Genomic DNA, 144,179 nt, shown 5'->3' on the forward strand with positions numbered 1-144,179 from the left:
GGTTAGGAGGAGAAGGAAATGACCGATTCCTTTAGACTGTGATGTGACCTTTTGGACCCCATCACCAGAGAGGCCAACAGCAGAGGAAAGGAAAGCTCAGGACTGCCACCCCACCATGACATGCCTCTTGGTCTAGAGGCTATCTGCTAGTCTGCTAGGGGTCCTTGCTCTCACATGGCATTCATTCACAGAGACTATAGTGAAACATCTGCGTTGCTAGAGTTCGGTCCCAGTCAATGAGTTGCCTGTCTTTCAGGAGGTGACGCGAGGCTGACACATCCACTTCACCAGGTGAGCAGGGAGGCAGGAGCACCAAACAGAATGCCACAACTTCACCTTTTCCTGCTTCCAGCGGCGATCTAAAGCATAGGTTTGAGGTAGATGGAGAGATTTAATAGATGTGCAAAGAAGTCAGTCTTCACTGTCGCTTGCAAAATAAATCACCAGCACCTGGGATATGCAATTTTATTATCAATCAGGCTTGAAATATTTTCTCCTTAATAGCCAAATGTCTGGAGGTAGATTCTCTGCTGAATATAATAGCAGACCTTAACTTTTGACAGAAAGCAAAGGACACTAAAGGACACTTTTATGTATAAGGACATGCTAAAGATGTCTGATCTTAAATTATTGTTTTTCTTTCACAGAGGAAGAAACCCTTCATGGTCCTATTTTTATCCAAGAGCCATATGATATCACTTATTCCATGGGCTCAGCAAATCCAGAAATCCTACTGAACTGTACAGCTAAAGGATATCCACTTCCATACTACAGGTGAAGTCAAGTTTGGAAAAGTATTTTCTCACTGTAAATCTTTTACCTGTGTTTTAAGCAGTAGTTCACCATCATACATACCTCAAAACACGCTGAGCACTCACAGCAAGAGCTTACATAGGTACAGTAAATTTGAGGAATGAAGGAAAAATATTTCTGCTAGTCTACTGTTAAGAAAATTAACACAGGAAAAGAAAGCACGTCATTGAAAATTGTCCCCAGAGTATTCAAAAACATACAAAATTACTTCTGAATCCACAGAACAGCTGTGAAAAACGGAAATACTGTGCATCTGTATTTGATGAAACTTTGGATATGTCAATAAATGCTCAGAAAGCAAAAGAGCAATATCCGTGCCCATTTCTAACTCTAACATTTTATGTATATATTTATAGTGTTTATTTAGAGAAGCAGCAAGGCACAGCTCTGGTATCTAGCTTACAGCACTCTGTAGGCTCACTTAATAAAACCTTGGTAGCTAGGATTTTTTTTTTATTCCATAACTATGGACTCATCATTTAAAACACAGGTTGTAGCACTAAGGATCTGGAAACCTGAGTCTAATTAGAGAAAAAGCTGGAAATCTGGAAAAGAAAAGTGACAGTATGCTTCCTTTAGAAAAGAATGAGACAAATAGTAGTCTGGTAAAAGGGAAATAAAAAAAAAACCCCAAAAAATCCCCAAAACATTCATGCAAGACCTGAAAGAAAATTGTGTCCTACCAAACACTTAGACAGTATTTATTCAATAGCTTTTAATTGCTCACGTAACAGCTTCCTCTAAAGTACCACTACATGTTATCTATTTGGCTTTTGTACTTCATGTATTAATTTGTTTCCAAATATCGTGCTAGTAAAAGAATGTTTTATCTCCTTTTCACAGTGTAACTTCTTTTCCTATGAGTAGGAACCCTCACTCATTTCCCATCCCATCCGTTCTTCCTCTTTTCAAGAACATCTACTGTGTTCATGGCATGATTTTCAAGTCTTTCCAGCTCATCCACCCATCTGCTCTATATCCATTTATACAAGCAGCTTCCTCCAAGACCTACAAAAATTATTCCCTCTTGTGTTCCAACCATGGAAAGTGCACAAACAGTAGAGACAGTAGGTTTCATTAGGCAGGAGGGCTATGAAGTCTCCTCCCATCATATATCCGATATTCAGATTTTCTTTCACATTTTTTCTATCCATCAAGTAATTAGATTCATTATTTTCTTTGTACTATAAGGACATTTTGTAAAGCCTCAGTTACTCTGGTAAGATGAGATCAACATCTGGGGATGGATCCTTAATGATCTAGGTCAATTAGAAGTTATCAGACTATCACTGCTGCTATTACAACCTGGGAGCTTTTCACCATGACTTGAAAGGAATGGCGAGTCTTCAGCACTTTTCTTTGATTTCACTAAAGCTAATGCCAGTTTTTGTCGGATAAGGATTTAGCTCTATATTCAAAGTTCCAACAATTTTGGATAAATCAAGCACCATATGAAATTTAATCATATTCTTGATGGAAAAGAACAGCAAGGACTAGTGCAAGGTTTTTCTTTGATTCAGAAATACAGAACCACTACAACAGCATCTTTTATGTAAATAAATATGCTGATTAATACATTTTTAAAGAAAAAAATACTTAACATTTCCTGAATTTTTATTTTATTATGTACTATATTAGTCTTACAGGCTCATCAAATATAGTAATAACTTTTTGCTACTTCATTCCAAAATCCTGTGTGTCTAACAACTACAATACAAGAATTGTATAGAATTTAAGTAGGCACAAGGGCTGAGTAGTAAAAAACAAGAGAGACTGATTTCCTGTTGGACAATGGTGGACATAACAGAGAACACAGATCAGATTACACTGGAAACAAAAATATGTATAGAAATATCTAAAAATCACAACATGTGTTAAGCAATCTATATAAATGTCCTGATAAATACATTTTATCTATTATGTCTTCTTCTATAAAGTCATAGTTTTCTATAATACCAGGTACATTATTTCAACTATTTCCCCGTGTGATGATGGTGGTAAAGAAACACAACCTTTCCAACTAAATTTATAATTTCTTGCACTTAAGCTTTTCTGTTAGAGTTGATTGAGGAATTGTTATTAGCTATCTTAAGTAACAAATTTTATTTAATTTTCTGCTTACATGAACATATCCCATTTCCAGTTTCCATCCATCAAGTCATTCAGTTCAGTACAACTAGCCTTCTTCCACACTGAAAAAAAAAAATCCAAAGTCACCTAGAGCCTGCCAAGCACAGGTTTTCCACAGTATTTGGATGTTTCCTGTTTGGTCTCAGGTGCTTGGTTCCAACTTTTTCTGAACTTACATTCAGTATCCAGAGTAATCACGCAATCTAGCATTTTCATGCAAGTTTGAAATCGAGGATTCTATTCCCTCAATAATCTTCACAGAGAGCAGTCAATTGAACTAATAAATCAGAAATCCAGGGATGGCATAAGCATTATTCATTATAACAGTATTTTAATATTTCAGAATAACTTAGGATGATGGAGTAAAATAAAGACATTCAAATTCAATCCAAACCACAGCACCACAGAAGATAACCGTAACAGAAATAAAAGTGAGGGGAACAGAAGCACAAAGTCTATGATGATTGCAAATTACAAAATATGTTTATAATCATTGCAAAAAATTGTAGTGTTATTCCCATAACCTCCAAAATACATTTATCTTATACCCTTGAACAGTGCATGACAATCCCGCTATAGTGCACTTGTTCACTAAAATGCTGTCCCTTGACTCCTTGAAGATTCCGCTTCAAAAGCAGAGTAGAATTAGAAATGTCTTCAAAATCCGTTGACTGGTTCACAGACAACAGTTTTTAAACTTTGTTTTCTTCCTCTATAGAAATACTGTGTGTTAGAGTGTTTCATGAGGTTCCCATGTAAGTGTTGGACTACAAGCCAGATGCCTCATGTCTGTATTTTTTTTCTACGAAGTGGTGGCTCCAGGCTGAGGACTCTGTCTCCTCAGCTCTGCCAGATTTACCTGAACACAGAGCAGGGTGTAGGGAGAGGTGTTGGAATCGTGGTGTCAGTAGATACAGTCCAGAAGGAATGCTATTCAGAGAGGATAAGGGAAGTCTGAACACCAGGGAAACCTGTGGGTATGAACAGTCAACTTGTCTATAATGAAACATTGACATTTTTCAAACAAGTGCTAAGAATATTTGTATTCTGCAAAGATCTCTAATATGTCATCATTTTTATAACTCTTATGTGCTTCTATGCTCTTTAAAGATTTTTAGCTAGGTCAGTATTTTTTCAGTGTGAAAACATGATAGAAATTCATTATATTTTTTTTCCACCATTCTTTGAAGAGATACTACCCTAAAGACAGATTGCATAATTTGCAGTTGCATTGTAAATACACATTAGTCATCTATTCATGTTCATTAATAAATTCTACTCCTCCTCATTTTTATTTGCTTGGAGACTGAGCCTGTTCGAATGGCAAATCACAAGTATTGATTAAGTAGAATAAATAAGAGGAAATCATCATGTATTACCAGTTTATCCTTATATCAGTGATTTGACTGCAGTGTGCTTTAGGAAAGAAGTTCCCAGTAAGTCCAGCAAAGATTTAACATAACCCAGTGGCTTGGAAGCATACCAGGATACTGGTATATTCAAATGTCAAGACAAATTGGTAACAATTTAAGAAAAGAGAAGAGACAACTTCTTGCTTTAGATCTCCAAATCAAGATGGGAAGGGGGGGAGGTCTCACATATGTATGTTCTGAAAGCCTTTAACTTGATGAAGAATTTGTTGGGAACATTTTATAACTGGTGTTCTATAAAAAGTTAGATTTTGAAGCAGACAGAATATGATCATTTATTTATATGAATTCATAAAATACATAGTTGGGTTTTTTAAAGTTCAGACATAACAATATGATTTGAGATGTCCTACATTCCTAGTGAACTAATTAACTCAGCATCAGAATATAGCTTTTTTTTTAAGTTTAGGTGCTGAAATAACAGGTACACTATGCATTTCCTATAACTGAGGAAAAGCATTTTCCAGTAGTTGCATGAAGAAGTTCACAAAAATGTAGGCAATCCCTGCCTTCACAGGTTTATCTTAAAATTTTCTTAAAATAATTCTTCAAAGATTTCTGTGTATTAGACAGTATGCTGCAGAACAGTCATTAAATCATTGTCTACCACATGAATTCATTAATTCATTTCCTTCAGTGATGTAAACATATTCATTAGGAAAAAGCCCACACCAGGAGATGAACCCCTGATCTATATGCAAAGTTTAATAATCATTGTACCATGGTGATTAGAATGATTATGGGGATACTGCGAAGAATTCATTTGAGGCAACTAAGCCAACAACTCTGCATTTGTTTTGAAAAACAATTAGAGCTTAATTGGGAGCTATGTAACAATGACAGCAGTTATTTCAGTGATTGATTCTGAAATTAAAGAGAACTGGCAAACTAAATACTAGAATATCCTGTGTATTAGAAAATCAAAAGGTTTAGACAGCATGAACCGTATGTAAACCCTGAAATATGGCAAAATTCTGACACTGCCACAAACTACTGCTTCATAGAACAGGCTCACAGATGGGCACCAGCTAAGATTTTGCTTATCTTTGAAAAAAACAAAGCCAAAATACCAAAGCAAAGCCAAAACAGTAAAAACCTAGACCAACTAAAGCAAAACATAGAAAAGGAATAGCATGGAGCTACAGAAACGTTGAAAAATCAACTGCAATGGGCAGGCAGAATTACTGATGGTACACTGTTGCATCTAAATTTCTTAATGTTGACGCATTTGTGAAAGAGGATGCAGTGACTGGCAGACGAAGATAAATTACTTAATGTTACTAGAATTTGTTCACAAAATTCAATTGATTTCATATTTTAATCAGTCATTACTCATCTTTAAAAACAACTTGAAAGGTCAGAATGCTGGCTTCCTCCGTACCTATTTGTCAAGATTTCCCTTGGAACACAGAACTGCGTTTCACAGCACAGTTTGAGAACTTTCCTCCAAAGGAACAACTACCTGTGCAGTCTGAGGGTGTAGAGAAAGGTCTGTGGGTGATACAAGCAGTGTTGGGCTGCATATCCAGGTCAGATCTTCTAGGAATACTCTAGGAATACAGTTACGGTCCAATCAATTTCTTAACTGTGAAAACTACCATCACTGTCAGAAAGTTTATCTCTGCAAATAACAAGAATCATTTTTTTTCTGCTGTGATTCTTCAGATAATTAACAAGGGCAACTTTGTCCTTGTTTCAAGGGCCACCACAAAACCTTCTGCAAACCCAAAGTGAGCCATTATCAACTCCCACCTGATCTGTGCATCCTATGGAGGGGAAGGTATCACACCCAGATAGGTCAGCAGAAATTATGCAGGCTAAGGAGACGGCTGTGGTATAAAATTAGGAAAAGAAAATACATGGTTATTAAGTTTTAGGATTGCTGACAACAAAGCTTGCAGACATCTGTGACCAAGGTCCTTTATTCTTCCTTTGAACCTCACGTGGACAAAGAGAATTCAACCCTTACGTCACTGTCGTAGTTCAGCCCCGATCGGGACCAGACTACGCAGTCTGTCTCTCGCTCCCCCCACCCTCCAAGAGAATAGGAGGAGATGATATAAGAAAAAAACAGCTCAAGGTTTGAGATAAGGACAGGGAGAAATCCTTAAAGTTACCGTCACGGGCAAAACAGACTCGACTTGGGGAAAACTATTCATTTATTTCTAAAATTAGCAGGAGAATGAGACAGGGAACAAGATAACCTCCCCCCACCCCTCCCCTCTTCCCGGGCTTAACATTATCTCTACTACCTTCCCCTCCCGAGCAGCACGGGGGGGGGGGAAGGGAATGGGGGTCGCAGTCAGTTCATCACGTGTTGTTTTATGCCGCTGTATCATCGTCGGGGGAAGAACTCCTCGCATTCCTCCTCTGCTCCAGCGTGGGGTCCCTCCCACGGGCCACAGTCCTTCGTGAAACTGCTCCGGCGTGGGTCATCTCTTCCATGGGGTGCAGTCCCTCTAGAATGGCTGCCCCAGTGGGCCCTCCACAGGCCACAGCCTCCTTCAGGCCTCCACCTGCTCTGGCGTGGGGTCCTCCACAAGCTGCAGGTGGATCTCTGCCCCTCCGTGGACCTCCATGGGCTGCAGGGGGACAACCTGCTCCACCATGGTCTTCACCACAAGTTGCAGAGGAATCTTGGCCAGGAGCCATATTACTCCTCCCCCTCCTTCTGAACTGACCTTGGCGTCTGCAGCCGTTCCTCACAACAGGCTGGCAGACGTCTCTCAGGATCCTTTTTACATCTTATTCACTTCTCATCTCCTCTCCACTTCTTGCAGCCGGGCCGAGTTGGGCCCAGTCGGCTGCCCGGCAGGAGGCCAGAGGGTGAGGCCTGCAAGGCCCATGAGGCTCGCGCCTCCCCCTCTCTGCCCCCCGCTCAGCTGCGTCACATCTTCTCCTCCTCTTTTTCCTGTTTTCCCCTACTTAAATACATTATCGCAGAGGCGTTATCATGGGACATTCTGCTACCAATTGGCTCGGCCTTGGCCAGCAGCGGGTCCGCCCTAGGCCCGGCCGAGTCCACTGAACAAAGGGGAGCGACTTCTAGCAGTTTCCTACAGAAGCTACCACCTTAGGCCCCCCCTCACTAACAAAACCAGAACAGTGACTAAGAGTAAAACCACAAAATTTCCCCTCTTAAAACACATTTATTTTATTTAAAATAGAAATCTTATTTTAACATTTGTAAATAGCTGTGTAATGTTGCAGACACAATCCATTCTCTGCTTAGTGGACTAACAGGAACAAATCATGTTTTGAAATAGCAGCATTCTCATCATTAAATTATCGATCTCAAACTTGCTGTATAAAAAAAATTCTCTCTGCTTTCACCTGTCCTCTGAAGTGTAATCCTTCCTGATTTATACCTCCAAATCATTTTTGTAACCAAGTTTATTTGCAAGGACTGTGAAGAACATGCAGGTACTATTTATGCTATAAAAAATAAGGTAGCTGCAGTTGAGGCATACACCATACTCCCAACTGGATGGATAACTTTGTTTATATGAATAAGTTATAATTACTTTTTACAGACATTTGGATGAACACTGGTGACTAGCATAAAAGCAGTAAAGATTTTTCAAGGAACAAAATTATTGATATCATTAAGATTGATATAAGAAGCAGTCTTGTGTGAAAAGTGATATAATTTTGTAATACTTAATGCATTTTTATCATTACAGGTATGCTACAGCACACTATTTAAAATAAATATGAATAGGCTCTGTAAATTATAAGCATAATTTGATTTTTTTCCCCTCAAAGGTGGAAGCAAAATGGCACAGATATTGATCTTACCATGAGTTATCACTACAGGTTGGTTGAAGGCAGCTTGGCAATCAATAACCCACATAAAAAACAGGATATTGGAACATACCAGTGTTTGGCCACAAATTCCTTTGGAACAATTCTGAGCAGGAAGGCAAAGCTTCAATTTGCATGTAAGTTGGGAAGATCATATTTATCAGAGCATTCTTTTCCAATTAATTCTGCACACGAACTGTAATTTATTAGATAATTAAAGCATCATCGGTGATTCTGCTCAAAAGGTTTGGCTTACTTCACCAGTGCTTATTCTTAAAAAAATCATTCCTAGTAAGTGTTGATAAAACCAGACATCTGATGGCTGCCTGCCCTCAGGAACAAGAGTAACTTTCAGAAAATGTAAAGGTCAAGGAAGATGAGTGCAATTATTTTCACTTAATATAGGTGTTGCCACTTATTTTGCTGTACTGCAGGTAGTTACAACGGGTGTGGGGGGAAATGCTGCAAAAAAGTTAAGCTTTGTATTTTCTGCAGCAATATGATGTTTAACTGAGTCAAAAACATTACACCTCTAATTGCCACACTGACATTTTATTATATTAACAGAGTAGGAAACAATCTTTTTCCTTACACAGCAAAGTGGTGAGCTATGCTCCTAAATGTTTCATCTTTCAGCCCTATTGGGTTGAGCACATACACTATTCCTGAGATTATTTAAAATTTATTTTAGGCTTGCTCCCCATTTCACTTCTTCACAACTTCACAATGTTTTTCACAACACTTGAATGTGGTGGCTGACTTCTGTCAATGCCCTGGGGGTGGGGAGTGAGGGGAATAGCAGTGACAACAAAAAAATCCAGATATTACCTCCACTGCTTTTTCTTCAGTAGAAAGGTTTGAGCTCTCTGTTGCTGGGAGAAAGAAATTGTTTTCAAACCTCATTAATAAAACATGTGTCCAAAGCCAACCTTGTGTCGCCATTTCAGACACCAGTAAACGTATTAATTATTAATCTTGTTCCATTTCTCATAGCAAATCTCACATCGCAGGGGTTATACAAAGGAGACATTAAAGGTCAGGATGGTTCACAGACTCTTTTAGTAGAGCTGATCAAATGGTATATCGCTAGTATCTCATTTAATAACGTTCTTCTCATTTAATAACGTTTTACCCTGAATTACTCAAAGAGCTTTTGATTCCCAATAGTCAAATAGAAGCAAATTTTGATTTATTATTTTCTCCCCTTTTTCTGAAACACCTTTGCAAGCCAGCCTTTCCTGAAATTATTTCAAGATGCGGAGATAAAAACTCTTTAGTGACAGAACAAATTCCATTTTAGAAGGAAGCAAGAATAGATGACCATCTCAGAAGGAAAAGAAAGCTTGTAGGGAAAGTCTCACTGGTAAGGCAGAGAGAAGTCCTTTCCCAGGACACTGGCCCATGTTTGTCCCCACATCCACAAAGGCATCCCTGATAGACCCTGGGGAATGGAAGATGCTGGATGGCACAGAAGTGTCTCATCTTCACGCTCTTGTTGGAAATGTGATCCTTGGGAAGTTTTCCCTAGTAGAAAAGAGAAACTGTACACCACACCACAGTTTTCTTTATAAGGCTGAGTTTAATAAAGGTTCCCACAGAGAGCAAGGTGGCTCTGCAGAGCCCTCCCTGCAACTCCCCTACTCCTGGCAGGGCTGTGGGCCAGGGGTCTGTGCTCACACATGCAGACCTGAAAGAAATCTGTGCGATTTCTGGCCTGAGGCAAAGCATATCCTTCTGTGATACAGCTGATGCCACGTAGGGGCTAGCAGATCTGCCTGCCAGAAAATGGGCTTTGTCAATGGCATTAAGTATTTTCAGCTATTAAACACCACTTCTTTAGTACTCTGTGCTGCTGAAGCATTTCCTCAAAGCACTTAACTCCCTCATAGCTCAGAGTCTCTTGCCAATCAAAATGGGCTAAATATCAAGCAGTTCCTTTCCTCTGGCTTCATACCCCCACCAGGGCACTTCCCAAAGTGCTGCAAGCAGGTCAAAACAAAGCCAGGTCTCATTTGTTCACAGCAGCAGACAAACCTTCAGCCACCATCCTGCTTTCATCCTCCAGTTCCTATCAGCAGCCATGCAACAGTAGATACATCCCATGTTCAACAGGCACACTGCTTTGTCATTAGCAGTGACGTTGGCATCCTTTCCCATATAAAAAGAGGACAGACAAATGAAAGGTTGCCATTTACATTAGCAAACAAATACACAGGAAAAAGCTTCAATTCAGCATCACTGTGGAATGATGAGTTTTAATTTTAACTTGTCTTACCAAAGGAAAAACCACAGTACATGGAAAATGTTAATGACCTAGTGAGAATTGGAACAAATTACCTTGAAACAGTTATTTCACAGTTAACATTTTCTTATTTCTTATTTTCATGTTGCCATCCAATTTACTTCTTTGTTTCAATCAAGACTTCAGGCTATATCTTAAAATCCAGGCAGGCAGGCATGTCGATATTACGACACTTTCATTCAATGCCTAACAAAATGGGACTCTTCCCTGAACTGGACTGCCTGGCATATTATTGCCATCACCATGATAAATAATTGAATCAAGCTTATTATCCAAGTAACAGGGTTTATGCGCATTTGTCTTTTTACTACAAGATAAAAAACTGAGTTTGAATTAATGACACCTCTGGAAACCTACTGTACATCTCAACTTCATATGTGAAAAGTACTTTTACCACTGTTCAAGACAGTGAGCTCCAAGTAGCAAAATAAATGTGGTATGAGGTTAGAAATAGGTCTTCAGATTCAGCTGGAGTTTCATGCTTATCCTCTATTAAAAACAGAGCTGTCAAATGAAAGCTGCAGGAGGAATATTGTACAGAAGGAAGTGGCACAGATTATTAAAGCTACAGGCTGAAAATGAGAGACAGCATCAGGGAGAGAGCAGAGCAGGAGAACATAAATGCATTAGCAGGATACATCAGATGGCAATCCTGCATTAGTCGTACTTCCCAGCAAAGGTTTGTTTTGTCATAAATAAAGTTGAAAGCTCCCTATAAATCCTGTGCAAGTGGTACATTTCAAAAAGCTATCGCATGTTTTCCAGGAGCTGGAGATCTGGATCTTCAGCCTCGTGAAGAGGCACTGGTATCTATCAGATCCAGCTTGCGTAGCCAGAGCCTGCCACAGACACAGGGGTCCTCACACGGATTTGAGTTCTGAGCTTTGCTCCTGAGTCAGAACCTGCCACCCACACAGTACTTTCCCCTCCCCCCCTCTAAATTCAGGGCTGACATCCAACACAAGGTCACCAGTAACACTTCAGCTCTGTATAACAGGAAGGTCAAAGACCTGGGGAGTTCATCCTTGTGAACTATGGAAGAGTCAGCCTGAAGAAAGAGAGGGGAACATGGAAGGTTTTCCTTCAGGTTTTACACAAATTAGCTCCCAAACTGAAACAAAGATGCTTGTGCACAAGCTTCCCAGATGTCACAGGTTTTGCTTCTCCTGCACGCACATCAGAGCGGACACCTCTGATGACACAGCTGTCCCAGCTCTGTCACCTCCCAAGGACACGCAGAGCCTGACCAGGCACAAACACTTCAACTGTGGCTGAGCCAGAGACAGTGGGATCACAGCCACATTCAAAACTCATAAGAGAAAAGCATCCAGGTTTTCTGTATTTTAATCAGTAAAACTGGAGTTTCTCCTATTCTGTGGTGCCAAGATGCATTCACATGCATATTAATAAAGTGTTCTGCAAAAATCTATTTTTATTAATGAAGAGCATCTAAATTGCATTTCATGCCTTAAAAAAGACAAATGAAAAACCTGTTACAGAAAACTGCTTAAATATGGCCTCAACCAGAACTCTATCCCAAGGCACACAGGGGATTTGTTTTAATTATTTCATCAGTTTTAAGTAAAAGTAACTGTGTGCAAACAACCAGTCCAGAGGGAAATCCCCATGTAACTAGCTCCAGTAACACAGTCTGTCCAGGGCTGCTACTCATACATGTCTATAACAGGGACATTAGCAGACGCAAGGGCAATTAAACAAACCAGAAAGAAGTACTCCACCGTGAAAAAGAATCATGTATGAACCTAATTCATAACTATTCAGGGCATAAACCCTAAAAATTCAGGATTAATTGAAAACATCTAGTTGCCTAGGGATTTAAATGGGATTCCCAAATTGTTCTACCATTGCTGATAGCTGCAATCATCATGACTGTCTTTCTCAGACCTCAGGCCCCTATTATTAATCATAAATTCTGAGAAACAATGACAACAATTTAAATTCATGAATGGGATTAGTCATTTTGTCCTGAACCACACAGGAGGGCACACAGCAGAGACATTAGACCACGTATTTACATTTCACCCAGTGCTACAGACCAAGGAAGGATTTTTCCTTCGCTTTTTTTGGGCTGCAATCATATTCTCATGTTTTTTCACAGAGGTTTTGCTTGGTGCATATTCTCAATAGCATTTTTCTAAATACGCCCATCCTCCCTCCTCTGGGCCAGTGACAAGGTGCTCACAGCAGTACAGAACAAAAGCTGGAGCTCCCAAGCACTCCCATTTGCGTTTTGTCAGAGAGATGACAACAGTTTTACTGAAATAAATTAAAGAGGCAATAACTCCTCCTGGATAGAGGTTTTTCTATTCTGAACACAAAACAATAGTCCATCACTAACATTTAACCATTTCGGGGAAATATCTTAAAAGCAACCAAGTCTGATTAGCCCTTGGTAGATCACAACAGCCCAAGCAGTAGCAAAGCCCTGTTAGAGTGACTGTGAGATGCTAAGCTAGCATGAAAGCCCACTTTTCATCTGATTACTTCATCATGTTATTTACCTTTGACTGCACAGAAATTACACAAACATCACAAAGCACTACAGCATGCCTCAAAATGTCATAACCCTTTTTACTTGTAGTATACGCTTTGAAACAGAAAATGGAAAAATCATTATGCTTAGATCAGTCTGAATTTGCAAAGCCTGGACACACATGAATTTTAGTGTAAGTGGCACAAACACTTCTGGATTGGTTGCACTGTGGTACTGTGTGTCCAGAAATCCCTCTGTAACAATTGTATTTGATTAAAAGGTGCACTAGATGTTGCAACTACCACCTTGAGTAAAGCTCTCCGAGTCTTTAAACTGATTGTTAATCCATCACCGCATGTGAGGGCTGGCATATCGATCAGGCTGTCTAGCAGCTTGTATTGAAAGAGTGAGCACTGCAACTTCTTTAAGAGGAGATATATGCTTCTCAGTTTAGCATTTGGTAGGCGCTCATGGATGGCCAAGTGCTAGCTGAAGAGCAAACAGTGGGAAGAGCTCAGCTTTCCAGTGCCAGAGCAAGTCAAAGACACATCCCAAAAGTTTTATTTCATTTACTTATCCTTGATAGACATACTTCAGGTGAAGTCAGACTTGCCTCTCTTCACATAATTTTATAACCTACAAATGGAAAATAACGCATTAAGCCTACCTTCCTGTTTTTTCAAAGAGTCCTTCCTTACATATGATGCAGAAACACATCTCAACTTGCAGATATGTGGAGAATCAGATAAAGAGCATCCTTTCTGAGTTCTGCACAGCCCTCCTGAGGAGCCTGGCAACACCTCACAATCTGCATCTTCTCATGAGCAGGAGGGAAAAAAAATTGCAACTTGCAGTAACAATGCTCCCTGCAGATCAATCCTGTCTGGAGGATGAAAATGCAACTGTCATCTCTCCTTATGTCACTAAATAGCTTTACAGCTCAAAATTGCCTTTTGGACTTTTAATCCCAGTTAAAGAATCCAATATAACTACAGCAGCAGTACCTACCTCTCCCTGTCTGTGGGCAGGTAGAGTGCAAGCTTCTGAATAGAACAGGTTACAGAAAATACACCAGGAATTCAGTTTATTACTTGGAAATAAAGCCCATATTTTGTCAAAACTCTGCCTGGAGTAAAAAAAGAAACTGAACTTTCATTTATCAGCTCTGATTGCTGTGGACACTCTGTGCCAATGCTCCACACTCTACAGCAGCTCCCCATGGTGGGAGTCTACATCAAGGTCTTTGCTTAATGGATGCTCTCCATGGACCAGACCCAGCATCCTTAGGCATATGTTCTCTTTCTCCATTTCTGCACAATGTCCTCCCACAAAATTAAGAAAAACATGGTGAGAACCTGATATGCATTGCTGTAAGGGGTCCATGTGCTGCTCTAGCCATTCTGAAGTGGGGCACTGTGTTTTCTTCAAGGTTATTTTGACAGAATAATTGCAGGGAACAGACTATAAGTGATACAGCTTATTCACTCAAAGACCAAAAATGCTGCAAGACCCCTCTACGTTCAGCTTGTCTTTCCATCTCTCTGTTGAGCTTTCCAGTATTTATTTCTTTGCAGAAGTCTATGCACACACAGGCTCCCACAGGCTTAAGGAAAAGCAGGAGCTATCAACCACCATTTAACAGCAATGAAGCAGGAAGCCTGGAAGGGTTTCACCTGCTTGCTGACAGGACAAGGCAGGCTGATAATAGCATTTCTATTTTAAAGCTCAGATGCTACAAGAATAGGATAATGCAAATATCAAGACATTCCTGAAGACAGAAAGAACAGCTTGAAATCTTAAAACCTGAAGATACGGGTACATCTACATAATAAAAAGATTTTACTTTCTCCATCATTCCCTGATGGTTTGAGCCCACTCTGTGTTCTCAGAGCCCATCTAACATCCATTGACACGAAATGCAGTCATGAGCTCCTCTTGTTAAACACAGGAACTGGAGCTGAAGGCAGCAACATTCCCCCTTTAATTAATGTCATAGCAGACCAAGCAGCATCAGGAACCCAGGCTGTATTTTTACCTCTCTCAGTTGTTTTAAACATCTCAGTATCTTGCCATGGTGTTCAAAGTATGCTGTATCAGGACACTTTGTTAAAGCTCTTGCTCCTATCATAGGGGAATTCTATATCTATGGAATGGAGACATGAATTACAGAGGTGTTGTAAGGAGCATTACTGGCAGGGAGCTAGTCAGATAAAGTAGTAATAGGAAGCGCATAAGTACTGAAGATTATCTTTAAGTTATAGATTACTTACTATGTTGCAGTTCCTTTAAAAGTGTATGTCCTAAATCAGCCCATTGCAAGTAGAATTGGAAAAAACAATATGTGACTAAAGTATGGCAGGTAACAAAGCATCCACAGGTCCCAGATCTGCTAGATTCTGATTGATAAATTTTAATATTTTTGAAGGATAAAGCCAGCCTATGTTTGTAGTCTAGGAGATTTTCATTTTATCTGCTCTACTTTCATTGCAGACAATATGACTTAGGTTCCAACAAACTATTGAATGAAATAGCCATAACATCCACAGGAGCATCTTCATTCTTTGGTGTGACAAAAGAAAAAAAAAAAAAGAAAAAAAAAAGAAGTTAGAGGTGGAGGCTTTCAAGGAAAAAATACACTGAATTAAATTCTTTGGAATAAGTTACTGACTTTTTGAATAAAAATAATGAAATTAATTGATTACTTATTTTTGCAGTGAAGGTTGATCCTGTTTAATACAAAGGGTATAAGGCAGAAGATAGTTAGATAAGCTCTCTAGTCTGGAGCTTATGTTCAAGAAGCAGGAACAGTGTGTCATTGGTACTTTACACGGTGCAAAGGAGTAAGGCCACAGACAGCTTTTCTCAACAGGCTAACTACATCTGCTACTGAGAGTACACCAAGCTGTAAATATTCATTTCTAAAAGCTACTGCAAGAACAACTAATAACTCCTACTACACCTGAAAATCCACTTAGAATATTCACATTGAAAAACCCTTTACATGAATCACTTAGGTAAATCTTTAAACTCCTCTTGGAAGGAGTCTGATGGCTTTGCAGCTGGAACGAGCGCGGTAAAGCAGCCGAGTCTGAGGATAACCCAAAGTAATTCTGCAAGAAGTAATTCTGTGCTGCACTGAGATCTCCAAAAGGCTGGGCAGAAATACACATGAACATGCCTGCTACACACTTTCAGCAGTGCATGAAAGTCCTCTCTCCCTTGCCTTTTTTTAATTGTATATATTATGAGCACAGATTATTCTTCTGTTGGTAGAAGCATTATAAAAAGAAATGCATAGCCTGAAGCGGGACCGTGGGGTGCTTAACAGGAGGTACCCAGCAGGACCATGGACATGGAGGCAAGTGGGGCTCTCTGCAGGACCTGGGGTACGGCTGCTCCATGTGAAAAACAAGGTCAAGGTCCAAGGGAACCATGAGTTCATGGACAATCACCATGCCCCCAGGAAACCAGGTCTCTGGAAGCACAGGCAAATACAAGTGAAGGAAGCCAATTTTGGATAAGAGTTAACACCTTTGCCAAGGGCTAGTTTGACACAGGGAACCAGGGCTGTCTCTGGTGTAAATCAGTCAAATCAGTGTAGTTCTGGCAGGGATAAATCCGGCCCGTGAGACTTAGACCGGGGAGAGAAATCTGTTTTTAAGAGCACTCCAATCTGGAGAAAACTCATGCAGACAGCAAAGTGACTCTGATGACAGGTGACAAACGAACATTGCCATGACAAGTGAGAAAACTGTTCAGGAATATGAAATATTAAAAATATATTTATGTCCCCCTCCCTCTGAGAGAGTCAGATCCTCAGATGTGCCTCTGGCCTGCAGATTGGGTTTAGAGTAAGAGCCCTAAGGCTGCATCAACACTTACTGCTCAGTGCAAGTCCCTTGTTCAGTTCAGAAGAGAGCTTTAATATTTTATGCTGCTAACTCTGTAAAAGGAGGAAAAAAAAAGAACAAAAAACAGATGTAGACCAGCACTACAGCTTCACAGCATATGTTTCTTGGCAGTGGGTTTCTTGGTGCATGAATAAGAATCAAGTCAGCTTAAGGATTTCTCCCCTCCCTCCACTGTCCTTGTTTAATTTAATTGTGACCTTCCATTTTTTTCCTCTAGAGAAGCTTGATATTACTTTGTAAAGGGCATTTTCACTCTTTAATTGAAAAAGACAATCAGGCTGTGGCAGAAATTATTGTTCCCCACCTTGAAAATTAGTGCCTGGATTGGCTATTCATACCATTTAAGCTGAATTGAAGACCTGGGGCCCGTGTGCATCCTAATGTGTAAATTACAAGTCCTCTCCCTTTAGAAGCTCCAAAGCAATTTAAATAAAGGAGCACTGATTAAGGTCCTTGGTTGCTTATACAGCTTGGAAGAAGGACAAGACTAAGCAACTGTTCTTTTCTCCTCCCGTGACAGGGAGGGGCAGGGCTTTGGGGCAAGAGCAGTGGTAGGGCTCTCCTGGGGACCTTCTTCGGGTGAGGAGAGGGCAACTTTCTTTTTACCAGAGTGGGATGCAGTGTTCACCTGAGGTGGAAAACTAGAACAAAAGTGGGAATTACAATTGATTTTTAACCTGTCCTGGTGAAAGGAGACACTCTTGTGTCACTCAGGCTTGTTCTGGCTGAAGCAGCTTTAAGACCTACAGACCCTGTGATGGTACAACACCAACAAGGCAAGGCTCACATTTACTTCAGGGAAGGAGCAGAAGAACTCAGCAGGTGTTTAGTGGAAAATGCAAGTATTTAAAGATCAGGAAATAGGAAGTGCTAAGCAGCTTTCAGACACCTTAGAGATAACACCACTCTTAATCTCAGAATTGAATTCATAGAAAATCAATTAGAACATTTTAAAAATTGAGATTAGATGGTCACAGGAAAGATTAATGTATTGACACTGCAATCAAGACAAAGGAACTGTCAGAGGGTTTGTTTAGCAAGTTCGCTACAGTTTTGAAAGCTAAAAAAGAGTTTACTTTCCAGGGAAAGTTGCAGGAAGTGAGATTAGCCATTCCTTTGGGAGACATTTGGAGAAAGAAACATGTCCATAATACATCCTCTTGGTAACCAAGCTGCAAGAGGTTGGTACAGTCTCCTACAAGGCAATTCAGTACAACTGTACTAACGAGAAGCAAGAGACATCACTGGATGTGCAGGAGGTCTTCTGGAGTGGTCTGAGAAATGACCACAACCTTCTGGCAACAGGCACAGTCTATATCTAAGTGTTTTAGCTCAATAAAAGTTTGGGACTTTATGTATGTGAAAGAAAAACAAACCCAAGATCTGGCCAAGTATGGGACCTCCCAGAATTTGAGATAAGTTAAAAAATCCAGTAGGATCCAGTTTTTCTGTTTGTGGCTTTAACAGACTTGATTCCTCTGCATCAGGCATTGAATTCAGACCCACACTTGCCAATGGGCCCCCTCACTCATTACAGTCACAGGCAAGTGAAGGTGACTCATTGTCAGCTCGTAACACAGGCATTAGAAATGCTTATAGCAAATCATAGCCATGAGCCTGTTTAAAAACTGCCGAGGTTGCCATTTTTATTCTATTTCCCCATGAAATAATTTCTATTGTGCTACATCACATCCAGTAACACAGACCACAGTGCAATATGTCATAGCCAATAAGAGAAACAGAAGAAACTGGAACAGATGTTATAGATCACAATTTGACATAGCCACATGGAAATGTAAAAAAAATTTATTGATTTGTCCTCAGGAGCACGGCTAATTTGTAGAGTGCTCTTATTCCTAATGCCTTCACATTCATTGCACATTTCAATCACAAGTAATTACAACTATAATATTTGGGATTATGTAATGACAGAACATTTATGAAAAAAATAAGTTCAAGAAAGCATGAAATTACATTAATTCAGATGAACTGTTAATAATTATGCAAAGTGATAAATTGGACTTTCTAATTGTCTGTTACAATTCCATATATTAAAACACCTCAGTTTCCTTGTTTGCTGCTTAGTAACAGAGTTGTTCTACGCTTTTTCTTAAATGGGCTTGTTTGGAAGTGCTACACCTATCCCTGCACAGTTTTAGGAATTTCAAACACATGATTGGGAGGTTGAAATGGATGAGTTGCTACTTGCAATTAGGTTTTTGTTCCTATTAAACATATTTAAGTAGTTCCCTAATGTCAGGAAAACTGACCACGTTTTCACACGTTCTGTTGTACAAGTTAAACCTTCCAGTTTAACACTTGCAAGGCGGTTTTCTACTAAAAAAAAAACCACAGATGTGTGGGTAATAGTGGTGGTGATGGGAAAATTAGGAGATACATATCCATGATACAACTGGCAATTACATCACTGCTGATCTTTAAAACACTGAAGAAAAAATACTGTGTGGCTGAACATATTAATTAGCCTATTAACTAACACAAGCACTTTAGCAGGAAATATTTGTGTACCTCAGTTACAATTCATTTCTATCTCCATAGATCATCACTTCAGGTAACACCTCACTCACTGTGGGTTGGCTTGCCCTTTCTCAATGGCAGCTCTGTACTCGGTAAAGCTATGCTGATGATCATCCTCATCCAAAAAATGCTATTCTTCCAACTTCTGTTTTTGTTGTAATTAATTATCTACAGTGAAGACTGGCACACAATATCCTTTGCTGTCATAAATCAGCATAACTTCCTTGACCTCAAGGGAGCACTATTCACTTACACCAGCCAAAAAAAGCTCTGGCCCATTCCTTCTCCTCATTACCCCCTCCATACCCAGTAAGGAGATGAAAGCCTCCTTCACCTCAAGTGTTCTTACTCACATCAGAGAAAGCCCTGCCATTCTCCAATTCAGTTTCCACAAAATACCATATGTTTTGCTTGTTTGAAGCACATACCTTCCTGCTTAGATCTGCAAACGTTCCACAGCTGAGTCTATATATTTCCACTCTTCACTGTGAAGAATCACTTGTTCATCTGAGCATTACGCTTAGCCTACACAACCTCATTATCACATCCAACTGATTAATTGTGCTACACCAATAGTCATCTGCCAACACACACAGTGCTGGAAAAAACTTGGTTTTTTTGTTAAAATTTGCAGCAGAGAGAGCAATACAGTGTGAGGGAACTTGTTGTTCGTAAAGCGAGATGAATACAAAGAATGGAAGGAATTACATAGGAACTAGGTGATAATTTATTTATAGGCCTCTGCAGAAACACTGAAGTTAACAAATATACCATCTGTTAAATAGTCATGCTATTCCTAAGAACATATTAGCAATCAAAATATGTGCCAAACACCTGATCTTAGCGATCTTATTTGATACTGTTTTTGACAAGCAACATTAAGCTTTATTAACTTATGTCATGTCATGTTACAAAGCTATGCTAGGTAACAGTAACTGGGAGAACAGAGTGGTTGTGCTCTGGTGGTGTAAATGCCCACTCAGGGCAAAGAAGCAGATCCGAGAAGCTGTTAGATTTTCAGCATAATAAAAGCAAAGTAGAACATCTATATTTATATTCACCTTTAGGTTACTTTTTAATGTATATTTAACACATTTTTAGATTACAGTTAATCATTGGAAATATACACAACCCCAGAGGGGGGAAAATAGATGCAAAACTTTTGGGCAAAGAGACTGCTTCCAGCAAAAAAAAAAAAACCCCACCAACATTATTTCTGATGGTCCACTCTTTCCTCTCTATCACCCTGGGCCACATCACATAGACAACTTTATAACTCATTATTGAATCCCATCTGAATGAGGTGTCATAACATTTCATAGGACATGCTGCCTGCCTGGACAATAGGTCCAATAATGATGACAACAGAAATAAGACTGACTCCCCTAATGAGTTATTTTTACTTATTTTGCTTTGTTGTGCTCTTTTAGAGATTTCTTTAAAATATGCAATAATTCTTTATTATGGAGAGCACTGAATGAATTTATTTTGTACAATTCTCTATCAACATCAAGTTCAGATAGAGGGGGGAAAAAAAAAAGATAATTCCTGTTCAGATCTACTAAATTTTGAGCAGCAGGGGTTTCTAAAAAAAAAATGCAGTGTCACAAAGACCTCAGAGTCACACACTGGAATGGACTGCCTAAAGAAAACATCTATCCCTAGAGGTATTTAAATATGGGTTAAATAAGTGTTGGGAAGGACATAGCATACTTGTACCTGTCATAGGCCAGGAGAATGGATTAAATGACCATGTATGTGCCTCCATATTTACTTTTGTTATACCTGTGATTCACTAGTAAGCATAAAGGGATGAAAATCTTTTCTCCAGCACTAAGAAAAGCTGAGCTGCTTTGTATAACTGAACTTTAATCAAGCTATGAAAGAGCCAGGGCTCCTGCATACAGATTTTGATACCCAATTTAAGGTTGAAAAGTGTAGATTAAAGAGGCACAGTCTGCTTTTCCCCCCCATATATAATCAAAAGTAGTCCTGCTGATCATAAAACAGTGGATCCCCTAAGAGATCTAGTGCTACTGCTTTTTTTGATATTTAAATCAGGGATGCTTGTCATGATTTTAATGGAGAAATACAGACAGGTGATACGGTTTCTAAAATTAGAGTAAAAACTATAACATGGTTTATTGTGTTGTTAAATTAAAAATTGCTACTAGCAACTTATTACTTCCCAAAATCTACTCCAATTTCAGAGTAAATATTACATAGTTTTGAATTGTCATGAAAACCTTTTTGCCACTGCTGCACTGCACTTCCTTTTTTCCTCCTTTCTCAGGTGTCTCATAACAAGTGAAACTCTGTTCTCAGCAAAAAAAAAGTAGACCTGATTTACAAAAGCAGAAAGCACTGGAAACCACTGGTTATACTACAAATACTTTCCATATAGCCCAAGAGTTTTGGCATGTTATTTTTATTAAAAAAAACTTCCATTTTTATGTAGAAACTCCACAGCCTGCATTGCATTAGCAACTCAAAGGAAGTGATAGGAATGGGAAATGTGACTATTTTTGTCGCCAGTGCCTGAGTTCCAAAAGACCCAAGTGTTTTGCACCTTTCCAATCTTTTTTTCCTAACACAATAAATAGGAATATTTAAGGGTCTTTTTCCATACAAAGCCTGCCCCTTCTTCCAGAGCACAAAGCCTCAGGGCAGCCAACCCAAGCAAGTGACCCCCCATGTGAGGTCTTGACATTTGTTCCAGGAGCCAGTTTTGTGCTGGCTTTTTCCTTCTCAGAAAACACTTAATCCACAGGAAAGAAAAGAAAAAGGAGAAAGCCCCTTAAGTTCTCAGACCGAGTTTTCAGAACTAGTAAATAAATCCACTTATTCAGAGAGTCAACCCCTAAGTACCTTCTTAGTATGAACCCGAACTCCAGTTGGTCATGTTCTATTCATCCACTGTTTTCTTTTCCAATTAGTATTACAGGATGGAATAAAAACTAAGTAAATAAATGTTGAGAGTTTTTTTTTTTTGTCCCTCTGCACTACCCAGACTGCAAGGCAAAGATCCAGCCAGCAGGCAATTAAAAGAACAGAGTTTAGAACACTTTCCAGTCTATTGACAGGTACTATCCATTGTGGCTATGACAGCGCAAGGAGGTCCTACAGCTGCCCAATTCAGTCACCTCTGAGCAGACAATGTCTTCATAGGAGACCAAAACACAGGAGATAAAGAGGAGGTGGAAAAAAAAAAACCCAAAAAATAGCTGTGTAAAGTTCAACTAAGGGGGAGAAAATTGATATATTGACATAAATAGCTGAGCCTGTACAGGTAGTAATCATTATTGCTTTGACCAACAAGAACTGTTTTTCTCTATTGAGCTCTGGATCAGGCAATTGTTCAGCTGTTGAAAAATGGAACAATTATTTGAAACAAGAGTCTGCAGCAAGGTAAATAAAATAAGCTTAAGGCAAGCAGTATATGACACTATGGTATAAAGAATTTTAAGGGGAAGTTACATTTATTATATTAAAAAATATTTCTAATGTATTTCAAGCAATCATTTCCTAAAGTACTCTGACAAAAGTAGTAAGTCTTCTCATTAGGATGAGAACAGGTTCAAAAAGTAAATAATCATTTTTAAAGTACATCTACTGTGTCAGGTTGTGCAAATTTATTTATTTAAAGGGAATGAGACTGATAATACTTCCACATCGCAGTGAAATGCAAGAAAGCAGAGGACAGACTACGGTGTTAGATTCAGTAAAAAAAATTAACAGCCATAACAAATCACCTATGGGATACAGGCAGGGACGTGTTTATACAGGAGATTTCCCTAAACCATTGCATGATTTCCTACTGAAAACATCCTCTCTCTCCTCTTTAAAAGCAGTGCTAGAGTTTGTTCGAGTCAACTAAAACATATCCATTTGCTGCAGTCAGCTTTAGGAGAGAATAGACTCATGAAGAATACAATATACTTTTATAATTTAAACACACTCTGTGAGAGTCCTGATGATGTTTAATTATCATCTGTATATATAGAAAAGCATGACTTATTATTTCTATAGAAAAGAAAACAATATTTTTCCCTACTCATGTAGATTAGAAGTCTAATAAGTTCCAAAAAGTGATGCTAGAAAATGTCATGGGATAATACTCTAACTTTGCAATTAGGAATTGCAAATACAAAGTCACAGGATTAGAGTATAATCGCTTTATACATATATATTTCATGACTGCCAGAGGACTAGATAGTAGATTGAATGAGCTGGTTTTCCATACAGTGTGGCAATTCATATACAAGATTATATTATGCTATTGAATATGTGAACATGTTCTTGAGTTAGGCAAAATCATTTCAGTATTATTTTAGATGAGATTTGTGATAGTTTTCCCCAAACTCAGCTCAACAAACTGCAGATTTGATATCCAGACAGTTACATAAGCATTGCATAGCTTGAGGTACAGTTAGGAATGAATCTGACAGATAACAGCACCTTGTTTTCTCCTTCTCTCTCAAGATCTTGAAAACTTTGAAACGAAAACAAGAAGCACAGTGTCAGTCAGAGAAGGACAAGGAGTGGTTCTGCTCTGTGGTCCTCCACCGCATTATGGAGGTATGATGAGTAGCTCTATGTTGTGTGCAGCCTGAACATCAGCTGCTATAGCTCAGTCCATGCAGCTCCCTGCCTGATTAGCACTGGAATTTATTTGTGCATGAAGTGTATGGTTTACAATAAATTTGTATTTCATTTATTTAAAGCCTGTGCATTTTAAGGGGCTCTTTATTATTCTGTGGTTACTTGAGTGACTAGGACATGTCATCACTTATTGGGTGCAACACAAGCTTGAAGGTCTAAAAGATTATCTCCTGACTTGACTGGTTATCTCAGCTCCTTCACCTATATGGAATGGCAGAAGAGCAACCACAGTAATGCTTTCTACATTAAAACCACTTCAGGTCTTAGTGGAATGATTATCTTTCATTTTAGTGCTTGCTACTTCAATGTTAGCATTTGAATCCTGCTTTTTACATGTCAGATTTGCCATGAAAAATTGTCTTCTGTTCTTGAATATCTGATTCTCTCCCTCCTGATAATCAAAAATAATAGAAAAATTTAGACTAAAAGGGACTTCTGGAGAGGTAAACTCCTCAATCAAAGCGGGTCTGATTAAGTCAGATTGTTTGATCATTTTCAGTGCTTTAGGTAAAGAACAAAAAGGATTTTTCTGGGGAACTGATTTGGGGATGTCTTGTGTCTGTTGCCATTGGCTACTGCTGCTGCTTCTTAACCATAAGGCTGGGTTTGAGGCCTTTCTTTCTGAAAGTCCAGGTGACAAGCAGTGAATCAGTAATGCATTTAGCATTATACTTCAGACTTTTAATCAAAGAAAACTCTAAGCATGGGGCACAATTTTCCTTTCCCCCTTTTTAACAGATGTATTACCACCCCCAACATCAGCATTTACAGAGCTTTCTTGATATTTTTTGTACCTACTGGAAGCAAGAAGCTCTCAAGTGGTCTTTTAAGATTTATTTTTTCTGCCATCAACATTGGCTTTTACAAGTTTTGAGCCAAATACATTTACAGATCTCCTCCAGGGGTGTTAGAACCCAGATCAAAACTGCTTCGGATCTTTTGAAGTCTGGAGTAAGAACTAAGGTTTCTTATTTTAACTAGCTGAAGATAACTGGAAGTTTTACCCTGGAAAAGGAAGTGTATATTAAAAGGGGAAGTATCAGTAGCATAGTTACCAAATGGTACTGTTCTCAACCCGAAGAATCAGTAGTTTTTAGATTACTCATGTCCTCCTTTCAGCAGGAGTGACCACACATCCACAGGAACAGCAGTTACCCTTGCGCTAGTGTCAGGGTCCTGCTCTCAGCAATGTTTCCTCAATTCTTCTTAAAGAAAGAGTGAGAAGACAAATTCCCATGAGAAGGTGAATAGTGATCTATAAAGAGGATGCCGTATATCAGAAATTTAGAGAAACCCATCAATCATTTTAAAGTCCGCAAGTCTTGAACAGCAAGGAAATGTCAGTTCACCTAGTGTTTACAGCCATATGAAAGCAGTATGTAATCAAGGAGATGAAGTGAAACCTGGTCCTAAGGGCAGAAAAGGCTTGAAAGAGCTCCTGAAATGTATCAATGGGACAAACAGAAAGACAACATATCCATCCTTGAGTCAGTAAGCTATATATTTTCCTTTTGCTGTAGGGTAAAGTTATGATTTGACAAATAGGAATGAGTAGAAAAAAAAAACATTCAGAGCAAATAAATAGTTAACAAGTGAATTCACCCCAGATTAATTGAACTGACAAAATTGTATCAATGAATAAGGCATTTGTTAGTGTTTCTTAAGCTGGAGATGTGAGCTGTTGACCAATAGGTCTGAAAAGCACATTATCTGAAATAACAAGTCTCTAGAGAAACACTGTATTTGTGATCCAAAACTATATGCCATGGGGATGAACTACATGGTAGTAACTATGATAAGTTGTATACAACCTCAGGATGCTTAGGAAAATTGTTTTCTTTGAAAAGAATTGTATATTAGTTCTTTTTTTTTTTTAACTGAAACCCTTGCCTCTGACCCTCAGTACCTACAGGAGAAAGGCTTACTGGCCTTGAACACAGCTTCCATTACAAGTGTTCTGCACAGTATTTTAAATGAGAACAGGAATTAGTTAGATAACAAGGGAATTGGAAGATATATCATACCAGCTGGAAAAGAGTTGTCTTTCCTATGTAAGACTACATAAGCTGTATAAGGTGTCCTATACACTAGGAAACCAAATTACTCTTAGAATTTCCTACCCAACTTAGGAGATACAGCCTATAACCAATGCAGACCTTTTATGAGCAGTTACAGGGAAACTGAGGTTAACTGTTTGGGTAGAAAACACTGACTATGCTCTTGGGAAGACATTATGCATGTCATTGAATCAACGCCCAGGAAGCCAAAGCAGAGGGATACAGCCCTTCAGGCACTCCTTCCTACAGATCAGCTGCTTCTTTCCCCTGGTTGAGTCCAGGCCCAGCCCTGCCCATACGCTACATTGAGGGAAGAGGAACATGGTCCTGATGGTTACCAGCTTTGTTTTCCTATGACTTGAAGGAAGACTGAAAACCTCTGTAGAGCAGTTATTTAAAGCAGCTATCATTAGTATAGTTATTGTTTTATAGGAGGGACGAGCTAAAGCTTCCTGCTAACCTAGGAAGTCTGTGTTTGCCTCTTCTAGCAAGAGGACAAAGCAAGGAAGTTTTTATTAAAGTTTCTTCTCATATAACATCAACAGCTAGGAATAGGCAGATAGAATAAGAATTCAAGAAATACTTCTACATCTATGGTATCCAGAAAAGTGTTTTATTTCTCTCTCTGCTTCTCACTACAAAAATTAACATCTTACCAAGCTTATCTAGCCACACACAGTCTGAAGTTAAACTTTCTGCTAGGTTCACAGGAAATCAAGCTCTGCAGACATGGCTAGGCAACTCAGCTGTTTGTCATAAGCTGTAAATATATTTCCCAATTCAAAATAATTACAACATTTAAAGTTTAACCAAGCCTAGTTAGCAAAGACACCTGCACTGCTACTTTTTGTATATACACTTCTTAACCAAGACTGCACTGATAACTTTCTTCTTTTTACAACAGAAATAAGAGATCTCAGTAACAGTAGAGAAAGAATATATTAAGCAGCTAAGTCACAAGAAACAAGAAGTAAGTTCAGAAGGGCAGCTCCAACAACTTCCACATCAGCTTTAGACCTTAAAGTAACTCCCAGAAAAAAAAAAAAAAAACAACCTTACATAGTTGCTGTTAAATCTATACCAAAACCTTTAACACCAGGAAAGAACTCACTCTATGCTACTATGGATAAACATCAACACTTGTCACCAAAAGTAAATATAAAAAGAGAAAGAAAAAAAAACACTCACCTTTTAAAAGTACAGGTTCCACCTTAGGGAAAGTAAAACATAAAAAATTTGCAACAATTGACTAAAATCCCTACAGTCTATAACTACCTCACTAAAACAAAGAGCAAAACCAACCCATGTTACCTCACCCAGCCCCTCTTTTCCTATTTATGCACCAGCTGCTCTCCAGCCCCAGCTGTGGTTATTGATGAGGCTCATTAACACACCTTATAAAGTTCAGCAGGTGACTTTCATCTGCTTGTTAGTAAGGCTCTGGAGTGTAGGGGTGAAGGTAAGTTGTATTTCTTTCTCTGGGAAATGCCTCTTCTGTAGCTTAAGTTCTTTTGGTCAGCTGTTTTTTCCCTAAGTCATCAATACAGAGTGTTTATTTTATTATTTAAAAATAATGCTTTATATAGAGCTAGGAAACAGGGAAAAGCACGTAGAGAGAAGGATGGAAGCTTGAAAAAGCTTTCCTTTCTGTAGCTTTATACAAGCTTGACCTGACTGTGATTAAGAAGCTGTTGCCTGAATAGTGATACTTGACACAAGACTGGGGAGTGGACTGTTGTAGATTTATTTTCTTAGAAGTGAAGTCTGATACAAGGCCTGTTTCCTTCACGCTGCCTCCCTGCAGGGCTTTAAGGAAGCTGCTAATCTTGTTAAGAGCAGCAGGGTGGCTCTTGCATTTGCATTTAGTTGTGCACAAGAACTGCCAGTGTTTGAAGTTGAGATGCTGAGTCTGTAGGCTTTTCTCTATGCTGACATTACTATACTAAGGCTAGACTTAAAAAAAACAAGCAAACAACAAAAAAAATCAAACAACTCTTAAGGAAGTAGGAGCCCTGTGGACCTGCTCAATGGTGGAAAGGTGGGGAAGGAGGTGCACATAAAAGCAGGAGACAAGGTGTGTGGAGAGGATGAGGTAAGATAACCAGTGCTGCTTTTTGTAAAAGGGTCTTTGACTTCTGCCTCACTTTGTTTCTATGCCTTTATATCAAACAGTCACTTGATAAAATGCATAACCTTAAAGAGAAGGTTTGAAGTGTGGCTCCATTACAAAGTGGTGTGCCTTAGTCATGGGTTTAGAGTCCCTTTCTCTCTGCTCCTACTCCTTAATGCTCCTATGAATCTTTAATCCTTTCCTGCCAGCTCTGGCAGGCAGAGGAGCGTCTCCTTCCTGAGACCAGCCTGTAGCTGCTCTCTTGCAGAACGAGCAATATTGATTTGAATTTGCTCAGGCTGAGGAAAACACTGAAATGTTATATTCCCTAGACTAGTACCTCAGGAGTTATTATCAGCTGCTCTTCGTTCCCAGCCGTGCTCTGAAAGAAAGTGCTCACAGCTGACAGGAGTAGGTGATGCTCTCCTGCCTGGTCAAGCTCAGGAGCTGCCCACCAGGCACTGCTTGGCTGGAGGCTGAGGTGGAGTTAATTAACTTCTGGGGTCTCTGGGATGAGAAGGGAGACTGGCACCACACAGTCACCTGCCTCGGATTAAGAAAAACCAAAAAACATGTTAGGATTGCAGTGCTAATAAAATAGCTTATTCTCTGGAATATGCATAATGAAGTCTACATTGCTGTAATAGTCCCTCCACTGATGTGTAAAGGCAGTTTGATGCTCTCCAAGATGTCTTCTCACAGAGTCAATAACAGCATTGGGATCATTGTCTTTTGAGAGTAAATATAATTTTCCAGTGTTCAGTGCTCAAATTTGTTAATTTGGGCTGAGGCCAATCAGCTGTACATGTAGCTGTACTGTGATATTTATTATGCCATAGATAAACAGAATTTTAAAATTACCTGAATGTGATTAATGTTTTTGAAGCTTGCCTTAGAGAACACTTTGGCACATGGGTGTTAAATGAAAAAAAAAGAGTGGAAATTATATTAATAATATTTTATTATTAGTTTTTGTGAGCTAAATCTTAAAACTTTCATAATGCTCTGAATTTTATAGTGTCATTATTTGTATGTCCAGATATCAGAGGGATTCTGTCTGGGTATAAAGTTCCATAAGGACAGCAGAATTTTTTTGTAACCTGGGGGAACATCATAGGTTTTCTGTCTTCAGAACAACCTCAAATTTTACAGTAAGCAATTTTCTTCAAAAGTTTATGGGAAAAAAAAATCACCAACAGTCTGGTACTAAAGTTTGGTTCATATCTAAAGTCCTACTGAGCAGGAACTCACCTGAAGCTGTTCTTGCTTACCTCTTGCCACACACAGTAGCACCCTGTGATCACTGAACATCTCTGGAAGGGCTCTCTTCCCCAGTCTCTTCTCTCCCTTATGCCCTGCTATGTGGTTTCACCTCACGTGTTTATTTTTCTAAAACATCATGTTAACTATTGTGAAAAGAGCAATGTGCTTCAGGCACATTGATTCATCCTCAACATCATAGGAAAAGGGGCTGCACCAGAAGGAAAGTTGCAGGCAAGTAGGCCTATGCATAAAGGAAAAAATGAAATACAGAAAAAAAGACACAAATCTTTGTTGCTGGTAATAGCTAAGACTTGTGTAAGACCCCATTTCATGGCAGTCTCTGAAATCCAACAGTTCTGAGACTCAGAGGTGTGTTGAAGTGTGATCCCAAGCACTATTTCAGAAATCCTGTGGCTAAATGGAAACAAAAAAAAAAGGTAAACAATTGTAACTTTATTTGTCCTTCCATAAAACAGCTGGCAGCAGTAATTTTCAAGTTCATTTTAGCTAGATTTTGTTAGGAGGCTGCTATGTCTTGGTAAGTTCCCTTCTGTATCTGTACCTCTACTACCTTCTGTTTGGCATTACCTTCACCAGACTCTTCCCAGCTACTGATTTACTCCTGCAAATGAATGTAACCCTAAAAGTGATGCCATGGGTCTCTTACTACTTCCTTTTGCCCATTTAATGGGGCTGCTACACATCTGATTTATTCAGTGACCCAAAATGGAAATGTTTAAGCAATAGTAGCTTCTTTCATAAAGCAACACTGGATTTTCTAGCCTATTACCTCTGTTGGTACTGTCTCTTAACTTTCTTGGAACAGGTACTGTGTAAGGGAGTGGGCTACTGGTATTATGCCTTAGAAGAGAAAAAAGTTTGATCTCCGAAGTTCAGCTCCATCCTCTTGAGATTTGACCCAACTCCCATTTGAAGCCAATTAAAATTGGGGTTTCTACAGAATTAAGCGGAGCTGAACTAGGCTCTAGGCAAGTATGGCCTGCAGATTGGTGATGATGAACCTGCAGTTAGAAGAGTGGTAGTGTTTATATCCCTCATACTGGGGGGGGGAAGGGGATTTAAATATGAAAATGAGGCCTGCACTTGTTCCCAGTTAACGGGAAAAATTCATCAATAGGCCCTAAGGCAATGGTGCAGTACAGACAGGGAGAGAGTAGCAGAAACTTTGGAAGATAAAGTCAGCTGAAAACCCCTGAGAACAGAAATTGGGACAGGCAAGGACTGGCTCTCTTTTACTGATAAAGTCACAAACTGATCTCATGAAAAATGTCTGTGCAGCACGAAGTCTGTTGTAATAGTTTTATTAGGATGCATATACTCTGTCCTGCACAGAATTTGTCTGCATCACCAGGTCCTGCAGCAGGAATCTGCTTCTTGATTGCATGCCATAAGATGGTTTAAAGGTCCTTTGTGAGCACCCATTTGGTGTCTTACCAGGAACAGTGGTGCCCTGTTAGGGTGCATTGGTGCTTTCTTCAACTTTGTACTTGCCAGCACCGGAACTGGACTTTGGGAAGGGAATCTCCAAATTATTTTTTTCCTATTTATCTTGCTTTTTTAGCTACCTCTGATTTATAATTAGATATACTAACTTTTTTGAAAAGCATTTATCTCAGTGGTTCAGCCTCTTGGAGCAGTTTTGTTGCACATCAGCCTGTGTGTGCCTCCGTGCAGGTCTGTGTGAGGAGGAAGGCAAGGGCTCAAGCTCTTCTGAAAGAAACATTAGGGTACAAACCCTCAGGTGTTCTTGTAAAATCTGAGATTGCAGATCCGGGGTACTTTTTCCACAAAAATCCAAAGTTTACAGTACACTGTTTAATTGAATATAGATCATTAATTCTGCAAATCTTCCACATTTTTTCTCCAGTTCCTAACTTGCAGATTAAAGACCTTCCAAAAAATTAGTTGAAGTCACTTTTGTCTGCATCAGTTGCTTTGATCTGTTTGTCCTGTCAGACTGTAAGTATCAAACTTCGTGCCTGAGACAGGAACATAGACTGTATATAATAAATGTCTGGAAGACATACCAGATCATGGCTACATCACTTATATGTAGCCATAGGCTGAACTCTTCCTGTGGAAAAGTCCACCTACTTCCAGATTTTGTTTTGCAAAATAGATGCTTTAACCATGTCCCTGAAAGTACATGGGCATATGAATTTGAAAACATGGTGCTTTTTATCGTGTATGCATCTTGCAAATGCACACACATGCTATATTACATGATTTTAGGAATTGTTGCGTCTTCTGCATTTACTGTACTTAAGAAAAAAGTTTAGGATTAAACAGTAGTATAACAGAGCTTACTGCAAGATTCAGCCAACTATAGAAAGTGTCATTGATTGTTCCCTAGAGAAGCATCACTTCTAATGAGAGTCCTAAAATTTTAGAAGATAATAACATAAAACTCCACAGAACTACTAGAGTTTGCAGACTTATTACCATACTGTACCAATGTTGTAACTGAGGGGGGGGAAGAAACGTAAATAATCCTTTTCAAATGAGATTGTTGATGGGGGAAATGTGTGAAAATGAAGCTGTTGGCAGAACACTGTTAGCGTATGAATTATACATTTAATTAAGGAAAGCTAAACTGGTAGAGTTTGAAACTTTGGATTTACTCTGCCTTATTAAAGACAGAATTTCAGTCCTGCCCCTACTATTGGGTGCCAGCAGTGATGCGGAGCAGCCGCAGGGCTGGCAGGACACCTTGGGTGTATCCATGCTGCAGCACATGATGTTAGAAACACTAAACCTCCTCACTGTGGTGCTGATGGCAGAGCAACAAGGCTTGGCTGAAAAGCCCTTCCAAAAAGCAGGGTCCTTGGATGGTAAGCTTACATGGAGAGCTGCCCTACCAGGTTGGACTAGACAAAAAAATTAATTTTAGGTTACTTGCACTATAAACATATGGTATAGGGTATGCATTATGAAATACCATATGGAAAAAGGTGCCAGAAAAGGTTTAGGAAGCCAGAATAGGAAAAGAAGCATGGAGCAGATAAAAACATGGAAGATAGGAGGAGGGTCAAATATGCAATAGGATCAAATATTAAATAATCCCCAAAATATTTGTGTGCAGTTGAGCTCCCCCCTTCATGAGAATCTCATGATAAAACTCCGTGTTATCAGGTTTTTTTTTATATTTAGAGTGAAGAAAGGAGCTGTAACACTGGCCAGCGATTTCCTCTCTGAATGTTAAGAGGGAAAGCGCTAGAAATTTACTAAAACAGCTTTCTCATGGCATTGCAGCACTGCCATTCCCACTTAAAAATAGGCTAAGCAGGAAAATGAAAAGTAGCAGGGGACAAAAACTTCTGTGACCTTTTGAAGTGGCTTGAAATGAGTTTAAAACTAAAGCAATGCTTACCTTGCCTTTGCTAATTTGTGCGTCCCCAGTGGTCTGCCCTATAACTGACTCGTTCTTTTGACTGGCAATATTGCACTTCAGCACTAACCAGGAGCAGATGATACTGAAAAGGATGCATGATACGTATCTGGTGTTTTCTAGGCTTGTCCTATACGTGGATCTTCAACAATAATACCTTATATGTTCAGGAAGACAGTCGCCGCTTTGTTTCGCAGGAAACGGGAAACCTGTACATTGCCAAAGTAGAACCCTCAGACGTGGGCAACTACACCTGCGTTGTAACGAACTCCAAAGCACAGCAAAGCGTGCGGGGGCCACCCACTCCTCTCACTCTCCGCAGCGATGGTAAGTTATCTGGGCACGCTTGGCTGCAAGCATGCAGCACAATGGGAACAGGTCAATCTCCAGTTATTGGGAATTGATACCACTGTACATCCTCATGGAGGTAAAAGGCTCCCAGTAAAAAGTTGTGCGGTGGGACAGGATTCCACAGTTTCTGCTGGATTGAAATGAGATTTGAACTGCCAGGACAGGGATAATGAGATAAATATATGCAAAGAAAGCAGTGATCAATATCACTGAAAAATAGCCAGAGAATGTCAGATATTACATTAACGTCTTTCATCTCAGAGGTGCCTGTGTTGAGGTTTAAATCTGGCAAAGCTTTCTAATTTTATAATCTAGGTATAGCTCAAATATAAAATCTAGAAAGCTGTTTCAAAGTGAGTCATTGAGGTGAGAAACTCACTCGCACATATACAAATACCTTTCTGGCAACGCTTGTAATTAAATGTTCACAGTGAGAAATATATACTATACCTGGGAAATCTTTACACAAAGTTTGTTTTGTAAGTTTGCTCACCTAAATTTCAATATACTTGCACTGTTTGCTAAGCAGCAGTGGCAATCAGTAACAAAAGTCTGTGTAGAGTTAGGTTTCTAGAACAAATAAAACTCAACTGGGCATTACAGAATAATACTTCCAGTATGAGACTGTGGTGTGTTAGAACATATTCAATCAGATCACCCAAACCAAAGCTTAGTTCCACAGCTCAAAAGTTATGCTAATATACCAATTTATTAAATGTTTAAGAGTTTTTATGACTATTTTCTTCCTTTTCATCACCCTACTTTATTTTTTTTCTCAGACTTGTTCCATCAGTCTCTTAATCTTCTCCCATTCACTTTGGCCTCTGCATTGGGTCCTAAGCAAGCAGCTTCTAAGGCAATGGTGCAAATTGTATGGGTAATAGTAGTCAGATACTTGCTAAATATAAAATAAGAACCAGTTCATTGTCAGTGGGGCGTCTGCCCTGAGCTGGTAATAGATTATCTGTGGTTTATCAGATGTCCAGCTGGATTTTCAAATGTGATCACTACATCTAATTGCATCGGCCTTTCCCAGGTTTGGAGCTTGTGTTTGGATGTTTTAAAGAAGTTTTAAGTGTTTTACAAGTATTTTGGACATGGAATTCTCTAATTCTCTTGCATCTGGAATCTATCAGTGTCCTGAGAAGTGGGGACTTGGTGAAGAAACTGATGTTAAAGGCACTACTTGCTAACAGTTCTTAAGGAGAGGGTGTGAACCCTAAATTATCTTTAAAACGTAGTGCACAAGTGTAACATTCTTGTACACATAGAATGCCATGCTCTTCAGCTCTCAAATGCATAGAACTTACAGATTTCACATAAGCTTTCAGCATAGGGTTGAATTTCACCCAGCAGGCCAAGCCTGCTCCACAGACACCACGTGTTGGTTGCCATGGGTGGAAGGTAAGGCTCTAACACTCTTAATGCCATCCTTTCTTTTACACTGAAATTCTGTTGTGCTAGACAGGTCTGAGGCTCAACGGGAGTGCTAGCTGTTTTGATGTTCAACAGGTGTGATGGGGGAGTATGAACCAAAGATTGAAGTACGCTTTCCAGAAACAACATATGCAGCGAAGGGCTCATCGGTTAAACTGGAATGCTTTGCTCTTGGAAAGTAAGATTTTTCTCTCTTATTAAAACATGGGTTCTAACACTTCTACAGTGAGAAACAATGGTTCTTTCTAATTTGCATAGTAGAATTTTTTTGGTCAGAAAGTGAGTTTATAGAACTTACCTTGTTTAACTTGATCTTTATTATTTTTTTTCTGAGCAATGTGTTCCCAAGGAAATAAGAAAGAAAACTATACTGAGCTCACTTGGTTGTAGCTTGAAGGGTGGTGAGGGAAAACCGGAATAAAGATGGTGTCTTGAGAGGAGCTTTAAGTCTGGGATGAGACCTGACTTCATGTTACAGCATTCAGTGTAACGGCATGTTCCCATCCCATCTGCACCCAACCAGGAATATTTTTTTTTTCTCTGCAGCATCATTAAAAATGAAACTTGGGGAAAGAGGCTGAGCTTCAAGAGCACGCATACTGGTGTGTTGGTTTTGTGTAGTGGGGTTGCTGCTTCTGGGAGAAGCTGCTGGAAGTTTCTCCTTTGTCTGGTGGACCTGTCTGGGTCTAGGGCAGACCCACTGCTGGCCTGGGCTGAGCCAGTTTGTGACAGTGATAACATCCCTGTGATAATGTGGTTAATAAGAGGGGGTGGAAAAAAAGAAGCAGTGGAAGCAGGGGGGCAGAGCGGTGGAGGTGTGGGCCTTGCAGGCCTCACCTTCTGGCCTCCTGCTGGGCGGCCGACTGGGCCTGACTTGGCCCGGCTGCGAGAAGTGGAGAGGAGATGAGATGTGAAGAGACCCTGAGAGGTGTCTGCCAGCCTGTTGTGAAGAATTTCTTGAGAGGAACGGCTGCAGACACCAAGGGCAGTGAAGAAGGAGGGAGACCAGTAATGCTGCTCCTGGCCAGAATTCCCCTGCAGCCTGTGGCGACGGCCACGCAGGAGCAGCGATCCCCCGGCAGCCTGGGGAGGACCCCATGCTGGGGCAGGGGAGGAGTGCGAGGAGTTCCTCCCCTGAGGAGGAAGGAGTGGTGTAAAGCCCTGGGGCCGAGTAATTTGGGGTAAGGATATTAATTTGGAGCAGTAATGGGCAAAACACAGGCTGAACTCTGCTAGAGAGGGATTTTGTTATTTCAGTCATTGTGGGGAATTTGTTATTTCAGTTGTGGTGAAGGGATGAGCAGTGGATTGTGTGTAAATTTTCCACTTTTCATTTGGGACTGTGATGTTATTTTGATTTTGGTGAGGGAATTATTTTTGTTGGTGTGTGTATTCTAATGGTAATTCTTAAATATGTGATTTGCAGAGACAAGGAGTGGTGGAACATGCACATCAACAAAAAAGGAACTAAACGATGACAGCTGTCTAGAATGGATCTGATAAATTCACATGACTCTCAGCACCCTCTTCTCCAAAGTGATGCTGAGGAGCCCTGGGAAGCCCTAGCAGTAGCTGTTTCTGCTAAAATCTACAAATCTTAGACTTGCAGTAGCCTGTATTTTTCTTAGATTGCTTACACTGTTGTGTTCATTTACAGAAGCAGTAGTGCATTCAACAGCAAGGGATGCTCTATTCACAGAGCAGGTGGTTAACTGAATAAGTGTAACCAGCCTATGAAAACTAGCCTTTCCAATAAGCATCTGTTTTCCCTGGAAAAGCTAAAATAACCTTTGATTGTTGACCTCTGTTTAGTTTAAGTTCACTTTGACAATCCGTTTTAAGGCTGTAAGCTTTTAAAGTGTTTAGAGCTTTCCCAGAGGTTAAAAGCCTGACTTGCAGACAGCACAAATTAATCAAATGTTCCTCTGGAACCTATGCTGAGAAGTAGAAAAATAAAGCAAATAAAAAGTTAATAAGACAGGAAATGGCCTTCCCTTTCAGATGAGATTTTTAGATAAACTGATATTGGGGCTTATTTTTGTTTAAGGATGAATGTTTCTACAGAGCCATTTTCAAAGATGTGTGCCTTTTTTTGGCCCAAAACACGTACCAGGCTGAAACACTCCTGCTAAGGCTGATTTTCCTTTCCAAATACTGTCAAGCTACTTCTCTTTAAATACCTTGTTAGTTATGTGTGAGTCAGTGCAGGCTTTACATTTCAAGTTGTCATTTCATATTTCCATCTGTTGCATGGAAAGCATTTAATGGTGATACACTGGCTGCATGGAAGCCTTTAAAAAAGAGAGTGAATGATAGGTACAGAACAGTGCTTTCTTAATGAAGAAGTAAAGATGGGTCATGCTGATGTGACACAGGCTTTGCCGTATTAAGAACATCTTAAGGAAAAAAAAAGATGGGCTGAAAGGACATATGAATAATGAAATCTGTCAGGAAGCACTGTACCTTCTATGCTGCACTTAGAAAATTGAATGATTGAGAGGGTTAATGTAGCTTTAATATATATTTTCTTCTCCATGTACAGGACTGTGGCTGAAAGCAGTCCAGCTCTACTTCCCTGGAGTTATACTGAGTAAATACCAGTAATCCATGGGCAGAAATCCTCTCTTCACAACTTTTTATTGTATTCCTAATGTGTATCTCGCTTAGTGTATGTGTTTAAGAGGTGCTCTTTCTGGGTAGAGGCTATTTGGGAGCATTGCTGGAGAATGTTTCTTCTCTTGATTTTTATAGGTTAGATGTCTCATATAGAGCTGTACTGTTTTCAGTCTCTTTTTTTTCCTCTGAACAGAGCCTTGAACTGCATTTTCACTAACATGTCAATCAGTGAAAAAAGCTTTATTTTAGACCTGGCATTTATATGTGAATAAAGCAAGAGAAACAGATTGCAAGTGAAATACTCTTCACTTACTAGATAAGGCCAGATTTCTAAAGGTATGTAGGTGATTAGTGATATTGTTAAAAGCTCAGTTTCCTACCTCCAGCTGTTTACAATTGTGGTTAGGCACACATAAATGCAGCAGTGTGGCCATCTGCACCTTCAGATGCTTAAATTTCACTAAAACTTTAGCCTCTATTATTGTCTGTTTATGTTAGAATCAATTCGGCTCAACATTTGTTGAACTATACCTCTGATCTACCGCAAGCACTAACGGTTATTATCTCTCTTGGGTTTCAGAACTGCTTTCCCATTATCCATAATTTTCTATATTCATACTGTTAGTCCACTGGTTCAGACAATGCTGTCAGCTGCTACTACCTCTGTGCCATGAATAACAGAAATCTTTCACATGTAAGGCAGATTATAGGCAACCTGCTGTGGTTTTGGTCTTCAAAAGTCTTAAATGAAAGTACTTTCATGGTATTTAGAGAAATAGCATCTGTTTTCTGTATGGAACAGCAAATCATACCTATTGGACCTTGCTCAAAAAGCACTTCCATGTTTAAAATGCAAGTACAAAAGGCCAGACTTGTGGCTGAGTTTTAAGATGCATTTTTTACCTGGAGGAACTCAAAGTCACCTAACTAAGAAGTACTCCTTCATCCAGGCTGTGGGACACCTGAGGTAGGTATAGTCCACTTACCTCTCTTGCAAAGCTCTTGCATTTTAGGTGAAAATATTGTGACTGACTCACAAGTTTTCTTGTAGCCCAGTCATAAAACCTTGCTTGTTTTGAGGAAAATGGATATAGGACGGGCAAAGGGTCAGTATTTATTCCTGGGAAGAGGATTTGGAGGGATGGATCCTGAATGAATGAAAGCACTTGGGTCAGCTCTCGATTGTGAATCCTGCCTTGCAGAACAGGGACTGTGAATTGTAGGATGTTTTTGAAAAGTGAATTAGTCCTTACTGTGGTGGAAATATTTGGGCAAAAAGAAATGTAAGTAGCATGCAACTATCTTACTGTTGGTGTGAGGAATCTAAACAGGCTAAAAAGGCACATTAGACTTAATTGTTTTAAAGAGAGAACTGAGATACAAAATAGCAGCTTGACTGTTTCAAATACTGTAGCCTGTGGCAGTTTGATAGAAGAGATGAAACTTTGTGTTCTGCACTAATGTTCATTATGTTGACAGTGTTTAAAAGTCATGTTTTGGATCAGGCTATATTAGTCATGCCATACATCTAAATTATTGTTCACTGTGTCTTTGAGGAGGCTGTATGCCATGAAAAAGTTCTGTTCAGTTGAGTTACTGTGCTGCTTTCTCTAGATTTCTTCCAAAATAACTTTTTTTTTCTGTTGGACAAAGAATAGTTTCTTGAATAAAAATAAGCAACATAGTTTCCATGACTTGTGCACACATTTATTAAACCATGTCCGTGTTCTTTTTTTTGTTCATTCTCTTCTCCAAGACAGGGAAATAATCTTTTCAGAATCCTTGCAGATGAGCCATTGCCAGCTGAGGTTGTAAAGAGCATATGTGAATAATATAAACGAGCATTTCTTTCAACCCAGAATATTCAGTTTTCCTGGGAAGACCCCACAGATTCCTGTAAATGTATTTGGGGAAGGGTTTTTCTAGAGGCTATTAGCATAAGTAGATAATCACACAGCTACAAGTGGGTTCCAAATAACCATCTTTACTGAACTTACATTAAAATACCAAGCTTCACTTCTTAATTAGTTGGCTATTCTAGTATATTTACAAGGAGCTTATGTAGGAGGCTGTAAGAGGATCAATTATGGGATTCTAAAATCATATATATGAATCAGTTCTGCCACCACGAGTGAAGTTTGCTATTTTCAACCCACATTCTTGATGGAGCTAAGCCCTTAGGTTTTGTACTTTAAGGAGTAAGGAAGCAGCTTGGGAAGCTCTTTCTTACATTAATTAAGGTGAATGGAGAAGGAGACAGTACCAGGTTTCTGAAAACTTTACTACTTTGCTGTTTCCTGAGTAACACATGAGGGTGATTAGAAGCCTGAGTGCTTGAATTATGATGCCCCTTGGATCCTAATTCTTCCTTGTGTCAGCAGTTGATGCAGACATGATAGCAGCTTCCAAACCTCAGCTTTGTCTCATTTGTTTAACTAGCCATGGTCTTCATTATTGAAGCTGTAGATTTAATTTTAGTGTGAAGTGCCCTCAGATGCAAAGGACAAAAAGATGAGGCATTGATGCAATGCATCATCTGGCTGCTGAGTCTTTGCTGCAAAAAGGTGGAACCTTCATCTTGGTGCAGGCTGTAATACTGCAGACAAATTAATTTCATGTTCAGTCTGACAAGACTTGTCACCAACCAAAAAATATTTTCCATTGCTTTTTCTTTCTGAGTTAGTAACTTATGGTTTTGTGATTCTGCTGCCTGTATGGTAGAATATAAATTAAATTAGTACTCCTAGATACTGTGAAGGTTTCAAATAAACTGCAGATTTATGGATAAAGACACTCATATTTATGCACTGGTTCCTTATTTACTCGGGTGAAAGCAAGACTATGTCTATAAAGTGTAATAAATTTGAGAAGTGTACTCATTGTTTACATATTCCAGAACTTTTTAGCCCTGAGCAGTTATCTGTTTTAACTTGTTTATTGGTAGTGACTAAATGAAAAAGACCCACTGCTTGCAGGACCTCCCCAAATCTGCACGGGAAGGTACTAGTCTGTGTAGTGGTGTCAGATACTGGGTTTCAACAGAATATGATTATGCAACATAATCCTACAAAATTCACAAGAGTATTAAACTAAATTTTGTATACATTTACTTATATGTAAAGGACAACTTCACTTCTTGATGCATCAACTTGTAAAATAGATAATTTGTTAGAGCAATTTCATTAAATAAACTTGAAATTTAAACCCAGGTGGTTTTTTACCTAGAAATATTTCATATGGCCTGTAGTAATATTTGCTGCTAAGAGATTTGGTTATGAAAATGTAAACTGCTGTGATAATGAAGGTCCTTCTGATGGATGATGGCACACAGCTGAGCTGTGGATCCTCCTCCAGCCTGCTTGTTTGACCTGTAGCTCAGGCTGATCAGGAGCTGCTGTCCTGACAGATGGAATTCCCTGTGATAAAACCAGGTAACTCCGTACAAGACTCCCTGGCAGGAGAACAAGATGCTGTTAACTATTTATTGCAATTACACATGTAAACACAGCAGAACTGATGACCCAGACTGAGGTTTTTATGTCATTGTGATACAGTTACTGTCAGAGGCATGCATTTCAAACACCCTTGTGTTTGGCCAAAAATCGGGTGAGTTTGCCTTGAAACATCCCCAAGGATGTCATTATAAGTATGTGGTGTGGATAAGGAGAACAGGAGGACAGCATCTTCAGCTCAAACTGTGCTAAACTTGAGTTGACAGGTTGACAGAAGAGGCCTTTTTCCACAGAGCCCTGCCTCTGGCCCTGGTGTCAGTGCAGGCTTCCCTTGGTCATTAATAGTACAAAGAGAAAACAAATGGCTGTTAGGACAGGAAATATTTGGATGAAGCACTTTCAGGTAGCAGAGCATGAATGAATGCATCTAAATGTTGTTTTTCTTCTCCCATATGGCTATTAGTTTCCTTTAATGCCTTTGTTACAAAAAAAAAAAACCAGAAAAACCACAGAAGAGATGGCTTTAAAGTAAGTAGTTAAATGCTCCTGGCATTCAGTGGACTGCGTGTTTCTCTTACACAGTAGTTATTCACCCGCTGTTTAAAATGCAATAACATTTTAAAAGCCAGCCATGCTCTCCTTCGTTGTCATCAACAGTCGGTATCAATCTACCACAAAATGGCAAAATACCTCTGGCTGTTTTCCTGCCTAGGGAATGGCAGTTGTGGGACAAACTGATTCTGCACTAGAGCTGCATTTCTTTTACTTAAAAAGTAACTTGGTTTACAGAAATTCTGTGTGAATAATGTCATGCAAGATTTGTGGAGGAAACAGCACCTTTTAACAGACCAGCAAGTGCATTTGGGAAAAATGGACAAGCCCTTTGAAAGTCCTCTAGTAAGGAATGATATTAAACAAGTTTTCATCAGAAATAGATTTAGATCTCATAGTGAAGAGACATTAATAAAGTTGGTGATGACAACTACTGTTGTCCAAAAAGATCTGAAATTTAATCAGCTATATAGATCTTGAATCAAAATGAGAAATAGAATAATAAAGTACCAGTTGTTCTTTCCAGCTCTTTCACTGTTTAATGATGTCTGACATGTCCCAGTGTCTCATTCACAGTGAAGTGATATTACCTAAGTGAGCTTTTGGCTTTGTTACCCATTGTATGTTAGTGGTCTAGCTATAAATCATCCTGTTCATAGCCTATTTCTGTTGATTTTGTTTGAAGTAACTGTATTAATCCCTACCCAACTGTTCAATCCATGTAATTTGCTGCGTATTCACGCTTCTCTGGCGTCCTGGTTCTTGTGGCTTTGGGTAAACTTGAGAACATTGTAGCCACGCAGACTCAAAACACAGGCATTAGGCCTCAACTCACCTGTGTTAAGCAACTCATCCATTCTGTATTTGTGACTTGATTTCTTTGGTCAATAAATAAGGATTTGAACCAGGGATGTAAATAATTTAAGGTATGAGCAGTTACAGCCTCTGTTGAAAAGGAATAAATACTTTGTAAGTTGGAACTGCAGGCCAGAGACCTTGGGGAGTGGCAGATGAGAGCAATGTGCACTTCTAATTTTCATGGAAGTTATGTTTTCAAGTTCAGTACCACGTGTGTGCTGGTGATGTTACTTTCAATGGAAAAGAAGTCAGCGTTTAGCCGAAGCCTCTGTAAAAAGCTGCTCAAAACGTAACTGCTCGTCAGCTTAGAAAAAGCAGCTTGCTTTGGTTTGCAGAAACAGAAAGTAACTGTGAAATCCAAGACTATTAATAATTCAACGTGTTTTGGTGACATAATCATGAAAGGAAGGCTTGTATGTTTTGTGATGTTACCAGAAATCCAATAAGTGTTTCTACCCACCTTCATACTTGACTTTTTTTTTTTTAGAAACTACATTGATTCAAATAAATGAAAATTCTAGAAAGCTACACAAAGATGAAACAAGAAATATTATCTTTTGTCTCTATCTCCTTTCAGCATCAATGTCTCACACTTCCCACTTCTTCACTCAGCTGTCTGCCCTCCTCTACCTGGCTCCCTTTTTTTTTTTTTATACCTAGATTTATTGGTATTTTCAGGTGCTTTGAATTCTTGTCCAGTATTTCCTATTTTGAGATGTGAAAATACCTCTAATGCTACAGGGAATTTGTTTGCTCTGAAAAACCAGTCAATAATTCAGTGCTTCTATGGTGTTTATTTGGACTTCCAAAGTAATGCCTTCAGTGTCACAGTGTTTAAAAGCAGGATTGTGCCCTAAGTGAGAGTTAGTGTGGGCAAAATCCAAATTGGCCTAAGAAGCAATCATAGACTTGATGGAGTACTTCATCCAACTGTTGGACTTGTGCCCCTAAATAAACTGGACGTGTTATAAAACCTCAGACTTATGTACCTCTATGTTGCTTAGAAATAGAAGTGATTTCTTTTTAAAAATATTATTAATCCTATGAAAGGATTTCACATTATCTTTTCTCTGCTATAACACACACTCTCTCTTTTTCTCTAATGAAATATAATCATTTAGTCCTGTCCCTAGTATTAGCTGGAAGAGGTCTGATGGGAACTCATTGACAAAGAAAATTGAGCACAACAAAACCAAAGGAGTTCTTGAAATCCTAGATGTTCAGCAAGAAGATGAAGGCTCTTATGAGTGCATTGCAGGAAACATTCGAGGAAGAAACATTGCAAGAGGTCAATTACTTGTCTATGGTAAGCAGATTGATTAATTTTTATTTTTTTTTTTTTTACAGAGCTTGATGGTGTTCAGATGTATCTTGTAGATGAAGTCTATTAGCCCCTTACTGGAGATATGAAATGTAGTTCAGGTTAAGCCGATTAAAAAATGATTGGAGGTCTGCAGTGACCTTCACTGAATTACATCCTCAGCAAATAAAGATATTTTGCATTAAAACTCAGATTGAAAATGTGGGCTGTGCCATGATGAAGTTGTAAAGGTTAATATGAGGCAGAAAGAAATCCCTGGTACATTTACATGAAACATTTAAGGGCAGGCAAAAAGATTTGCTCTCGGTAGCTCATAGCAGCAGAAAGCTGTGCTGCCCCAGATGCAGATCAGCGAAGGATTCATGAGGTTATGGTTCATGTGAGTGTAAGATTATTCCACCTCCTATCCTAGCTGAACTGTATTGCTCTATAAACAGATGAGGGCGAAGCAGGGGAAACTCATTCCACTGCCTCCCTCTCCTTCCTCCTCAGCTAAAACTGGAGAATAATATTTCTGTGAAACTGTTCTTCCTTTGCTTTTCCCTTCCCACATGCATTAATTTCCTGAGATCCAAGTCACACATGATGGTCCCTCATAGCCAAGGTGAATTATGTGCTCTTTACTCCCATTGTTAATACCCAGGGAAAGGAACATATTTTTGGTGTGAATAAGAAGGGAGATCTTTTCTTTACCTCATTTTTTTACCTTTTGAAATCTTTCAAAAGAGAAGGGAAAAAAAAATTAAATGAAGCAGTAAAAAAAAAAAAAAAAAAAAATACAGACAGCTAGACTGAGCCTACAATTAACATCTGTTGAGAAGACCTTAGCAAGTATTTTTCCTTTTTTAAGTAAATCTCTTCTAATGAAGTGATGCAGGCTTTGCTGATAAGCTACCAGTCTCCTGCAGCCATGGCTAATATCAAGATATATGCCAGGAATAGAGCAGTGTTTTGAATATTTAATTATTTCTTTGCTTTTAGGGGGTTATTTTTGTTCTCATTGCTCACTAATTTTTGCAGAACATCAATCAAGCCATTCCATTAAAATTAAGTTCAGTAGATTACCTGGACATGATTGATAACAGCATACGCAATTACAAAATTATGATCAGTTAATACAATCTAAGACAATGTGCTTATTAAATGTGCTTTGTAAATTAATTAATAGCTGTTCGTAGTGAAATATATAAATAGCACTCACAAAGCTTGTGCACAAGATTTTTTTTTTATCCTAATAGGAGTGGGCTGGTATATTATCTACGTAATTGACTTCCTCTTGCTTAATTTCTGTGCTGCTGTGTTTTTGCTCTGTAGCAGCTTGTCTCTAGGAAATAGTTTCTTTCCTGGACACTGTCTGCTGTTTTGTGTGCAATACATAGATCCCATGCCTTAGCAATAAAAATGACTTGTAATTAGAATCACTTTTAAGCATGGTGAGCTGTATCCCAGATACTTTCCCATTCTGTAGAGTGGCTTGTTGGCGTCGTATTGATCTAGTGTTGGGCAATCTCAAGGTACTTTGCATCAGAATAATGAGCTACACACAGGGTCATGCTGTAGAGGCAGGCTTTTTGGTAACTGATTCTGCTAGTCTCAAAGGATAATATTTCTTTTCCTAAAATTAAGTCACTCTGAGAACTACATAGATATATGTATAAAAATATAAATATTTGCATACATATGGAGACTACAGCACTAGGGTTTAATAACCCAGCCAGAAATTTCTTATGGGATGTTAAGACACGAGCCACTTATGCTAGAGGCAGAGGGATGCAACCTAGTGTCTCACTTGCATGTGGCTTTGGTCTATCGCGAGGTTAGGTGGCTGTTAGTCATCCTCCCTAGGTCTCATACTCACTGATAGCTTGACAACTGTTCTAAATGTCATCCTGCCTCAAGCCAATTCCTGCTCAGCGTGGTCCTTGAGTGCTTAGTTGGATGTTTACAGAGCTAATATGTGATTTCTGCAAGCTCTACTTTTACATAGCAGTGAGTTTATGTCAATGTGCCACAAGTATTCAGAAGGTGCTATTCTGATCTGAGAAGCTGTAATTATTTTGTGTAGTACTGATGTCAATTACAACCAAATAATTCACGGTTTGAACCCATGGTCACAGGTCTGTGGGTAAAACAGAGGGGTAATATTTACAATCTGTGTTTTTTTAGCTCTCTAATTTTAATATTTCTGGTTTGGTGCACAGATCCAAGTACCTTGAGAGGAGGATTGTTTTTCAGAAAGTAAGAGTTGCAGTACTTTCAGAGAGCAGGTCCAAAATTCCGGGCATCTAAAAGTCACTGCTTCTGCAAATTTTGGCCGTAAAAATAAATAATATCAAAACTGATCTTCCTGCCCACTAGCCATTTGATGTCCAGCATTTTTCCAAGTTAGTTCTGAATTTTAGTGCCAGGGAACTGTTTTGCAGAATTCACTTGCAAGAAAATAAAAATGTGTTGGACAAATACTAATTAGCCTTTCTCAATTCATTAATGGCAGTATATCTCCAGCAAAATAATTTTTCTCCTGCTTAAGATGGTTTGCCTATTCTTTTCAGCACTCCCTGAATGGGATAAGAAAATCGAAAATGCATTTTTGTCTCTCTATGACAGTTTATTTTGGGAATGTAAGGCAAAAGGAAAACCCAGCCCTTCTTACAGTTGGTTAAAAAATGGCCAACCACTCACATCAGAGGTAAGGTTCCTGTCGTCTTGTTTGCTTTCTTGCTCATCTTTTTTGGTTTTACATGATTTAGTCACAGCATTCATTTTACAGTTCATCCTTATTGAAAATACATGGTATTGCCAGTTTACATATATATCCATCATATATCTTATGATTTATCTTACAGAGCATCTAATTGCTACAAGATATGACAGTAGGTATGGATGGGTTTAAAAATAACAATTATAGTTAGGGAAAGATCTGTCTAGAAACACTAAACACATTTGTAGCCATAATCTATGATTTGGGAGACTGGTGGGATGCACACTGCCTGTGGAAGCATTTCAGAGCTGGCATTGCAAACTGCCCAGCCTGTTAACTTGCACTGTTGTTCTGTTTCTGTTCTTAATCTGAGAGCGGGATGGACCTTTGGTCTCATGCAGTATGGCTGTTCTTATGCTGTGTTAATCCTTTAACTGAATCAATCAGCTATGGAAATCAGCCAATATTGAGGTTGGTACTTTTCTGGTGCTATGTAGAAGAATAATAGACTGAAGAAAATCATATGAAGTTCTAAGGAAAAGGTGAATAAGTGAACAAACTTACTTAAAGGAAAAAGGAGGACTAAGTGGGAAGGAAAGTAGTAAAGTGGTGGGAGTGCAGGAGGAGAGGGGAAATCAATTGGAGCTCAAACATTTAAGAAACTTGATCAGATACTTATGTAGACAGGTTTTGGAGAACCCAGCTTTGTCTCTTTCCAGGCAGTATAATTACACCTCTGTGATGGCCAAGCTTTGGCACATCCATCTTCCAATCTTCTGTTGTTGGCGATCTCATGGAGAACAACTTCTCTGGCAAGAGACTTGGTTGCATTTGCATTCTACTGAGGCCAAGTTTTCATTTTTATTAAGCATCTATTCAGCATCTATCAGGCATAAAATGGCATGGCTCATCTGTAATGCATTCTTACTTGGTTGGAAAAATATAATACTGTGATTAATTTCTGTCTAGCAAGAACAGATACAGAATCATTTCCAAAACATATGGGGCAAATTAGCACCTACTGGGTTGCAGAACCAGCACTTGTTTGACTTAGTAGTTCTCATTTGAAGCAATTGGAGGGGGGTCCAATCTTCCATATGATTTTTCTGCTGGATTAGTCCTAAACAGAGCCCAGCTAGCATCTGAGAAGGCTAGCCAGAGTTTACTTGGATTGCAATTTTTCTGAACCTCATCATTCTACTCATTGTCACCTCTTCCTAAGCAAGATTATCTAGTTCCTCTGTCTTTGAAGACAGCAATATTTAGAATCTGTCACTCTTCAATTGCATCGTTTCAATAAAAAAGAATAAAACACTCTACAGACACACTTTCAACCAACATTTTCACAGTGCTTAGTGTATTGTAAATGGAATACTTCAGGCAACAAAATGCTGAATGTTACTGCTCAGTGGACAAAATGGATGGTTTGGAGGTGAAAGTACAAGGGAGGTGTAATAAAATATTCAGGCTGTCACAGCACCCTGCTTGTTGGAAATATCGCAGGAAGAATACCTTCCAGACACTTTCCGCCTTGGGGCTGATTCTGAGGATATTGTCTATGCTTTGTCAAACCTTTCTCCCTGACCACCCAGTTGGTCATCCCTGCATTATTCCTGCTTGTGTACATGGTGTGCTTTATTCTTCTTTTTGTCTTCGTAGCTCTAAAGAGCCAGCAGGGAACGGTGGGGAATTCAGTATGTGTATGAAACACAAGTGTTGCTTCAGAAAGGAGTTTTATATTCAAAGGCTGTTTGTAAAAATAGAATGCTTCAAGAGGATAGCAGACAGCCTGAAGGTAAAACTAAGTATGCAAATCTGTAGCGAGAGCCTCAAAAAAAAAAAGTGGATAAGTAATGTAATGTTGTTAATTACTGATACACCAGCCATACAACTGCAGGCTGAGCTCTCATCAAATTTCCAAGCTAAACAAGGTTGATCTGGGTGAGATCTTGGTTAGGAGACCTCCAAGGGAAAGCTGGAGTATTGGAAAATAGAGCTCCATGGCTCAACAGGTGACGCTTCCCCCTCTGCAAGCACTGCAAGAGAAATCCCCCCAACAGACTGTGCCTGAGCTGCAGCAGCTCTGCAAGGTGGGTTATGTATGTTCAGCAGTTCACAAACACATTTTCGATGCTTGTAGCTGTTCAGCAAAGACTGTGGTGTATACTCTAGCAATATATGTTCCCATTACTGCTTCAGAGGCAGCAGAGCCAGAGTAAAGGAGCAGCATAATAATAACAGTAATGTCTGTTGTTTCAGACCTGCATTTGGTGATGGAATATATATTCCCTGTTGTGGGTTTCTCCCACCCTGATCTGTTTTTGGGAACATATTATCTTCTCCTTCTCAGTGTTACACTTTGCTGTGGAGCTATTACTGTCTCAGGAGGCTAGTAATTGTAAAATCACAAAATACTTAGCTTTAAGTTATGCTTGTAGTGTGAAACAGGCTTTTTCCATTTGCCAAAATAGAGCAAATAAAATTCCTTTTAATAAATCAAAACCTAAACTCTGGTCCGAATTTACCTACTGTGCAGTTTCCTTTATTTCAGCAGAATTGCACTGAAGGAACTTAGTGTGTATAGAAATTCAAGCCACGAGGAGCTGCCTGTGGGTTTCCAATAGGAATTTAGAAGTGTTGGCTTTCTTAGAGCTTTTTCAGTGGATCATGTGACTTGTGATCTGATGACATTTGAAATTTTTCCATTATTTGAGCATGTCTGTCTCCCATGGAGCTTTTCTGATCATCTTAGATTATCATCATCAGATTCATCTAATCAGATGAGGAGGGCAGGCTATGCTTCACCATGCCTCCGGACAGGGCTGCAGGTTCTGCTTCTCAGGAGCCGCATGGAAGATGCTCCAGGTTCCCAGCGTGGAGCAGCTGTACCTGTCCCGCAGTAGCTGCTTCTGCTTTGTGGTGAAGCATACCCACTGATTCACAGTTCAGCAGTGCAGAGAAACACAGGCCACAGCTGGAACATCTGGGCAAACATGCCGAAGGCAATGATTCTGCAGCATGCGCCTGGAGTTCTTGAAAAGTTTGAAAAGCTAAGAGGTCTGCAAACATCACCACCGTCATATAGCAGAGGCATACACCACGTTTCTTATATGTTCACTCACATTGCTTCTGAGAAAATAACATTTCTACTTCTGAATGATAATCAGGTGCATCAGTATGATACCAGAAAACCTTGGGATTGTACACTCATTAGCTCTGTCAATGGTTTTTTTTTCTTGTTTTTCTATTATCAGGAAAGAATTCAAATAGAAAATGGAACTCTTATCATACCTGTGCTGAATATGTCAGACTCTGGCCTCTATCAGTGTGTGGCAGAAAACAAGTACGATACTATTTATGCCAATGCTGAGTTGCGGGTGATAGGTGAGTAAATGTCACTGAAATGAATGGGTACTGAGTATAACAGGACCCTCACTTAAAAAAATATTGAAATTAAGAAATTAGTGGATGAAATTCCACCTGATGGTTCAAATTTGTTGATATTTCTTTCACCCATGTGTGAATGGGTTTTGTTGGTTTTTATTTCATGACTGGTTTGGGGAAAAAAAAAAAAACAAATCTCATATGTGGTCTTTTTTTATCCCATACACACAGGTTTAATGAATGCAATTTCCAACTTAGTATTTTGAGTTATTATTAGCTATTCTGCATTTTTTTTAAAGTCATTTCAGAAAGTGGGAAAAATAGTTTTAACTACAATGAGCATATGGCAAATATGTATATAAAAACAAATAACACATAGCAAATAATCTCACTAACGATTACCAGAGATGCACATGAAATGAAATTTATTTGTATATCATTAAAAGTATTCTGGTTTAGATCTCCAAATATAAAGTTTGTTCTACAGCCAAATCCTAGTGAAACTAGAAAAACACACACTTTAAGGGCACCTAATTGTTGTACAGGACTTGAGTTTTCTCCTTCTCCAAGAGTGAATTTTCACTGAAATGGCTGGAAAAAATACACACATTTTCATAAAAAAAATGTTGGCTTATGAACAGAAAGCCATTGAAAAACTGTATTTGTAATTGAATACTCTAAACTCCACAGATAAATATGTGTGGCTGGAATTAGGAGTGTGATGTTTATCCTGCTGACATAACTCTACTCAGGAGCCTTGTTCTTCATTGCAGATAGGCCAGTTCTCCTGGTCTGCAGATAACCCTAAGGAAAGATTGTCAGAGCAGACAGTGTCTAGGTAGACAGTTTAGAAGTAGCATAAATAAGGCACAATGAATTCCATTCTTTGGTACCTCAATAGATTTTTCGTATTTGATATATCTACTTTTCTAGAAACCTCAAAAGCAAAGCAATTATTGGATTCGCCTACTGTGTAACTCAAAGGGAAAAGAATTTATCAAGTTCATTTAGTAACTTGTCAGCTGCATACTGTTCTACTTTTCCTTTTTTCTTCTCTAATTTTAGCTGCAGCACCTGATTTTTCCAAAAATCCTGTGAAAAAAAAGTCTATTGTTCAAGTTGGAGGTGAAGTTACAATTGGTTGTAAACCGAGTGCTTCTCCCAGAGCAGTGATTAACTGGAGGAAGGGCTCAGAGGTCCTGCGCCAGAACAAGAGGTACTGTCATAAACCAACTGCTGGATTGTTGGGTGTTCTCTCTTTTAATATTTAAACATCACCGAAACACAGCTGACTTAGTATTGCTTTTGACAGCTCTTTGATGGAAATCTTTGATGCCAGAGGCCTGTTTGTCTTTAGCAGTGGCCGTACAGTTCTGCAGATACAGAGCTGGTTGAGAACAAAGCCAAACAAAATACACATGGGTAATTGTAGGATACGTACCTTTGCGTTCATCAGCAGTTAATTCACTGCAACGCTATCAGAGCTGACCGTTTACCGCACGCAAAGCCTGAGTGAATCAGCTTCACGTAGGAGATGTCAGCGGAGGCTTCAGGGAAGCAGCATATACCCCCAGGCTGTGGCATAATTGCTTAGCAGCTGTACAGGTTGTACAATAACCCATAGCTACATCAGCTCTGTTTTCTGTCTCTTCTGTTTAGGCAGGATTTAGCCACTGGACCAGCATAATGGTACACTCCCTAACCAACCGATAACAGGGTTGCGTGGTCTTTGGCAGGGCTTTACTGACGTTTGGTCTGTGATGGCTGATAGCTTATTTGTGAGTTGCCGACTGTCTACATCATTACACACTTATGTCAATTAAATGATAAAGCATCAAAATAAAAGCAACTTACTGACTTGAGTAGGTTGTGAAGAGTATACACAATATACAACTGTGATGATATTTCCATGTACAAATGTAGACAGATGGATGAAATGGATGACAGTGTCTAAGAATTGTAATCTCTCAGCATCTCTTTCAGTTCACAACTATAATAGCAACATCATTTCATCACGTTATCATTTTTCAAAGACTGAAAACAGAATCAGTGAGTCATAATGCTCTGGAAATTGAACACCAGATTTTGAAAACCAGACCAGTTGCTCAAGGAGGTTAGTTTGGGTCACATAAGACTTAAAATAATTCTGATTCATTAACACGACATTATTCAAAACTGCAACACAAAAATATTTCCCTATCCCATCCTGCAGTAATGTGCAATGTAGATAAAAGTAAATTGGAAAAATATATGTGAAAGTGCGTCTCAGAAGAGGTATTTCACATGGGTACTCAGAATGAAACAGAAAAATTTGGGTAAGCAATCCATGCCAGGGGACATAGAGAACTTAACAATGATTTTTTTTACCCCCTTTTGTTTTCTGTTTAACTGCTCAGCTACTGATGAAAAATATTTTTCTAACTAGTGTTCAGTCAAATCTTATTTTGCATTTTGATTCTGCAGTTCATTCAACAGAAATGCCTGTTCATTCCTATTAGACACAGCACATCCTCACAGTATGTAGAAGACATGCTCAGTATACAGTTTGGCACTGGTAGTCTCTGGATTTTCTGATATCAATGAGAACAGGAGGAAGGAGAGCACTGTTTAAAACTTATAATTTAAATCATTGAATTAAGCTTAGATCTTGAGGTTCTAGTACCATGCTATTCCCCGTGTGTCTTGATTATAAAAAATATTTACATACTGCATACAGTATTCACTTGTGCTTCTGTATTAATTTACTAACAATAATTATAAGCATGTTGTAATTTTTTAGCATCCCAGAAGGCCTTTTGCTGCTTAGCAGGAGTAAACAAAAAGAGCAGGATTTACACCGAAGCAAAAGGAGAGACTGTTTAAACTCTCCATGTGCAAAACATTATTACCAGTGTGTCCACTGGTGCAAAGTGGAATTTATGAGGCTTTTTGATTATTAAGTGACAAAATGCTTGCGCCACCGTTTTAAAGAAGAGAAAAGAATTCATCTATGCAGTATTTTTCTGGAGAACTCTGATAGAAAACAGAAAATGAAATAAGGATGGCTGAATTTGTATGGCTGTAATTAAAGTACACAGCTAAATAAGGAATTAAATCATATATATCTTTGCTCATAAAAAAAGAGAAGGAATCTGCTCTGCCTTTATCTCTGTGTATGATTAAACCCTGACATGTCACTTGCAGATTCACTATTTTAACTAAAGCTTTCCTTATTTCTGCTCCCATTTTATTGTGCAGCATTTATAATCTCTCTGGAGTCCTGTACTAGCTTGTTCTTTCTAAACAGTACATTTGATTGGGTTACAACTGCTGAAAAAAAGGCAATACCAATCTGCCAGCAAAAATGTGATGGACACATTGCTAAATAAGTCAGATCACATAGGTTCTTCAGAATTATTTAGATAAATTTGATCTTTTGTTACAGAAATAGTGCAACTAGACCTATTCCACCCAAAGGGGAAAGGATATTCTTTCTTTTTCACCTTTTTCACTCGTGGTAATTTATTCCTGATAGTCATGCCTGCATGGTCACTGCTGTCCCTGATCATTTGAGCTATTCATATGACAAGATAACACTGCTCTGTATTAATGTTTATAAGTATGTAAAGAGAAGCGTGATAACTAGGAAGAGCTAATTAATAGACTATCTGTATTAATAAAAGCACCATGAAATAATTTTTATTTCCTCTGAGGGTTTTTTATCAAACCTTTTAAGTTTACCAAGCTGCAGTATTTGAGCCCCTGCTATCTGAAAAATATCTTAACATTTCCTGAGTCTGAAGCATAATCTTCTGAATCTCTTGCCACAGTCGAGCAGCCAAGGTCCTCTACCCTCACTCCCCTTTTCAGGGCACAGTTTCCTCCAGCCCCACTTGTCTTTCCCATCTTCTCTGTAGCCCAAACACGTTGTCTCCCAGAACTTCAACAGCTTGTATGCTCTGATTTATGTAGAATACCTTATGGCATTTGAAGCATACATCTAAGTCCTTCAAAAAATTCCCAAATCAATAAATTTTTACATGAGATGGTAAAATGAAGCCTGAACATACTTGTACCAGGTGGTCTTACTGTTCCCAGACTGAATGTTCCCTCTGCTTTGGGTGTTCTACTTCAAAATTTCCAGAAATAGCTAAATTCTACCTTCATTCATGTGGCTCACCCCCTGAGTAGTAGGATTTATTTTTGGTTCGTGCTGCTTGGCCACCTTAGAGAGGGAATTCAAGGTTATGAGCTGCAGAAATTCCAGTTTACTAATCCTGACTGGTTTTTACCTGCTCTCTCTTCACATGATCCCCTGATCAGCTTCTCTGGATCACCTAGCAGTACAACTTCAGGTTTTCTTTAGGCCAATTAACCTCCTTCTTTGGATCAGAGTCTTGAGAAATGAGCTTTCAGGAGCAATATTTATCCAATGGGCAACTGATGGAAAAGATTTTTTTGTCCTTTGCTGAATGCATGACTTTCCTAGCATGTACTGTGGATTGTAGCTCGATGCAGAAACGAAATACAACAAAGAACAAGCCTCATGCTCTGAACTCCCACCCTGTGGAGTTTGACACAGATATGAGCTATTTTCATGTGTCTCATTCTCAGTAAGTGCAATGGGAGCTTTCTTTGTCTCACTTCTGTCATTTCATGTGTGCACTGAGGAAAAGTGAAAGAGTAAAAGAGGAAAATTAATATATTAAATAAAGCAAATTTGCTAGTCTATATACTGATCTCATCACAAATGAGTGTCGTATCGCCTCCAGTTGATTCAGGATCAGGACCCTCATGGAAAGCTTATTTTTTAAAAATTCTTTTTGATTGAGGAATTTTAATAAATGGGAATTGGAACCCTTTTTTGCTTTACCAGAGAGAGGTGCTATTCCCTCACCATGAGCTGAGGATCCCCAAACACTGTAGTGAATGCGTATAAACATATGTGATTCACTCCACTCAGAATTTAAATGAGGATAGCGGAGGGAAAACCAAGAAACGAGGTAGGCTGAAGGAATGCATTAGTCATATACAGCACTTTCCGTGCATTAATAATCAGTAATAAGCAAATATTCATAATATAAATTCCTTTCTGGGGACTGGACAAGAAGTATGTTTAGGGGTCAATAAAATATGCTCAATACTTGTTGGCTCCTGGACTTGCTTGTAGGATATGGTTCAGTGCACTGAAGTTATTGCCATTTCTCAAAGGAAACGCGGAGGAATGATTGAGCACGAGAATGAAAAGTTGTCTTTCAACAATCTTATGCAAAGAAAAGTGAGCAGATGTGACTGGAGACTTCTAACACTGTGGGTGGGAGGAATTATCTGGTAATTGCTGAGATCTTACAGCTGCCCCTTGGAGCCTCAAACTCCAGGGGCTTCTCCTGCTTCCATGTGAAGCACAAGGAACCCAGCAGGTTTATTAACTAAAGGGTTGGATCTCCTCACAGTTGTGTGCTGCATCTGAATTGCTCTACCAGTCTCCTGGGCTATTCTCCTATGGCTGCCTGAGCACTTACAGCCACCATCTGCTGCTGCCTTTCTTCTGCAGCTCCACTGTTCAAAGTCAGATTCCAAACTCATCAGCATTTGAACACGTTTTAAACTTTTTTTTTTTTTTTTGTTTGGGAAAATGATTCTCTCTTCTTGTGGACTGCTGTTGGATTTAGAGAAATAAAGTGTTAAAAAAATAAAGGCAATTAATTGGTAAACAGGCAAAGTCCTCAATCCACTGATCAAATACAACCTACAAAACGTATTGTGCTGTGAAATAGCATTTCAGCTTGAACCAATTTGAGAAGAAATGTGTCAGGGCAGTTCAACAAACTTCAATGAAACATTTCAATTACCAGAATGTCAACACTGTTTGTTTAGCTTGTACTGAAACCTTCCAGAATATCCATTATCTTTAAAAAAAAAAAAAAATCTACTCTGGGAGGAATCAAGACAAAATGGATTGAAAATTCCAAAATTTGCACTACTCTGCTAACAAAGGAGATTGATGCCACTTAACTTTTATTTAGCTGCAGTCAATATGCAGTCTAAGGTAGTTATTTACTTTTTCTTGGCAGGCACCTCCATCTCAAATTAGATGCCTAACTTTTAGATGAGCAAAGCTCAGGGAATGAAACTTATCCACAGTATCCGGAAAAAAACCCTACCTGTATTGAAGTCAGACCAGATGGGTAGCACAAGCAAGGAGAAGCCTTGCCTGTCATGCTGCTTAGTGCCACAAAGCACCCTGCTTTATGCTGCTGCTGTTTGCAAATAAAGGTGGTATAGATGTTTGTATGCTAGTAGCGAGTTTCATATAGAACATATTTTTATGCTATTCCAGCACTTACCATTCTATTCCCAGCTTTCTACAGCACTGTGGCTAGGTGAATAGCAATGGGGTATTAATATTACTATTATTTTATTTTTTAAGTCTGGTTTTTGAAGCCTGAATTAAGTGTATCTCCATTTTTATCCTTCTTGCTTTTCTACCACAAGAAGCTTTGCATAACTTTGATGATATGCCTTAACCCTTCTATCTTATCAGTGTCTATGTGCTTGTAAAGAAGTTAATTTCCTATTTTAGTTTTTAAATAGAGCACTTGAAGTGTGGGCATCAGCAATCAGAGCAACTCCAGATATCTTAGACACCATCGCTGTAAGTCAACATGAATACAAATTAAGCTAATCTCTTGATGAAATTCTAATTTTGCTTAGAGAACCAATGGAATTGATTCCACATCTGCTAAATTTGATTAATCACTTCAGTTCCATTCCTTGCTAACAAATAAATTGACAGAAATCAAAGGCACGGATTTACCTGCCTGCTTTCCATGCTTGGTCTGAACTTGCATATTACGATATGAAAACTCCTGCAAAACTTGAGATTGCTATATAGAATTGCCTTACTTTTTAATCTCTCAGGCCAAACCACTACTGCGTATTTGGTGCTAACCAGACAAAGCCCATCATTACACCCTTCCCAAGGGAATGCTGAGAGCTGCAAGGAGTATTCTATGTTCTAGCTAAAAATGTTTTATGCTCAGATAACAACGGTCTTGGATTCTATGTAAAAGGTAGCAGAAAAGATGATAGTGCAAAAGACTTAGAGGCAGCTGTCAGATATTTCTTGAATATCTATTTGCTAACAGCAGTGGTGTTTTTCAGTTTTCAGTGTTGGTTGTAGGCATCGGTGTGCAAGGATTTGCCCATGCTTTCTTCTCAAGAATGTCATTGAATCTAGAAGCACAGAACATGGCAGTACTACTCACTGAGGAGTGAGTACACGTGAGCAGAATTGTTTGGTGATCCAACAAAAGTGATGATACTGGCATGAGAAAAGTTTTGCAACCAAAAGGATGCCAGAAAATACCTCAGACTGACCTGAAGTACTTTCGCTCTTTCCTTCTCGGTGTTCACTGTATTTCCAGCTATTTCTGTCTTCTCCCTGAAGATGAGAGCGAAGACAGGGGAGTGGAAAGCATGAGTAAAAAATGAGGAGGAAGGTATAGGGAGATGGAAGAATGAGCACAGATGAGGGGAAGAAAAAGACAATATTTTATTTTTCTTCTTAATCTTATTTTGCTTTGGTTTTCCCCTTTTTTCTTTATCTGTTATCTTTCCATTTAAAGTCAATCCATGGCAGAGTAATGAGAAGGCAGAAGGGGACCCCCGTTGCTACTTGACCCAATGAAAGGCTGGCAGGCAGCAGACGGAGAATATTAGTGCAGTGGAAGACATAAGAAAAGGGCTTTTCCTTTCTTTTCACTCTCCTTAGAGAGTTTCATAATGGAGCAAGCCAATAAACCTAATTTCATCTTGTATTACTGACTACTTAATGCAATAGTGTTTAGCACATCAGATAGCATAAGCATCAAGTAAGCAAATGAACCATATGTTCTCACGTAAAAGGAAGAATGACAACCTGCGTGATGCTGGATTTATTAGAATTCCCCTTCTGTATAACACCTCTCATACAATTTTAAATTGTTCCTATTCAGCTCCTGAGAACCTTGTTAAGGTGAGCGTTTCTGAGGGGCTGTCCTACGTGCCGAGGTGTCCTGAGGAGTCTGTCACTCTTCCGTGTCATAGGGAGTTACGAGAAACTAAACCCCAGTGAATGTCAGTGTTGTGCCCTCTCTCCCTTGCAGTTCATGTTCTATCCTGGCTTCATGCACATATTTTGATTGATGTTCAGGATTTGATCCAAAGCCAGCCAGTCTCATTGGAGTTTTTCCATTGGCCTCAGCAGGCTTTGAATCAATGCTTCTAATTAGAAGCTTGCACAAAAAAAAATGAGAGAATGCAACCTTCTGTGCTTCTCTTCTTGTCCAAGTTGTACTGCCGTGCACATCATTACGCATGCTCTAGCATGCACATGAGTACTAGAGTTGGATGAAAAACATGCTGCACAAACACCAAATAAAAGATAGATCCTGATCCCAAAAGTTTTCTAGGTAAGAGTAGCGTTAGAAGTAACAGATCAGGAGGTGTTGGGGAGGTGATGTAGAAAGGAGCAACAAGATGTTGAGTAACATGACGGGCAAATGGACTGTTGCTGGTTGTGCTGTAACTGTGGTGAACAAAGAGCCTTCCAGGGAGGAATTTCTGGGATCGTTGTGGGTGTGAAGGATTATGTGCACAAAAGCATAGAAACAGCACCTTGAGAACCTGGCTAATGCTTGGCCAACATGAAGGGTTTGTGGGAGGATACTAACACCTCAGTTTAGCCATGGGATTTTCTTATGAAGAAATACTATTTCATTACTTCTTTTCTATGAGAAGTAAAAATCTTTCCAAATGTTTGGTGAAAGGAGGATTCTGCTTAGGGGACACACACACAAGTGGTAGAATATTGCTCACACGTTAAGAGGACATAAAATTTCTATGTTCTGTGTTATGTTGGGTGAGGATGTGAGGCTAAGGCTTCAGTGAGCTGTGTCCAGTCCCTACCACTACCACTCAAATTAGGCATAAATTCTATAGCCCAGGGAGGGTTGCCCCAGAGTTTCCTTCAAGACAACAGGTAGTCCAGCCAGCTCCTCAGTGGAAGAAAATAAGAATTGTGGTCCTTCGTTTTTTTCTGTCCTAGAGATTCCTAGGACATAATAACCTGAGTTAGGGATTTTGAACTATTCGTTCCAAAATCCCTTTCCTGATTTGATTGTTAAAAATTAATCAGTCCAACATCAGAACGCACCTACTGCAAGAGCATCTCCAGTGCTGTGGATCTGTTATGCGTGCGTGCGAGCACAGGAATGTGCTGTCTGGGGTTTCTGAAAGCAAGCTGGTACCACGCTGTGTACCTGGTGTCACTTCCATGTTGTATAGACAGGAGACTCTAACAGCAGGTTTTATTGTACTTTTGTTTTTGAAATCTGTTCTGACAAGCAGATAGGGAAGAAGATTCCCGTAAATGAATTAAACTCCCACGCAGAGGGTAATTCAGGGCCTTATGTACTGTTTAAATTCTACTTGAGTCCCATATTAAGGGTTTTGTTTTACATCTGCAGGGAATTTTCTTGTATGAATGGCTGTGTCTGTACTCCTAATGATGTCTGAATCATACAAATAATGATTAATGGTGGGATTAGACTGGATAGTTGTAGTGTGGGCATACCATCCTGTGCTGAAAGAACTTTTCTCTGATGTACTCGAGTTCTGAAGATCTCATAGAAACAGCAGAACTTGTTGGCAAATAGAAAAAAATGGCAACTTTTTTTTTTTTTTTCAATTTAATTAATTTTCTACCCGGATTCACCACAGAATTTCACAAATTCTGGTTTCTGACCCTTTCCTTCTCGGTGTAGTACTTTATATTTATTTCTGCTATGACTGTTCAGACTAATCAGTGTATGGCTACTTAAATATGATGCTTCATTATGTCCTGTGCACAAGATAGACGAGTAATCAAGAAATCTTTCTTTTTGCCTGGACGTGCTAAGGTATGGCTCTTCTCTCAGTCCGGGTTTATACTACATCTCTCCTCTCATGCCCTCCAATGTTTAGATGCAGATTGGAAATAGAGCACAGACAGACATAGGGAAGACGAGAGCCAGAAATGGGCCATATCTTGCAAACATGACACAAGACCAAGTTTTTTATGTGGGAAAAGACCAGAAACGTGTGTGTGTCTTTAACGCAGCAGGCTGAAGACGAACAGCCTCACAAGCACCTTAAAATTAGCGCAAGGATTCAGAAAGCTGAAGGGATGAAAACACGGCAAGCAACATTTTTGAGGTTTGCTTGTTTGTTTTGTTTTATCACTAAATTACTTGTTTCATGGCACGTCTTTCTTTCCCGTACACAAAGAGGTGCTGTTGCCCAGTATTCCCTGGCTGCAAGTTTTGAAACGTATTACTGCAATAGATTGAGACACATGTCTACAGATGTGGTATTTTTGTCACTTTTTTCTTTGGTCATCACATGAGAACACCTGCCTCACATTTAATACTTGAGTATGTTAAAAGCAGGGCAAAACAACTTTTGCTATTTTATGTTAAAGGGAGTGCCATCTCCCCAAAATACTGTATTTTGTCTGGAAGCTTTATGGTGGAGTATAAATCACTTCAGATGTCTGTATATATTTGCATAAAATAAATATTTATGGTCTCAAATTGCAGAGATCCTATGCAAAAATAACGTTCCTTTTTAGGAACAGAAGGGAATTTTAGGAAATTGCAAGGAACAGTGTTAAAGTGTCACCTTCTATCATTGCTAATAGTATTATTTTCTAAAATATTTTAATAAGGCTATTCAGCTATATTGTGTAATTTTGATTTGATCCAAATAGTTAATGCAGAGTTTAATGGTGTTTATTTTATTTCCAGTTAATTGTCAGTCAAGTCTAAAGCTCATTCATGTCAGCGTGCAGATAAGGAAAATCTTCTTTTAAGCATATTTTATTAGATGGCAATACTTCTAACGTACAAATTACATTCAGAATAGGATAAACAGGTACAAAGATCATTAACATATAATACAGACAGTCGGATCTCAGCTGGGACTGTGTGGGACGTTTTCAAAAATGCCAGAGCTGTCGGCAGCAGGTACGATTCATCCACTCAGTCAAACTTTACTCACTTTTACCTCTGCATAAATCACTGGTAATTCTGAGTCACCTGAGAGCTGGGCTCACATTTCTGCCACTCACTTACTTCCCCTTGTACTTTTTAATTCAGCCTCTCTCATGCTTCTCAACCTTTGTAAAATTAGAAAAGTCACTTGTTCTCTCAATGTCCACTAGCATATCTGAAGGAATTTATAAACAATAAACTGTGTCTTTTCCTAGCCTGTGAAAGCAAGAATACTGCTCAAGAGCAAAACCAAAGGGAGACTGAGAAGACATGGTTTCGATAGGATTTCTCAGATAATAAAAATTACTTTGCCTCTGATTTCATCAGATCCAGCATACTCCCTTTTTATCTGCACAGTGCTATGATGATGACTTCAATAACATTCTGAGGTGTCAGACACTTGATGTTAGAGGCAGACAGGAGGAAAAAAAAGAGTGAATCTTTACATTAAGTATCAGGGTTACTTTATTTTGAAAGGAATTACTTTATGCCCTTGAAGAGATAGCTACCCTCCTGGCAGTGCTGAAATCTACAGAAGCAGACTTGGTTCACTCCCAGGTTTACATCATTGCAGCTCAACTGGTTTTGATGGGGATATCAAAGACATTTACTGTATTGAATTAATGCAATTCACATCCAGAAATTAAAGTCGCACTTCTCTCTAAAACAGATTGGCCGAACAATACAGTGTACAAAAATTACCTCTGCTGCACTTTAAAATCTAATGAGTTGACACCTCTTTCTTTTCTCATATTTTATTTTTCTCTCAGCCTTGTTAAATACATATTATTCTTTCATGCTCTTAAGATCAAAGCAAATAGCCATCAAGAATCTTTTGTTCACATGAGACAACACTTGCAGAGATGATTTGTTTGGCCTGGTTAATTAAAAGCTGTACCTATCATCCCTGCTTGATTTCTCAAGTTCTTTACTTAAAATGTATGTGTGACAATTTTAATGAGCTCTCACTTCTTCCCGGTCTCATGTCTTCTGCAGACACATTGCAAACTCTTCTTTTTGAACATCAGGCAGTGTTGACTCCAGCAGATCCTGGGTAGGTTGTTTTTTTTTCCATTTCTGTGTATAATACTTATCTTGTGTACAAAAGGAGTCACTCAGGACAAGGACATGGATCAGTCCCATGGAATGAGTAGATTAAAAACAAACAAAAGGACATTGCTTACACTACATTTAAATAAAGCAGGCAAAAACTTCTCATAAACTGTTGTGGGACTAAAGCATTGCAGAGGCTCAGAGGTCTTTGGATTCATTCCCGAAGGCAGATTTCATCCTATTTAGAAAAGCACTATCTCTAGATCCAAACCCTGGGTTACGGGTCACCGGGTGCTGGGAAGGGACCGGCAGCTGCATCTTTACTCTGCCCTCGCCCTCTGCCGCGGACATCCTGCAGATGGAAAACTGGCTGGACACATCTCTGAACTGGGCATTTAGAGCTGCCTTATGTTCCTGTGAGGCACGTGAAGTGGACTGCATCCAACATATCTATCTTTTTGTGGGATAAATTCCCAGACTTGTTACATACACAATGATATTTCTGGATTTTTCTAATTAGTGCTTGGAACTTTGTATGGATGTATAGAACTGGATTTGTATCTCCTCTTCTCCTCATAGCAACTTTGCTTAATTGAGCTATTTACCCAGAGGCAGCACCTGTGTAGTTCAGGCAGGAACGCAGGCATCAGAACGAGTCCGATCAGTATTTAAGCATTTTGTAAATCAGCGATGCGAGTTTAGAGTCAGGCTTATGTTCAGGCGATCCCTTGCTGAAGCAGAGCTTTGTGAACAGCTGTGTCCCAAGCAGCTCATTTTATTCTTCCTTCTTCTTCTTTCCCAGGGATGCGTTTATCAGATCTGCTTCAGAACTTTCGGGTTTTGTCCCTCGACAAGCACCCATTTATACGTATGAGAGAAGTCCAGTTTTCGTGGCAGACAAAGCATTCTGCTTGCATTATTGGGCAAGTTAAACTTGTCTGTCTTCTCGCTTGGAATTACCTTGTCTTCTGATGCAAATGCTGAGAATTATTACCTATAGCCTTCCCTTCTCTGCAGTCTAAAATGTGAAAAGGAGAGGTTTTCAGCGAGCCTTTCAGCAGGCGAGACACGCGTTTCACAGTTCTCTTTAAATCGTTTGTTAGAGCCTGATCCCAACCCCATTAAAGGAAATGTTCCCCTTGTCTTGAGAATCACAGCTCCATTATTTGAAAGACAAATGGAAGAGGATAAAGTGCAGCCCCTCTGCATCCACCCACCCTGGCTCTGAGGAGTTTATGGCAGTTTTGTTGTTCATGGCAACTGGGTCGGTATTGCACATTGCCTTTTTTTTTTTTTGGGTATTGCATATTGCTTTTCTTTTTTTTTTTCTTGCATTTGAAATGCATCGTCTTGATTTTCTGCTGTGCTCTGCTTCCTCATCCCTCTCCTGACACAGACCTCAGTACAGCTGAGTATCTTATTTACTGCTAGCTCCCTAATTGTCTTTATGTAGCATGACCTCTGTTTCAAACAGCTCGGAAGCTTTTATTTACTCATGGTTTCTCTTTGCTGAGCTCTGTTTTGATCCATTCGAAGACCCCTTCCATCCTCCATCTGCCCAGTTGGTGAAAATGTTGTTTCAGAACAGTATTGCTTCAGATCAAATGTTACCTCATCAGCTCTTGAGTGGGTACAAAGCTCTTTTAATGGATAAACTGGGAAGCTGGGAATTATTCAGGTCTGAATTTCTAATGAAGAATACAGGGGAAAAAAAAATCTGAGCTAGACATGACTAAACTTCAGTGAAAAAGCCCTGGCCAGAAATCCATAGAGAGCCTGTGCCTTCAGAGATTCTCCCCTTTATTACTCTCTATTTTTACAGACTGTTTTTCCTGTGTATTTACCTACATTGGAAGCTCTTGGGAACTGGGATTGTCTTTTTGTTTTTTGCCTCATGCCTGCTTCTGGATTCCCATTTTTACCTAGAGCTTTTAGGCACAACTGCAGTAAAAATACCAGGGCATCAATATTTGATGGTAAGAAAGACACTACGGTGGCTTGATAGAAATTGTTATTCAGGTATCCAATTTATGAACATTTGCTGATTCACACTTGAATCTCTTTTGAGATTGTTTGATGAAGCCACCATATGTTAGCCAGACAGTCAGTTGAATCAACTATTTTATCACTGGCAGTTTCTAATGAGGGTGTTTTCTTGTGGCTGGTGCAAACTGATGTGAAGAAATGCGTCGTTAATGCAAAGAAAATTGCAAAGAAGTGAAATACTTGCAAATGTTTCTTCATATTTAAACCTACCTTTGAAATACTGTCAGCAGGTGTGTCCCCATACCGAGAGGGAGAGGCACCCTTAGTCTTTCGTTTTGATGCACATCGATCATGACGCCAGCAGAAAGGCTCAGTTCTTTCTTGCTTATTCATCCTTCCGTATCTGAAAAATGTCATTTAGTACATTATTATATTGAAGAGCGTACTTTGGTGCTTCATATTTTGCTCCTCTCCAGTTTAATATGGATATATGATGGATTATTAAACCCAAACTTATTTTCTCATCGTACTACAAATTGCATCCAAACAACTGCTGCAGTACCTGGTGATTATTGCCAAGGTAACAAAGATTTTTCATTCAAGGACTTTTTAATTCCCTTCCCCTCTCAGCTCCACACCCCAGCGAGAGAGTGCCCCACACTGCAGAGACACCTCAGCTTTTCTCATTCCTAAATCCACCCCTGCTCCAGGCAAATCTTTGGCAGGGTAAGGTCAGACAGGAGAGGGAGACGTGAAACTGGGGGGATGTAAGTGAGAAGAACACTAGAAACCCAAGTCTAGTGCCTCTCTCCATCAGCTGAGAGGCTGGGAGTATGTAACAGAAAGCAGAACAAGGTCTGATGGGTTGTGAGAGACTGTGTCGAATGTTTGTCTCAACATTGTCGAAGCGTCAAACCATCACCTAAACAATGGTACATCAGTCAAACCATAGGACTGGAGTCTTCCTGTTTTTTCCTGCAAGATGATTCCCTTATCTTGCAAGCCAGTCAAGCCACAGGACTGGAAGCTTCCTGTTTTTTCGTCCTATTTTCCCACAAACCTGAATGCAGAGCTGATTCTGCAAAATTTAGCCTTACCCCTACGTATGCGCCCAGACCCAGGCCAGAAAAACAGAGGGGCCCAGAGACGGTATTGGGCTTGCGTATCACCGCCAGGTGAGGGGTGCGGCCAAGCAAACCCGCTCTTGGAATATGTGACATGGATAAGACGAACGATAAAAGGACAGAAGTGACCAACATTGGACGGAACGTTTCCCCCACCGAGTCAACTGGACTGTCGGGACGCCGCAGCTCCGTGGTGGTAGCTATTGCAACTGAAACTCTTTTCCCTCTTTCTTTCTCTCCTTTCTCTTGCATTTGCGAACTTCTTGTCGGGTTAATAAAGTTACCTGGCGCTTGACTCCGTTTTGAGTCTTAATTCTGTTCCCGAGAAATACAAACAAAACCACGCTCCGGTGTGTGTGAGGTTGGTCTAGCCGCCCCTAGCCTCCCAGACTCGTCTGAGGTCGGCTAGAACGGCTCCCACCCGAAATCGGAGCGTGACGTTATTTAATTGGCGTAGTCGGCAGGATTCTCGGAGAAACAGAAAGTGTCCAGTTGCTTTATTAGAGACTCTAGTGTGTGCGTGTGTGACTGAGACGTACATTGGTACAAAGCGAGTGCGGAGTCTGGATCCGCGGTTCTGTTTGTCCGCGAGGAAAACAGCCGGAGAAGGACGAAGCGACGGAATTGGGCGAAAAATGAGTTTTTGTTTTGGTTTTTTTTTTGTGAGAAATTTGAAAGTTGTGGCCTCCTGAGAGTATATGGGGGGAATTGTGGTAGAAATTTAAGGTGTGTCCCTCTCAGGACGAAATAACCCCTCTTGGTGAAATAAGTGAAATTTGAAAGTTGTGGCCTCCTGAGAGTGTATGGGGGGAATTGTGGTAGAAATTTAAGGTGTGTCCCTCTCAGGACGAAATAACCCCTCTTGGTGAAATAAGTGAAATTTGAAAGTTGTGGCCTCCTGAGTGTGTGTGTGTGTGTGTGTGGAATTGTGGTAGAAAATTAAGGTGTGTCCCACTCAGGACGAAATAACCCCTCTTTGGTGAGATGGGTGCTTGCAAATCTGTAAATGTTCGTGATGAGATCCCCACGACGGTATCGAATGGGGATTTAAATAAATTGGATGACCTTTTGGAAAATTACCATGCTCGCCCGTCCCTCCAGGGACAAGAATGGGCGAAAAATCATTGGTTCCAACCACAGAGTATAGTGGATAGGATCATGATATTACAGAAGGGCTCTAAACTTAGGCCCGGGAAGGGAAAATCTATAGTTTGTGCTGTTTTAGGAGCAAGTCTGGCAGCAGCTATAGAAGATAGGAGGCAGAGATTGTGTCAAGATAATGCCGTGATAGACTCTTTGAAACTGGCAGTTGAATCCTTACGAGAACAATTAAAAGATACCCAGCAGTTCTTAGAGGAAGAGAAACACCGGAATGTTTTGCTAAAGGAAACTTTGAAGGAAGAATTGTGGAGAGAGAATGACTCATGTGGAGAGGTGGAATTGAAGTTAGAAGAGAAGGGGATCAGATAAATCTATCCTCAGGAGGACTTACAAAAAGCAAAAGAAATTGTAGAGAATCCTCCTCACATGTATCCCCTAGTTAAAACTGAATATGTGTATGAGGGGGAAACCGACAACCGTCCCCAAGTTATTACTAAAGAGGTTCCGTTTACAGCAACTGAGTTGGCAAAATTAAGGAAGGATTTTGCAAGGACTCCAAAGGAATCGGAAACAGAGTATGTTTGGAGAGTGTCGTTGTCAGGGGGGGATGGAATCTTGTTGTCAGAAAGGGAAGCAGAAGGATATTGGGGTCCGGGCGTATTTTTAACTACCGATAATTATCGGGCCCCATGGTCTTTGACACAGAGGGCAGCATATTGGGCTGGAGGGCTGAACCCTTTGGAGAGAGGGGACCCCCTAGCCATCACAGGCACAGTGGATCAACTGGTAGAGAGTGTGCAAAAGGCTGCTTGTTTGCAAATGATGTATGATAGAGAGCTCAAACCTAACCAGGGCTCTCCAATGATGATGCCTGTGGATCCCGAACAGATGACTCCTCTAATTCGAGGACTTCCTGACTCCCTGAAACCCATTGGGATCCAGCTACAGGGGAAGATACAAAGTACCCCTGTAGCAGATAGACTTACTGGTGCTCTGGAGGGAACAGTGACCCCCGATCACAGAAGAACAGGGAGGAAAGTGTGGACATGGGGGGAAGTAGCACAAGAACTCATAAATTTTGGGAGAAAATATGGTCCCGTTGGTGGATTCGGGCAAAGAACCGAAACCAGAGCTGTACGAGCCGCAGAAAAAGGTGAAGGGCGGCCAGCACTGGTCAAGAAAAGTCCCGATTCTAAGTCGATCCGAATTACAGATTCTGGGAGACGGAGACCCCTCAGCCGTCAGGAATGGTGGCAACTGGGGCTCCAGACAGGCATTCCCCGAGATTTAATGGATGGGCTTCCAACCCAGAAATTGGGGAAACTCGTACAAACATGGTCAGGGCGAAAAGTCAATTTTGGAACAACCCCTAGTGCCCCACCTTTGATAGACCTTAGGGAAGAAACTGATGCAGAAAAGAGGGTGACGGGAAACTAATTCCTCCGTTCCCTGAAGGTGGGGGGGGAAACGGAGGGTGGATGTTTATAAAGCAACTCACCCTAAATATGAGAGGAGATTTATTGATTACAGTGGCTGTAGGGCCACAGAAAAAACCAGTAACCTTTTTAATTGATACAGGAGCACAAATCACTGCACTGATGCAAACTGAGGTGGAGCAATGTGGAATTTTGACTTTGTCAAAAAACCTTATTATTTTAAATGCTTTGGGAAAAACCCAATCAGTATCTATGGCCTCAGTAACATTATGGTTGCCCGGGGGAGGAAGATCCAGTGCACACTAAGGTTGCAATAGGCCCTTTTCCAACAAATCTTTTGGGCATAGACGTATTGAAAGGCAGGCAGTGGTATGATACCCAGGGAAATTCATGGTCTTTTGGCATCCCTCAAATTAGAAAACTCTCTGAACTGTCCTGGACAGAAGTGCGTTTATTACAAGCAGCACCTGCCCTTCCCCCGTCCAAAATTACTAACGTGAAACCCTACCCTTTGCCACTGGGGGCCCGAGAAGGGATAGCCCCCGTGATTGAAGATCTTAAACAACGGGGAATTTTAATGTTCACCCACTCCCCGTACAACTCCCCAGTGTGGCCAGTTCGTAAACCAAACGGACAGTGGAGGCTGACCGTGGACTATCAGCGGCTCAATGCTAATACTGGCCCCTTGACAGCAGCAGTGCCTAATATAGCTGAGCTAATCTCACTTATTCAGGAACAAGCTCACCAAGTGATGGCCACAATTGATGTAAAAGATATGTTTTTTATGGTTCCACTGCAGGAAGAGGACCGCAATCGCTTCGCCTTCACATGGGAGGGACAGCAGTACACTTTCACTCACCTCCCGCAGGGTTACAAGCATTCTCCCACCTTAGCACATCATGCTTTGGCACAAGAATTAGCCCAAATTCCCCCAGAACCGGGAGTTAGAGTTTATCAATACATTGATGATGTTTTGATAGGAGGAGATCAAAAAATTCCAGTGCAGGTGACACAGGAAAAGATTATACATCATTTAGAGTCTCTGGGACTCCAGATTCCTCAGGAAAAGATACAAATTGCTGCAAATGAGGTTAAATTTTTAGGGATATGGTGGAAAGGAGGGTCAGTCTGTATTCCTCAAGACACCCTCTCAGCACTAGATCAGGTAAAAATTCCCGAAAATAAAAAGGAGTTGCAGCACGCCTTAGGCTTATTGGTCTTCTGGAGGAAACATATCCCAGACTTAGCAATAATTGCGCGGCCCTTATATGATCTGCTGCGAAAAGGAGCAACTTGGGAATGGACCCCTCTTCATGATGAGGCTTTGCGGCTTTTAATTTTTGAGGCTATGACTCACCAGGCTTTAGGCCCTATCCACCCCACAGACCCTGTGCAGATAGAATGGGGATTTGCAAATTCAGGACTGTCACTGCACATGTGGCAGCGAGGACCTGATGGCCCTGTTCGACCAATTGGATTTTATTCTTGCAGTTTCAAAGATGCAGAAAAACGGTATTCCACTTGGGAAAAAGGTCTTTTTGTTGTAAGCATTGCCCTTCGGGAGGTAGAAAGGGTCATTCATAAACAAGCAATTATCTTAAGGGGACCATTCAAAGTGATAAAGCCGGTTTTATCAGGAACTCCTCCTCCTGATGGAATAGCCCAGCGTGCCTCCATTCGGAAATGGTATGCTCAAATTGAGCACTATTGTACTATTTTCCAAATAACTGAAGGTACCCATAAACTCCTTCCCCTGCAGGAGGAGACCACTCCCGAAGTTGAAAATTATACCCTTCCCCCCGTCATTCAAGTTGCCCCTCCATTTTCAGAGCAATTACAGAATGTTTGGTTTACCGATGCCTCATCCAAACGGGAAGGAAGAGTTTGGAAATACAGGGCAGTGGCTCTCCAAATAGGGACAGGCGACAAAATAATCACTGAAGGAGAAGGTAGCGCACAAGTTGGAGAATTGATAGCTGTATGGAGTGTGTCTGATCGGGAATCAGAGACATGAATCCCTGTACATATATATACAGACTCCTTTGCAGTGTTTAAAGGATGTACCGAATGGCTTCCTTTTTGGGAACAGAATAACTGGGAAGTAAATAGGACACCTGTTTGGCAGAAGGAGAAATGGCAGGAAATCTCTTCTATAGCAAGAAAGGGAACCTTCCTGGTAGGGTGGGTAGCCTCCCACCAGGAAGACGATACCCCAACAAGTCACTGGAATGGCAAAGTCGATGAATTGGCTAGATTGGCAACACTGCAAACAGAAGCCTTGGTAGAAAAATGGGACAGACTCTTGGAGTGGCTGCATGTAAAACGGGGCCACACTGGAGCTCATGATCTCTATCGAGAAGCGGCTAGGAGAGGGTGGCCAGTAACTTGAGAAATGTGTCGCACCTGCATTTCTGCGTGTGAACAATGCCGTGTGCGATTGGATAGACATCCTTTAGAACAACCTCCACTACATTTACGTGATGGAAAAGGCCTTTGGGACACTTGGCAAATTGATTATATAGGACCTTTCCGAAAATCTGAAGGAAAACAGTATGTATTAGTTGGAGCGGAGGTAGTATCAGGGTTGGTACAGGCGGAAGCCTTCTCCCGTGCTACAGGTATCAATACAGTCAAAGCCCTCAAAATGTGGCTTAGTTCCCTTCCTAAACCTCAATCTATCCAGTCAGATAATGGATCACACTTTACAGCAGCGATAGTTCAGGACTGGGCCAAAGAAGAGGGGATCAAATGGATATTCCATACACCTTATTACCCACAGGCCAATGGCATAGTTGAGAGAACTAATGGCCTTCTTAAGCGATTTCTGAAACCCCAAGAGGCAAATTGGGCCAATCGATTGTGGGATGCTGTTCGACGAGTAAATGACCGGTGGGGAATAAACGGGTGCCCTAGACTCACGGCTTTTTGTCCAAAACCCCCCTCCTTGGTACCTGCCATCTCAGGCCCCGACCACAAACAAAACTCTTCCCATTTTCCGGGACAACCTGTTTTGGTCGAGCTACCCACCATCGGAACTGTACCACTGGTACTCACTAGCCCTCTGAACATATATGCATGGAAGGCAAGAGATGCCTCTGGGAAGGAACATAAAATTAACACCCGATGGATAATTCCTTCATTTTAGACAAACTGACAACCACCTAAGCAAACAGAGGCGCCCCCCCGCCACCTCGCGCCTCTCAGTCGCTTTTTCCTTTTTTTTTTTTCTTCTTCCCTCTCTCTCCTCTTTCTCTCACCCGAGGCAAACAGAAGGCCCCCCACCTTGCGCCTCATGGCCGCTTTTTCCTTTTTTTTTCTCTTCCTCTTTCTCTCACCCGAGGAGGTTCTGTTTTATCTCGTTTTAGGAGGAAGAAAGCACCAGACCAGAAACCAACACGCCTGCAGAGGAAGTGATAAAACCTATCAGTGAAGATGTTTGTAAACACTGTTTTGCTCTCAATTATATTGCTCTGGGGATTTGTCTGAGGTGGGGAAGAGAGGCCAGCTCATCCCCCCCTCTACCTTCAGAATTCCTTTGACAGTAATGAGTTTATTTTGTTAGCAAAATCTGTGAGTGAAACTTTTAACTTAAGCCATTGCTGGGTGTGTGGAGGACCTCTAGGACTATCAAGCTGGCCCTGGACCTCCATGCCCCTTACGCCAGGACAAATCATGAGCAATTACAGCAAGGTCAATAACACCACTTGGGACAATTCCGAAACATGGCCAATTCAGTTCCCTGCCGTAGGTGGATATTGCTTAAATCGCACCCAAAATGGAGGAGTCAGTGTGGGGGAAAGCAGATGTCAGTGGACACTCACATATAAGTTAATTAACAAAGATGTTAGTCTTAGCATATGGATGTGGGTTAATAAAGCCGGACGCAGTAAGAGTTTTGGTGGATTTTGGTCAAATAAAAATGAATCCTTTGACGCTTGGTGGCCCAACGGCCGAGGTTATATTCAAACTTGTGAGTGGAAAAAAGACACGGGTGCTTGGTACTGCACTGGGCAAACATATAGTCAGCTGGGAAAACGTAACACCACCTTCTTTAGCCCTTTAGGAGACTATAATACAACTTACTTGCAACATCCACGGACTGCAGCTGGACCGTTTGCTGGAGGGGTCAGAGCCAGAAAAGGACATTACTGGATCTGTGGACACACTGCCTACAAAATACTACCAGCAAACTGGTCAGGGGTTTGTTATATTGGAATTATCCGGCCTCTATTTTTCCTGCTTCCAGAAACAGAGAGTCCCCGACTAGGAGTGAAACTGTATGATAATCTGGGTGACGAAGATGTTGCACGCAATAAGCGAGCTATCGAGATTGAAATAGGTGGAACACAAAAATGGGGGAAAAATGAGTGGCCTCCCGAAAGGATAATACAGCATTATGGCCCGGCCACATGGAATCCTAATGACCTGATAACAGGGGCCCGGGAACCAATTTATAACTTAAATCGCATAATTCGTTTGCAGGCAGTTTTGGAAATCATTACCAACAAAACTGCTGATGCTATAGATCTCTTGAATCAACAATCTCGAGAGATGCGCACTGCGATCCTGCAACATCGCATGGTTTTGGATTATTTGTTGGCTGAAGAGGGAGGAGTATGTGGGAAGCTAAATATTTCTAATCGTTGTTTAAAAATCAGTGATGTTGGTGAGGTGGTTCTACAACTGACCTCAGACATTAGAAAACTAGCCCATGTCCCCACTCAGACATGGAATGGCTGGGATGGCTGGGATGGTGGTTTGTGGTCCTGGCTACCAGGAACACCATGGATAAAACGGCTTTTATTTTATTTGCTATGTGGGTTAGCAGCCTTAATGTTTTTGCCTTGTGTTATACCGTGCCTAATTCAATTAATCCAAAGCGTAGTGACTCGAATGCAAGCGGTCACTGTGACTTCACCCGATGGGGTTAAACATATCAGATTTGTACGGCAAGCTGAACGCGTAACTGTTAAAATCATATAACTTTGCCATTTTTAACTGTTCTGTTTGCTATAGAGACTATTGGCTTTTGTCAGCCAAACCGCGTGGCAGTTTCCCCTTCCCCCCCCGCCTCCGCAAACTTCCCGCCTTTGCTTACAGATCCACCGTAGAAGTGAACAAGACACCTCCTGATGAACTGTGAAACTGAACTTTATTGTAAAACATATATTAACTAGACTAACAATAACTAACAACACACAAAACAAACAAAAAAAAATGTGAAAACAGCTTATATACAACAATCGTAGTAGTAACAGTACAGCAAAAAGCCCAACATAAAAAGAGCACCAAAAATTGCAACCACTAACAGTAAACAAATTAACATTCTCAGACACCCCCAATCAACCTCTTCAACACCTTCGCTGTGGGCAGCGCCAGGTCTCTCTCTCTCTGCCCCCGCAGCAGGTATCATGAAGCTGGAAGTGGAACAGCAACAAAAGGAAAACCTTAGCAACCACGAAAGTTAAAGGAGACCTCTTGAGATTAAGGATATCTACCTCACTGATCGCCTCGCGTGGTGATCGGGCGCTTGTTCAGGTCTCTCGTCTTCGCCAAGCGGCGCCAGCTAATGATAAAAGAACATTACACCACTATAGCCAAGCAACAGGAAAAGTAAAGGAATAAAGGAAAAGAGAACACTTACTGCTGGTGCATCTGCCGACATCTTGAAAATGGGTGCCGCAGGTGGTGACTCCTGCTGCTCAGGTGGTGTGCGTGTGCGTGGCGCCTTGCCGTTGCCCCTTTTATAAATTCCAAGTCTGGGATTGCGCACGCGCAGTCCCCCCCACCTTGGAAAGATCTAGAAACGGATCTTGGGGTTCGTATACGCAGTTCCTTCTTCCGGAGGATGTTGGTACTGAAGCGGGAATCCTGGGTAGTAGTCCAGCTTGCCTTCAAGCCCGCAGCTCCAAACTGGCGCAGGCGCAGTCACCCCATTTTTGGGAAAACACAGGAAAAAACACTGTCCCACTCCCGTGGAGTCTATATCAGCCACACCACAACTGGCAGAGAATGGCTCCAGATGATTTTCCAATTGATGACATATAAAATTTAAAAGTGGTCTATCTGTCAGATAGACAGATAGCTTTCCCCAAAAACCATGTTTGTTACCCCCCCTGTTTGAAGGCAAACCTACCTAAAACTTGATTTTTAGGACTCACAGGGTGGGAAAAATGGTCCTTATATTGATATTTGAATCTATTTCTTTGATGATTAATATAGAAATTAATTGTTAACCTATTAATCTTTATTTGTGTTATATGTATGATTTTGAATAGGTTATTTGACATCATTGGATCTCTGAACATCATATCCACAAAGTGCTATATGTGAACTGGATTAAGATATGTTACCTTGGGGTGGTCCATATTAAAAATGAAGAAACACCTCAACGTATCATACAACAATATAAACCCATTTTGTGGCCACATATAAGCATAACTAAGTCCCCTTACCCTTTCTTCCCAGCCCCCCCCCCCCCCTTTTCCCTTTTTCTTTTTTTTTTTTTTTCCTTTTTCCCCTTTCTTTTTCTTTTTCCCCCCTTCAACCTCGGTGAGCGATGCTGAGCCACGGGGTGGTATAGAGACTGAAAAGGTTAATTAATGTCTCAACATCGCTGGACGATGGAAAGAACCGAACCAGACCACCAGCGATAGAAATTATATAAGATGTTTGTTTGTTTGTTTCTTTTTTTTTTTTGAAACCAGCATGGATCCATGGGGTGATATAAAATTGACAGCAAATTTATAGTGTTATTGTTTATTTACTGTGTTCTGAGTTGGAGGCGTGGAAATCCACTTTCCTGCTGCGTATCCAGACCCAAATTCCAGTGGATCACACAGCTACCAGCTCCACAAGGACCTAGTCGCCAGCTTCACCAAAAGGCAAAAAGTGAACTGTTTTGCTGAAGAAAAATGGTCGCAAAAAAATGAACAAAATGCTTAACATTTTGATGGTGCTGTATCTTGGGACATTTATGAAGTGGTGCATTGCTATAGTTTTGTTGGTTTGTCTTTGTTTACCTTGTGATTGTCCTTGTAAACAATTACTTGCTTCTTCTGAACCCCCAGAGCCATAAGCCTCAAACTTGGACACATGCTTATATGTTAAAACCATTTACTCAGATAAGATAAATGTTGTTAATTAAATTTAGATATGTTAAGATCATTTAGTTAGATAAGATATTGTTGATTAAATCAATGTATTTAGCATTTATATACACTAACTTGCCTGACAAACAATAATGTTTAGAATTGTATATATCTTTTTTTTTTTCTCTTTCTCTCTTCTCTTTTTTTTTTTCTTTCCCCTTTCCTCTATCATTTATGCCACCACGGAACCCCATCCCTGAGGCAATAATGTTGAGCCACGGGGTGGTGTGAGAGACTGTGTCGAATGTTTGTCTCAACATTGTCGAAGTGTCAAACCATCACCTAGACAATGGTACATCAGTCAAACCATAGGACTGGCGTCTTCCTGTTTTTTCGTCCTATTTTCCCACAAACCTGAATGCAGAGCTGATTCTGCAAAATTTAGCCTTACCCCTACGTATGCACCCAGACGCAGGCCAGAAAAACAGAGGGGCCCAGAGACGGTATTGGGCATGCGTATCACCGCCAGGTGAGGGGTGCGGCCAAGCAAACCCACTCTTGGAATATGTGACGTGGATAAGATGAACAATAAAAGGACAGAAGTGACCAACATCGGATGGAACGTTTCCCCCACCGAGTCAACTGGACTGTCGGGACGCCGCAGCTCCGTGGTGGTAGCTATTGCAACTGAAACTCTTTTCCCTCTTTCTTTCTCTCCTTTCTCTTGCATTTGCGAACTTCTTGTCGGGTTAATAAAGTTACCTGGCGCTTGACTCCGTTTTGAGTCTTAATTCTGTTCCCGAGAAATACAAACAAAACCACGCTCCGGTGTGTGTGAGGTTGGTCTAGCCGCCCCTAGCCTCCCAGACTCGTCTGAGGTCGGCTAGAACGCAAGGGGGCCTTCCTCCCACCCGAAATCGGAGCGTGACATGGGTGTTACACATACAGCTACAAGCGTGTCAATACCAGAGTGGAATGCAGCAGGGCACACCGATGTTGTTTTGTGTGTTAAGGGCTGTGATATTACTGCCAGCTTCAACTTCTGCACTTGTTATTGTTCATTTCCTTTAATAATTCATTACATCATCCAATCTTATGTTGTTAATAATAAATATTAAACACCCAAGCTGTGATGCATGAATTAGGTATTTTCTTTTAATAAAATTATTTTTGTGTTAGAGTTAAATGTCAATTAAAAGAGGAATATAAAAAATAATGCATTGTTTCTGCAAGCGCTGGAATGAATGAAGCCTTGTTTCCTGTGGACTTGTGACTTCTAGCTTGGTTTTGTCAGATGTAGGAAAGTGGCGTTTGAGTGCAGCTCTTCCCCTTAGGTGCAGATTCTCTGATGCCTATTAAGGAGTATGCTCATGCAGTAGCCTCACCAGGAAGAGGAGTTGGACGTAGAGACCCTGACTCATTTTCATGAAACCTCCAGGAGCTTCATGTCTTTCAGCCCACTGTTCTAAACTCAGAAAAAAAATCGTCAGGAACTTCAACATCTACCATGTGCAACAGAGGGAAGAACTGACAGAAAATTTACAAAACTTTACCAGATAATATTAGTTTCTGTCCAAAAGTTCATTGCTTACCTAATTCAGTTTTCATTTTGAAAACCTCTGCCTTTGGTAGGTATCTATTCTGTGTATTTCTGAAGAAAATCCCAAACCCCTGAGATGCTGTCCTGCAAATGCAAAAATGTGCCAGGCTTGCAGGAGAACATATGTCAAACTCTGTACTGACTTGCATCCTACAGTATCTTATTGACATGAAGAAGCGTATGAACAAGCTTGGAAATTAATTTTGTCTATAAAACCCAGGAGTAGTCCTGAAATCACTATTAAATGCAATTTACCCAATACTCTGCAAACTGGTGTAAACAACATAGTGACTAATAAGGTGATTTGAGGGCCCTATGAGACAGCGATGGATTTGATTTGGCTTCCTGGCTTCTGAGATGGTATTGCAGGATCTCAGCTAGTCTGCTAATGTCTTTTAATAATCCTGAGAAAATTGCACAGACAGCTGGGCTCAGACACAACATTGGTATGGCACAGGAGCATTGGGATCTGAACAAAAAAAGCCCCCCGTGGTAAAATATGGCACAGTTAGGTAACAAGTTGGATCTTCATTCTTTCTCTTGAGACTCCAAATTTTACTGCAAGAAAGTCAACTATATAAGTTCGTATTTGATTCCAGCATGTCAATAAAACATCCCTAATATAGGAGTCAATAATAAGCAGAGGAGAAAATTGGTTGATACATATTCAGCTTGCTGCAGAAGACAAAAAGTATAATAGAAGCATTTAAATATTAAAAGTAGCATTACGTTTCTATTACAGTTACTGTAAGAGAAGTCTTTTTTTTTGTCTTTGTTTGTTTATTTTCTTCCCCAGGGTCGTCTTACTAGAGGATGGCAGTCTCAGGCTGCATAACATCACCAAATCAGATGCCGGGGTGTACACTTGTATAGCGACAAATCAGTTTGGAGTCGCCAGAAATTCAGGGAACCTGATTGTGAAAGGTACTTTAGTATTTTCTTTTGTGTTTTACGAATATTAGAAAGTATGTGCTTTTTTTTTTCGTTGTGATGCCTAAGACTGTGCCAATCAGTGCTAGTATTGACAAGTTTTTACTTGGAGTTTAAAGCTGAAATTGAGCTCTCCTCTGCCTGTAGTGAAGAAAACCTCATGACTGCACCACGCCGATGATCAATTTGTTTATCCCAAGATATCCACAGAAACATGTAGTGACATTAATGATGATATTTCCACTGAGGAGCATTGTCTTCTCCATAATGTATATGAACTCAAATTTTAATTCTCTCCTTGAAAAGAAAGTGACTTGCCTATTTGAGAGTACTCACTATGAACCTGTCCCAGTCAGGATCAATGTAAGAAGCCAAATCATAAGTCTAAGACAAAATGAGATGTGCTGTAGTGCAACTACCTAGTTCCGCATGATGTTTCCCAAAATTTACCTGATGTCAGCAAGTGCTGGCCTGACTGCATTACACTTCCAGCTCCAACGCAACCATTAGTGCAGAGGTGGACAGCCCTGGGTCGCTGTCGCTTTGAGCAGTGTGCCACTCACCCAGGAAGGCCTGCGCTCACAGAAAAGGACCTTTAGTGCAAGGTCCCACACGGGTGACAGTCCTTCCTCCCTGTCAGCCGAAACTGCCGCAGGCACAGCCGGCGTTCGGGCACGTGGCTCTGCTAGGCCTCTCCTGTTGGTCTGGACAATACACCGAGCAGTCTGTCTTGCTTTGGACGAGGGTCTGAGTCCTCCCACTGAAAACACTGGGGAACTTCAACACCTGCTTCAGTTTTTCAGACCACCTTGGTGAAGCCAGGAGTTTTATTTGTAGATGTTGTGATGCTTTAATTGGAGGTGCGTAAATAACTTCCCTGTCAGCCATCCTGTGATTATCAGTTTAAAGATGCAGAAAAGCATGTTTCTGGCTAGGAGACACATCCTATCAAATGGTCACCTCTGCTGTAACTCCTTCCCTGCAAAGCTGCAGAGCTCTGGCTCTGGTCCCAACGCAGTGACGCTCTGCAGGGGAATGTCTTCCCTACAGTATTTTTCACCCTTCTTCGAAACAGAGTTAAATACAATGTGGAACACATGGAAGTACAGCATGTCCAAAGCAGTGCTTTGCTTCAGGTTTTGCTGTGCGGAAGGATGGTAAAAAGCATTTGTACAAACCTGTCTTTAAGGTGGACTAGTCCAGAGCTGGAGTAGGTGAAAAGAGATATTGTTTACATAGATATTCCTATAAGCAGCATATGAAAAGACTATGCTTTATATGCTCTCATCTTTCATCACTGGCAGAAAAAAAAAAAAAAGGAAAACAGAGGCAAACTTGTTATTTCTTTTTCCCTTTGCTTCTGTGTGATCTTTTAAATACAGGTGTTTTCTTATACAGATATTCATATTTGCTGATTTTAAATGAGGACGACAAGTTAAGAAGTGAAACTTCTGAAATTATAGTAAGCATATTTATCAGTTTTGTGAAACAGCTAACAATAATAATGTCTCTAGTTACCAGAAGAGCACATTATTAAATGTAATTTGTAACTTTCTCTCTTTTTGTTAATATTCTTGTTTTCAATGACTTCGGAATGGTTACTGTAGCCTGCAGGCATGACCTCCTCCCTAACTTACTGCATCTGGCAAAAATCTTTTCCATGCTTGTATTATAAAAGAGCAATTAGCCTTGATGCAGTGCAGTGTGTAATCTGAGACGATGTTACAGCACAGCTAGCAATGAGTAAACCAAGTTTAGGGTTTAGGCAAGTCTGACTTCATTAAGGTTATATACCATTTCACACATCACATACGTACGTGCTAATGGAGCAATATGGGAAAATCACATTAAAATATGATTCTTTTTTTTTTGGCATTTATGAACTTTATTAAAACACTGAGTAACAACACGGTATAAAAATGATCTTGTTTGCAGGGAACATTTGTTTTTGTTTCCCCTCTGGAGAAGTTTTGGCTGTTCAATTATAGGCCTCATTGCTTCAGCATTGTTTTCAACTGAAATGTCAGAGCTTGGAAAAGCATATCTAATGTGCAAATTAAGTTCATTGCTGCTCATTGAGTTGTTTATTCTTTATGTGAGAAGTCTTTATTATACCTCCAGCACTCACAACATCTTATCTATTTTCTTCTCTGGAATGGGATTTGCTGTATAATGCATGCCTGCAGTTGCTAAGCAAGATAGATAGATAATGTAGAACCAAGAGCTTTTAAGAAGCTTTTAAAAGTATTTGAGGTGGAAGTCTTAAAGACAACCTAATAAAACAAGCAGAAAATATCACACAAGTGAACCACTCTACATCAGTGGCATCACTGGATACGAGCAGGCTGGAACAAGAGATACAAGAGGATGTTAATACCGTAATAACATTGATTTTTTTTTTTTTTTGTTGCTAACTGCTTAAAAAACCAAACCTCGCACGTGAACCCAGTATAATTCACAAAAAGGCAGTTTTCAACAGGTTTTTTTGGTGGAGGTAAATAAGCTTATGCCAATAAGAAAGCAGGTTTCTTATAAAACTAACAGCATATAACTATTGGGATTTGTTGTGTTATAAGAAGAAACCTTTATGTTCTGATATTCCAAAATACTGGTTCACTAGAGAGCTCAATAGAATGGATTTTTTTTTTTTTCAAAATGCTTTTCTTTTTCACTAAGGAGACATTCCATAGGTTTTAACAGATTAATGTTCTCTGGAATTTTTATTCCTTCTAATAACATTCTACAACAGGATGGCAGATGTCTTATTTCTGATCTCTTTGAATGTGTGATCAAATATGACACAAGAAATTAAATGACAGACCTGATGAGGCAACCATAACCTTCTGATGAAGAAAAGTTACAAAAAATTCCCAGCCAGTTCCATTACAACCAGCTGGAGGTAATGGGCCCTTCCTGTACAATAGATTACTGGCTTTGATGGAAACGTAACGATTTTGCAAAAAACAGGACATCATTTTCTGTTTGCATTCTCTGGGTCTTAAGATGTAACTATTGAATCTGGTTACAAATTCTGTGCAGTCTTGTTTGTATCATTCTTGCTTGGTCTTACTTCGACCTTTCCATAGAAGTAAATTGATTTTATTTATAGTATTTTACTTATTTATAGAATGCTGTAATTGTACACAGTGCCTTGCAGAAGAGTCAAAATGCACTGATCCTGGCCAACCATCCAATACAGAGGAGCAGGAGTTACAAAGTGAGGTGGCATTACGCCGTGTGGCAGTAGAGGTGATGTGGGTAAATATTTTAAAGAGAAATTTGAAGGACAGGGAGTACTTGATACATGGAAAACTCAGTAGTGGCGCAAAGCTTTATTAGAGCTGATTAAACTGAAGCACAAAAGTTGCATTTCATCCTTTTGGAGCTTCAGCAGAGTGCCCAATTCGGAGGTCATCTTCAGGCTGTTGTCAAAGCAATGTGAAACAGATACATCCAAATCAGCTTTAAGCCAGAGAGATAAAATACCACCAGCAGTTTACACCTGGAACAAGGAGCTCATCTTAGGCTTTGGGGTCTATCTGAGAGGCCTGGGAAGCTGGACCCTGTAGCCACTGTTTACTCATTTCCAGATATTGAGCTTGCCAATGGAAGGCTCAGGAAATGTGCTGGTGCCCATCTGATCAACTAACAACGTAAACGAGCCTTGTTCGGGCCAGCCCTCTCCATCCCTAGGGGCAGTTATGGGAGCTGTGGAGGTGACATTTGCAGAGGTTTCAGAGAGGCTGGGTTCTCCCAGCTCCACCACGCAGGTCAGACCCAGGAGCTAGTGGGATACAGCCTAGGCTGACTTGCCAGGCGCTTCAACATCCTATTGTAAATCAGGAGTAACCTTTGGCATCAGTTATGAGAGAATATGTGTGGAGGCATCTCTTCTGCACAGCTAAAGCCAGAGCAGACAAAACCCAAGTGGAGTGTGGGAGAAAGGACACCATAAACATTCAGAAGGATGTAGAATTTCCACTTTGAAGTCCATCATAATGTTCTGGGAAAGACTTTGTTTCTTCGATACCATATTTCCCCTGCTTTAAAAGCTCAGTGTAGAGATGCACACAGTTTATGGGCTTAAGGAGGGAGAGAGTCTTACTGAATGGCTGTGAAGGGAGAGGTGGTGAGTTTGGAGGACCATATCAGGCCAGCAGATCATGCCTCTCCACCTGCTAGTGGCAAAGAGAAATTCCAGCTCTCATGAAAGCAGCTTTTCAGTTTTTAATGTATACCAGGTTGTTATTTCTTTTTTTCTTCTTTTAACATATATAGCATTATTGCAAGTAATAGATTTTTTCTCCTCAAAGTGTTATTCATGCAGTTCTATTTCAGCTGTGAGAATGAGAAGTATGGGAGAAAAAGCAAAGAAAGAAAACTTTGTGGAGGTTCTCTGTAGTTCTCAGATAACTTTTCAACATTATTCTACAAAAGTTACCTGTACTTCACAATGGAATTACTTCAGTTGAGATTTATGGAGCCAAGTTCTTTGCCAGTGTGTGCTGAAATCAGTGGAGTTGTGCCAACAAAGAATACGGCCTTTGAATCATCTGGAATTTATTGCATCTGACACACTGCTTCCAGGGACAGGGAGAGATTTCTCTAACCTAATGATGGAGTATCTTCAGGACAGTCATCTGAGACCTTCATGTTTCTGCAGTCCTTGACTTCAGACAAACGGATGGAGCTGCCGCAATGATAGTTTTATGTGGCTGTGAAGAGCAATCAGAAGGTATCTAAGACAGCGTGTTCCAAATCTGAGCTCTGATGCACAATGAGAACCTCTGATGCTCTCTTAATGATGCTAGAAAAAGAAGCACCTAATTTGTCTACAACAATAAAAATCAGAGAAGTTCTTTCTTTGTTTTCCTTGGAAAAAGTTTCCTGATGCCTGCAACAGGTACATGACTGGAACTAGTGACATCCCGTTTGTTTTTTAAAGGGTTAGCAGGAAATGAAACATTCTGCCTTGTTGCTACTTGACCACTGCCATAGCAATCACTCAGCCGATGTAGCTTAGATGCTGGGAAGAAGCCTGTCAAGCTTCAGCCCGTATTGCCTGTCTGTGCCTACATATTAATCAGTCACTGTGAAGATGGTGGCAGTCTGAATGAAAATGTGTTTGAAGGTGAGGGGTTGGACGCCCTATCGTGGATCAGCCCTTGGGAAAAACCAAAACTCTGGATTTTCAGTACATTTCTAACACGTAGGATTAAGCCAGAATGAATGCTGAACTAATACGGCAAAATTTCATGCAAATTTTCCCACTTGGAGTACTGTGTCCAGTTCTGGAGCCCCCACCATAAGAAGAACATGGACCAGCTGGAGAAGGTCCAGAGGAGGGCCACGAAGATGATCAGAGGGCTGGAGCACCTTTCCTATGAGGACAGGCTGAGAGAGCTGGGGCTGTTCAGCCTGGAGAAGAGGAGGCTTCGGGGAGACCTGAGAGCGGTCTTCCAGTACCTCAAGGGGGCCTACAATTAAGATAGGGAGAGACTGTTCAGCAGGGCCTGTTGTGATAGGATGAGGGGTAATGGTTTTAAAATAGAGGGAGGTAGATTTAGATTGGATATTAGGAAAAAATGTTTTACACTGAGGGTGGTGGAGCACTGGCCCAGGTTGCCTGGAGAGGTGGTGGACGCCCCATCCCTGGAAACATTCCAGGCCAGGTTGGATGAGGCTCTGAGCAACCTGATCTGGTTGGAGATGTCCCTTCTCCTTGCAGGGGGGTTGGACTAGATGACCTTTGAAGGTCCCTTCCAACCCTAACCATTCTATGATTCTACGAAATTTTCTTCTCCTCCTCTCATATTATTTTCAGAATGTATTAATATTGTTGAATAGATTCTGCTCTCGTTTTATTAATGTGCCTCTAAATTCTCACCATTTTGTAACACTTTCATGCACAAAAGCTTTATTCAAGGGAATTGCTTGCAAGGTGGTTGTTAGTGCTAATCTATCTGCCAGTCACATCAACGAAAGCCACACAAACCTATTTCTTTCCCCTTCAGCGAGTTTAATAAGAGCTGCAGGTTTGTTTCTCAGTGCAAGGGGTTAAAAAAAAGATTACCTAAATAGTTTTTCTGTCTGTGGAGATATCTTTTTGAAGCTGTAAAGTAAGCAAGACTGCAGTAAAATCCCACTAGCGTTTATATAGATTAAGGATCTCAACATATGAAGTAAGCAGAGATGGAGAGCAGTTTCGCCTTTGCTACAGTTTCCTGTGAGAAGAGATTTTCAAGTTTGAAGAACCGTGGGCATATTTTTACCAGTCTTAATAAGGAAGTCGGCACTTTTTGAGCTGAAATCATATCTATTGACTGTGGGCTTTACAAAGTAAGATATGACTAATTTAGCATGTTGCCTCTGACATCTGTTCGCTCTCAGAGGCACACAGCGTGCTCCTTGTATTGATATTGCAGAAGTAATAGGCTACACATGGGCAAGAGTGTTCTGAAATCATCACCATATTAGAGATAATTTTCTTTATTATGGAACATTTGGGCCAATTTTAAATCATTTCACAAATGGTACAAAGCTCATTCAAGATCTACTATTTTTATAAGCATGTTAATAAAAACAATTTTTTTTTTGTCTTCACAGAAAGGACTGTAATTACTGTTCCACCTTCTAATATGGATGTAACAGTTGGAGAAAGCATAGTCCTTCCGTGCCAGGTTTCTCATGACCCCTCCGTTGATGTGGTGTTCACATGGTCGTTCAATGGCAATACGATTGATTTTAATAGAGGAATACCTAATTTTGAAAGAATTGGAAGAGTAAGTTTTTAAAACTCCTTAGTGCTTAATGAAACGTTTTGCGACAGTTTTTAGACAACCCAAATATTTATCATAGTTCTTCCGTCGCTATTTATATGCATGGCAAATCGCTGTTCTTTACAAGGGCTGCAGCCATTTATTTTTCTTTCTTAAATTTCATGAAGATGCTTGAGTTATTTGTGAAGCCATAATAAAAATGTTCACATGAAAGAAACTGATGAGAGCTATGAATATTTTAGTTTAAAAGCTGATTTTTTTTATTAATATTGAGCAATTTATAAAAATGTCCAGTATGGAAAGCATGTTGTGAGTGATTAGTTTGCTTTCTTTGTATCTCCAGGAATCTGCTGGGGATTTGATGATAAGAAATATTCAGCTACATCATTCTGGGAAATATATGTGCATGGTACAAACAACTTTAGACAGTCAGTCTGCAACAGTAGATATAATTGTAAGAGGTACGTCTGTTAAATGTAGACATATATATCTTCTGGAGGAATTAGAAATTATTAACATCAGCTGTTGTTTAAATGGATCCTAGGATATCAATGCACCATTTCAATAGTGAAATGCTAGATATCTTATACCCTTGGCCCCCAGATTGGATTGAGATTCTGGCCAGCATGATCCTAGTGCACAGCCAACCCAGGGAGATTTGTGCAAATATCTGGAAAGTGAACTGTTCAGGCCACACAGGTCAGTGTGGCGGGGTATAGGGAAGTCTTCTGCTTTCAGCAGATTGCTGTCACCTCCTCCTTGCTGGGCATCTCTGGGTCACTGTGCGGGCTGAAAAAAAAAAAACCAAGACACCTGATTCCTTCTGCTATTTGGAGATAACATGAAAAATTATTTTCTATGGTCAAGTAACTAATCTTTATACTGCCAGCAGCAAGAGAAATGCTGTGATGGGAGCAGATCCTCTAAACTCTAGCAGAAATCAGAAATCTGTATAGACCATTATCTTGCATTCTTTCTAAACCTCAATTTTGATTAAATTCCATAGGAATTCTGAAAATGTTGGATGGTTCAAAAAAAAAGATGTATTGGGTAGCTTTCTTTCCCAGACAAAAAAAAAAATCACTCCTTTTTAGTTTTCATGTTAGTAACATAAAGACATTTGTTTTCCTGACTCAAAACTCCTCATTAATCAGAAAAGTGTAATACAGCAATGAAGCCATCATTTAGAGATTGTGCTGCTTTTATGAAACTGCAGCTTCATGAATAATTCCACTGACGAGAAAGTAAGAGTTGCCCAACCCATTCCAGCAGTGAATCTTCTCTTCCTAATTACTTCATCTTAAAATGCTAATCATATTAGGTCCTCCAGGTCCACCAGAAGATGTTAAAGTTGAACATATTTCTAGCACTACTGCTGTGTTATCCTGGAAGTCTGGAGTAGATAACAATAGTCCAGTCCAGATCTACAGTATTCAGACAAAAACTGCTTTCTCAGTTGGATGGCAGGCAGTTTCGACAGGTGAGCAGTTTGAGAGTTGCCTTGTATTTTTTGCATACACCCTTAATTGCTCCAAAAATAAATTGTCATGATGTGTTTGTTTTACCTTTAGTTCCTGAAGTCATTAATGGTAGGACTCACAAGGCAACAGTGGTTGACTTAAGCCCTTGGGTTGAGTATGAGTTTCGTGTGGTTGCCAGCAATAGTGTTGGAATTGGGGAGCCAAGTAGACCATCAGCCCTACTGAAAACTAAAGCAGCAGGTAAGTCCCTAATTTCGGTGGTGTTTTTTTTTTTCCACATTGCTAGCTCCCCAGTGTGAGAATTCCACTACAGAAGAGCCACTCGCTCCTACAGGGTTACTCACGAGTCTGTCTGATGTTTTACTTTGTGGCTGCTATGGCTTCATGACTGCAGACCTGCACTACCGGTGCAAGGGATGCCTGGATATTATTTAGGTACCACACACTTTGCTCTCTGGTTTGGAGGCCACTCAGGCCAGCAATAAAGGGTGGCCATGCTTCCTCTCTTTGAGATGTCCCAAAATATCTGTAATCCTCATGCCTGAGCAGAGGCTTTCATTTAAGCAATTGGGGAGCAACATTTGTTTTCTTCCAATTATAACTGCGTTTATACCCTGCTCAGGGTATCTACTAGAAATCTAGAAAATGATAAAGTCAGCTCTCCAGCGTATCCTGGCACAAGCATGTAATGCTTTTGCTGCAGAGAGTGTTTGATATCTGAGCATCAGTGGGGACAGGATATTGGCTTTAACTGGAGGAAATAAATTACAGCATCCAAAGCCCAGTGAAACTAATAGCTTCCACTGACTCCAGGACAGGATCCTTACTATCTGTCTGTCTAACCTTTACACATTTCTCTTCTGGGACTTGGAACCCCAGAGGAAGAAGACTCATTCTTGAATGACCGACACTGTCAGTCCTTTGACCTGCTCAGTTTGGCACAATTTATTTGAAGCCTAGACCTTTTGTTTGTGTTATATTTCTCCCAGCCCTCTGCTTATCAACTCTCTCCCACCTATAAAATCAGTGTTTATAGGACAGAAAGCAGTAAAATGGAAGAAGCTTTTACAGTCCACTTTCTCTTCTCTGTTTATCTCATTTTTGCTAAGCTCTGAAGTTTGACAAGCTGCATGTCAAGACTGAACTCAAAGTACAGTATTGTACATTATACAGAAGAAAATACATCTGTCCTTGGAAAGGGGGATCCATTTGTTTCCCAGAATACCTGCAATACTTGTCCCAAGGCAGAGTTACTTCAAAATGCATTAAATCAGTTGATTTAAATTTAATAATTTCTTTTTCCTATTGTTAAAGCAAAAAAAATTATACTGAGTACTAATGCCAGAAAAAAAAAAAACAAACCTATTTGATCATTAAAACAACGATTTTGACAAATTTTGTCAGCTTTCCAGGTGCTGAGAGACATCAAATGAGTCTTATCAGCAGTCAGGAATGCCTGGCCAGTGTGGCAGTAAAGCAGTTTGCAGGCTGCTCCCAAGCCAAAGGAAGAGGCTGAGAGTCTCCAGCCTGGAACGATGCACTGATCCAGCCTGGGGGATGCATGCCTAAGTGGTGCAGGACCCTCCCTCCAGCAGCAGAACCACAGGAGAGTTTCACGTGCAAGGAGTAAAGGGGCAATGTGAAAAGGGAAGGCTAAGGAAAAGCTGGAGGCAGGAAGAGGCTAGATTTTCTAAATTTCCCAGCAGAGTATCACAGATACGTGTTCTCCATTACATGGTTGATCATGAAGTCAAAATTAGTCTTGAGAAGGTCTTTCTTGCTGCGCTACCTTGGCGCTTTGTAAAGTGTGATATTCAAAACCACCTGTGCAGTCAGTAAAAGCTTTCATCTTTTAAAGCTTTTGTTTTTTTTTTTTATTGGAGGGATTCACCAGGCTAGGGCTGGAAAGAGAATAAAACAATAAAATTAATATTATTTATCATGGCAATAGCACAAGGAACATTTTTTCCTTACAGTGTAGCCTCACCTGAGGCTTAACAAAAGGAACAGGAAGATGCAGTTCAGGTTTAGTCGCTTAACCTCTTTGCTGCTGTAAATCATTCTATCTCAAAACAGTAGTAGGCAGTGGGAGAAGTAATTTTTTTTTTTTTAATCAGAATAGGAAACTGAAACCAGTATGACATTGTGTACAGCAAAAGACTGGCCGTGAAAGGGTGAATGTGAACTTCACTGTTATGATAGCTATTTTGCCAGCTGAAATCTGAGCATTAGTAGATTTGCAGATGCAAATAAGCCACTGTTCATTTCATTAAAGTGGAGCTGAGAATTAATTGAGGCTCTGTTGGTGCACTCAGCTGTAAATTTTCATGCTTCTCAACTATGACCAAGTTGAAGCTCTGCTGAGCAGTAGCACAGATGTCTTCCCCATGCAAACATAGTAAGTACTGAACGCATTTAACACGTGAACTAATTGAGCATCAACTGGTTCATGAAACAGTGAAAGACTAGGCTTGAAAGACTGTTTTTAGTTTTTTCCTTCAGTGCTGTTCTTTTCAGTCTTGGATTATTTGCCTCTGATGTGCACAAAGACGTTGATTGTGAGTGACAAAATTGAATACCTATGCTAAACTCTTCAGAAGAGCTGGGCCCGTTTGCACTTGCACTCACTTTTATGACTGCACAACAAAATTATTGTGGAATTCCTACCTTTCTAGAGAGGATAAAATCAGATAAAGTTTTATATGTGGACTTGAATCTGGAAGTGATAGTGGGTTCAGATAAATTTCTGTGAACTTAAACGGCTGTTGCCTTTATTGCCTCTACTGCAGCTGGGCTAATGCTGGGTGGAAGACGTGGGGAAGGGCACGCAGACGTGGCAAAACTTGCCAAAATCTCTGAAAAAGCTTCTCAGATTTTACTGTCCCGTCTATTTCTGACCCTGCCTTCAGCCCTGTCTCAACGCTTCGGATTTTCAGATAGTGAGAGCTGAATGAAGGGAATGACAAAACAATCTTTTAATTTCTAAAAATAGTACCAAGATTTTAGAGATGGCAAAGAATACAAATGCTCTCTTATAGGGGGTTTTTGTCTGGGTCAGTTCCAGGGTTGTCTTCTTTTTTATACTTCTCCAGCAGCTGAAAAGGAACATGATCTCATCCTTGCAAGTAGATCTATAGTGAACTATACAACAAGAACAAGGCTAGTCTGACTAAATTCCATCCATTACATCACAATCCAGTTCCTCCAAACTGTCAATATTCATAGACTAATGGAGTGGATAGTTTTATGGAAATACAGAGCAAGAGGCAAGAAATGCTGGTATTTTCTTTGCCTCTCCACCAAGAGCTGTTTGAGTGATGAGAAGCCTCTTCAACCTGGAACACCAGTACGCTGCTTGACCTCGACCCTGTACCTGTGGTACCATACACCTGGGGCAATGCTGGGGAAATCCAGCTCTAGTTAACAAACTTCTGGACATTTACAGTCTTAGGAGAAGGAGAAAAACAAATTACAAGTTTTGAATTTCCTAAGAAAAGCATACAGCCAATTAAAAAAATTAATATATTGCTTCAACAACATGTTTACTGAACAAATGCATAATTAGTAAATCAGTAGTGTTGCAGCTACAGTGTGAATGGAACATCATTTTGCCAATTAGTTGATGAGGCATAATAATGTCAGATACTTGATGATACTAGCTTCTTTAATTAATTTTTGAACCAGGGTACTCATGTATCAAACACATCTGTGGCTTCAGCCTTAGAAACTTGAAAATGTGTAAACATAATTTCAGCTCATTTAAAATATACAGTTATATAATGTAGTCCCCGTTCTACGTGTTGAGAGGCAGAATCATCTTTTCTTCTCAAGTTCCTGTCGTGGCACCAACGAACGTCAGCGGAGGAGGAGGGAGCCGTTCTGAGCTGGTCATCACATGGGAGGTAATTGTTAGCTCAATTAACCTAAGCTGTCTAATGAAGAAGAGTCCATGGGTGAAATCACAGCCCTGCCGAAATCCAAAGGCTTTTGGTCATCGGCTTTGGCTGAGCCTGGATTTCATCCTGCATTTGGAGAGAAAACAGCCTGTAAGATATACAGCAAGTTTTCTGTGTTATAGCGAACAATTTACAAAAATAAACAGTTTAAGAGGCATGTTATAAAGATGTTTAGAAGTCTGTATAACCCTCTTATCTCTATTGTACAGGAGGTGCTTAACACACTAATCTGCTTGGCCATTTTCTGCATTAACATTTTTCATACTTTTGTTTACATGTTTTCCATTCTGGAATGCTGTACTGACAAGACATATCCTATTATGCGTTAAAGGAGATGAGCCCTTCAATTCTCCAGCGCTCCAGCGAGAGGAGAGAATATACATTTCCAGAGCAGTTAATACCATACTACCAGTTGCAATGGGTGAGCGCAGGTCATTTCAAAGAGCAAGAAAGTAAGCGTTGTGGGAAGGAGCCCTCCTTCTCCAGCCACCCAGCAGCCTTCCCATGGGAACTGTGATAAAGGCAGGCAGCCTTTTGCAGAGCCCGTGCAGTGATGGGCTGGGTTCTTCATGAGGACTCCAGCCCCTGTGGAAAAACTCCCCAAAACACAGCTCCCACTCTCTGAGTTTTTTTATTGCCGCTGAAAAATGCACATGAAGTTGTTGTGACTCACCTGATTAAATCTCTCCTCTGGCTTTGAGGACATCTGCCTAAAGTAGGAGCTACTCCGTGCCATCAGCAGCGCCCAGCCTGGAGGGCAGGGGCCAGGCAGCCTTGCCTTGTATCTTACTGCCAGATGTGATTGTCTGAGAGGCTGCACAAGAACTCTGTTAATTCCTACTTTGGGATGAGGCTTCCAAAAACATGGTGCAAGTAATGCAAAACATTTGTTCATGGAAAAACATCCCAACCTTCTAATTCAGCTTAAGCAAGGAAAACAGTCTTTTCTCTTCCTTGACTTCATTCTTTTTTCCAAAGAAATAACCAAGCTTATGTATGCAGTTTGAAGGAAAGACAAAAGCATTAAACTAAAAGTGATGTTATTCATCAGCTGAGTGAGTTACCTGTCTTCTCATGTATGCTAAAACCTGTGCCATTTAACCAGCTTTTCAGGGGAGGAAGGAAAGTGATAGGAAAAAAAAGAGGTCAAAAGAAGAAAATCCCCACTAGATAAATAATATTGCCCTTGTTTTCCCCTCTCCATGCTCCAAATAGAGTGAAACTTCAGTTTTACTGAACTAAGTTTTCCTCCATATGCATCTTTCATTGTTTTTTTTTTCATTTTCTCCTCTACTGATCTACTCTTTGGGAGCAGAAGAACATGAAAATTGAAAACAACCTGAGAGATCTCAATCAAATTATCCAGTTGGACTCCATAGTGTGTCCTGAAGAACAGAAGAAATACTAATTATGCCACAGTAACAACACTAAACACAATTCTCCAGCTTTCTGTGATCAACTCACTAAACATCTTGATTAAATCTGAGGTCACAGAAGCCTCAAAAACAAATTAAATGCTCTAGAAAGTAGCTTGAACTCTTATAAATCCCCAGTGCACCATTGTCGCTCACACTTAACTCTCTCAGGACTGGATAAGAGCTGGAAGGGTGCATATTGGGGAATTAAATGTTTGTAAAACGCTTAAGGCAAGACACAATTGTTATATCTGTCAGGCCAGGATTACTGTTAGAGTTAGAAGGAAATTATGAAGAAAAAATAAGTGCCCTGAAACCTTCTGATGTGCTTCCTAATTTTTTTCTCCCATCATCTCACCCCGTTATTGCTCCCAGGAGTTTCTCTGCAGGGGCTGCAGTTCTGCCCCTGGGTTTTTCTCTCTCTTCCTGCACCATTTTTCATGGCTGCTTTTCCGTGCACCTGACTTGGATGCAAGCGTCTAAAATAAATGAAGTTTTGCTGAGAAACACTTCCTTCCTCCATGTATTGCTGATCTTCCCTTGTTTCATAAATGTTCTCTTGCTCTGAGAAGCCAAAGTAGAAGTATTTTTATCCCAAGGGAAAAAAAAAAGTTCATGCTAGATGGTGTTGATGTAATTGCCTGTTCGGTATGAGTCATTAATACATATCTTGACATGAGATTTTATTAATAGAAACATGAATTTTGCCATGTTGACTTGCAATAACATTTCTGTTCTAAACAAACTTAAATAAGAATATGTTCATGCACTTGAGGCTTTCACTTGTACTAAAAAAAATACAAGTACTGTACTCATATACAGGCAATTACACAGCTGACGCACGCTCCTGTGTATACATTTGCTCCTTTTCTGTTTTTTTTTTTTCCTTTAAGAATAATTTCTTTAAAATTAGCATTCCTGTACCCCACAGGGAAAAAAAAAGTCAGTTACAACCTGTGCTGAGTGAAATGCTTTTAATTTTGAAAACTCCATGCCTGAAAGAGAATAACTTTAATGGAGCTGATCAGATCTTTTCTTTCTAAATTGATTGCCTCAATAGATTTATTATTTTGATTTTTATTTCAATATTACATTGACTGATGGAGGAAACATTATTATCTTCTCTAAGGCAGAATCAACTAAATCAATACCACTAAAATATACTCGGAGAATGAAGATTCAATTAAAACAGTGTATACTTGCAAATGCTTATTGACTGACTGCCTTGTCACTACAGCCAGTTCCAGAAGAACTACAAAATGGGGAAGGTTTTGGCTACATCGTTATGGTTCGTCCTCTTGGCTCATCAACCTAGACAAAAGCAGCGGTGGCTTCGGTGGAAGCAAGCAAATACGTTTATAGGAACGAAAGCATTACACCTCTCTCTCCTTTCGAAGTGAAAGTTGGTGTCTACAACAATGAAGGAGAAGGCACCCTGAGCTCGATATCCATTGTCTACTCAGGAGAGGACGGTAACGCGTGTTACTCTTGATAGTAATGGTTGTGTAGCATGAGTAGGTCCCAGATATGATCAGACAGATCTCCACAGGGATATTAGGGTGCCTGCTCAAAAGCTGCTCATTGAAGACTGACAAGAGCCACAAGGGTGGAGATGGGAAATCAAAGTGAAAAAAATACAAGGGGCAGATTTTCAGAATCGCTTTAAGCAGACAGCATGTTTGTTTGTTTGTTCCCAAGGAGCTCCCACTGAGTGGGCTGGGAAAATCGGAAGACATTCAGAAGTGTAGTTCTCACAGAGTCTAGCTTTTCAGACTACTCAGTGCACCTGATCTCCTCTGAAAATCTGTCCCAGCTTATGGGTAATGACCAATTTTGAAAATTTACAGTTTTGCTGATGTTCCACAATGAACGGGTAGCAGAGGAAGCAATTCATGCCAGGTTTCCTGAGCCTTTGCCTGCTGGAGAATCTCTTCCTCTTTTCTTGAATCTCCCTCTGTTCCTACATAACACTCTTCTGGTAACACAAATGTTCCACCAGCTGTGTTTTCTCCCATTACCCAGAGCCGCAGATTGCACCGGCGGGGGCTGCAGCGCTGAGCGTTTCGGCAGCAGAGGTGGAGGTGTCCTGGCAGCCCATCGCATGGAACAGGCACACGGGCAGGGTGCTGGGCTACGAGGTGAGGCAGCTGGTGCTGGCATCCCACACCTTACAGATGCCCCTTTCCTGGCCACATTTGTATTCTGATTCCTCCTCCCTTGCTTCTGAATCAACAGACAATGGAGCTCTTCACCTGACTCTCATTAGCAACATTTCACCTGAGATTATCGCGAGCATTTACAGACCTGGACTGCAGCTCTATCCCAGCCTTTTTGTAATGTAAATTAAAACCTCAAGATTAATCATTTGTGATGGCTACTATAAAAGGACTCGTGCTTGATTACACAAAAAAAAAGCTGATCCTCCCTCCTCCTGCACAACTGTAATGCTGTCTGAGCATGATGGGGTACCTCACAGTTTGGGGGCATGCACATGACCCTTAGCATTGCTTACAGAAGAAACCAGAATAAATGCACTGCATTGCTATCCCAAGCTTCTGCTGCAGCATGTTTGAAAGGCTTTTGGCTTCTCACTCCTCTTAGAATCATAGAATCATTCAGGTTGGAAAAGACCTTTAAGATCATCGAGTCCAACCATAAACCAAACACTGCCAAGTCTGCCACTAAACCATGTCCCTAAGTGCCACATCTACACCTCTTTTAGATACCTCCAGGGATGGTGACTCACCTACTTCTCTGGGCAGCCTGTCCCAGTGCTTGATGACCCTTTCATTAAATGATTTTTTCCTAATATATAATCTAAACCCTTCCTGGTGCAACTTGAGGCTCTTTGTACTGAGCACCTGCTCATTTACTGGTAACTGACAGATTTTGTGCCCTGTGCACAGGGATGTGTTGCTGATAGCATGGCATCAAGTGCAGGACTGGGTCCAGGGACAGACATTTCAGGGTCTGAGCAGCGGGAGCTGTGAGGACACATGAATGCTGCCAGACCCTGGTGACGCTCAGCCAGCTGTGCTGGTTCTGGCTTTGCTCTGGTCTCCAGCACCCAGTGGGAGCAGAAACCCAGTGTCAGCTGCATCTGACATCCACAGGACAGACCAGAGGTGCCTCCAGCAGACGAAGAGGAGGGGAACAGATTTTTATGTTAATAACTGAGGTACTTCGAAGTAACCTCAAATATGATTCCTGGGCATTTTACTTTTTTGGGGTTTTTTTTTAGGTAAATAAACCAAGAGTAAAACAAGTCGGAAATACTTTAAATTCTGTCCTATCGTTATAAATGTATAAATTAAGGTAATAGGAATCACATACAGTACACAAAGCTTCCTAAATTAATTACCCACTAAAAAAACCCTGACATCTAAATATCTGTCACTGAATCAAAACTAGAGGCAGGATACAAAATAATTTTAAAACCTCATAGATGTCTTAGATAAATGTTTCTTTATATCTTTTAAACTTTTCTTCAAATGTGTTCAAACCATAAAAACCAAACACGCTTTTAAAATGTCTCACCTTATCAAAGGTTTCCTTTTGGACATCTATAAAGTTAAAGATTGAATTTACTTCCTTAATTGGTATTCAGCTTCTGAAATTTTGTTTTTTTCTCTATGAATATTCATACTTGTTTTTATTTCCTGCCAGTTTTGCATATGAAAAATCCTATATTCCTTGAAATCTTCATTGTCAGCATGTCTGCTTCCCAGCCAAATCTGTAATTGATGGAAAGCAATGAATTGCCTGGTCTTTGTTCTCACTTTTCAGGTTTTATATTGGACTGATGATCCCAAGGAAAGCACAGCTGGTAAAGTCAGAGTCAATGGGAATGTAACAGCCAAGAATATCACAGGGCTAAAAGCTAATACAGTGTATTTTGCAACAGTTCGAGCTTACAACACTGCAGGAACGGGGCCCTCCAGCACCGCGGTAAATGTCACCACTAAAAAATCACGTGAGTATTCAATTTCCTACAACAAATGTTGCGAATTCCCAATTGTGATAGTGACATTTCAGCTTACCGCGACCCGTCTCTGCTAAATGTTGCAATATCAAAGAAAACTGGATCCCAAATTTCTTCATAAAATTAAGCAACAAAATCTGTGACTAAGAAACTTCTCTGTCTCTTCCCTGACAATATTTTTGTGGTCACCATCAAGTTTATTCAAATTCTGGTATTTAAAACATTAATATAATATCTAGCTTCAGGTCTGTCTCAACGGAAGCCAAAATTCTCATCAACTTAAATCAGGCCCGGGAAGATTATTTAATTTACCCTGTTCTATTTGTATGCTAAAGTAATTCTGTACACCTACAAAATCAGATAACACTGGTGGTTATGTTCCTACAGCGTAGCAGCTGTTAGGAAGGATTTCCTTCCGCATTGCAACAGCATGCCAGGAAAATTCAAGAGAGATGCAGAGTCATTAAAGGAAAGAATTTCCACAGGTCAAACTGTAGATTTGGGTGTGGGAATATGGGTTTGTTTTTTAAAGAAAACTGTTAAATGCTCCAAATCCAGGGCTTTTTTGAGACCTCTAAGCTGTGCACCACAGAGGGTAGCATATGGGATACATTCGTATAAATAATATTTAGCGATTTTTAAAAAAATTTTCTGCAATTGTAGAAGAAAAAAACATACACTATTCTGTGAGAAGCAGCTTCATGAAACCAATGCTGTCATGGGGCCGTCCTCCAAGGTAACAAGGAAGCACTGAGCACCATCCTGCAGGATTGAACCCATCAAATAAATGTTCACTAAGAGCAAAATAGTTGTAAGGTGGGAAATATTGGTAATTTGCTGTGTACTCAAGTGCCCTAAATTCATTACTCTTGAAGAGTTACATTTTTTTATACCTTCCTTGGACTCTTTTTCCTAGTAAACAATTGATCAGTCCTTTTGCACAAAAAGGAAAATATTTCTTCTCTCTTTCACTAGTTCTCCCCTTGTCTATGTGCTGTTACATGCTAGATATGAACTAACTTGTAAAATGAGTTAGTTATAAAAGTTACCATTTAATGTAAATAACCTAAACGGAAAGAAAGCCAGAGAAGGTATTTCTTAAGGACTCACAGAGGACTCTTCTTACAGGCAGTTTCTTAATGGAATATAGACTTACCTCTGGAAATCTTTCTCTATATTCATATGTGCATATGTATGAAAGACAAGTTAAAGACATGGCAGTCAAGTGACAAGATATATAAGGAATAAATTTGCTTTTGTTTTACATTGACTTCATCTTCTGTCAAATTCAGGATCGTGCTAATGGTTCATTTAAAAATTAAAATCAAAATAACCCTTTTAATATTTAAAAGCATATATTAAAATTTTAAGCTCTAGTCTCTGAAAGATGCAAGCACTTTCAATATGTGTAGAGATAATATGTCAAGAGAATATAAACAGTGTGCATCTGTGGGAGCTTCAGCTTCAAGGTGATAGCTCTGTCTTCCTACTCATCGTCCAGGATTCCTACAATGTTCTGTGCGTGCCATTATTGTAGAGGCTAAGCAAAACTAAAGTGGTCCTTCTGCCAAATAGGTGCAATTCTAATTGAAACATACTTACCTGAGATCAATTTAAGGTCTAAGTTGATATCCCAGTTTAAGTTTAAGCTACTTAGCAAAGTGGAGATGATGTCCTCCTCCCATGAACATACTGCTCCATTAGGAGCTGTTGTGATGCTCACCTCTTCTGCTTCCTCACTTATGTATCATGGATTTCAGAAATTTCTTTGCTTTTTCTTTTTCTTTACAAGTTTATACATCAACAAATATAGATAATCGAAACACTTTGCAAGGATAAACCTCAACTCAGGACAGCAACAAAGCCAAGTGTTACCTAAAGCATGAGAGTAACATCATTAACTTAAAAAACTTAAGCACATACTTGGGACTTCTATTATTCTTGACAATTTTTATTACAATAAATTAGTGGAGGAAATGATCTGCTGATCCTGGATCTGAAGAACTATTTGCAGTATTTTTGCTTGCAGATATTACTGTGGATTTGGGGAAGTGCTGTGTTACCGCCTGTTCTGGTCCCTGACTGTATAGCAAAACCAGATCATTTTGTTTCGAAAATCATCCTGTGGTGGTTTTTCAGCCCAAAGACTATGAATTAAGATGGTTTTAGGTGCTATACTTAAAAGCTTTGAATAGGGCTGTATTCACCCATTTTTGAGTGCTTTCAAGACTTCTCAGGGTACAGTCAGTGAAGTAATTGACATCCTTTGCCTCTTACGAGTTTCTTGTTAGCAAACTCCTTATATAGAATATTTTCTGAAAGCAACAAAGAGATCTCAAACAACATCTAAGTAAATTTGCAGTTCTATGTATGTGAATGTATATAAATACCTTCAAAAAGAAAATGTATCTTTTTCCAGAGCTGACAGCATGGACATCTGCTCATATTCACCTGAGTAGTACACTAACACCTCCTTTTCCTACTAGTGAGATGGATTAAACTTCTCCACAGTCAAGAAAGAGATAGATAAGAAACAACAGGTGCCATCAATTTATTCTATCTCCATGGGAAATGAAAGAAATTGTGGAGTATTAGCAAATCAACAGTACCTTCCAAGTTGCATACATTACTCATCAATGTATAGGGACTGTAGGGAGAAAAGAAGTTAAACATTTTAAAGTCAGGTCTGAGATACTCAATAATTTGTTTCTCAAAATTTCTCCTCCTTTTTTCTTAATTCTTTTCAAGTCCCTGTTTCTTCTAACACCCCCAGTGCCATCGTCCCAGGCGGAGTCCGGGAGGACGCACCATGGAGGAGATAATGTGTGGTTCTAAATCTGAAATACAGTTCAAAGGCACCGTTTCAACCTCACATGTTCACACAGGATTCGATTTCATCACTTGTAGGCAAATTTTCAAAGTCCTGGCATAAAAAGCCTTTGAAAAGCTACTCTCAGCCTATTGTGCTGAGAATTTATAAAATCCTACAATGTTTCATGATGGATCACATGGAGACTTTAATGTGTAGCTCTTTGTAACCTGTCCTCATGGCTGATGAAAATCTTGTCTTTCGTATTTTGCTCTTAGTTTCAGCTTTTTCTGAAATCCATACAGCAACACATTCTCTGGGACATTAAAATACAGATAGGAACAACACAGTGCTTAAAGAAAATCTATCAAATATAACTTGAACTGTCAGACACTGTCAGGCTTCTCCTGATTTCAGAAATGAACTCTCACAGTAAGTGGTTTTGTGCTATGAATAGATCTTTATTCTGACTAATACGAGAGCAATGATGGACTGGAAAATATGTTTTACTCTTTTAGATTTGAATCACCCATGCGTTGCTACTTCCATGTCAGCAGCTCATTCAATTACACTATGCAAATTAATATTCAGTTGTATCTTGTGATTATCATCATCATTTTTTTAAAGCACCAAGTCAACCGCCGGCAAACATCGCCTGGAAGCTGACAAATTCCAAAATCTGCTTGAACTGGGAACACGTAAAAACAATGGAGAACGAATCAGAGGTGCTAGGCTACAAAGTAAGACATTTCTTTATCTCATTTATTTTATAATAGAGGTACAAACAGTGACTTGTTGAAAGGCAACTGTTCATTACCTGGGAAACAGTGACTCTTCCTGAGTTATTTGGTTGGTTGGCTGACATTTATACAAATGGAAGAACGGCTGTGTTTGTTCAGAGTAGGACCTCTTTATCCCAACACAGGGATTTTCTGTCTCCAATGCTGGATCTCTCTTGTCCCCTTTCGCTTGTAATCTTACTCATTTAAGATTCTTGCATTCACATCTTTTTGAAGAAGGAGTTTCACACGTGTATAAGAAGTAGAGAAGAGTCTCTTAAGCATTAAAGACAGGTATAAAACACATTTCAGAGTTCTTACTCTCTGGCAACTCATAGATGTACCTTTGAAAAGAGATAGGCAGATACTCACATAAAGATCAATGTGAATGAAGTAAAAAGCACTCCTATCAATCTGGTCTGAAAGGTCTAGGATGTGACAGAAGATCCTCTCAAGCAAAATAAAGAAAACAATCCCTTAAAACTTTGAAAAAAAAATAAATAACTCTTGTTTTCTAATCCCTTTTAACTTAGATTTTGTATAGACAAAACAGACACAGCAAAGCGCATATACTGGAGACAAACAACACTTCAGCTGAACTTCTGGTACCATTTGAGGAAGATTATCTCATAGAAATAAGAACAGTCAGTGACGGTGGGGATGGCAGCAGCAGTGAGGAAATTAGAATTCCAAAAATATCAAGTATGTGAGATTTTTTTTTCTCTGAATGTTATTGCATAATAAGAAATCTGTGTGCCTCTAAGACCTACAATAGATTAACAGACTTTCGGTTACCATAGGTGGCCTCCCTCCTGTTGCTTTGTAACGCTGGGTACATGTAGATGAGTCTCTGGTGCTCAGATTCATTAGCGGAGAAAGTATTTTGCACAACACCTAGATGTGACCTTATTTTTAGCGTAGCTGTCCTTCTGCCCTGGCCTGTAATGCTTAGGGAGGGACAGAGAAAGAAGCTTTCTTGCTGAAGCCAAAGCTGCAGCTCTCACGTGTAACACAGTTTTTAATCTGCTCTGGAGCTGCTGCTGGGACAGAGCCTCAGCCCTGCTTCAGGGCTGGGGTGGGGGTTGCCTGGGGTCCAGCCCCTGCTCTGCTAAGTACCGTGTTATTCGCACAAAATGGAGCAGAGGTAGGTGACAAACTAGCCAAAACCCTCCTAAAAGTGGTTATTTACAGGCAGATGATTTGAAACCATGCTGCATGTAATTGCTGCTACAACTTATTATTTAAAAAAAAAAAAAGAAATAGCATTTGTGGGTAATGTTTGATTTTGAAAGCAGATCAAAGATTACTGTTACACTAGAATGCAAAGAAAAACTTTTTTTTTTTGACACAAGTTTACTTTTGTCAGAAATTTTTTTATGCTTCTATTTTTTATAGGTTTAAGCTCTGGAGCAATAAAATTGTCCCAAAGGGTAAACCACATATTGACATCTGGGATCCTGCTGTTGAGTTCTGTTCTTGTATACCCTGTACCTTGACGATTAAAGAAATGCTCAGCCATGGACTTTTAAAAATAAACCGTGTGTAGATTTTATCTTAAGACTCCACCATGAATGATATTCCTGATAAAGAAAACAGTGGGGATGGGGGAGCAAAGTAGAAGTGGTTTATTATTAAGAAAACATTAAATATCAATATTACATTAATTTTTTAAAATAAGCTTTGAAATGAAAGGAGAAATGTATGTGCATTAATTAAATGGAGCGGTGCCAAACATAACTTGAGATTGTAAGCAGAGTGGTCTCAAACTCTTTACAAGCAGTAGTTCTTACTGAAACTCCAGCGTGACGGTATATCTGACGTGAAAGACCTGTGCCAAGCTGCTATAACTGGGAGAATAAGAGCCTTGCGATTGCTTGTGGTGTAGATATTTATCTCAGATTCTTCAATGGAACCTGTAAAAAAACCCCACTTTCAATTAAATAAAAGCTATTTGTTTACTTTTTTTGCACTTGTTTGTATTACAGAGGATGTCATACAAGGCATTCTATGAAGGGTACTGTGCCGTTTTCCTCAGTAAAGGGAAACTCAAGTAGAAGGAATCATATGTACCAGCCCAAAGCCCATTGAGTTCAAGAGAAAGGCTTTCAATGGCATCAGCAAGCCTTGAACCGGATCTGAATGAGACAGTAACTTGTATAATATGAGAGACCTTACATATTCAAATACATCTTAAAGGAGTTTTTCATGCAAATACTGTTCTGATCAACAAAGCTAGCAGAGATGCTGAATAGCTTTTTTTGAAGGGAGGTTGAAATAAATCTGTCTTGAAGCAGGTTCAGCTGCTCTCACTTGATGTTGTTATTCTTTGCTGTAGCTTGAAAGTGTAGGTTCATCTATGGCCTGGGTATGAAGGTAAATGAGAAGAACATTGATTTTCATCATCTTGAAATATAAATAGAAGCATCTAATTAAGCTCTTCAATGTATTGAGTTATTGGAATGACAAATGAAACACCAGAGTGAGCATGGCTTTCAACTCAGTAGGTACAGCTCAGAATGCAAAGTCACACTCATGTAAACTTGAACATCTGATAGAAGGTATTTTCCTGTTTTGTATCATTACTGGCAGACCTTTTCTTCCTTCTCACTTTACTCTGAAGTTTATTTTCTTTTCACCACTCTCAAATAAGTGTTGTGTCATCTTTGTAACCATTTCTAATGACAAGTAAATCAAATATCCCCTAACATTTTTCAAAAGAAAAAGGTCCAATTAGGGGTGGTGATGTGTTAAGCGCACGAATGAGCAAAACGATAGAGGTTCATCTGTGCATGATAATCTTTCTTGATTGTTACGCACAATAATGATAACAGCATATTGAACATGTTTCTTGCCCATGGCTATGGGAGGGCAAATTAGCAATAAAAGAATCTAAAGTGTGAATTCATATAGAATCATAGAATGGTTTGTGTTGGAAGGGACCTTAAAGACCACTCAGTTCCAATCCCCCTGCTATGGGTAGGGACACCTTCCACCAGACCAGGTCACTCAAAGCCCCATCCAGCCAATACAGAGAGCTACCAAAACTTCAGTACCTGAGGTTACTCACACAGCTCATGTGCTGGACTTCCAGGGAGAAGTCCACATGCACTGACACAAAATAAATGATAAAACATTGCAAAAGCATGTGTTACAGAACAACGTCCAATTTTGGTCTAAGGACTCCAGAAGATGAAAAGGATATTAAGTCCCTGGGACAGGGTGTTTCTCTTGGAGCTTTGCTCACTGTTAAACTTTTGTGTCTTGTGTTGATGCTATCAAAGACAAAAGAACTTGTGCTTCATGTTCCGGCAGCTGTGCAGCTGCAGCCTTGCTAAAGAAGTGACTGTAGAAACTTTTTTTTTTTCCCCTTTACTGTGCATAAGCAAATATCACTGCCCTCTGTCGTGGCAGCCCACTCGCAGACCTTCTCACACCCATTCAGCAATGGGCGCTTTTTTTTTTTCCCCGGTTAAACCAAATCTAAAATTCTTCTATTTTCTAACATAAATGCAATCCTTCTGCTAAGTTTAAAGAAAACAGCTCTTTTTATTGAAGCAAAGAGAGATTTTCCGCAGAGCAGTTCTATAGAACTGAATAGAACGCCTGATAGAAGCTTAATTACAGGGAGGCTCTAGAAATATAACGCCACTTTTAGAAGCCTGTCCTCTGGGATTTCTACAAAGATGCTGATCGCAGGAGTTATTAGGAAGAGGTTTAACACAGCTTTCAAAAGAAGAGAATGGTTTAGAAGGAAGTGGATGTGGTGTTAAATATCTTGATAATACCCTAATGAAGTAAAACTTTTTTTTTTTTTGCAGTGAAAGTAAACAATGAATCATTTCTTCAGATTTGATGTCTTTTCTGTATGCATTACTGATGTTCTCAGCAAGGTGCTTTTCTCACTGTAGAAGATACTTTTCAAAATCAGGCTCTTTATGTCACTTTTTGTTTTTTATTAGCTCTGTTTTGTCCTTCCTGTGGGAGCAGCCCTTTTTGAAGTAAAGGATGACCTAGGAGACCACTACCACGAGCAAAGCTGTTCCACTCCTGAGCTCCCTTAGAGCTGGAGCGCAAGTGGATGGCCAAGTGACTATTCTGCTCTGGGAGCAGAACTTTTAGGAAGTCTTAAGGAGCGTACCTGTAAATAAAGATATAATGACACCCCCCCCCCTCCCCGAATCAGTGCAGCCCTCCAACTTCTGCAGGTCTGCTTTCTTCTCTTCAGCTCCTCCGTTCTTTCTTGGTGTTCCGCCAGGATTAGGCTGATGAGCTGCCCAAAGCACTGAAAGTCCAACTCTCCTTTTGACGTGAAAACGTTATTGAAGCACCTGATGCTGAAATGAAAAGAGTTCAGGTGACTGGTGCTTTCAGTAAAAGAAAAAAAAAAAGTAAAAAATCAATTTTGTCACTCATGGATGCAGGGAAAAGTTAGGAAACAGGAACAGTACAATTCCCCTAAAACCAGAAGTCGAAATGAAAACAATGGAAAAAGGAAAACTAAAAACTCCACAATGCTCCTGATTTCTAGCAAGCAGGAAGCTGAATTCAAGACTCCGGTTAAAGGTGCCCAATGCAGAGAACCCGGGGCCCAGTCTCACCAGATTTTAGAGGCACCAGATCCAATCACAGACCAGACTAAGTCTTCAAATAGCTGGAAGAGTAACACCTGTTTTATTTTGATAACCTAAGCAAAATACCAAAAAATAAAAAAGAGTCACAGTCAGAGATTTTTCATTTTGAATTTAACATATCAACAAAATATTTCTCCATGACAAAAGCAAATGAGTCTATCCAAATGTTTCCTTTCACTCTAAACACAATGTTTCTTTGTGATTTAAGAGCATTTAAACTTCTTAAATGCCTTCTCCCTTCTTTATAGGACAATTTTTGAATATGAATGCCAAGAAACTAACTAGAATAGCCAGTGTGGGCTATTGTACCAGCCCCTAAATCAGCATTATCCTGAAGTGCAGAAACACCCTGTGTTTTCTGCCGGTCCTTGGAATGCAGCCCTGCCGCCGACTTGACGCAGAGCTCTAAATCACACCTGTGTATAAATATGTTGTACAAGCAGAAGAAGATTTTATTAATATCTGCCTGTACCGCAGTTGCAAAGAATTTCCCTCAGTGATTTGCAGAGTCTGTGCGGAAGAGAGAATCAATCTGCTCAGATAGGTTCTCGGCTGTCGTGAGCCGGCGTCGGGGGATGCTGCCTCCCTCCCTACACCGCTGCGCAGATTTCTGTCTTTTCAGGGAGCGCGTGTCCCAGTGCTCTCTGCCTTTCTTTGGGCAAAAGCTAGGGCAGAACTTGTCCGACTCTGAATAAACCAATGTCGCTGATCCCATCCAGCACTGAGATTTCCAAGGCACCAGCCTCCATCCACAATTTCCCTTGAAGTGCCGGAGAGCTGCTGCATCTCAGTGCTCCTAAATATTTGATTTCAAGCGCCTGTCTAGGTGCAGCCAGAATATGGCCTTTAGGTGAGGGTGGGTTGACGTACGATGATACCGGCAGCGGAGTATTGACCTATTGCTATGGGGATGGGCCCTTCAAAGTGCAGGCAGCGTGGGAACGCGCATCGCCTCGCAGCCTGTGCAGGATTTGTGCCAGGGAGCGGTCCAGCCTGTACCTCATCCATGGAGCTGTGATAGCATCTGTACGCTGCCTTCTGCCGCCGAGCGGGAATCGGCGGAGGGCTGGAAGTGTAAAAGAATGATGCATTCAGAAATATCCATCTAAAATTTTAAACAAGATTGCGGAGACTTAGTATGTATCTAATGCCCCTGGTCATCCTTGGGGTATGTGTAAGGATTTGGCATTTCTCTTGTTCTGACCATTACCTAATCCAAAAACTAGGAGGGCGGGGGGAATCGGTGCTATTAAAATAGCTTGTATAAAATCTTTCTCGGAGAATTTTACCATGTAGAAAAGGTCAGTTGGACATTTTGACAGCATGACACAATAAAGGCTTCTAAATGGCTTCAATCATGCAGGCTTTTTTTTTCATATAAAGTACTTTTTATCAGTTCCTAGCACTTAGTACTTTGAAATATATCTGATGTAACAATTAAAATGTCATATTAATAATACTGTTACGTAGCATTTCTTTACTTAACCTATTCTACATACACCAATGCATTTCAGTATTGAAAAACATCTACAAGCATTTCCCATTCTTAGAGACAAATTGGAGTAATTCTGGAACACAAAAGGATACCAGAAAACTCCTTATAATATGCAAGTTTTTCCTGATACTTTCAAGTTTCTAGAATTTTTGCACTTGAGTGAATCCAGCTTTCTACGGACGGCGTGGGAGCTGGGTGAGCTTAATTAAATTACTGGCTTGGACTCTGCTGGGCATGGCTCCGGTTTCTGCTCTGCCAGAAACAGCGGGTGGGACCCAAACCTGCCCAGTGGAGCTCTATTAAATACTACCCTAAAGCCTGAAATCTCCCTTCAGCCCTCACCCACCACCTGTGCCCATCCCCTCTTGTGTTCCCACCAGCGCTGTGTACAACTCCGCGGCCATCAGCACCTCCTCACCATTTCCTTCTCCACAACACGTTCAGACCCACGCTGAGAGAAGCCCAAGGCAAATTGGATATTTAGGTTCAGGGTTTTATGAAAAACGGGGATGCCCAGAGGAGTAAAACCTCCCACGGCTGCGGGGGCTGTAAAATAACCAGATTGCAGCTCTCTCTGTGCCCCCCCCTTCCCTGTCAGCCTGGCCTTTTCTCCCGCGGTATTGCGCGATGCCAGAAATCCCCTGTTGCTGGTAGATTTGAGTTCAGGGATATTTCTTGAGCCTCCTGTTGAAGCAGACTTTTTGTGTGAGAATGCGTGAGCGCTGGTAGCATGATTTAATTACATTATTCTTGCAGCCCTGCTATCCCAGAGATTTTAAAGCGAAACACCACAAATCTTTCCCGTGTCCCGCTGCCCTCAGTAGATTTAAAGCCTATGCAGTTTGAGTGAGTTTAGAATTTATTTGAAAGCCTTCTTATACCAGTACAATTTATCCACAGAGATCAGCAGTTTACATCGTATTGATTAATGCGGTTATTGATTTATTCTGCGATTGTACTGGTCAGGTATACACAGCACAGGAAAGTGCTGTTTTCCAGGAGTGATTGACTTCTTTCTTCATTGACTAAAATGAGCTGATAAAAAAATGTCCACTGGCTGAGCTAGAAGTACTTGTTTTGTATTCCTGCTTCCAGCAGAGGAAAGTAGACGACAAACGCTGATGCAGAGCGGCGGAAAAAATGTTCCAAGTCTTAGCCCCTACGATATTGCCCTGACTGGGTGACATCCAGCCTGCAACCTTTGAGAGGTGACAAGCTGGAAGGCTGGGATGGTAAAAAGACAGGTAGGTGTTTGAATTTTGAAGAGGAGGATGAAACCGCTCTTCGTTCTGCTAACTTCAACTGGTGGAGGCACTCTTCAGAGCTTGTCGCTGTTGCTAACGCTGATGTCTCTGTCTCCTTCATCCAACAAGAGATGGGGAGCTTCAGACGGGCTCCTAACAGGGAAAGGCTTGAGGCAGCTCGAGGTCCCCCCCAATGGGTGAAATGTTGCTCTTTTTCCTACTGGATTAGGAAACGCACTCTGCTGCAGTCAGAGCCCCTCAGAGCTGTTCCTCGCGTCTCTGCATCCATACGGATGTTCCTTTCCAGTGTCATAAAGTGGATGTAACTGCTGTTTGTCATGGCTGTTCTGAGGTTTTCCCAAGTTGAGGTAAGGAGGATCCTGTGCCCCTGGTATGTGTGACGGGTTACACCACCTCGGCCATTAGCCCTTCTCCCGGTGGAGCTGCTCCCTCAGGCCACCTCAGCCAAGGGAAGTCCACCTTCGAACGAGCACTCGCGTCGTGACACCAGATCCACCCCACCACCCATGCAAAGTGTCGGGGCTTCCTTCAACTTCCCCATTTAATTAGAAGCTTGGAGAACTGAATTAACTTCAAAGGCAGATATTCTCATGGGTAAATCTCTCTATTTTGAGGCTCGCTGTCAACCCAGGCTCCTGCAATCTACCCTGCAGAGTTTCTAAAAAATTTTAAAACAAACAAACAAAGAAAGCAAACCCGTACATCAAACACTGCAACTTTTTTTCCCCCTCCACCGAGGATTCAGTGCTTCTTTTACGATGACAAATTTCAACTGGAATTAACGTTCCTGAAGAATCTTGCACAGCTCATAGGAGCCATAAGAGAGTGGGGGGGGAAAGGCGCACGAAAGGCCAGATGAAGAAATATGGAAACAAATAAGAAAAGAAAAAGAGAAAACTTTGTCTCAAACTCCGCAGTGAAAGAAACAGCATGAGTTTTGTCAGCACCTCTCCCCTCACACCAGCCATCAAGAATGCTGAAGCTGGATCGTCTTTGATTTTAAATGAGCCTTCAAAGTAAAAAATTTACTCCAAATGACAGAATACATCTAAATTACAGCAGGTGTACATAAACATCAGTGGGACAGATCAGTTGTTAAAGCCCTAACAGAGAAATTCTCCCAAGCTACCGAGTCACACAAAGCTTTGGAAAATTTCTCCTAAAGTCTAAACAATAAAATAATCCTTTTCCGCCTGTTTAATATAAGCACACCTCTCTCCCATATCCATCACAATTATCTGTTAGAGGAGAGTCACTGCATTCTGTGCCTGTTGTATTGGTTGGCAAAAGATGAAGTTTATTCCATTATGTAATGGATTTAATGCAGAGAATGGTTTGGTTTTATGGATTTACGTTGGGTTTCACTCTTTTCCTCAGAATGAACTTCTGTCTCCAAAGAATGAATAGATGGCTCCAAACTCGCTGCGGGCTGGTCTGCCCCGTGGTATCCCGTGGCTGGTGTGGCGTGTGGGGCACAGGCATCTCCTGCAGCTGCCCGCGCCCACCCTTGGCACCCGCAGAGGAGTGCACACATGTAAATATACATGTATAAGGAGCAGGAAATGGCTGCGTCATGAAAAGAGTAATACATTTTTATTTCCCCTCTTTCCCTGGGAAGGAAAATCACAGGAGCGATTCTGCAGTAGCAGGTAGTGCATAGCAGCAGACACTGATATCTAGGGCCAATAATAACCTGTCTAATTTAGCCATGGCACTACATTCATAAGTACAAGTGCCCAGCCATTTCTCTGCGTTAGGGGATGTGTGTGCCTCCCCTCATACCCCCCCAGTCACAGGAAGATTTCTCCTATAAATAGATCCTGCTATAAATACAGCACAGGCGCTCTTGTTTATTAGTTATTCCGAGGAAATAAAGTGATGAGATGCCTTGCACTTTAAAACTTGGTTCATAAAACATCTTCATAAAACCACTAAAAGGCACATATGAAATAAAATCACGGCTCTTGCTTACCACCATGCCAGCCCTACAAATTGATTCTTTTTTAAAAAAAATTAAAGACATCAACTATAGAAGGGGCTGTTTGTGGCAGTTCACAACTTTAAGTAAAACAAGCCTGCCAGCACTTACTGATTCACAAGCACTCCAGGCTATGCTGGTAGATACCTTGGCATTTAATAAAATTAATTAGCCCAGACCCAATTAAGCCTTTGGCTTTTAATCAGTTGTCCTGGTTCTGGCTAGGGAAGAGTTAATTTTCACCAGAGCTGGGAGAGGAGCTCGAGCTGGGGGCACCAGTGGCTGGGGACACAGCTGGGACAGGTTACTCTTTAGCCCACAGCTGGGCCAGCTTACCCAAATGAGCCCCAGGGCTGCTCCATCCCACGTGAGGGTGGCTGGGTGTATAAAGCGGGGATGGTGCTGAGGGGTGGGTTTGGTGGTTTGTGAGGCAGCCAGGCATCAGGATTCATGGTGAGCTGTTGTCTTGTAAAGTACATGCTTTAGTTTATTGGTTTTGTTTTCCATCTCTGTTTTCTCTTACTCTGTTGTTCTGTTAAGCTGTTTTTATCTCAACCCAGGAGTTTTGCCTTCTTTTCTTTATCAATTCTCCTGCCGATCCCACTGGTGGGGAGAGAGAAGTGAGTGACTGTGTGGTATTTTAGCTGCTGAGTAAGGCTCAGTGATGACATCAGTGCAATATCCACTGTTTAATAAGGCTTTCATCACCAGCATTCATGGTGGCCAGGATGAAGTCTGCTTAGCTGTGAGCCTTGCCCAGCCAAGCGGGCACTGGCAGAAAGACATCTGCCCTCTGAGGCTGGGAAATCTCAGTTTAGGAAATGCTTCATGTACTGCTTTATCAGAGATACTTGGTTTTTATGGCAGTTCTCTTGAGGTCTAAGTACTGTAAAACACCCATTTTTCCCAAGCAAAATCTTCATTAAATCAATCTTCTGGTAACCAAAGAACTGCAAGTAGGTTACAGAGATGCTCAGACAGAAACGTGGATTCCTTCAAGAGCTGTCAAAAATGTAGGTCCTTCTAGGAACTGCAAAGAAATGGGGGTTTAGTGCTTTCTAGTTTTCTTTTCCGTAGTTTCTGATTGTGAATGAAACCTAAAATTTCCAAATTTTTTAGTAAAGAGTGTTTTAATGTTTTAACACTTACTTAATGCTCTAGATAATGCCAGATAAAATTTTTAAACAAAAAAAAAAAATTTAAAAGAAAAATGGGACCTTTTCTTTGGTTGGCTACTGAAATATGTGGGTTTTTTTTTTTTCAATCAGTAACATTTCCTTTGGCTTTATTCTTGTCATACAACTCTGTTTTGGCAGGCAAGGGGCACTGCCAAATCCTTCTAACCAGATTTTTTAGGGCTGTGCTCACTAGAGCAGTTTCAGCCAAAAGAGGCAGCAAAACGCTCTGGGTGTGATGGTGCAGTTGTGCTTGGCCCCTTCGGGAGCTCTGCTCGTTGGGTTGGTCCCCCGGGGGGTCGGGAGGAGGCGCAGCCAGCCCCACTCCAAACCAAGATTTGTTCAGTGAGCCGCACTTTGGCTGCTTACACCGAGTTTTTGTTTCTACCCTCTACAAGACAACTATTGAGTGGAAATAATTTTAATTTAGAGAATGAAATTACCAAAACACAGTTAGAAAAAATATCCACAGATATCTCCTACATATTTTATTTTAATTCTGCAAATATGAATGCATAAGTGATTAATTAAAGTTTTACTTCACAGATGATCACTCCAGCCTAACAGAGTATGTGTGCAGTCAATATTTTGCAAATGTTTTGATTAATAATTCTTTATATAGCCCGCTGCAACTTTGTAGATCTCAATTGATCTTGCAGTGTTTGAGAGCATACTGATTTTGCCTCTGTGGTTTCCTGACTCAGGCTTGTTAGTCCAAAGTACAGAAAACAAAATAAATGCTGTTGAACATAAAATGTTTTGCTTTCACCACAGAAACACCTTGAGATATAAAAACCTTCGGAGGTGGCTATGTTCTCAGCAGGAGCAGCTGCCACCACTGCCCTATGTTGCTGCCCTCCCCTCCAGCCCAGCCTCCTCCAGCACCCTCCCTGTTTCTGGGGCATCAGCTGCTCCCAGACCAAATGCATTGGCAGGTGACCAACACTTCATTGCTTCATTCTTGCTTTCATCCTCTCTCAAAAAACAAACCAAGAACCAACAGCCCTCCAACATTGCCCTCTGTTAAGACTCTGGCTCGGGGAGGAGGACAGCCCTTGAGCATCCACAGGGACAGGACAGATTTCTATGCAAGCTTGCACACCAAAGATTTTAATCTTTAATGCAGGAGAATAAGTTGTCTCTTGCTTTGCTATTTGCTTTGACTTTTGTTTAATGCCACAAGTACAGAGTGATTCCCCTCCGCTTTGTAAGGGTTTTCAAAGAACCTTTGAGCACCAAAGGGCCTGGCAGAGGCGTGGATGGTCTGAGCTCGCTGTGGGGGCTTGGTGTGAGGAGCTGGGCTACCAACTCCTTCACCTCCACCAGTTTGCACAGGGCCAACGGCATTCCACCATGTTCAGACAACGCTGTTGAATGCAGTTGTCAGAGCTATGTGTGGATGAACACCATTACAGTCTGGCTGTTGTGGGAAAATGCCTTTGTTAATAAACTTGCTCTGAGTGTACTTCTCGTAGTCTTGAATCATAGAATGGTTTGGATTGGAAGGGACCTTTAAAGCCCATCCAGTCCAACCCCCCTACAAGGAGCAGGGACATCTCCAACCAGATCAGGTTGCTCAGAGCCCTGGCCAACCTGGCCTGGAATGTTTCCAGGGATGGGGCATCCACCACCTCTCTGGGCAAACCATCTTCATTTTCTTTCCTGAATATATTTTCAATTCCCTCATGCACTCCTCTAGGCTACTTCTTGCCTCTTCTCTTGGCACTTCTGCAAGCATATACAGATCCATACAAGCCCTCAATCTATAATCAAACTTCTCTGGAATGGGTCAGTGCCAATGGCTCTGGAACAGCAGGGTGTTTTCATTGACTAGCAGTTGGGTTTCGTTGTTGATCCCTATTGTTTCCTGTTTTTATGATTAAAGTAAGGGCTTAGTGACTTCTTCCATCTTGGATGTCACAGACTGCTTCTTGGTTATACAAATACATAATTCTATGTTGAATACATCCCCAAAAAAATGAATTACACTTGGCTAGAAGTGATAGTGCAAAAGGTGTCCTTTTTTTTTTTGTAACAAAATCACCAGAAAAAGCATTCAAGTGACAGACAGAAAGCTCAGTATCTTTTTTTAATAGTAATGGAGTATATTAATGAGAAAAAGTTGGACCCCAGCACTATAACTCTTCCAGCAGATATTACCGTTATGTGCATTTCACATTATTACTAATTTTGTATTCGGCATACCAGCACCATTAATTCAGAGTTAGTCTGCAGTTGAATAAGGCAGATTGCTTAAGAAAATAAATGTCTCTATTACTTTTTATAGTGTTGAAATTAATTTACAGTTCCAGATTGTGATAACTAAAATTGAGAATTAAAACTATATTTGCTACCTGAGATTTCCCAGAGATTAGCATTCACGTGGCTGTAAAAATATTAACTACTTTAAATAATGCTTGCAATATTTCTAGGGTTATAAAGCATCTTCCCTTAGCTCATTTTAATTTATTTAGCATCTATCTCTTTAAGCCTTCCTTTTAGCATATTCACACCACTGGAAGATTAGATCGAGATTATTGCATTAAGAGAAATGCTATTTACAATGATGGCATGTAATACAACACCTATTTCCAGGGGCTTTGAAAGGCATGGGAATAAATATTTTAATGATGTCTTTAAGGGCTCTCGGGTTGCTACAAAGAAAAGTCGAAGTTGAGTTGAATTTCTGAAGCAGAACGGCATCAAGTCAACAGTGGAGTAGATAAAACCTTTGTAGGAAAAGGGGAACTCAGTGAAAACACACAAAAAGGCAATGTTATTTCTGAATTAATCTTTGAGAATCCAAAGTGCAGAAGAGAGAGACAAGGGAATTGTGGAGTTGGAGTTTTCCAATGAAACCGATGAACACCGTAAGATCCTTCATGTTTCTCTGGCAGTTGTTTCAGTCTCCTCTGAAAACCGCTCCGCACCTTCGGCTGTCTGTGGGGTGGGAGTGCTGCCCTCCTGCATCCCCACTACACCCTTCTGCAGCTCCATGCAATGACCATCAATGCTTTCACTCCATGCACCCAGTTATTTCTGGGTGACTGCATTAAAAAAAAAAATCAAAATTGGTACCCAAAATGGGAATAATTTTAACACATACATATGTGGGGTTATTTGAGCCTTCAGTGCGTACCCAAGCCCTCAGTTCTGCCTGTCAGAAATACTTCTTTAAATGAATGAAAGGCTGAGCTCCTTATACAACTGGTTGATACAAGCACCTGAAGCTTAAAGGAAACAATCAAATTTCATAAGAAAATTGGGAGAGTTGGATATGGTGTCATTGTGGGATTAGATTCTCCATCAATAACATCTGTTCTAATATGTCCCTTGTAGAAGGAGGAAAATAGGATTTAAATTTAAATCCATAGATTGAACAAGAGGCAGAGCAGTAGATTCACAGCTAGCAAGGTGCAACACTTCCTTAGAGGTTTCAGTAAGTTCTTGCCTGGTTTTGATATTTACTGATTTAATGAAATACCTCCTTAATTGTATCTGTCTGCAGAAAGTTCAGAACTGAACAACCATGTAGCAGCTGATCTAAGCTTTTACTGGATTCCTTAAACTTTAATTTTGACTTGAGTGGCATAGATGCAGTAATTGGAAGGATATTTTGTCGAGGGAGTTGCTATAAAAAGCTCTCAAGTACTGCTAGGACTATGTGTGATGGTAAATAATTTTACAGATCTCCTGTGATAACAATTTTTTAAAAAAAAGTTTATCACTTGACCATTCTTCCATATAGACATCGTTTCCTTTGGGTACCACTGGAGAAGAAATTGCATTCCCAAAGACTTAGTTTGCTTACATTAATACTAATTTTTATTATCTCACATTGGAGGGTTTTCTGTCAGGGATGTTAGGCTGATACCATCTCAAGCTGAGATTTCAACAGCCAAGTTCACACTCTGAAACCACAAAAATAGCACTGCCTCAAGTTTTCATTTAAAAAAAAAAATAAAAAGAAAATATACCATTCTTAATTCTGAAGGCTAGAACCCAAATGCCTGAGTGTCATTTTATGAAAATTGCCCTTACATCATGAGTGAGTCTCCAGTGTTCCACGGCTGTGCCTTTGCAATAATGGTTTAAAATGGAAACATTTATTTTTCCCCAGTTTTTAGTAGCTGCAGAAGAGGCAGGGGGCTAATTACCAATACTGAGCTGTAAGGGTCAGATCGAGAGGAAAAAAATGAAACTAAATGTTTCAGAAAATAGGTGAAGGATCCTGCTGTGGCAAATTTGGATGATTTAGCCTAGTGCTGTGTGGTTTTTTTCCCTGTAATCTGTTAGTTATAGTAGCGTTGGTGCTCTTAAGGGTATCGAGCTGGAACTAGCAACTGCACGTAAAGAGACACAATTAGAACTGAACAAAACAAGTTATTACAAGATTGAAGGGTTATTTTCCATTAAAAACAATCTGTATTTAAATTTAAATACACATGCAGTCAGAAGCTGAGAATACAGATATATATTCACAATAGAAATACTCTTCAGGTATTCAGCAGCGGTGATACAACTTCAATTCCTATCGCTCTTTTGTTGCAGGTAGGATGTCTGCCTAAAGAGAAGTACCCAAAAATAGGTCATTGAAAGAGCAAAGGACTGAGTTTAAAATTATTTTCTTAGTAAGTTATGCTTCTATGTCATCTTAAGATCCTGGCAGGGGAAGCTATGTGGGACTTCTACATGTTTTTTGAAGGTGGCCTCATTGTCACGTTATTGTCTGGTACAAAGGGCAAAAAGAAAAAAAGTCTCAAATCTTTGGGTGAGTCAGAGTGAGCCCTTAGCCTTGAAAAAACATAGGTGCAAAATTACTGAAGAGCAACGTGGGGCTGGTTGAGCTGCTTTATGAGTCCAGGCCCACGCTGGTGCTGCTCCCCACGTGCTGTGTCCTGATCTGCCTCCCTGAGACCACTGGCACTGCTGCCGGTGGGGAGGTGCCTCCCGTAGACCTGTATGAAAAATTCTAAATTGTCTGATTAAATCGATTTTGACAGAGCCTAGAGCAGTAGTAGAAGACCAGCACAGTCATTGCAGGACATCCGAAGGCCTGGTTACCCTCTTTGTGTTATGCAGCCCTGTAAGAGCAGACGGCATTTGGCTCCAACTCTCAACTGGAAGCCCTTGCCAAGGTATGTTGAAAACACTGGCTCACAGAGAGCTTTCCGGAAGTGTGTGGGTGCTGGTTTAGTTTTGCCATTTAGCAGAAAGTTTTAGGACTCATTCAGACTCAAAAATTAAATAGTTAAGATCATGCAAGAGCATCTCCCTTCCTCCTTGACAGCGAACTGTGCTTTGCCATGGGTGTCATAGCAAGATCTATTTAATTAGACACCAGAAAGCAATGGGCAATTACTGAACATAGCATTGGTGGCGCAAATGAGATTAAACATCCACTCACATCAACAAATTTAAAGCAAATGGAAAAGTGGGAGAAATCAGCCCTCAGGGCACACTGAAATCTGGGTTATTTTTGGTTTTTCCTTTTGCCTTTCCAGACAATTCTGAGTAAAAGGTCCCCTTCGTTATGATCAGTTCAAATGTAGTGTCTCACTGCAGTCGTAGAAAGGCAGGCAGTAAGAAGTTCTCAGAAGAAATAAAGAAGTTGAGAAAATCATTTTATTGCCTGACAGAAGGGGAGGCTGCCTTAATTTTGTTGTCACTGGGAGTCTAAATGCATAAGGACAGCTGCTGTGCTCAAGCAACAATGCAATCAGTTAATGCTTTCAGCAGGGAGACATTAGCTGCTTCTCCCTCCTGCCAGGCAGGGAGAAACAAAGTTTATGGGAGGGGAAAAAAAAAAAGACTTTTAGATGTTTTTTTCTCTTTTTTTTTTTTTTTTTTCCCCTGTGCCCCTTTGAGCAGAGGGAGGACAAGGACCACATCAGAAGAGAGAATTCCTTCCAGGATGTTCCCATTACTGCATTTTGGTGGTGGCGTTCTGACATGTATGTTGGCCCATGGCACGTTTTCTGAGACAACGGCAGTAAAGCCACATAACAACAACTATTAAATAGCCTACAGTAAGGAACTGATAGATTATTGTACTTTTGTTATTGACCAAAAAAGATCAAACAGTAAAATGTTGAATAAGACATAAATGAAGCCATGAAACCAGGGAGAAGTTTGCCCTACATAGTGATGAAATTAGCATAAACAAAATGAAGACATTTGGTATTTTTACATTCCCAATTTAAAATGAAGGTAAAGCAGAACAAACAAGGAACTAAAACTGCATGTAACCTCTATGATGTGTTTCTGCCTCTGAGCTGTAATAATGAAGGCTTCTTCTAAAGGAACAACCTTCAGTACCTACACATGTTTTACCTTTAAAAAAATTTGAGGTGATAAAAAGGAGAATCAGAGGAGCGTTATCTTGGCATAACCTGTTTTCAGGCATTTAATGAAGAACTAGAACAAGCACAACAGGACAAGAGAAAAAAGAGAAGAGATGAAACCCATTCATGTTAGGCACAATCATTAGTCCATTTCAAATCAGGGACATAGAATCATAAAATCATTTATGTTGAAAAAGACCCTTAAGGTCATCGAGACCAACCACTAACCTAACACTACCAAGTCCATAAACCAACTTAAGAGAGACAGCGCTGGGATTTTGAGGACCTCAGTTATATTTTCAGATCTGCAACAGAATTCACCATGCTCTTTCACAACCCACTTAGAACCAGGTTTTCAGAAATGCAAGTTTCCTACTGCCAGCTACTTGGCCCAGGTACTATCAGTACCATAGGCTGAGGGTACAGTTGAGAGTATCAGAGATGTCACTTCTACCATTTTCTTCCAAGCCCTACACCAGTTCAGTCCCCAATGGGCAGGAGGAACAACTGCTGACTACTCACTGAGTAAGCAGTAAAAACAGGTTAGGAAACCATCTCCAAAACATCTTCATTCCCCTAAGGACAAGTGAAGAATAGGGCAACATGGGAATTGGGGATGGCAGTGCCTGGGAGATGAGGAAACAGGAGACAGTCTTCCTCAAATCACTGAATTCTTCTGTTCCAGCTTTGCTCATGTAGATGTTTTAATGATTATGTGCTTATTAATGAAAAAAAAAAGGAACATAATAAACACATGTAAATAGTTGAGAAACTAAGTCAAAGTATGGATGGAAACAAGACAGAAGTAGAATTTGATCAATAACTTAGACAAATTTTGAATAAAGAAAGATAAATCATGCTTTAACTTATAAACCCATACAAAAAGTAGGTACTTAGCCAAAGAAGTGGCGGAAATTAAACCAGGTAATGATTTAATATTTTTTTCTAAGAGGCAGAAACATCTGGAGGTGATTCGGTGTGTTATCCTTGGTACAGGGGGAAAGCAAACAAAAGAAATCCTCAAACTGCATATGTCATTTGGAAAGGTATGCACCTTGAATGAACATCCCATAACTAAAATATGTATTATTAGCACTCACTCCATCTGAATGCAAGAATTACAAGGAAAAAAAATTACCACTTCTTATAGTTATGCATATATCTGTCTTATGGAAGTTCAAAACTGTATCAGAGAGATACGAGTGAGACTATAAGGGAACAACGGTGATGGTAGAAAGCTTTTGGCACATTAAAATGTATTTAAAAGGTTAGGATTTGAGCAGCACTTGTGATGGGTACTTCAGTTCTTCCTCTGATCACTATCATTCATCCCTTCCTCACACACAGTAAGTAATGTTTTAAATAATTTAATTGGGGAAGCCCGCGTGGGGCTCACAGACAGGACATAGCCTCTCTCCTTGGCTCAACTAAGGAGCCAAAAGACCTGAGGTCACTCCTAAACACAGATCTCAGAAAAAAAAAACCAACCTAAAGAACCATGTTTTATAGGCAAATTGACCAGGCAAAATTCAAATTTTTTAGTCAGCAAGTCTGAAATATAAGAACATAAAACCCCCATACATTTCAATCTAAAGGGGCAGCAATGATATCACCTTAAAGGAAACAGAAGAATGTTGATTTTGTAACTTCAATGCTCTCAGGCCATCATCGGCTGAAATGAAAGAATTTTCCTTAAGTTGCTGTAAGCTCCAATCTTGATCTTATTCATCATTATTAAATGTTGAAAGTTTAAATATTTCATATAGATGAGATGAAAAGATTGCAAAAGAAACTGGATAATCTCCACAGACTTTAGAAAGAATGGAGACCAAAACCAACCTAAAAAGAAATGAATATTAAAACTACATTATTGATTAAATCCCTTATTTATAACATTTGTCTTAATGTCAAAGATTTATTGAAAAAGGATTTAAAGAAGATGAGTTAATCTTAAGAAATGACAGAGTAATCCTTTCTTTGGGACCAGTGATTAGACGAAGGTGTATTGAAAACAGGAGTGAGAAGGCTAAGTATGCTTGCTGGACAGGTACTACAGTTTCCACATTAATCTGCAAAAAAAAAAAGTGGAATAGCAAAGTCTGGTGGTTAGACGTTTTCACAAGGGTTTCATTCAGTCTTGGGAACAATGTCTACAAAGAATGCGTTGACGTATAGCTCAGAAAACAGATCTCAATTCATCTGAAAAGATTAAACACTGCCATAAAGTAATCTAATTAGTTGTATTCTTTGTTCCTGGGACACCTTCAGAGCTGACTCTTTTATTTTTCGGCTGCTTTGCTCCCTTCACCCCCACAGAAATGGCTCTTCTCTGCAGCGGCGAGTCTCTGAAACACGGCCGTGAGCACACCGGCAAAGGTCACTAAGCAGATCAAATGAAGCCAGATATAATGAGACTCATCTTTAAAACCTCTTGTTAATTAAAAGACAAAAGTCTGAGCCTGGTCATGTTTCCAGTCGAAACAAAGTAAGTTTTGCAGTCATTTCAATGGCAAGCAGATCAGGTTTCTGATAATATTGATCCAACATCAAACACAAGAGGGTAAGATGGTAAGTATGAGAGTCAGAAAGGCAGTAAGCAGCGAGGACACTAAGCAAAACCATGCTCTTTTGATACTGGTCTGCTGATACAATTCAGTAAACTAATTAAAGACTATCTTTGGAAACTTATCATTAAATTGCTGTTAGGATCATAACAATGAATTACTCGATGTTTGTCAAAGGCGCTTCAAACCACCATTGCCTTTCAAAGACTTAAATTCAGAGAGGGTCTGGCTCAATCCAGGCTGTTAGACAACAGGTACAGAGGAGCACAGATCTTACGTGCAGGCTGGAGAAGATTAGACTAGAGAGGACTAAAATGAGCTGTCAAATGATTTCATTTAAGCGTTTTGGAGAGGATTCTTAAGTCATTGAGCCCTAAATGTGTTGGGAAAAAATTGAGCTAGATAAAGACAAATAAATGAAATTGAGAGACTGTCTTAAAACACAACTTGACTTTATAGATAATATAATAGCACAAGATATTTTAATGAAAATCAGGAAAATATGTCAAAAAAAGAAAATTAACTATGACCAAGCAGAAAATACAGTCACTTACTGTGAACAGCAGATATTAGAAAAAAGGAAAAATAATCTATACAATTCTCCTTTCTCCTGAATAAAGCTGACACACCATTTTGTCTGATAATCTGCTTTCCCATGATGCAACTGTATTCTAAATTAGATAATATAGTAACTTCATCTTGTTTGAAATTATTGTGTCATACTGCTGTGAACAGTCCAGGAGGTGCCACAGATCAGGGAAGTGTAAGCATGCCAATGGTAAATGAAAGGCTATCAATCTATTTATCTTAATTAATTAAAGCTATTTCTTATTTTTGTGAGTTCAATATGATATAACAATTTATTATTTTCTAAGCAGAAATTACTAAAGAGACCTCTTGCAGACTCTTTATAAAGTCTCTTGCTGTTGTTGCAGACTATGTTTTTCAGTGGATGAATACAATAAACATTTTTCAATAAATGTGTAGCCTTTTTTGCAGTATTTGTTTCTAAATGGAGCCCTGAAGAGAAACAGCAGACTCCCAGACAAAGTGCCTGTTTCAAAGGCCAAGTGATTCCTGGCGAAGGAGATAGCAGAATGCTCTTTCTGATGACTTCTGTTCCAGAAACATTGTATGAACATTAAGAAAGCAAGTTGCAACTGGAAATTCTCCTCCAGTTCTAGAAAATCTCCTAGATGTTATTAGGCATTTCCATCACCTTCAAAAAAAAAAAAAAAGGCTGATAATGACAGAGCAGTACCTTGAATGCAGATGGTAATATATAGTTAAAACTAGTAAGAAAATTAACAAAATAACACTTTTCTAGCATTTTTCATAAACATTTCAGTCTTGATGAAGTTTCCCCAAGAGATTTTATTCAGAGGCTTTGCCTTCAATGGCATCTTTAATAGAGAGCTGATGAGGTTGAAGAGGTTTAACCGTTATATTCTGCCTTCAACTCTGCTCATAATTCCATTTGCGTTATCTGCATCTAGGTCCAGATCCAAAATGCAGCAAAGGCAATACCCTGTTGATTTCAGCAGGTGATAGAACAAGTCTTTACTCCTTTGGAGCTGATTTAAATTTTTGGCAATTTCCACCTCAGTTCTTCTGTCTATACAAAACAACAAGACTTTTTCTTCTTTCAAATAAGAGCTAAAGAATATACAAATGAGAAGAAATGCCAACTTCGGCTTCTCTCCTCTGAGGTTCTTTGAAATTATTTCCCTTGAACTTCCATCTTTAAAAAAGCAGATGACTTTAAACAGCCCTTAGAACTCTACAGAGGCATTTGTAAAATGTTTTCTCTCAGGCAATCAAAGGCAGGAGACTTTTGTTTCTCAAATCTTATGATAAATAAAGAACTCTGACTTAAAATATATATAAACATAGGAGTCATGTTAAACCCTTGTCATGTCGTAGAAAGTCGCACTTGACTTACAGTTTGGAAAGACTTTCAGGGCATACTTCAAAGTGTGTTTATTTTCCAAGACTTGCCAGAAAACAAGGCTCTGAGGGGAGCATTTGTGTACAGGAGAGCAACATTTTACAGGCGTGGTTTGAGTGCTAAAGTCTACAAACTTCTAAGATGTTGACGTGGTGCTGGCTGCTACCACCCATAGCCATGATCGCTGCTGTTGGGTCAGTTGTCCAATGGAAGTAAATGGATCATCCACTGATGAGCTAAGATATCAGTCAACCTTAAAGCAGAAGCTAGAACTTGGTCTTGGATTGAAAATATTTTGGGAATTCACAGCCGTAGTTAGCATTCTCTGGCATTGCTAAAGAGCTGACCTCAAAATGTGTTTAAATAAGGGTTTCTAGCAAAGAATTTGAGGGGGGCTGCATCGCATTTGAGGAAACTAGCTGATAGAGAACAAGCATCCTAAACAGCATCAGCCAGACCTCTAAAGGGGACACTTAAAAGGACTGTGCTCTGTCTTCACAGATGAATTCAAATTACTCGTAGATTTATGTTGATTTGTTTATCCCTCATCCTCAGTAAGAATCCTTGACCTGTGTTAAAAACTAAATGAATGCTACTTAAAGTTTAGCCTTATTGATTTGCATTTTATATGAGACAGTAAACTAAATTTATTCTAATATGATACATATACTCTTCTCTGAACCATTAAAAGGGAGGCGGGGCTACACAGGGCAATAGTTTAAATAGTGGTGGCTGTCGTTCACAATTATTCAAACCCTTGTACTGATCAAACTTCTTAAAATCTTTGATACAAGACCCTCGAAGTTCCCAAGGAATGGCTCAGAATATCAGAAGAAGCTAAAAGTAGAATCTTTTAGTTTTAAATGGTTTTGACAGGTTTACTTTGTTTTCGTACTTTCCAAAAATGTGCAGCATGGAACTAGAAATGACAGAATATTGCTTTCATTTCACTTCATCCTCCTATAAATAAGATCTCATAACATTGTACACTAATATCCAGGAAACATTTGTGAAATAATGATTCTCTTTCTATGGGCACAAAGAACTGTGCATAAATCTGAGAAAAGTCCTGACTACTCAGAGAAACACGACCTGGAAAGTGGCCAGCAAAGAAAATCCACCCAAAACCTCAGCACAAGAAATCTGAACATACCTGACCAGAAAGCTGCTCCAGCTGCCTCAGGGCCTGCAATGAAGATCTCCACTTGCGTGTTTCCAAGAGGGAGCCCAGCTTGGTATCCACCATGCACGACGTTCAAACCGGAGGAAGATCTGAGAGAAGCAAGAGGCTTCAGCGTGTCTTCTCCTTGACCCGTGAGCCTCTCTGCAGAGATGCTGTCAGTTCATGACATTTGTGATGACAGATCTGCAATGGGAACAGGTCTTGATCAGGCACAGAGGAAAGCAGCCAACTTGTTTCACTAAACATGCAGGTGGAAATGCTTCTCTGTAATTCCAGAGAAATATTATACATGCATAAATATATACTTACATATATATACACACATATAAAATCAAGTGACCTAGAACTGGAGGATTCTACATCACATTACTGGACTAAGAGTATCTACTTCACTTGTATTTTCACTCAAATTCCATTTAAAAAAAAATCAATAATTTTTGGTATGAATAAAATAGTGTCTCTGGTATAGGTGGCATTATCTTTAAAAACGTGTGGCTCTTCGAATGATTGTGACACATCCTTTGAAATGTAAAGGTGAGACCAAGTTATTAAAGCTCTTTTTTTTTTTATGCGTACAGTATTTTTAATCTGTGCTTGCCTTTGATTTCTAGCACTGAGGTAACAATACGGCCATAACAATAGAGGTCACAGGAAAGAACAGACAAAAATCAGGTCTTAAACCGTACACGGGCAGATACTCCGGTTCACAATTCATCAATCCAAAATAGTGACCTCTGGAGAGTGACAGGCAGCGATATCTGCATCCTAATTTCTCCATCCCGTTCACTGCAGGGAGGATAGGTCTTTGTGATGACAATTACCTGTATGAATAAGTCTTTCAGCTCAGCTCTCCGACTCAACTTCTTGTGTGTTACAGGTGAGCCGCAGTACAGATTTCTGTAGTACTTTATATACCATTATGGTAATGCATGAATTTTAAAAGATAGCAAGGGACAGGGAATGGAAATGGGACTGACGCCAGCGCAGAATTCCCAGCACTGAAGCACTTCCAATCGGTGCCTCTGCTCTCTCCTTAGGCTGCTCTAATGATGGTCTGGGTAGGCAAAAGCAGCCTTAAGCCAAACTTTTATTCTGAATCCATTTGGGGATAATGGGCTAATGTAAAAGAAGAGAATATTCTGAAATGGATGTGAGCAGATACACTTCCAGCTGATGGGGAAGGCTGAACAACGGTCTGCAAAATGACACCATCTACATGATGCGGACCTGCAATACTGCTACAGGAGATCTTGGTGCCTTAAAAGATAAATCGGAGCTTTGGAGGAGAATGAGGAAGTAAGAAGGTATCTGGGTCTAATATCACAGAATTTTTTTCCGTTTTAACCAAGTCTCCAAACTCCACAGTGTACACATTTTGCATGTCAGCTCTCTAAATTGCATCTAAATCTTTGTTCTGTGACATTTAGCATCTCTCCGCTTTAGCAAAGGTTCTTGTTTTTTTTTTTCCCAATGCCTTTCTGACCTGTCTTTAAAGTCAGCACTCCCATCAGTCTCAGCTGACATACAGAAAATAGTGACATATTGACTTTTACAAGAGGTGACACAACATGAATAGATGAAAACTTGGCACCAGATTTTCCATATGAAAGGAAGTGTCAACAAAACAGACGCAAGTCCCTACACTTCATTCAGTTAATGAATCTCTATTGTCCATGTACGTGCATATATTCAGCGCTCCGTGGAACGCATCTCCTGAGAGAAATGGATGAACTTTAAAACAAAATTAAATCTTTGAAAATCAAAATTTCAACTTTCATAAATATGAAAGCTCCTTTCTTAAAAAGGAATTGAGTTAATTGCTCTGGAAGGGGAGAGACGAGATGAAGAAATGCAACAACTTGGATTTTGTTTAAGACTCCACACAATGTTTCAGAAAGTCATTAGTTTTCCTTCTCCTCCCAACTTCTTAGGAGCACAGGATAACTGAGGCTGGATGGGACCTCAGGAAGTCTAACCTTGGGCTCAAAGAAGGTCAGCTAAGAGCTCAGATGAGGTTAACCCACACTTCCCTGAACAGCATTTTGTTCTCATAAAAAGGAGGCATTTTTTTTTTTGCCCTTATTGCTCATTATGCATATGTAGGAGTCCCTTCACATTCCTCAGTGGCACCCAGGTCTAGTCTGTGCCCAATGACAACAGATGACCAGATGAAAAGCATGTTGAGGCAAAGGTGTTTTGCAAGTCCCACGCTCATCTACTGGGCAATCCCTTACCCAGAGGGTTACCTCTGGGTGAAAAACTAAAGGTGACTGGTCTAAGGACAAACCAACTACCCTGTGCTTTTGGCTGGTAGTTTTGGAAGGCTGAATAAAATGGCTGACGGGGACTGGTTAAAACTTTACAAACTGTGGTGAAAACCTCAAGAGTGTCCTGAATTTGAAGCACAGAACCAAGGCATTTCTATAAATGCTTTTTTTCCCATTTTTTTCAACTCCTCTCGAGTCCCATGGAGCCATCCAGTGCTGTCATACACTGAACAAATCCATAGCAAGAACGCTAATTGACTTTGAGTGATTAACAACTGACAACCACTCAGGGGTGTACTGAACAGAAAGTCTTAGCTGGCACAAAAATTGCAAATGCTGAAATCTACCAGAACTGTCATTAACTGGAATTTTTTGCTGGCAGTCCTAATGCAGAGGTCAAAAAGCCCGTTTCAGAAAACCTGAAGATGGGAAGGGAGGTTAATTATTAAGAGTACCTTGATACTTAATGCCCTGGCAGGAAAACAAACCTGGAGAAGAGTCGTACAGAGGGCACGTGGAGTTTGCGCCAGGGAAGGGGAGGCAGAAACAATGCCAAATTTAATTTTTGAAGTTCAGGAGTTTAATTTCATCCTAATAGTAATCCTATTCTAAAATAATTCATGATGCCAAAGCAAGTTTGAAGTACAAGATGAAGGAAACAGTAAACTATCATGAGGAACAGCTCAATTTTACTGCACCGTTGATATCTGGCCTCTGGGAATAAAGGTTTCCTGTGGTGCTCATAGACAAATTTTCATAACAGCACACATTCTTCCATTGTTGATACTAGCCATACCATATGCATGTTATTTCCTTTCAAGAGTTATCACGCATAGAATTATTTATTGTTGTACAGAAATGCTATAATGAAATACCGGTTGCCTCAATGCCCTGAAGCTGTAGGGTCATTTACATGCAACTGTCAGATTAAATGAAAAGCTCTACACTGCTTATAAAACTGCAGGACTTGTTAGATTAACATTTCAGTCTTCTGAACTGAGTAAGTAGATTTGAGAAATGAATCCAATACACAAAATTGGATGTTGAGAGTAGCATAGTTGAGTATTTATGAAATGTCATTTCCCCCTTAGAAATATAGACACTTGGAGCTGGATGTTTACTTTCTTGCCCCATTTCAAAGGGTGGGTTTGACACGAAGTAGAGCAGAGTTCCTGCAGCTCAGCAGCCCGGTGGCAGTGGGAAAACCAAGCTTTGGGGTGTTTCCGTACCATACCACCATCACTCTGCAGCTACAGAAACTGGGGTCTGCAGCTGGGCTCAGACAAACAACATGATTTCTGTAGCTAGGTTTGCAAACACTCATCACACTTTCCTTCCCATTGCTTCCTGGAAGGAGGTGGCCAGCTGCTCGTGCAGTTCACTGGTGATGATACTTGCAGTCACACATCCGCACCAGCAATGCCAAGGGGATAGAAGGAGGGGGAGGACACTTCACCTCTAAACACCATTAGCTCTTTTTAGCTCTCCCTTTACAATACTCTTATTTGTTCCTTTGTTTTCAGCGCAGGGGATGAACAGGGATAGCCTTTGCCCCCCAGAAGTTCTCACTTATCTATCTTCCAATTTTAACGAATCACATTAGTTAAAACTGCAACAGACAGAGGAGAAAATAAACCCTCCACATCAACCTGTCTATTATTCTTTTGATCCGCTGGCCCTTTAGGCTCATTGGCATGGATTTGTTTCCTAGAAGATCAATAGCAAAGTCATATATTCTGAAAAGAATGCTCTTCCCTCTGTGCAGAGCACGAGGCTGTCGGAGGCAGGCTCTGCTTTTGAGCGTGTACCGCAGAGCAGAGCCAGCTCCGGTGGTACCCGTTCCGCACCACGGCTTCCAGGTGCTTCCAATACAAATTTAACAACTAAAAGAAGAATGTTAACTGTTTAATATCGAAGGCTTGTTTAATATTTTAGACAGTAAAATTCCTCCTGTTGCTAAAACCAATATTGAAGCAGGATGGAAACTGCCTGCCAGGATTTTCCATCAAAGAAACCATTGAAAGCTGGTGGGAAAAAAAAAATCGTGTAAGCTGTCTATCCAGCTATATTGTAGACCTTCAAGGGCAGCGTGGATTATGTACTCCTGCAAAGATGCTACGTGCCACTGAAGTTTTCCACCAGAGGCTTTGTACATCTTCCAGTTATTGGTGAGCATCACCCTGAGAGCACAGTCAGCTATGGACCGTAGCTGCCTCTTGTCATACTCCTCCTCCCCCTCAGGCTGTTTAAATGCATTTAGTGCTGAAAGTTCCCTGTGATACCGAGTACCGAGATGAAACTAATTCCTCTGGCCTTTTCGAGTTAAATATCTTCAGCCATTTTCCTGATAGAGGAATCAAGGTTAGTGTCAAAGAGCCTGTGTTGAAAGTGGTTTTTGGTTTGGCAACCAGCACAAGTGCATTCAGGTGGGAACCAGGCAATGGAAAAACACTTCTTTCATCCTACATCAGCAACAGAACACATTATGTTCCTGCTAGTTATCTTCAATGTTATACCTTCTTTAAATTTTTAAACTGCTCAAACTGAGTCTTCCTGACTTCTCTTTCAGATTTTTCTGCAATTTCCTCTCCTGTTGAATAGTGCTTTATGCTCCCATCCCAAGGCTACAACAATACCTTGGCAGCCAACATGTACCTGCTGTGAGTGTTTTCAAGAACCTGGCCTTTTCCAGTTACAAACCAGCCCACCTGAGCAGGGGCTGCAGTATTTCACATCAGCACAGGACACTGTTCTTTGTGTTTTCCTCCCATCGCATTCTGCTCTGGGCTTATTACAGACCTGGCATCAGAGTCCATTTCACTTCTCCATTCACAATCTACAGAAGAAATATGAATCTGACAATGAGTATGTACAGCTTGCTCTTTGCAAACTGTTCGCATCCCTTTAATTCAGTTAGCTTCAAAATCTATGGTAATGCTTTTAAGTCTCTGGACTTATTAATTGTTGAGAAAAGTCAAAAAATTCATGAAAGAAAACTGATCTCGACTTCTTTTTCAGTAGCTTGTGATAACCAATTCCATTGTCAATGTGTGTTTAAATGTACTGAGATTAATACTGCCTCTGCAGTTAAATACAATTGCTTAATTCTCCTTCTTGAGCTCCACATAGGATTACAGTTATCTCTGAACACCTGAGTTTTAATTTTACTTTCCTCTTGTGGACAATTTTTTAACCATTTCACACACCGGGAAAGCTACTGCATGTTGTAAAGGTTTAAAACCACTTTAGTCACAGATGTCCCATCATGAAAAGCAATTATATTTTCTGAAGGATTTAGTTCCCTTAGTTCCTAGTCTGGAACTACCCAGAAAACAAAACAAAACAAAAAAACCCACGATTCTGGAAGCTTTGAAGTATATCAGTCCTATGAAAGGAAGAACCAAAAGAGAAAGAAGAGAGGCATCATCACGCTTCCTTTTTATTCCATGGGCTTTTGTTTGCTTGTGTCTTGATTCAGCATTGGACAACAAATTCTGTATGCTACTTTGGTTCATTTCTCTTCTTTAAGAAGGAAGGAGGGAAAAGGGTCAAAACTAGAAACACCGATTTTAATTCAGGAATTTTTTCCTAAATTCAGGTGTGAGAATTTAGGAAAACACTGATAGAGGTTAAAGGAGTTTATAACAACGAGCTCCTAAGTTAGGTGTGATGTTCTAATTAAATACCTGAATGTAGTGTCATTAAGCCTAATCCAAAATCTTGGAAACACTAACATTTCCACAGCTTTACTTTCTCTGGTAATCCCAAGTAGTGACTGCTAGGATGAAGTCACAATTTAGCTTGCCGTTAAAAAAAAAAAAAAAAAAAAAAAAGTAAGCAGGTTTTGCTGGATGAGCACAAAACCACCTTGAAAAGCCTGGCTACCTCCTACCATCATTGTTCAATGGAAACCTAACTGTTAACTACTTCCAACCTTCATTTCTATATACATGCAAAATGGGAACAGCAGTAAGTGGTTTCATGTTAATAAACAAATACACAAGACAAGATCAATTAGTCAAAATGATGTGACTCATTTGTCATTTACAGAGCACAGCAGAGAAACTCATCCACACAAAGATTCTGTTCATTATCTGAGGATTTGGCCTTGTTCTGCTCACAGCTCTCGAAAAGATACATTTAAAATCAAAGAGCTCAATGATCTATGCATCCACTAAACCCCGTTAGAAAGAACCGAGGGTAAGGTTACTCGCGGTCTACTAGATGTATTTTCTTACATCTGAAAGAGTTGCATTAGTCATCTTCACATTGTCCAGATCCCCGTGAGTGAAATATCAAATTGTCCTCCAGTGATTCTCTTCTTTCTGATCTCCCTGGTACCTTTAGAAGAAGAAAAGCTATGAAAATAAAAACCCTGAAGTGGCAGGTAAACAACAGTGGATGTTCAGGTGTCTAACTAAACTGCATCCTCAATGTTATGATCCAGTACAGTTTGGTCTAATTAATCTATGCCAATCTGCAGAATCTCTCTTTACGTTGTCTTCCTCATACCTGCAAAAAAGTAGGTGCCATAATGCCCTGCTTTTTTTCAGTTGTTCCAATGAGCTGTTTGTTCATCCTACAGTAACAAACCTGAGAGCCCAACTGTTTCAGCCTTGCTGTACCACATACCTTCCTTTCCAGAAGTGGCTTTGTGAACTGAAATCAGTATGCAAAAGTGGGCCAAATTCTTTCTAAACCTTTCCTGTTCTTTAAAAAAAAAGAAAGATGCTCTTGCTCCTTCATAACCCAGAGCAGTCATCTGATTCACCTCCAGACTAGCCCTTTGGTGTTACCTCACCATACTTTTCTGTAGATCGAGCTCTTTCCTTTAGCTCCTGCAACTTCATTTCTGCATAAACACAGAGCAGGAACAGAAGCAAGCTGTTTAGCTTAATAAACAGATACACAAGGCACGATCAGTTAGTCTAAGTGATACGACTCACTCGTCATTAGCGCAATCCCACAGAGATGCTCATCCACACAACGGTTTCGCTCATCATCTGAATACTTATTTAATCATATAAGATCTGCTCAGCACCAAACCTGTGACCCTCAGACAGGGCTCTAAATTAGGGACTCAGGGTGCTTCAGCCAGTAGCGTCCACACCGATTTTGCCAAAAGATGGGTTTTAAAAGCATACTAATGAAGCAGAGAAAGAGCAAGAGCGGGATCAGGAGGCTGGTCTGGTGGGTGCACAAACTCTGAAACAAGAATAAATTCATTTGTTGGGATGCGTGGCAGCACAGCCACACATTTTACAGAGCACCTTGGCAAAACTATACTAGTTGTCCTCCACATCTGTGGAATAAAAAGTGAGAGGAAACTGCAGGGTTATGTCCGTAGTTATTTATGTTGGTTTGATTTTTTTTTAATTATTATTCTTGAGGAATGAACCTGTTTTTTCAATTATGCAAAGTTGTAGAGTCCAAACGCATTCATTTTCACTTTCTAGTCTGTCTTCTAGGACCAGAGGGAGAACTCATTTCCCAAAAGTGAGAACTTCAGATGCCGGAAAATATGACACATTTTTCAGGAAATCTTTGTGAATACCCTAAATCCTGTGAAAACATTAAATGCACAGAATCCCCATGTCCATGGATTCCTGTTGCCCCAGGCTATCGCTCTGACATGTCATTAAAACACAGAATCACAGCATGCCTTGCGCAGGAGCCTCAGCGTCTAGCAAAAAAGTCCCTCAAAGTCTGTGAGCTAAATGCTGTTCACCCGGAGGCTCACTGCTAATTGAGAGTGGAATTGCAAATGTAATGCAGGTCAATGGAATGGGAGTTTGCTTGGAAGCCAATTCCTCCAAAGTTTTCAGAGCTTTCCTGGAAACCGAAGCAGATAAACATCTTTTCATGGGACCATAGGTCCATTTGCATCATCCCAGTGCAGATGAAAATGGCTTGCCAATAATGATGCAGAGCATTTATTGTTATGAGGCAGCACGCTGCAAAGCATGATGTGATAATTGGGATGGGGTGGTGTGTAAGAGGCATTACTCACTGTTTGTAGGATATCTGTTACCTTTTCTTATCTGCATATGGATTAACTATTTTTATTATACCAGCAGTCAGAAAACAAAGGCATGCAATTTGCAAGGTTAAGCTTTAAGACGCATCATGATATGGCTTCCTCAACTTATATCTCAACCAAGAAGTGGCTGGACAATACTGTAGGAAAGTGCTTTAAGATACCCTTAAGTATGGCATCACCTATCTGCAGGCCTCTGTGCCTACCTTATTTCATTCACCCCCTCAACTTTTTCTGTTGAAACCATGCACTCTGCCATGTGAGGAAGTCGGTGAAGCCTTTGCCTGAAGTAGAGGTGTTGGGCCATGCCTGTGGTGCAGAGATCTGGAAGCACGTCCATCTGCCTTTCTGGCACAGAGATACTGCAACCCTGGAGGTAATGACCAGCAAAGCTCTCCTGGGTGTTGCTGGTTTTACCAGGCACGGATGCATGAACCACCTCAAGTGCCTACACCTCTCCTAAGCTGGGTATAGCTACGCTCCTAAGGATGAGCTTTCCAACAGTCATGGGCTGACAAATGCTGTCTCATACTAGGTAGGAGTCTTTAAATCTGCCCAGCTGATACCCCTTGGAAATAAAATCACAATCGTGTTACTACGAAGTTAAGAGAAAATCTCATGCTGGTGTTTACAGACAAAAGCAGGAGCAAAAAATAGTTATAGACTACAGCCTGACTCAGGGCATTATATAATAAGGGAAAGACATTTATATAGAACATCTTATTACTATTCCAACAATAAGAAAAAGAACATGATTGATAGAGAAAATTTAAAAGGCCAGAAAATGCTTTAGGAAGATGGAAAAAACAAGTGAAAAATCAATACACTAAAATGTCCTGCGTTCCACTTCCTTTCTGCTCTCAAAACAACACGAACAAGGTTCTCTTGCTTTGACATCTAGAGCAGAGATGACAGCAAACAAGACAGAAACTACAATACTCTTTGGGACCCACCTTGAATTACAGCACTAATAAAAAAAATAATTTTGACTATCTCCTTAGCAACACACTTGCCAACTGCATTGAGCCATTAATTACGTAATTGTTCAACCACCACGGCCTATTTTACTGGTTTTGAGATATCAAAGGAAGAATAAGAAACCCTGCTAACAGCATCATCTAGTATTAGTTTAATTAAACATAAATGCAAGGAGAAAAACACAGCTGAAACCGCACAGAGTAAGCTGTTGGGATATATTTGTTGTGATTATTCTCATTCCCCTTTTAGTCATTGATGTGGCTGGATTGGTATTCCAGGTACGTGGACTTGTCAGAGAAATTCCTGACCTTATCTAACAAAGTTCTAACCTCTTCCTTGATAACACAGAGCCATTTTCTAAGGTCAGACGATTTGTGAATAAAGAAGAAATGATCAATCAGCAATTAGGACAGGATTATACAGTCTGGTAAATCCATATAGTGAGTAACATAGCCTAGGGGAAAAGGAAGGAAAAAAACAACCTTAACAAACTCTGTGGTACAAAGAAGGTAATTAGATTATTATCCATTATATTAACATTTTTGCATCCCTTTAATACAATCAAATTAATTAAGTCAGGTTTGGAAGAGCTCTGCCGGCTGAAGGAAGTGATGGCTTTGTGGTTAATTCAACAGATGCAGAAACAAGTCCAGTTCTTGGTCTTGTTAGAGGTTCAGTTTGTGAGCCTGGACTAACCTCTGCAGGCCAGATCCCACCAGCAGTGCCTGCCTCCCGCTGCCATCAGGAGAAGCAGAGCGAATCACCCAAAGGACCCTTCCTGCCATTGCTCCCCAGGTTCCTACTACAAAAAGAGAGGAGAGGGGCTACAGCTTGGTGTTGCTCTTCCATAAAGTTACCTGAACCCTGTGTCTGGCTTTTTATCTCTTTGCAAATGTTCTGTTACTACAAAAAATTATTTACAAATATTCTTATTATTTTACCCCTAAATCTGAAGGTATCCCAAGGGTACGTGCTCTCTGTAGTCTGATAAATCACTAGGCAATCCAGCCCCGTGGGTGAGGCGGGCTCCAGAACCCAGGGACGGCAGTGCGCTAATTTTAGCACCCAGCACTTCTCCTCCTAACATGCCCCCATGTTGACAGACACATTTCCACCAAGCTTCAGGGAACAATTTTTGGGTTCATCACATAGAAAGCCTATAAACAACTTGTCTCCTGGCATTACATGGGAAAGCACTTTGTCATAGTCCAGAATAATAGGAAAACCAACCGGGCCTCAAGAGTTTTCAGGGAAATGTCACACATACTGCATTGCAAAGCATTTATTCCGTCAATTTAAAATTCTGTCAAATATTCTCCTGTGGGCCAGCAATGGCCTAATTATTAGATAACTAAAACTGGCAACCTGTTGCGCTCACCTCAGAGAATCTAACTTGCTATTTTCCTGTGCTTTTGACCTTTTTGTAAAGGTGGAAAAACAATCCTTCCTTCCAACCCTTTGTTGTTTGCTTGGGCTTCATTCACTTCACACCACGTAATGTGTCGTGTTGCGTGCTCGTACAGCCCACCGAGCAAAAGCTGGGTCTCTGCTGGACCCTGCAGACTCTGCAGTGAGTAACGATGAGCTCTTCCCTTGGGAGCCACCTCCACCACACCCAAAGGATGCTCTGCACCCTGCATCAGCAGGATAACACCACCGCATCCCACAAACCCCTGCCAGTTTGCGAGTGACACCCGTGTTTACGCTCCTGTCCCTTGTGCCAGAGCTGCGAGGCTGAGCCCCAGCCCAGCAGGGGTGGATGTGGCTTTGGCAAAGCATGAAAGGGATGAGGAACAATGGCAGGGACTGGTCTGGTTTTACCACCTGAAGGTGAGTTTGCATTGGTTGCTCCTCAGAGGGGAGCGTGGCTGGAGTCCTAATGTATAATATCTTTTGAGAGCAGCCAGGACAGTCATAAATCCCCTGAATCTGTCTGAGAAACTGTGAGCTCCGGCCCTTATTGGGGTTTCCCTACAGGATCTGGACTACATTTGTGCTTGTGGTGCTGAGGAGGATGTGTCATTTCACCTATGTAAACTCAGCTTCTCCCTGCTCTTGGATTTTTTCTTACAGGAAGGTAAGTTTTTCCAAGACAGGATTTATTTCCATCTCTGTTTGTATAGCAACTACCACAGTAGAGCTATGATTGCCGCCGGGTTTATTACAGTATCGCAGCACTGCCATAGAAGTAGTAATAGCACCGTGAATTAAAGGACCATCTGTCCAAGTGTAATTCATTCTCCTGCCCACTCAGCTCCACAGTCTGTCAAAATCATCCAGGTTGAAAAAGGAAATCAAAAACATCTACTATTACAAGTGCTCAAATTAACTGGATCTTTTTGACAGAATTGGGTTGAGGAACAACTACAGCTGCAGTGTGGAAGATCTGGAGGGGCAGAAACTTCTGCTGAAGTGGCAGTGATGGACACCAAGGAGGACGGGGAGTGAGGGCAAGCTCTTCACTGGTTACACTGGTGGCATAACACACAGCTCCAGTACCGGGGTGTCGCTTTGGTTAAGAACATAGGTGGTGAAGATTCTCCTCTCCTTCCCCAACTTTTCCATCTTCATGTTGTTGCACAGCAGAGAAAAAGTGTGTTTGGTCTTCTACAGCTCTAGATTTCAAACTGTACAAGCATTCTTCTTTCTTTGAATAATCAGTTTTAAAAAAACAATTTGCAAAAATTTCTCCCTCCCTCCCAAATATTTGAAGGGATAATAAATGTTAAAAGGAAAACAAAGCAACAAAACAGACAGATCCATCAACAGGGAACCCAGACCAGGCAGGTCTTTGAGCCAGCTCATAATTTCTATTTTTCAGGACAAATATTCTGGACTTTCAATACTTTATGTCATAATGGGTATTCTCTTCATGCTATTTTTCCTTGCTAGGGACATACAGCTTTCTTTCAGCTTTCATTTCCAATTATATTTAAAAATAATTCATTTTTCCCTTTTCTATTCAACAACATCAATCAGGTTTTGCAGGGCACAGGTCAGTTCTGCTACCTTGCTCTCATAATATACAGAGTGGTAGGATTTCCAGAAGTGCCTAAGCCCCACTGACAACTCCCAGAAGTAATGTTTGATCTGTTTCAGGTGCACTGCAAATTCATTTGTAATCAAAAAAAGAAGAGACACCTGGAATGGTGACTAACTCATTCTGAGCTGTTTGAAACAATCCTCCAGTGGGTTTGAATAAACTGGAAACAGAAGAATCTGAGACACTCAGAGCTGGTTTTCATCTCCTGTGAGCCACATGACAGGATTACCCTGAAAAACGACATTTTCATAGGACCACTTCTGGTTTGGTACAGGCTGTGGTGCTCAGTGAGGGTGACTGCTGCTCCACATTGAAAGTTCTTCAGCTGCCGCAGCAGTGGGAAAGATCCCCCCACCCCACGTGTAAACCCACAGGCCCAAAAGAGAGTATTATCCCTAATATCTATGTCTTAATGACAGAGTTGACAAAAGGTTTCGGGTGGCACCTAGCAAGGTGACACACAACCACAGAAGGCAGAAGAGCATTGCATTTTCTCAGGCTGAAGCATCAGAGGTCTTGGCCCTTCCTCCTCCTCCTCCTCCCCCTGTTCGCTTGGTTCCTTGCTCTCATCATAATGCAAGGGCCATGCTGTAAATTGGATCAGCAGATGATCCGAGTTAGAAAAAATATAACCTGAAGGTTTGTTGTGCTTTGAGTTTCTTAATCCAGATAATTACATCTGCCCTGCTCACAGCACAGCCCCCAAACCGAGTGCGACCTGCAACATGGAGACTGCAGGCTGCAACAGAAGGGTAGGCAGGGAAGGAGCCAACGGGAAAGGCTTAAAGCAGCTTTGCTAATGGAGAGAAGTGTTTGTACAACTTCACCCTGAATTTTGCAGCTACATTAAAACCCTGTGATCAGTGCAATTCTTAATTATTTGCACTTCAGTGCATTATGCATATAAACTCATCAGCACTTGAGACGCTTCTGTCATCTGCTCACTTGTAAATTTAAGATTTTTGAAACTGAAGTGGTCTCACACTGAACTCAGTGACTTGTTAACAAGAGGAAGATTTAGTCTCCTCCTAAGGAAAACAGTTGCTAATGTGGTCTTGAACGTTTCTGCAAGCTGTTAGTTGCATGCTACCTTAAAGTTGCTCAATTCAGGTACCCACTTCCCCATGGGGAGTTTCTCTTTATTAAAAAAAATTCAAACCTATATGCATCAGTGCAAAACAATACTCCCTAGCAGTCCATGCTCTTTCATGAGTAAAATAAGCTCCCGATTAAGACTTCAGGACAAAGCAGAAGACTCTGCTGATCCTGAAAGCTCAGTTTTCATCCATACATATGGATTTCAGCTGCCATACAGACTGCAGAAATACCCCTTCCCCACTGAATACTACGCCACAATAACAATAGTTTATTAAACTATTTCTTGTAGTCCTGCTTTCCACCATGGTACCTCAGGTTACAGATGGTCTTGCCTTTTTTTCCACTTAAAATCAGCCCAAAAACATCACTGAAATGAGCCTCTGGCCCCTCCTGTGAAGTCCAACACGGCAGTGGAGGGATGGAGCCTGATGAAGAAACCACATCAACCACACGAGAGTGGGCTCTTCAAAGGTTTCTACTAACAGTCATGCCTGAAATCCTGCAAGACTTCAGCCTACACTGTGGTTTTTTTGAGAGCCTTTTTTGAATATGCATACTGAGGGGGATATGAGCAAACCTCCATTTAAATCGGCGATTGTAAAGATCGCCTTTTATCCAAATTCAGGCAATCGCTGCTGAATAAGCTTCCCTATTAGCATACAGGAAGAGTCCTGTTCAGGAAACATCACTTAGATATAGAGCTAGGAAGAACAGAAAATCTATCTTAATGGTGATGTACCAGTATTGATCTGACACACAGGGTACGTTGCTTTGTATGAGGACAATTATTTGCAATTACAAATAAAAAATTTAAAAAGGCAAGACCCATCCTCTACTGTGTTTGCCTCTTTCATTTAACTTGTAATTGCTTTTATTGACAATTTCTTCTTACTTCCCTGGAGTGGCGAGGTTATTAAGCAAATATCTCTTTCTTGTACAAAATGATAATTTAACTGATTAAAACGGTTTCATTGTCAATACACTTTCATATGAGATTCTAATCCCACACACCACACTGGGATTTTTTTTTCATCTGAAGACATTTTACATTGTGTAATGACAAATAGGGCACTATTGGCTTTTTTTCCTTTCTCCGATTTTGCAGCCATCTCTTTAGAAAAATTACAGCTGTTGTCATTACAAATGCAATACATCTCCCTACAATAACTGCTGTCATAATATTAATTTTTCTAAGCAGGTATTATCAGTTTTATAGTACCACTTGCAGATTACACAAACACTTCGCGGCATACACAGATGGTTTAAGCTCTACCTCAAGCCCTGTATTTAGGGCTTTCCACCAGCTTGCCTGGGAGCCCTCAGGCACCTCTCCAACAACGTAACTCTCCAGGTAGGTCCTGGGCCCTTTGATTTCTACAGTTTTACACCAAAAAGGTTATAATAGAGAAAGAAAGAAGGGGAAAAAGACATAAAAAAAAAGCATGATGACTTGCAGTCCCAGCAAGCTCCACACTGCAAAACCACTCTAACGATGGGCAGCTGGGAAAACAAAACATGGTTTATGCCACTCCCTCCACCTTCCTTCTTCATTTTAGAATCCCTCAACAGCTGCCAACAAGTTTTCACCCCACCAAATAAGCCGGCTCCTTAAGATGTGGTGTGTCAATCAAGGTTTGCAATGTTAATTGCCAGCAAGATTAAATGGGGCAATGTTAATTCCCAAAGCCCCCCAGAATGAACCAACCACCACATAAAGGTTTTCTTCTGTGTATCACAGGTTGTTATCGCATTCTCCTGGCAGAGACTGAGCTGCATCTACGAGTCCTCTTTGGAAGTTGCAGTAAGCTTGGTGATGTCTTTCCAAACGCTGGAAAGTATCTCAGGAGTTTACATTTCATTATTTGAGAAATGGTTTCTGCTCTGAAGTTGCAGGAGACACAGCTGGTTGCTAGTTACGGTACGTACAAAGCTCAGTTTCCTTCACATTTTCCGATTTACACAAGACAGTAAGAGGGCACCACGTTTCTGATGGTCATTTTAACACAGACTGAAGAAAGAGAGGGTTTTCAAACAATCCTGTTGTCACCTTGCAATAGCAAGTCCTACATATTCTGAAGGTACCTAAAGAGAAGCTGCTCCACACACAGTTTGAACCTGCAATTGCCTTTTCTCATTTTGTGCTGTACTCACAGCTAACATTTAAGCTAAGACTGAAAGAGTTCAGGGTAAGTTAGAGAAAAACCCTACCTGTGCCATGATAGCATCACGCTCCCAGAGCAGGAACCACCGCAGAGCCACCCTTCACCCTGTACAGGGCAGCAGCATCCTGTTTCCAGCACTCCCTTTGCTTCCTCTGTCCCGTTACATTTGACCATCAGCACCTGGAGCCCTGTACAGACGTTTTAAAGATACTTGCTCAGAAACATCCTTTTTTTTTTTTTTTTTCCTCTGCAGCTGTGAAGTGCTCCTCAACTCTGCTACCTTTTTTTCCCTCCAAAATGTTTATGTCTGTATTTCTTAAAAAATTGTATGTTATTACTCAATTTTCATTTTTCCTCCTCTATAATCTAGGGAAAAAAAAAAAGAAATTATTCTTCTGTTTTTTTCACAACATATTTAATGAAGGGATGGGGTGAGCTCCTGTTCAGATACTCCTGGAGTTTTAGGAAAGCTCTCAAACAAGGCGGCGGCTTATTAGGTTTGCTAAATGAGTTTCACTTCAAATTGAAAACATTTTATGTCTTTTTGTTTTAATTTAAGTCATTATCTTACTATGAAGTACCTGAATCTAATTTAGCTATATTTTCCTGAACTTCTGAAGTATTTTTAAACACTCTTTCAAACTTCTTTTTCTTTATCTAAGCGTATCACATGTCCCATTTGTAATGGTTGGCTGTATTCATTAGATACTGGGAACCATCTGTTAAAAATTTGCCCAGAACAAATCCAGTTTGAGAAAGATAAGAAGGCATAACTGTGACTTTCTCTGAGCTAATAGCTAAAATTTTTGTGAAAGGGTTTGATCAGATACGCTTAAGATTTTCACCTTATTTTGAGAAGACAGAAACGTTGCTTAATTAAAATAAGAAGATATTTCTTTAGTCTCCAAAGAATATTTATAAATCACATATGAAATTGGAAGTAATTTATCACTGATGCTCTGTGAAATTCAGCTGTATATCCATCTGGCCATGGTGCTTTAGTAGGTAATATTGCTTGCAGGGCACTTTTTATTGCTTATCTCTCATGAGGGTTGTCTAAGTATTGCCTCGATAATGCCGGCAGCTCTATTTAATCCACAAAATAATAAATGGATCACTTCTGTTTCTGCAGCATGTTATTCAGAATGATGAAAAAAACCCCTTTATTAATTTGTTTCCTTTAACTTTTTGCATATAACCTCTTACAAACTGCAATTCCCTCATTTTGTTATCCTTTATAAGAACGCATGGCTGTGGAGGGCTGCCGGAGAGATGTGGGCTCTGGGATATTCATCGGTGTTTTGTGCAGAGACAAAATAAAAGAACAGCAGAGTGGGGTTAAATTAAAAAAAAAGGATCCAGACAATTTTTTTTTTGTCTAATATAACCTTTAGCTGCATTCCTTAAGCTGATATTTGAATGAAAGTATTGATTTTAGATATATTGATTCTAACACATTCTAACGCATTAAAGAATAGAGGTCGTATTGAGAGTTGTCGATGAACACAAGTATATGACCCAGAAATACTTAGATCTGCGTTTTTTTTAAAAAATAGACATCTAATCAGATAAGTTTGAAGTCCAATTAGGGGTTGTACAGAGGTGATATTTTAGATAAATACCAGTTTTCAAATTAAGCATTGCTTTGATGTCAAACGAGTCTGAAAACAATTAAGCCGAAGGGTACTGGTAGTATGCAGTACTGGGGTGGGCATGCAGCTTTGCTACAAGTACACAATTTTACCCAATATTCTCTCCCTCCCTTTTCCTCCCATTCTACCCAGGACATGTATTGTAGAAAATGTGATAAAGGGAGAATTACATAATAAAGGAGCGTCTTGATAAGAGATATCAATAGAAAAACACTGTTGAGGTATGTGCTCAGATTTATTGAGGTGAAGTGTATGTCACGTCCCCAGTGACAGACTTTTTCGGGTCTGTCCCTGTGCTACCACCCAGCTCCAGGTGCTGTATGGATCTGGACTCGGTGATTCAGAGAGATGCGGTCACGGTATTTGCCTGTACCTCCTGGTTTCCATAGGAAACTTGCTTTGAAAAGTGGCTCAGGTAAAGATTTTTCCCCTGTCTGCTGTTTGTGGGAAGGAATTGTTCCCAGAGGTCCTGAATGCTGTTTACTGTTTTTCCTGCTTTTCGATCAGATATATCTGACAATTTCAGTTGCTAGGGTTTTATCCCAGTATGAGCCAGATACCACAGTTATCCATTGGGAGTATAAAACACATTTTCCAGGACCAGCCTGTGACCCACTGTTGCCAATGAGAACTTCTAGTAAACCTCAGAAAAATTCAAAACCTCCATTTCAAGTCAAGTTACTTGATTTTAAATTTCTAGCAACTTTCAAATATTACTATAATAATCACTCACTTGCTTCCTTACCACTCCAGAAAAGAGGAAAACAAATCCCAGCCAAGTCTCCCCCCCAAGTATTAGTGCAGTGTAACTGCTTTGAAGTCCCAGAACAATCATAGGAGAAAATACCAGCAGATCGGAGGTCGGACTGCTCTGTTCATACTGGTATGTTACTTGCTGATAAAATGACATTACTTTAGCAAAAGTCACAGTAAATCAGAGAATTAGAGGTATTCACTTAGGACTCAGCTTTTCCTTTGGATGCACATGAACACACATATGCAGTAACTGATTTTACAAGGGACATTACATTGAAGAAGCTTCAAATACTTTCTTAATGTAGGTCTTCGACTGCTGCAAACAAATTCTGAATACATTCCTTTGAATTCCAGAGACCAATGTGGTTTTGACTATACTATATTCAAGTCCTTTAATCATTCAATATTCATAAACATTTTTGTGAATAACTTTTTTTTTTTTACTTCTTTGAGGAGTGGGTGTTCTTCCTTTATATGTCTCTACTTCCATGTAAACAAGTGTATATCTTACTCTTTAGTTACTTTTCTATAGTGTCTGTCATCAGACAACAAGAGCAACCCATATACCTCAGATGACCAGTTCCACCCTGTAAATAATGCATATTCAATAATTGACATGATTGGGCTGCAAACAGCCGTATGCAGGGAGAGTTCTACCCCTAACTCTTCATTGAACAGTGGTTAATTATAAATACATCCGCAGCAATCTTGATCAGACCACAGCAATTCATGAGCAGAAAAAGAGCTCAGTCACCTGAATAATTTATTTGCAAAGATTCAATCCGTGAGTTCTGCGCACAAGTGTTCATGATTTAGATAAGAGAATTTTAAAAAGATTTGGGCTTTGAATGGATCCTACAAGCAGATTCAAGTATTTTTTTTTTTTGTTAAAATATATCTGTGAATCTGAAAACAGTATCCACTACCGTAATGTTACCATAGATTTAATGATTTGCAGTGATTTTTTTCTTAAAGATTGAACTCCTGATTTTTCATTTAAATCTCAATTTTGGATTAAGAAAAAGAAAAGCTATTTTTGTAACCCCGGTATATAGAAAAGAAAAATTGCCATGTAAAGCAGTAGAAATCTAATCTAGAAAAGCAGAAAGCAAATCAAAAGAATCAAGAATACTTTTTTTTTTTAAGGGGGATTTATTAGCCAATCTCAAGATGTTATTATGCTGCATGGAGAGAAGCAGGATTATTATGTTTCACAGTACTGTACAGGAAAGCTTGAAATCTACAGCAGAACGGAAATCTATGCAGAAGTGGAAAAGCACACAGAGGAATAGCCACTTGAAATAATTCAGTGAAATAGGAAAGAAGTTGATCGCACAGGAGTTTCATGTTATCAGCAGTTCTGGGAATTGATTGGTTTTCCTATAGAATACGAAAAAGACTAGGGAAAGGCTGGAATGGTATGTTCAGTTTCTGTTTATTATGATTTACAGATGTCCCTCCACATCTCACGTACTGTGTGGTTTGCTGGGTGAGGGTGAAAGCAGTGTCCATTGATTCCTGGGTCAGAAGATGAATACGGCCTGTGCTCCTCAGGCAGCACGTGGTGCTTGGTGAAGTAAATCTGCTGCAACAGATCATGCGACAGGAGTGTCAGCTAACAAGGCTGCAGAAAAATCTGTCAGGAAAAATATTTGGGAGGGACTAGGTTCTCTCCTATGTTGTAGTTTAGCCCTGATCAGGAACAAGCTATGCAGTTTTTCAGTCACTCCCCCCACCTTCTGAGGGAATGGGGGAGAGATAATATAACAAAAAGCTCGAGGTCTGAGGTAAGGACAGGGAGAGATCACCCAAGTTACCATTGTGGGCAAAACAGACTGGACTTGGGAAAAACGGCTTAAATTTGTTGTCAATAAAACCAAAGTAGGATAATGAGAGAGAACAAAAACAACTTCCCTCCACCTCTCCCTCTTTCTGGGCTTAACTTTGTTTCAATTTTCTGTACCCCGAGTGGCACAGGGGGGAACAGGGAACGGAGGCTATGGTCAGTTCGTCACATGTTGGTTTCTATTACTCCTTCCTCCTCAGAGGACTCCTCACACTTCTCCCCTGCCCCGGTGTGGGGTCCTCCACGGGCTGCAGGGGGATTGCTGCTCCTGCATGGGCCTCCACAGGCTGCAGGGGCACAGCCGGCCTCACCACGGGCTGCAGGGGAATCTCTGGCTCCCACTCCTTATTCACTGACCTTGGCATCTGCAGCCGTTCCTCTCACAAAAATTTCTTCACAGTCGGCTCAGGCAGATGCCTCTCAGGTTCTCTTCACATCTCATCTCCTCTCCACTTCTTGCAGCTGGGCTGGGCTGAGTCGGGCCCAGTCAACCACCCAGCGGGAGGCCAGAGGGTGAGGCCTGCAAGGCCCGCACCTCCCTCTCCCTGCCCCTGCTTCTGCGCTTTTTTTTTTTTTTTTACATTTAATTTAATTTAATTTTTATTTTCACCTTCTTAAATATGTTATTACAGAGGTGTTATTGCTGTCACCCATAAGCTTGGCCCTGGCCAGCAATGGGTCCGCCCTAGATCCGGCAGGTCCACCAGGCAAATGGGAAATTTCTAGAGGCTTCTCACAGAAGCTGCCACTGTAGCCCCCCGCTACACAAAACCAGTACAACCTACAAAGGGTAGGTATGAAGATGTGCTGACAGGTGTTATTTGGGCTCCTGGCAGTCCGATTACATTTATTAATGCACTCTTGCTATGACGTGAGAATCAAACCACATGTACTGCTGCAAATGCAAGTTTCTATTCAAATCTGCCCCAGCTGCATGTTCTAAAAAGAAAATTAAAAATTCAGCTGGGTAGGAGCTGATGTAGTTTGTCCGGGCTTTAGGAAATCTGAAACAATATTTCCTGAGCACTGTCTTTTCAGATAATGCTGTGTTAACTTGAAAGTATGACTAATGTCAATACTAATGACCCTGTTGATCACTTAACATGCTCCTTGGGCTGTTGTACTTCTTGCCAATGCAATTTCAGCATTCTAAATGATTGCTTTTGCATGTTTCAGGGATAGATTCACCTACCGTAAGCATATTTACCTGCCTGCAATGTTGAGGTAGATAAAATGGTCTACCTCAGATAGACGTGTCAGAGGCCAGTTCTCCAAGAAACAGATCAGATCAACACTGTATAAATGTGTCTGGTTTCCTAGACGTGAGAGTCTGGGCAACTGGAAAGAATGGTCTATCACATCAAACTGCACTGCGAAGGACCCTCAGGTCAAGGAGTATCCCAAAATCTACTAAACTAATTTACAGAAGCACATGATGCTGTGTGTGACTCAGAGCAGTATTTCTGCCTGAACCTAACATGGAAATTACTACAACACATCCTGTGCAGAGATCAGAGGTAGCAGCAAGGCTTTGGCCAGAGTCACAGATAGATTAAAACTGGAATATCCCTCTTGATTAAAAAAATGAAAAAAGGCATCCAGGAGAGCTACACTGTCCAGCCAAGCAAGCCACCAGCAAGCCCTGAGGTGCTGCAGAAGCTGCTAATGTGATTGTGGAGATGTCTGCCAGAGCAGCAGAGCTGCTGGAGCACGAACTCGTGCCAAAGCCAAAGATGGGGGTGTGGGCCCAGCAGGCACTGCCAAAAGGCACAAATGGGGTTGCACCTTGGCAAGGGAGTGTGTGAAGGCTCTTCAATGTCCAGTGGCTGCTTTAGTGGTAAGTAAGGTAAATAAGTTTTTGTCCTCTAAGGCTGTTAATACCATTAAGAAAAACAGCTCTCCATTTTTCTTTTGACTGTATTATGGTTTTGGCAGCAAGTTTCCACTTTAGACCCAGAAAACACTGAACACTGCAGCTTGGTTTCCTTCCCATCACTCAGTGCAGAAGACCTGTTTTCCTCAGGGTAGATCAGAAGACATAAGTCCTGGGTCTGTCAAGGAATTGTTTCAGAAATACCAGCTACTGCAATATGGAGTAAGAGAAGAATAAAAATAATTGTGCTTTTGGCTCCTTGCCAGGGCAGAGGTACTGCTGAGGATGTCCTTGCTGTCTTGAAGAAGGATGATAATGGGTAGAAAGTGTCTACCTGTAATTCCACTTTTCACCGTGGACCACATCATTCAGCCCCTGAAGCAAGGCAGAAAATCCCAATGAAACTCCAAGCAGGCATTAGAGAACCAGTTTCTTCCACCTCTCGCCAGGAGTGGCCCTTTTCTTCATTAACAGCAAACAAGGCAAAAGTGTGCACCACACTTGAAAGCAGTGTGATTTGCACGCCTCTTGTGGACATATTTCATTTCATCCCAATGATTATTCATGCAAAATCAGAGTATTAAATTGCAAATGGAAGATGTAATTAAAATGTTCCTTTTTCTAAGATCAATAATCTAGGCAAAATAGTTTTACTTTCCACTGATATATCTGGTTTTTTCCCTCATTTGAAGCAAACTGTGAATTACACTTTCTAACATGTTGCTTCCAACAATGCCCCAAAAGCAAATTGCATCTTCTGGCAGTCTCTGATTCGTTTTACATATTACATAGAATAACTTAACAGATGTATTAGAATACAGCACAAAATAGCATAATTAGGCATAGTTTCATGTCTTAAATTTTGAAAGGGTGGAAGAAACTTTTTAAGGATTTAACTCACTTAGTAAAACTCAAGTGCTACAGAACAAATTGTGAGTATTTTGATCTATGTAGAGTTTGATTCCAAACTCTCAAATCTCAGTAGAGCTTTCTCCAAAAATAACTTCTAATTTATATTCTGTGTTAATGTCAAGAAATTAAATCATAAATCTGGAAGCAATTCTACATAATAAGGTGGAAACAATGGAATAAAGTCTGTCAAATAATTTTAATCAAAATCCATGAGACTTGTGCTACCTGACACTGTTCTCTCTGCACAGAAAACTTAGAGCATTCTAGCATTTTATTTATTTAAATCTTAATAATATTTTATCACATAAGAGATTTTTATTTAAAAAAAAAAATCAGAAAAATTAGTGCAAAATCTTCAAACTCTTTTTGTAGTGGTTATAAACCTTAATTTGGAATGTTCTAATTTCTGTGAGATTGTGCAAGTCCAGAGCTGGACTGTGACCACTCTGGCACTTAATTCACATTAGGAGGATCCTAGCTTTATGAAAGTCCACGGTGAAGCCATTTATATATACAAAGATTCCATCTACAAATTCTGCCAAGGTACTTATTACATTTTTCAATATTTGAGTTATTTCATTAAGAAAAATAAGCATGAGAGTATTTCTCATTCTAAGAGTAAAGAGAAGGGCTAGAAATAATGTTTATCGTACATAACTGTTTCAGTCAGTGTTCTGCTGTGATTACTCTTTGTATTTGCCTTTGAGAAGTGTGGAGGTAGGGCTTGGGTATCTGCTCAAGATAGAAGAACGTGTCATTATTCTCATCTGAATTGTGAATACACCAAGCAGTGCGAAGTGTTTG

At 40.2% G+C, this 144,179-nt stretch overlaps 1 protein-coding gene and 1 pseudogene across 1 annotated transcript; both read left to right on the forward strand.

The window, feature by feature from the left end:
* The first annotated feature begins 655 nt into the window (after positions 1 to 655).
* LOC104487303 (contactin-6-like) lies at positions 656 to 100,132 on the forward strand. Its single transcript, XM_086755442.1, is given in 21 exon segments — positions 656 to 774; positions 8,139 to 8,314; positions 23,905 to 24,000; positions 33,047 to 33,250; positions 34,787 to 34,889; positions 43,311 to 43,495; positions 46,063 to 46,199; positions 49,466 to 49,595; positions 50,661 to 50,811; positions 76,834 to 76,961; positions 83,574 to 83,749; positions 84,090 to 84,207; positions 85,068 to 85,226; positions 85,318 to 85,467; positions 89,059 to 89,129; positions 91,836 to 92,070; positions 92,621 to 92,736; positions 94,385 to 94,571; positions 98,017 to 98,129; positions 98,702 to 98,870; positions 99,564 to 100,132. Coding segments are annotated over 21 exon segments (3,006 nt in total). The 5' UTR covers positions 656 to 706; the 3' UTR covers positions 99,698 to 100,132.
* LOC147599568 (uncharacterized) lies at positions 65,794 to 67,347 on the forward strand (annotated as a pseudogene).
* Positions 100,133 to 144,179: the final 44,047 nt, after the last annotated feature.

The sequence above is a fragment of the Chlamydotis macqueenii genome, chromosome 10 (assembly GCF_036417535.1).
Source record: "Chlamydotis macqueenii isolate bChlMac1 chromosome 10, bChlMac1.mat, whole genome shotgun sequence".
Taxonomy (NCBI): Eukaryota; Metazoa; Chordata; class Aves; order Otidiformes; family Otididae; genus Chlamydotis; species Chlamydotis macqueenii.